General features: G+C 38.9%; 2 protein-coding genes and 1 long non-coding RNA gene across 3 annotated transcripts; 1 reads left to right on the top strand and 2 right to left on the bottom strand.

The window, feature by feature from the left end:
* Nucleotides 1-2,421: 2,421 nt before the first annotated feature.
* Nucleotides 2,422-66,013, bottom strand: LOC139745464 (uncharacterized). Its single transcript, XM_071655853.1, has 16 exons — nucleotides 65,862-66,013; nucleotides 63,189-63,305; nucleotides 51,092-51,246; nucleotides 34,688-34,790; nucleotides 30,052-30,211; nucleotides 29,149-29,253; nucleotides 28,541-28,672; nucleotides 27,586-27,705; nucleotides 22,312-22,448; nucleotides 20,275-20,401; nucleotides 19,371-19,463; nucleotides 18,184-18,378; nucleotides 17,101-17,239; nucleotides 16,210-16,417; nucleotides 10,040-14,720; nucleotides 2,422-2,586 (listed from the first exon to the last, which is right to left on the bottom strand). Exons 1-16 carry the CDS (start codon nucleotides 65,966-65,968, stop codon nucleotides 2,422-2,424), a joined length of 6,744 nt encoding a protein of 2,247 aa, XP_071511954.1. The 5' UTR covers nucleotides 65,969-66,013.
* On the bottom strand, nucleotides 36,577-39,472 carry LOC139745456 (uncharacterized). The gene is made up of 3 exons (XR_011711894.1): nucleotides 39,277-39,472; nucleotides 37,588-37,676; nucleotides 36,577-37,135 (listed from the first exon to the last, which is right to left on the bottom strand). It is a non-coding gene; the product is annotated as an uncharacterized lncRNA (long non-coding RNA).
* A 25,216-nt stretch (nucleotides 66,014-91,229) lies between the features above and the next one.
* LOC139745455 (nicotinamidase-like) lies at nucleotides 91,230-119,845 on the top strand. The gene is made up of 8 exons (XM_071655843.1): nucleotides 91,230-91,396; nucleotides 103,240-103,366; nucleotides 104,464-104,520; nucleotides 108,708-108,814; nucleotides 110,115-110,229; nucleotides 113,943-114,071; nucleotides 115,863-116,174; nucleotides 117,249-119,845. The coding sequence occupies exons 1-8, from the start codon at nucleotides 91,296-91,298 to the stop codon at nucleotides 117,480-117,482; spliced, it is 1,182 nt and encodes a 393-aa protein (XP_071511944.1). The 5' UTR covers nucleotides 91,230-91,295; the 3' UTR covers nucleotides 117,483-119,845.
* The last annotated feature ends 2,051 nt before the right edge of the window (nucleotides 119,846-121,896 follow it).

The following is a 121,896-nucleotide window of genomic DNA, read 5'->3' as shown; positions in this document are numbered from 1 at the left end:
CTTTATTTTTTTTGTTGAAACAAAGAAATAAAAAGAAAAAAAATGGGGGAAGGGGTGCGTGCGCCCCCCCCCCTAAATTTTGTAAACCCGCCCCCGTCTCTATGGAATTCCTGGATCCGCCCCTGCATATATCGCAAATAAAGCAAAAAGAGAGAAAAACTTCTAAACCCCCTATCCAATCTTTGACACACTCGAGAGTAACACAATGAATGATTATTGCAATATCATGGCCAATACCATCTATCTCCCTGGTGCCGTGACGAGAGCGTCTCCGAGCAGCTCACTCTCTAATGGCAGAGTGAACGGGGTACGAGATTACAGTGCAAACAGTCCCTACAAGAGCAAATGCACACAGGAGGTGTATTTGCCTTTCCCCTCCGCATCCACATAGTCCTCTCATCACCGTGGCGATGGCTGGCCGAATAATCTCTGCAGTGGGCCAAGCTGCCAGTAGTTTCAGTATGAAAAAAGCAAACAACTTTTGTGTTCATTCTAGAATCTTTGAAAGGATTGACAAGTGATTTATTTTGGGAAAGAGATTCAAACTCCTTGTGTTTGTTATATCAAAGAAGAAGTAGAATCATTGTAAAAAGTGTAAATAGTTATTTTCCCCCTTACAGGGGAGAAAAAAAAAGTTTGGTGACCTTGGCCCCCACAAACCAATTCTACAAGAGCGACCCCATTAATTATTGCCCTATCTATGTACATAAGTGAGGTAGAGTTTACTTTCTTTACATGGGCTTATTACCTAATTTACCATGCAATACCGTTCTGAAGATCGGTCAGCGCAATGAAGTGAAGGAAATGCAGAATGCTTTGAATGTATGTCAACCTGATTACGTGATACCATGTTTTATCAGCTCACCCATCTGTCCTACCGCCATAATGTTGTTTTTTTTTCTCTCTCTTTCCTTTTACTGAATGGGGCTGCATACATTTGATTCACACCATATCTAAGTGTTTCTGATAATGCTAAATTACACTCCAGAATATGCATAAAAGTAAAACACTAACATTTGAAATGTTTATGCTGAACATAAGATCGTAAAATGCCATAGGGGGTTATGAACATAAGATTGTAAAATGCATAGGGAGTTATAAACAATGCTAATATCCTCAGCAACTGCTAAATGTCACTACATTTCCAATAATGCCATCAGCATGTCATCATCCGACCCAAAGAAAGACTGTTTTCTACATCACTCATTACATACTCGGACAAGAACTTGTGCATCAGCCTGGTTAAAAATTATGAAAAAAGAAAAAAAAGAAAACCTTAAGTATTAAAAAGCTCACACAAATCTGAGCTTTACACACAGTATTAGAAACCATACTTGTACAGAAACTGCCAGCAAACAAACTGATCCGAATTTGAACAGTGCTAACAGCATTTGCTTCTATAGATCAGAGATATGTAAATAACGAAATATAGCTATCTACAGGGACAGCTGGGGACAGAGGGTCTGTATACTGTTTGTTCAGACAAATAAATCCACTATTTGATTTCTTTTTGAGGCAACTCGGCAAAGAGAACGCTAGCCATATGGAGGGATCTATAGAAGTGCCTCTCATAGAACTTGAATCTGCACCTGATTCTGTTCTTGCTAACTCCAAATCTATGGTTTAAGGATGTATCTGTCATGATGAATACAGAAAATACTATTTTGGTAAAGCACCATTTAAAAAAAAAAACAACTAAAACAAAATAAAAACTTTGAGTTCCTTATATTCTCAAACACCAGGACAGAAGAAGGGTACCAGTAGTTCTGACTTCACAGATTCATACAACTTTGCTGCTTTGTCTCATTAGAGAGGGCGATTTCACTCATGCATGTATCAACCATCTCTTTTTACTGGGTCTTCACTACTGAATGGTCAAACTGGCTGGATGGTAAATCAGCCAGTCATATGTCAGCGCTCTGACACATGAGCTCTTGTCTAAAAATGAGTGTGGCTCCAGTTTCTTGCCACTGGGCACTTGACCTGGTAACTTGTGTATGATTAAGAACTCATAACTCAATGAATCAGACTGACAGTTAAAACTATACGATTAAGACTTGTTTATAAAAACAAAACAAAAACAAACCCAAGTACTGCAACAGTTGTAGCTATTGAAAAAGTCAACTGATGATGCGAACGCAAATCAATCAGCATACAATGGAACAGCTTTCCTGTCTGATGATTCCAAATTTCTGGTGAGAAAATTGGAAAAGGTCATCGACATATAACAGACCTTTACCTTTTTATATCTTTTTTTTTCTGAACTTATCAACTAAATACATAGCTCAAGTGCTGCATGTGACATTCACATATTCTGCCGAAGAGGGGGGTAACATTTCCGACTTTGTCGCCCACTTGGCAAAGGTTGGACGAGGGTGACTGACGCGCCCCCTGGGGAGGGGGAAGGGAGACCAGGGTCCGTCAATGCTGCAGGATGCGGAGGCTCCTCATCAGGGCGGACAGCAGGGCGGCCATTGTCTGGGCCTTGCGGAGCAGCTGCTGCATCTTGGGGTCTCCCAGGGGTCTCCCGTGGGCCTCGTTGGCCGCCTGCAGGGTGGTGCTGAAATTCCTGGCCACATCCTCGACCTGTTCAGAAAACGCACGAGGGGAAGAGAGACGAGAGCTATCAGAGGAAATTGAAGTGGTCATTGAAGTGGTCAGACAAGCTAATACAAAATAATACAAATAAACACAGAAAAAACGAAATATTTTGTTAGAGAGGGAGAAAATGGAAAAAGGAATATTGAAACTAGAAGGAAACTCTGTAAGAAATTAGCTATGAACAATAAATGGGCATACATGTAGCATGTCAAACATTATCTCATGTGACTATACACAGAGTGAGTATCTAATAGTCATGACAAGAAAATAGAAGCTTTTAAAAAGGACGGAAGTAGGAATGAGAATATTCAACAACAATCATAACCTATCTGTTGTTATTGAGATGGTGGTGGATCCATTTTTATTTTCAACTTCTTACCGACATAAATGAGATGTTATCTACTATGTAAATACCAATACAAGGCCAGACAGGAGTTAAATGGGAACAGAGGACGACCTTGGTCATACTTGACTTATTGTCGCTTGCCACACTCTTGGGCAAGACTTCTCCTCCCCAATCCCACACCATCCCCCCCCCCCCCCCCCCAAAAAAAAAGAAACAAAGAAGAGAAAATGCATTTCATGGATTCACCTTAGAACTGCCATGGCATTAAATACCATGGTAATTTGTTGGCACTGTTCTCACTAGCAAAATACCATGGTAATTGATACTGCCTTATGTCAGTTGGTACAATCCTCATTCATGAAATACTGTGGAATTTCTAGCCTGAGAGTACAGGAAATGTGTCCGATCACATGAGAAATATGCCACAGTGTGGTGGGGGATATTTTGTGACATGATTCACACTCAAAACTTGCATGCGTGTTTTGCGCAAAGTTCGAATTACCACCCTAAACACCACAATATTTAATGAGGTATTTCGCCATACATTTGTGTTTACATCACAGAATACCACACAAAATGTGTGCAGTATTTCTCCTTAACCCGTTAAGGATGGGCTGATTTTGCTACAATGCGAATTTCCCATTGACACCTGCGTGAGTATACTTGTGACTAGTCTTCAATGGGTTAAGTCAGTGTGAATTGGCCTAGGTATGATGGAGGAGTAAGGCAGAGCACTTTGGCCCATAACTCGTATACATGCTTAGTCAGCACTGAACCCAGGAGATTCTGGCAGTTCTCTGATAAGACTGCGATGACAGACAAAAGTCTTGAGCCATCAACGTGAGGTAACATGCTGATTTCACTGAAAGCCAGTTTGAAATTCCAACTTTGAATACCGTCAGGGTTGACTTTTCATGGAGAGACGGGATGGTGATGATGATGATGATACACTATCAATGACAGATAAAGAAAACAGCTACCCAGCCTCTGAGATTGCCATGCACACTGAATTGTATTGATTCACATGACATTTGAACAGGACGGTAAAAGAGGCAGACATTGTTGAAGTCACTATTGTATGACCACAGTGCACCTGTCTAAAACGTATGTCTCATTGTACCTCTAAGAGTATCATTTTTTGATGACCCTCATGCAATATTTATATTATATTGGATGGCTATGAATGGGATACCAGGGAATATTGCACGAGTTAGGGCCAATACTGCGCAAATCAAAGATGAGTGCAATATTGGCCCCAACAAGTGCAATATTCTCTGATATCCCATGACTAAATGCCATCCGATATAATTATTATCATCTATAATCATTATGCAGAGGAAGCATGAACTGCACAAAATACCGTACTTCTACTCGTTTTTGAAGTTGACTCGGCACTGAAAAAGGAGTAGGCCCCGCGCAACAGCGTATGAAGCAACTACTTAGCAACAAGATGTCTGCGTGTCTGTGAATTTAACAAGATTTTGTGCACTAGCAGCAAGCGTTCGCACACACAGCAAATGCTCGCGCAAAAGATGAGACAAATACAGTGTATTATCAAACGACCAGTAACAACGGTAGCCTAAGGGGGTATTAATACATTGGCCTATGCATTTTGTTCAATACATGTATGCTCTCATATTAAATGGTAACAATAAGCAGACAACAATACATGTTTTTAATGCGGCGCTAAAAAATCCCATGTGGATGATAGTCCAGCCACTATTCATTATTGTTTGCATTGGTACTGCCTCTAGAAGGAATGAAGAGGAGTTGGTTACATTGCCCAACGCAGTATGTTTGCACAGACTGTCATGCCTGATTTGCTAAGATGTATAGTTCTACATTCCCAGACTTAAACAAAAGGCAACCGTGAACCACATATAGGTATGTATTTCTATACTGACTGTCACTATTATGACTCTTGTGATTGGAATATGAATCTTAAGAAAAAAATGTTTTGCAAGCTCAATGTAAATAAAAAAGGAAGAAAGTAAGAAAAGCATCCCAGTGAGACAGTTTATCTGCAATCATATCTTGCGGTGGCAGTATTCAAATACTTGGTGGTATTCTTGGTCTTTCAAGGCACTTTCTGCGGCATATGCAAATGCAAAGCTTGAAGGTACTATAAAGATCTTGAGGTTACACCACACAAAGTGATATTTCACTCTGAGTTCATCTTGACTTTATTGAATAGAGTAACCTAAAAACAAAAAGGCTTGTTGAATTCCATCAAATTCACACAAACACTAGTTGGAACATTAAAGAATTTTACAGTTGCCCCACATATAGGCATTTCATGAAGAATAGAAAGCTACATGCAAAATATGCAGGTTTTGATGTTGTAATTATGCCATGACCTCACACAAGTCTCCCATTGGCTTGCACACAATCTTCCCTCAAATTCAATGTTTAACCTCAATTCATTAAGATTTTAACAACTTCTGAGCCAATGAAAACATTGCATTGTCTAATTTTGCAAATATCAAGCATCATCAGTTCTCTCGTTGTGCAATTAGAATGAAATCCAGTCGACTTCATGGTGACGTGACGATAACACTATTGTTGGGGATCGATGATTGTGATCAGTACCACTCACATTTTTATCAGACCGTTAGTATTGGAGCTTGATTTGAGGTAGTTGTTTTGGAGGTAGCACTAAACTTGAAATCAAGCAGAGAGAATCTTCAATATTACTTTGTGCTTTATGAATGCAAATCATTATCATCATTGTCTATCAATTTATAAAATCTGTGTGCAGAAATGAACCAATTATCAGAGATGTCCACAATGATATCAAAACCTCTCTACCCAGGGTCCCTCTCCAAGTTATTCACCACCCAAAGTCGGTCATCATCACTTATTTCGACCCAGTCAAAACTTCAAATGTGAAAGTTGTCTGCCATCCCAAGTCGGCCATCTTTGTGCCTACGTTGACGACACTCAAAATCTCAAAGAGTTGCTCAACAGCCCTAGTCACCTATCCTCACCTACAGCGGCACCTTTGCCAGAGTTGAATCCAGGGGAACGAGGAGCGTGCAAAGGACCAGAGGGACGAAGGAAGAAGAGGAAGCGCTGATAAGCGGCCAGTCACTGACAGGTCTCGCACAAACACCTTCAAAAGTAACAACCCTGGTAACTCCTTTCCCCCCTCTCCTCCCATTTCCTCCCCCTCTCCCACCCCCACATTCCCCCACCCCTCTTTCTTCTTCTGATATCTTTACTTTGCCACACTAAGCAACGATGTTGAAAGTGTGCCTCCTAAACAAACTATAATATTATGAGAGCAGGGCCCTGTTACTATGCAATCAAACGTAAGACAGAATTTAATCAAACTTAAGTCAGGTATTAGCCAATCAGAATTGAGTATTCACAGACTTATGTTTGATTTTCTGACTTATTAATCTCAACATCTGTGCTACAGGGCTCTGGTGATCAAAGGCAGATGGATTTGCATCGGTAAGACATGCAATTCACACGTGGTAGAAACATTCTACTGTACACAGAAAATGTCTTTATTAATAAAATGTGGAGACTTTGGGGGAGGAACAGTTAACATAAATTCTGTCAAATAGAAATCCAAAATATGCGCTACAAATACTCAAAGTGCAATTCGACACTATCATTAAACTGGGTTTTAATGAATGGAGCACATATCAGATGACCAGAATGGTGGTAGAAACTCAATCTAACTCATGGTAGGAAAGTTTGATATTTTCCAAATTTTTCATGTTTCAGTGTTATTACCAATGAGCCTAATTTTTTTTTTCAATATTTTTTGTCTGCAGTTGCAGAATCATCAACTAATGATGATTTTCTTTAAAGATTTTTTTTTGTTTACTCAAATTGGCAAAAGTGATGATTTCATCACTTAACAAGTCTCTCACTGAATGGTACCAAAATCTTTGCTAAACTTCTTTTCTTTTCTTGTCGCTGACATGTTCCTATTAGCTATCATGAAATCAACAAGGTGAAGATGCATTTTTGCATTAAATTATTGTAGTCTCGTAATAATAGCCCAGTATCAATGATTAATGGGGAAGAGTCTGCAGTTGCAGAATGATCAACCAATGATATGGTTTTTATGATTTTGTTGATATTTTTTGTTTGAAGTGGTTTCTTCCCTTTTTATTAAGTCTAATCCTGAGGAAAATTCCACCATTCTGATACAGAAAACTTTCACTGGTTGGGGAAAGGTAAATCACAACAAAATTAGGCTTATGCTTCAACTCAGCCTTGATATTGCACAGGCTAGCCAATATCGCTGTGAATTTTCTCATGTGAGCCTGTCAAGTATACAGGTTGGTTGCAAGCTTAAATTTTCTTGCTGTGATAATACGTTCTATCATTCTCTCATCTAATTTTACTTTCTTTATCAAAGTCAATTTGCAGATGGAGTGGAATGCCACCTTAAAGTGAAGATGATTGTTCCTGCAATGCAGACAAGACCACAATCTATTCTCCTTGCTCTCTTCACATATTCTCTTTGAACGTCCGTTAAGGCATTGACTCTATAAAAAAAATATCCAAACAAAACAAAGCAAAGTTGGCTAACACTTTTACATGTTGTAGAACATGGATGTGCAAGTGTCTGAGTTTCCATGCACAGAAGAACAAAGTTTGGAGTGAGTTCTCTGGTTTCACATCTATTCTGGTGGATGAAGCAAGATAGTTTCGTCATCCTATTCAAACTGAAAGCTTTCTCACAGCCCACACGTCAGACATGTCTCAGAAACTAAAAAGGCCAAGCATCCAACAAAACTGTAATGAGTCACCAGTGATGTGCCTCTTTAGAGTATGTGTGGTGAAACCCCGACATTGAAATCTTTTCTTCGTCTTTTTCTTTCTTTTTTTGATGTAATATCAAAATAAGACAGCTGTGAAAGTCTTGTATGGCTAAATACTCATTGTTAAAGAGTTGTGGTTTGTGAACAGAAACAATATATGCGTAGGAACATTCTGGGGGTGTTTTATCTTTTTTTTTCTCTCTCATTTATTTTCACTTGCATTTCCATGCACGAACACTTATCAATTTCATAATTTTTAAAACTTGTTTAATCATGACTGTGAGAAAGTGCAATTGAAACATTGCTGGGTTTCCTGTGTAATCTTAAAAGGATGGTACAGTTTTGGTAGAGATAGGACTCAGGTTTCCAATGGTTTTTGATGATGATTTTGTTGAGATAATGAGAAACCTCTAATGAAATATTAAAGAGCACTTCATTCTTAGAGGAAATCAAAGTTTATTTGATGAATATTGGTTTTGAAATGGCTGAGATATCCAAAGCAAAGCGATCCTTTCAATAGGATGGGACCCACCTTTAAATAGGATGGCTTTGTTTAACTTTGTTTCTGAATATCTCAGCCATTTCAAAACGGCTTTCCATCATATTCCTTTCGGAGTTGTATGCTCTTTAACATTTCGTAGTCACAGGTGTTTTCTAAGTATCTCGCAAAAAGTTAAAACCTGAATCATCACCTCAACCAATACTATACCATTCCTTCAACTCTTTGTATGATTCGGAGTAAGCCCCGTGTGTGCCACATTATTCTGAGACTGTAATGCCTGAATGCTTTTAGGAAAACATTCTGTTTTTCAAAACATGTAACTTATCATAGAAATGTTCAAGATAGAAATGCAGTGCAGCAAAGTTGCAGAAAAAATTGCACATTTTGATATAATGTAAATTTATGACAAAGCTATGGCTATGACGATTTCAGTGTGCTGTGGTTGATTGCAGTTTTGCGTTTGACCTGAATATGCAAAGTTGGCTAGCCATTGCCTGAGTTGGGAGTGTGAACATGACACACAAGGAGTTAATGCTATGCAGACGACATGTGACACTAGTGAAGGCTTGACTTTGACACATTGTCTTCTCAGTCGACATTATGACAACCAAACCACAAACTTATATCACTTTCCATCTGACATCACCACATCAGTGTTTCCGTTACATGTCTTCCAGAGGACAAAAAGAATCTGTTTCTTCTACAACAGGCTGTGCCACCTAATTTTCCCTCTTTGTGAAAGCAGCTTAGGCCCATCAAGTAATGCACAATTTACACTTCTAAAACATTCTGGCTGAACGATTGACAAGTATTTACAAGGCAACAGACAAGTGAAAAGTGCGTAACGCAAGCTGGAATATAGAGAGTAACAGTGATTTAAAGTTCCATGCTATTATGAACAAGATGTGTCTGAATATTTGGATGTATCACATCCCTCAGCCAAAAGTATTCAGGGAATGTGGAAGCTTACAGTATCAGAAACCATTTGTCAGTAACATTTTGCAAAATCTTCCAATTATTCAGTAACTTCCTTTGCCATAAGATATGTCTGCAGTATCTTCAATGTGTTTATGTATGATTTGCTTTTTAAAATACTGCCTACATGTTGGTAATGTTAAAATATCCTACACAATAAGGTGTATTTGACCTTATGATGAAATATGGTACAAAAATAAATAATGATCTGTTTTGACTGCAATGGAAGAAATTAACGTGTGCATACAAGCAACCACTGGACTAACATATTTAAGTTCCCTTCAAAAGTCCGGGTAATGAGGGCAGAGTGCCTTGCCTAGGGGCATATCTTCTGCCACTAGGGAACTTGAACCCAAGACCACATAATTCATAGTTGAAGGTCTCATTTACTGAGCCACAAAAAAGCTCCTAATATTGTGAACTGCATATCAAAATTTGATGGAGAACAAAAGACAGACACTAATGTACATGCCAAATATTTTGTGAGGTTTTTTATTTTCGCAAATTTGAAAATGTGCGAAATCATTAACTCTGATCCAGACATGAATGTGATGTGCACACATACATTTCTATGTTCAGTAATGTACTCCATCATTGTGAATTTAACCACACGCGAAATTGTTGGCAAGTCCTGATTCGCGAAATATTGGACTTGCTAGATAAATAGCATATACAGTAGGCAAAACTATTTTTTTTACCTGATGGGATTACCTTTCATAGATAAAGATTGTGGCAAAACGAAGACACACAAAAGACAAAATAGAGACACATAGATACACAGTTAGAAACAGAGACAGGTACATATACTTTGAAAGAAGTAACAGTTCCTACCTTCTTTCCCAAGTTCTGTGCCTGTGTAGCGGAGGTCATGACGGTCATGGCAGCCTGTGTGGCTGAGCACAGCCTTGCCAGGGTGTGCATGCTGCTGTTGGTGCTCTCCCGTAGCTGCTCGCCCCCCTGGCCGGCTGCGCTCACCACCATCTTGGTGTTGCTGGTGAACTCCCGGACCTCTGAGAGGAGGGCGTCTTTGGCCTGACGGAAGCCGCGCGCGTTGGGTTGGCTCTCTAGGGAGGAGATGCTTCTCCCCATGTCTTCTGCCAGGAGAGTGATGTCTGCCATGGCGCTACTGATGGCAGTCACTCCGGCATACTCCTTGCTCTCAATGGCCATGATGACATCCATGGCAGAGGCCTCATGGTCGTAGTTCTCGTGAGAGTCCTCATCAGACGGTTCAGTTCTGTCCCTTTCTGGTCCACCAAAGACAGGAGGCTCTGAGGAGGGTAAGGGAGGTGGTGACGGTGACTCAGCACTCACCTCTATCTCCATGCTGCTGGAGGGGCTTGGTAGAGGTTCCGGGGATGTTGGGGACAGAGGCATGTACACTCTTGTGGAGAGTCTGCTGAGGCTTGCTGCCTTTGTGACTGGTGCTTTGGCTGGGCGAGGGGGCGGTGGCCGCTTAGGATTGCCCAGAGCGGGGGGATAGCTCTCCGTTAGACTGATCAAGGAGGACGGGCGACCCCTGAGGGTGCCATTCTGGCTCAGGTTGGGGGACCCCTGTGGTGTGTCAAAATCTGAATCTGATGCAGAATCCAGGCTGGCACTCTTCATCATGTTCAGAGAGAAGGAGCGCACTCTGGTGTCCACGTCACTAGTAGGTCTGGTCTCGATGTCCAGCGACTCTGACCTCTGAAATCCATTAGCACTGACCCTTGCAACAGAAGCATGAACGCCATTTTGGTCTTTAGGAGTTTGACTGCTGTCACCATCATCATCGCACGTGGCTGATGGCCACAGAGCCTTCAGAGGTTTTCTTGTCTTAGACTTTGAGCGAGTACTGCTGACATTTCCTTTAAAGGAGCCTTGCTTGAAAGGAAGCGAGTCCTTGAATTGGCCCCACGTCCTGCTCCTATGCGGCGATAACAACTTTGATAGGGAGCCTGAGAATGAAGGCTTCTTGGAGACAGAACCCTGAGGGGAGTTTGATGCTGAGGAACTCACTCTTAACTTTGATGAAGTGGCAGAGGGAGACTTGCCACCTGCTTCCTTTAGCTTCGGCTTGGGAAGGGGTGGAGGTGGAGCTTTCCGTGAGGGATACAGCTTGCCTGACTCCTTAGTGGGGGAGGATTCAGAAAAGGTGTGACTTCGGGCCAGCTGTTTACTCTTTGAATGCCTGTCTTTACTACCAGGGCTTTCACTGCCCTCGGGTCCATCTTTCTGACTAACATCAGCAAGGTCAGGTTGAACTTTTGCTTCCACAGAAAGAGTAGCAGCGGCTTCTTCTTTGTCACTAAAATCAAAATCGCTGGGGATCTGGGGAGAGAAAGACTTTGGTAGCGTTGAAAATCGGTCCCCCAACTCACTATCACCCTGGTCCTCAAACCTGGATGCCTTCGCCGCGATTCCCGGTGCCTTGTATCTCTTGCGTGGGGGCGGCTGTGGTGGAGGGGCCTGAGGAGCAGAGTACTTCCGATGCTTTGGTAATGGTTTCTCTGATGCAGCGCTCGCAACATGAGCATTAAACTTAAGATTGAGGTCTTTAGGTCGGGAGGGTTTTGGAGGTACAGCTGGTTTCGGTCCAAGAATCTTGGGCTTGGTGACGCGACTTGGCTCTGGCTTTTTGATGGTTTCCTGCTCGCCGCTCAGCTGTAGATTTGGCGCCTTTGAGAAAGCATAAATTGAGGAGTCCTCCTTAGCATCCATCCTGGGGAAGCCACTGTCTGTGCTACTCGAAGATGAAAATTCAGAGGGTGACGTCAGAGACAGCTGATCTTGGTCCGGCTGATGAAACCCACTATCAACACTCCCCTGCAGCTTACTCTGCTGAATGCCACGTAGCTTTGACTCTGTTTCCATGGGGCTACTTGATGGGTCACCAATACTAGGGGTGGAGGCAGCAGGTGATGAAGCCAAGGATGACTGCTGAGGTATACTGCCGAGAATAATTGCATCCAAAATATTGGCCACCTTCTGTTCCGGCGACTGCTGGCCCCTTAGTCGTCCATAGCTGTCATAGTGTACTTCAAGATTCTCCAAGTCATTGTCTCCATCCTCACTGGATGGGGATTTGGGTGACATTGATCCTCTCTTTGAATTTCCAGGAGAGGTTGCATTTTCACCAAGTAAGCTCTTCCCATCTTCATGTTCATTTCCACTTGTTTCTGTAAGCAACTCCAAGATGTCATCCGTAGGACTCACTGCATCTTGTCTCGTGTCATTTCTTTCACTTCCATCAGGAATGTCACATTCCTTCTCAGGAGTCATTGATAACTCCAGGAGTTCTCTCAGGCCTGCGTCCTCATCAATGTCCTCAATCACGCTTTCATCCTGGATCTCTTCCTCCTCTGTATGACAAACTCTTTCCTCATCTCTTAATGCACCAAAACCATCATGAACTTCTCCATCAATATCACCACTGCTGACATCTTCACAGGCAGCATGTGGAGTGATTGTTTGGTCTTCAAAATCTTGTGAAGAGATTGGCATCTCTTTGGAATGTGACAAAATGGTTTCACTGGTATCATGGTCATTAACCTCACTGTCTGGCTCACAAAGATCAGCCCCAGGAGGACTTGATGGCTGTTCCAATGAGTCATGCTCTGCACTTGCACCACTGCTTCCATGATTACATTCTGACAGATTTTCATCTGTGTCACTTTCCTCGGCTCCATCAACCAGAGACTGAGGCAGAACCTCCTCTATGACACCTTCATCAAACCCTTCGAAGGTAGGAGGAGGAAGGATAGCTTGCAGAAGCTCTTCATCAATTTCCCCTGTGTCCATGGGAGGTGGTGGTGCAATAGCCAGAGATGCTATCAGAGCTTCAATGTCATCACCTTCCCCCAGAGAGCCGACTTCTGCTGGTTCTAGAGATGCCAAGTCGATGTTGTTGAAGTCTCTGGGTGCTGGCGACAGTGTATTGTCCTCTGCGGCATCAATGGCAGTCAGGTTGGGACTGCTGCCATGCAAAGTTGAGGTGCTCTCATTGTCCGAGCTTGTGGCACAGAATGCCGCTGCACTGCCTGGTTCAAAGGCTTCTTCATCTTTGAGGGAAGGGGTGTTGCTATCATCGAGTTCCATGCTCGACTGCAAAGAATAGGGGGCAGTTACTCTGGACAAGTGTGCATAGTCTCTTGGGGATGGACTCATTCCAACATGGTCCACATTATTGTTATCTATTTCTGACGAGATGGTCTCGTTGCCCGAGTCGGATTCGCATTCAATGTCCGGACCTTTCGCCGCAGCTTGACGGGGCTGGTCGACTTCTTCCATACTGGCACTCAGGGCAACCAGAGCCGCTAGCTGCATGCCATGAGCTTCATCAGACACATCCAAGGGAGATCTTAGAGTTGGCTCGGGTGACGGCATGTCAATCATCGATACAGGTACATCATCTTCCTCGTCAACGTCCCTGTCATCTGCCACCCCTACCCTTAGTTCGGTGTCACTTTCATCATGCACTTTTATGTGTTCCATACTCTCATCTGGTAACACCACTTCATCACCATCATCATCATCATCATCAGATTTGACAGCTTGATTGTCTTCAGCATCTGATGCCCCATCACTAGAACCACTCAGGTTCACTTTAATATCCAATGTGACATCATCATCATCTATACTGTTTGCTCTGCATTCTACATCTGCTTCAATGTCTACTCTGTTTTCTATGAACACATCTTCATCTCCTTGGCTATCGCCACTGCCCGGTAATGAACCCGAGCGGGATAAATCAGAGTCAAAGTCATAGTCTCCCACTCCTGTCAAATCTATGACATCGCTGTCCATGCTCTTAGAATGTCCCTCAACGTCCTGAAGCGAGTCATCACTTTCATCACTGTCGCGCCTCCGCTTGAGTCTGGGACTCCGCTTGTGGTGCTGGATCAGGATAGAGTCTCTCGCCATCAACCGGGAGTTTGGCCTCTCTGGTTCGCCGTCCTGGGTGCTGCTCTCGGAGGCATTCCTGTCGTCCGTCTCCCCTTCCTGCATACTGCTCTCGTGCAGGGGAGAGGACCGAAGAAGCTTCAGGTCTGTGCCGCTCACATTGTCCGAGTCATTCGTGGCCACGGTGTCCCTCACATTGAATTTCATGCCCGTGATGGACCTGAAGATCTTTTTGCTGATGCCCTCCGTCAGGGACTTCTCTCGCTTCTTCCCTTCGGCGGACTTGGAGCTCTTCTTCTTGTGCACCTCGATCCCAAGCTTGCTTTTCAGGCCGGAAACCTTTGTATCACTGTCGGGACTGGGCATTCCATTGCTCAGTAGAGATGAGATTTCTGCTAGCACTGGGCTGGCAGCGTCCTCATCATGTCCAGAACTCTTCTCCTCCGATTGCGAGTTATCCTCTGATCCTGGAAGCGACTCATTGCCATCCCCAACATCATCCTGCCAGGTCTCCATCTTGCCCTCGATCTTGAGGTCTTGGTCTGAGGCCAGGCTGGCTTCATCCGTGCCCTCCCCATCATCCGTGTTCGGGGAGTCAAGCTCCTCTTGCAGCCTGTCTGGCATCTTTAACCTGCGACAAATATAAAACAAAAACTGTGTTCACACGTAACAGTTACCATTCATGGGGATCCCATCACAGTTTCTGATTACTTTCTCTAAATTTTTCCTCTATGTCAAACTGTATTGCAAGGTTATGCTTTTGTAGGACATGTAAGCCTGATGTGTAAAAACCAAGGATATATTACAAGGCTGACCAGATTTGTACAATGTAGAATAAGCTTATTTGAAGAAAGTGGAGAAAATATGATGCATAATAGCAATCCAAATATCAGGTGAATCCTTTAAAGGGCTGGTACAGTTTTGGTTGAGATAGGGCTTCTGTTTTCCAAACTGTTGTGATTATCATTTGTTTTTTTCGAGATGAGAAACCTAGTATGAAATATGAAAGAGCATACAATTCTGAAAGGAATTCAAAGTTTATTTGATGAAAATTGGTTCTGAAATGACTGAGATTTTCCAAATAGAGCATTCCTAATAAAAGATGGGACCCACCGTTTATTAGGATCACTTTGTTTTACTTTGTTTTTGGATATCTCAGGCACTACAAAAAATAAATTTCATCAAATAAAGTTTGAATTCCTCTTAGAATTGTATGCTCTTTCAAACATTTCACAAAGTGGTTTCTAAGTATCTTGGAAAAGTTTTAAACTGAATATCTACCTCAACCAATACTATACCATCCCTGTACTAAAGCAGGGCTCAACACGCCCGGTGGCCCGGGGCCACCAAAAACGAAAGTCGGGCCACCAAATTTTAAAAAAGGGCAAATTTGGTGGCCCGCCTCGGGCCACCAAAATATTTTGAAATGTGTGTCAATTAATTCGTAACTTTTTTTCGCCGGAAATTAGCAGTTAAATTTGTTTAAAGGAAGGATGAACAGGACTGAATGAGTGTCTGAGAGTGAGTGTTGCGAGTTGAGTTTGTTAAGGTTTATTTATGAGTCGTTTCTACGTGTACATATGTTCAACTTCCAATTCTTACTATGATAAAACTTTGAAATTTGTCTCATTAAAAAATGCAACTTTTAATGTTGTTATTGTTTGTTTTTCAGGGCCACCAAATTTTTCTCTTGGGCACCAAAAATTTGAAATTGAGGATTTTGGTGGCCCCATCGGGCCACCAAACAAAAAAGTTAGTGTGAAGCCCTGACTAAAGTATGACTAGTTGCTATGACCTCTTGATTAATCCTTTGAAACAACTGCTTTATGGGTAATTCTCACTGAGTACTTTAATAAACCTCATCTTCATGTCCTTCTGGTCTCCATTTTCTGAGTCAGACTTTTATTCTTTTTTCTATTCAATGTGCAGTAGGAACTCTAATTTATTCAGGAACAATACCACCGCATTACAATTTTTTTCCTTGAAGAAGTGTAAGGAGAAAGAAACTGATTTTAAGTGAATTTTTCTTGGTTTTGCCGCATGGCCACAGAGTCTCTTCTTCATCATGACCAAAGCCAATCAACAAGCACAAACGGGTGACGGAAATGCTTTGCACAAACCGTTTGATGTCGGTGTGAGGAGGGGAGTAGGGCGGGGGTCCAGTGGATAGGTCAATCCAGTGGTCACCTTCCCTCCTCTTCTCTTGCCCTTTGACCTCCCCGGACGTGGCGTCATCCTCGTCTTCTTCAAGGATAAGCTCCGAGGCCAGGTCATCTGGGTAGTTCCATCTGGTTTTGTGGACCAGGTGTCTGCTGCAATATGGAGGAGCTAATTGCAAAGTAGAAGAATAACAACGAATATAAAAGACAGCATATCATATTTGTCTGATTATTTTCTTTTTACATAATATCCATTCATATTGCTCCCTAATGTACAAAACTTGCGATGGGGAAGTGTATGATGATTCATGACAATGCTTATAAACATCAAACTTGTACTGACCATATGTGTCCAAAAGAACATGTAGGAATGATGGAACAATATGGCGGCACATCAATTTGTCCTACAACTGAGAGGCACAAGTTAGCTCCAGATGGCATACCCATTGACAAGCCTTCAAAATGAGCACAAAAAGAGAGCCTCACCCTTCTAATGACTGCTGCTCCTCCTCTCAAAATCACACAATCAATTGAATAAACATAGCTAGAGATCAGCTATAGCTTATGATGACAGTCTCCTGCATTCTTCTCTTGTCAATTGTCATTAAATCAATCCCCCCCCCCAGCATTTACTCAACATTATGAAAATTTAATGTGTTCCATAAACTGATTGCTCTTAGCTTTGCAATCATACTTTGTAGGTTTCTTCTTTTTCACTTTGTGTCAAAAATGTGGTTTTCAAGTTTGTCTGTTTGTTTGAAAAAAAAAATCACAAATCGAATCAAATCAAATCAATTCAAATCAAGTCAAATCTTAAAGACACAACAAAGAGCGATATCATTTGTCAGTTACCATCTTTCTTGCTGGTAAGACTGCATATACTGGTCTCTGAGAGGAGCGTCCGTTGCCTGTTGACCAGCAGCTTGTAGTAGCCACTGATGAAGGTGGCCATCTGGAGAGCTTCATCAGTCGGCAGCAGGAATACAATGGGCTGTTGGCATGAGGGATGGTGTATACAGACATTGTAACTTGACTTTTACCAGCGACTGACAGTCTTACAAGAATCTATTTCTCCTTATCTTGTTCATTTCACTGTTTTTCTTCTTGTTATCAACAATAACCATGCAGAATAGCATAATCTAATGACATAACATGTCAGAAAACAACAATCAATCATGGATACAATCAACATATCCTATGACAAGTCATCAACGGGAGACCACTTTCTGAAGACAAAGTTTCTTTGTTGGTTTGTTACTTTATGTCCACTCTACATATGTTCATTCTGAATCCTTGAAAACTATCTGTTATACTTTGGCATGTTTATATATTTCATACCCCTTCGCAAAAAAAGTATAGAGAGAATTTAAGTAAAAAGCTAAATGTTCTTCTACCCTTTTCACTAACATTGGAATATATATGACTGAGTTTCACCAGTTACCACTTTTGCCTACTGAGCATATATAGTCTGTGAAGGATAACTCAGATGGATAACTTCAACACAACAGATCTCTCCCCTGTTGCCCCCCCCCCCCCCAAAAAAAAAGGGAAAGAAACAAAAGAAACAAAAAGAATAAGAGTAGGCTACTTTGAAAGCACTGCATCATTTTCCTTTCCTCTCTCAGCATGCAGTAATCTTTCATGTGCACTAAGTCTTGATGCAAGATAAGACAAATAACATTTGCAGTTTGCCACAGCATCATGGCACGACAGTGACTAAAAATGCACGGTTTCAACAAGACAAGAGACAGAAAAATAAGATACATGAAGAAGAAAAGTAAATACGTTAGGATGACATGGATAGGAAGAGATATGAACCATTTAAGATAGGGAAATAAGAAATATATTCTGCTTCTGAAGCAACGATAGACACGTCCATCAAGCCACACAGTGACCTTTCGATGTGACCATTTCAAATGAAGGGTCACTACCCACCTGACCGCTCTTCTGGTGTAGCTCCAGGCGATGTACCCCATCCTCCGTCCCGCTCTCCACGGTCAGGAGCAGCCTGGTCAGCTGGTTGAACTCAAGGACCAGGGCCTGGTGGCCAGTCTTGGCCAAGAGACTGACATCGCAGCGCGGCCCGATGATCACGGTGGCATCCGACTGCTGGTCGACGTCCGGATAGTCCTGGAAGGCAGACGGGGAAAAAACACATCAGTGAGAAGGACAGTGCAGTGCAGTGATCATGATCGCAACTCGCCTCCCATTCAATTCCATTAATCAGATGAATCACACTAGTAATGCTGAGGTTGACAATGATGATCATAATTAGACTGACAATGACAACAATAATTAGAATGAAAGTGACAATAATCATCATTATTGACTTATTCACAAAATACTATCATCACCATAACACCATCACCACCATCATTCTCTTATTGTCATTTCTAATACTTTTACTACCACTACTAATGCTATTTCAATGGTCAGTAAAATAACAATTATCAGTATTATCATCAATATATATAGTTCTCCAGTTCAACATTAAAAAAAATCATAAAATAAGATGAATGTTTACCATGTGAACATCATTTACGCTTTCAGTCTATCAGTACTCTTGCTACATCAGTGCAGTGTAAGTGGCTGGGACTACAGCGAACGTTTCCCTTTAACAGACCTGGCAATATGATTCCTTTCACCGGGAAGAGCTGGGCAATACCCTCCTTAATGATATTCTCAGTTCTATCTTGCTTGTATGCTCCATGTGCTACAGACATACAATGTACTACTCATGTGTCATTTTTCTGTATCTCATTTCCTTGTGCAATTGATCTCTATTGAGGGTCAATAATCTTGAATTCACAACTGTTGCTTTGAGAGCAATTTAAGCATACATGTATAAAAAGCTCCAAGTTTTATGGAGCAGCAATTTACAATGTGCTTCCCTTTGTTATTGCCATGAGAAAAAAAAAAACAATTCAAATAATTTGATACTTCTACAGAAGAGCTAGAAAATCTGCTACTACTTGAGACATAAACCAGCACGATTTCTGAGAATATAGAAATCAGGTGAAAGGTAGGCAAATAGAAACAGTAGGCAATGTGTATGAAAGTGGAACCGCACCTCCCAATAAGACATCTGACCGTCGTAAAATAGAGTCTCTGATTACACTCACCAGGATTGTTGTGTTGAACCTCCTGGTCCCAAAGGACTTCAGATCTCCAACGATCTTCAGGTAGTGAAGCTTGGCTTGTAACTCCCTCAGAGTCTAATGGGATTATAAAGTTCAGTTTAGTTCAGTTCAGTTGATTTCTGCATTCCATTTTCAGTACAATACATAACAAAATTTCATAAAATGTGATGAATTAAATGAAATGTTCTTAAGCATCAATGAACATCATGGAACACAATCATATAATTAAAAGGAAAACAAACAACTGTATAAAGAGAAAAAATATAAGGCAATGTCAAATTAAAGGTACACTATACATGAGGGGAAAACTTCAAATTGAATTTTGAGGGACAAAATATATCTATTATTGGAAAAGTGTCACTGACTTGTTAAAGACTTTGGCCACTTCCCTTCAAATTAAAAAAAAAAATGCTCTCAATGGACATGTTACTAAAGAGAGGATCCTGACACTACAGATTTGTGAAGGTCACGACCGTGAAGCATCAGGCAATGATCAACAATATTGCCATGTACAGAAGTTGAGCAGCTACCATAGTGATCACACATCTATGCTGCTGTCTGCATAGATACGTTGTATAAGCCTCAGCTCAAAATTATAGAAAAAGTTCTAGAACAGATGTTAATTCATTGAGGTACAAATAGCTCATAGTCGAGCAAACACATTGTGACTCCCTCATACATGGGAAGTGCATGCCTATATCTAAGCTGTCCACTACTGTATGTAATATGCAAATTACACCTGTTGATGAAATCTTTGATATTCACAATATGCACAAAAAACATTAATAAATAAATAACACTTAGATTCACTGAATATATTGCATAATGCAACAGGGCAATGTCATGGTGACTAAAAACCTTTGCAGAGAAAAATGTATGGGCTCACTTTCTGTCCTGGGGCAGCCAGATTCTGGTTCTGCTTCATGTAATGGGACAGGAGCTTGCGCAGGTCCTTGGCCTTGTAGCACGTCAGCACCGTCTCGGGAAGGAAGCGTTCCAAACCATCCTCCTTTCTACATATCCCAATTTGCCAATTTGAAGATCCAATGGATGAGGACAAGACGTGAATAACAGAGAGGGGAAAAACAAATCAGTTTGCTGGTCTTGAAAATAAGTGCTGAGAATTACAGATGAATTAGTACTAGAAAGTCATAAGTACCATTACACGGCATTTCACAATACAGAATTCAAGACATCAGTGTCATCTGTGTATTATTTCAAACGATGTCAGAATGGTTTCTACTCTGAATCAACAGCACAGAGAGTTCTATTTTAGTACCTGAACAAAATATGAGCTCTTGTACTAATACCTGATCATTTTTTTACATGAAACAGCTACATAATACAGTTCCTGTGTTGTCGACTAACTTCTACACACATGCTCAACATCATTGTAAGTGAAAATTATGAGACATCTTTTGAGAAACGAACAAGCTTTTGCCAATGCAGAGAGAAAAACACACATAAAATGTGAAGTTACATGCACATATATACTACATAAAATAGAAGTACACTTTCTATCAAGCAAAAAATAATTCATGTTCATATCATATCATTCACATGAAATAAATTTGTTGCTAACAGGCTGTTAAACATGGGCCTAAACGAAAATGGTCAACTGATCAAGGATCTTGCACAGCCTATCAACATACATATAGATAGGATGTATATGTGATGCGTTACAGATACCAGGATGCCACATGCAACCCAGCTGCAATATCAGGGGGGAAAAAAGTCCAGTCACTATGGCAACAACAGGATATGAATAGACACTTAACGAGCTTCTGCACACAACTCACTATGAAATTAGATGGATGGGAATGGATACTTGCCAAGCAGCAAGACATATAGGTCTCCGTTTCGAAGAGAGATTTGAACTAGTTACAGTAACAGCATCTGCCAAGATGATGACTGATATGACCACAGCTAATTGGTTGTGGCTTAGCTGCTGTCATGGCAACAGCAATAGGTTGCAATATTTGTATAGTGCATATCCAACAGCAGGACTTTGATTATCCAGCCATTGATTATCTGGATTCTCTGTTATCCGGACGTCTGACTGGCTGACAATTTCTTTCATATTTTCAAGTATTTTCCTTGCCAAATCTAACTCACAACAAACACATGTTCAACGAATATCGTGCGAATACACGACGGGGCATATCATCGCAGTGGACTGTAACTTTTAAGTCAGTTCGTGAGACGATATGTCAATGACTGGTGCATGCTTGTCACTGGCACTGAGTGCACAGCATTGGTTACAGTACAATGTAGTGGAAGTATTTGACAAGTACAATGTAGTGGAAGTATTTGACAAGTCACAATATCAATCTCATTGTCAGTCAATATCAATCAAACAAATAATACACGAAGGAATATTTTACTTATATTTCGTTTGATTTCCATATCAACTTATAAAGCATGAAACATGACAATGTCATGCAGATAATCATAATATTAGTGAATTGGTAATAACATGTGTACACCCCGTGCATGATATGCCAGAGAGTGCTGTATTTGAGCATATCTCTCTTATCCAGCCAAATCAATATTATCTGGACGCCCAACGGTACTGACATGGCCGGATAACCGAGGTCCTACTGTAGATGGAGGGCAGGGTTCTACTGCACAACATACTTTGCAATGACTGTGACTCACGATGGCAGTAATTACTGGATACTACAGCACAAGCTGGGCAAAAACCAATCAACTCTGTACATCAAAGTTGTTGCCACGGTGACAGACATTCCTCCAACCTGCAAATAACTACACACCTCATCAAGAAATGACCTAAGAGCATGCAAGGACAATGTAAATGTACAATGCATGACAAGAGGATAGCACATGTCCACTGCACATGTTATTTGGGCATCAAGGAACAAGTTATGCAAGTCATAATGGTACTGGAGACATGGTCACTCACTCGATGGCCTTGATGGTCATCTTGGTGGTCTGCTTGCTGGCCAGGAGGTGCTGGTGGATGTGAAGCGAGGCAAGCCTGACCGCCGTCTCCGGCTTCAGCTCGCTGGAGAAGCACCCTTGCAAGACGTCGTTGCAACACTGTGGTGGGAGGAGTCGGGCAAAGAGTGATTACACCATTAAAGGACAAGTTCACCCTCATAAACATAAGGATTGAGAGAATGTAGCAATATTAGGAGAACACGTCATTGAAAGTTTTAGGAAAATCGGACAACCCGTTCAAAAGTTATGAATTTTTGAAGTTTTTGTGTAGTAACCGCTGGATGAGAAGACTACTGCAGTGTATGAATAACTTAGATGTCACATGCGTACAACAATATAAGGAAAATATAAAGAGAATTTCCACAAAATTCCATCTTTTGAAAAAAGTACATATTCCCTTGACTCGTTACCGACATATGTTAGGGGTAATATTATTCCCCCTGCTTTTAGAAAGAGACAAGTCAAGTGCTCTTTTATTATGCGAAAAAAGTGAAAATATGTTGAATTTTCTTTACATTTTCTTTATCCTGTTGTACGCATATGACTCACAAGCTGTAGTAGTCTCCTCATCCAGCGGTTCCAACACAAAAATTTTAAACATTCATAACTTTTGCATCGATTGTCCAATTTTCCTCAAACTTTCACTGATGTGTTCTACTAATATTGCTGCACTTTCTCAATCCTTATGTTTATGAAGGTGAACTTGTCCTTTAATGAGATATATTTATGTAAAATAACAGGTTTTCAGAAAGCAAGGAGCTGTGCATTTATTGCTTTGATAGTAAATGCAAAGGATATATACAGGGAAGGGAAACCACAAGACAATTTCCAATTTGCGATCCAGAAATAGAAGATAAATGGAAAGAGAGAAAAGGGGGGAATACTGTATATGCCAAATATTTCATGAGGTTCTTATTTTCGCGAATTTCGCGAGTCAGGTGCTATTCGCGAAATTAAAGACACACGAAAATATTGACTCTGATCCCGACGTGAATGTGACGTACGCATGTACACTTCTCCGTTCAGTACAGGACTCGACGATCGCGAATTTAACCACTCGCTAAATCGTGGGGTATTCCCGATTTGCAAAAATGTAGACTCGCGAAATATATGGCGTATACAGTAGATGGAGAGACTGGCATAAAAAGGTGGGTAGTGAATGTATCCAATCCGTGTGGGTGGCGCAACTCCTGAATATCCTCTTACTGCAAACAAAGACCTTTTTATTCTTTCCCAGTGGGAGCAGAGTGTAGTAGGAAAGAGGCAGGATTCTGTACCAATGCTGCTCTGATACCCACAGTTATACCTAGAATCTACCATCACCTTTGTGTCACATATCACAAGGTCATAGGCATATGACTGATTTCAATGGTGAAACCTATTAGAATAATTTCAAAGTTCAAAACACTTTTCAGTATCATACATTTGAGGTGTATAACCATGTAAGTATGGTTGCTCATGTGAAAGCAGTAAAACTAACAGAATAATCTCTGTCTTCAATATCATTCTCAATGTTAATTAAGTTTATATGTACGCTTTATGTGCATTTCGCCAATAATAGAGAACTGACATCTTCTTTATATGTTACACATAACATATAAAAACATGCAAATAGTGTTTGCTAATCTGTTTTTTTTTTCTACACACACAAACAAGGAACACAAAATTCAGCTGAACCTGAAATGGAAAATAATCAACTCACACACAACACACACACATATATCATGCACAAAAACACAAAATGACAATATACATTTGCTAGAGCACGAGACGGTGCACGTGTATTTCCACGTTCTATTCCAAGCTACTCCATTACCAGCAGTAATCTAACAGTACGCAATAATGTCCAGCCAATATCATCCAAATGCGTCATCCAGCAACAGCCTCACGGTCATTAACAAGTTTATGAAGAGCTAGATTAATGAGCCTCAGGAAGTAAAATGCGACAATAAAATTTCATGGCCTTCATTTATTTGGCATTGTGAGCGACGCTGGGAAATTTTTATGAACTGCTGAACATCTTCCATCTTTTATGAGCCAAAGCACTTAACTCGTCAAGCTTTTTCACCACCAGTTTTGTAATCCATCCATACTTGACCTAGTTGTAAAGTTTGCAGCCAATTCAGCTGTAGTAGCTTTGTGCCTCAGTGAAACAGAAAGGGCATGTTGACAAAATAAGACTCTGTAGGTGGATCTAATAGTCGATCACTATTCATTGACAATCTAATGGTTTCCAGACATCTCTGCCAATTTGTGAAGAAAGCGTGCAAATCAGCCACGAGAGAGCTCCATCGATTGGTAAACAAAGCACAGTAAGGGTAAAGTCATCTGGGGCAAACCATAGGGGGACACGATCATATGGTTTCCCCAGGTGTATGAGGACTGGGCCATTATGTCCTGGTTGCACCCTCGCTTTACATGAGGAGATGCAAAGGGTGGGATCTTTCACATGAATGAATTGTCTATCTCCCTCTCGGTTCCATGACATTTGCTCCTGCGACAATTGCTCCCATGAACTATCTGCGCGCTATAAAGCCAAACATAGATCCTACCCACAAATATCACCTTTACCCTAATCCTAATCTTCACATCAAACTAAACCTAAAACCCTATCACAACCCTAACCTGAAGTCCTTGGAAAAATAAGACCAGAGCAATTGTTGCAGGAGTTAATGCTGCATCATCCTCTCTCTCTCACACGCACAAACAAACACACACACACACACACACACACACACACACACACACACACACACACACACACACACACGCATGAAACCTCCACTTCACGCCCTATCTGTTGAAACAAGAGTTTTTGAAGAGCTCTCTATCAAAACCAGAGGGGGCAATATAACACACAAGACTGCTAATCTGGACTCAAACGCTACACTTCTGATTGAAAGGCTCTACAGTGAGTGAGCGCCTCTGATTACTCATCCTCTGGTCAGATCATCGCAATACTCGACAAGTTTCAATTTTCGTTTACAATGAGGCCACTTCCCTTCCATATCGTGACATTAAATTGATACTTGATGACCGCACCACACAACATTTTAGCATCACACTTCCTCTTTGTCCACATCATATTACGCTAACCCGAAAACTCATTAGAGGATGAACAGTGGAAACGAGGCAGCTCGGCTGTTTGATTTACGCCACTTTGCGAAGTCAATCTTTACAATGTGACCTCTTTCTCATAAGGTCTCGTTTAAATATTAACAGGTCGGGTCTAATATCTCAGTCCCCACTTCCTGCAACAATTTTTCCAATAATGGATTCTCGATCCCCGGTGGGCAAACACAACTCATTCAGCCCACCTTCTTCTGTTGCCAACATAATTAGCAATTCTGGGGTAGTCCTCAATCATGGTGCTCTATGGCTGACGTGAATCACACCTCAACTTGCAGTGTCCCCAAGAACTCGACAATGCTGATGCCATCATTAAAATCATCCTCTACATGGAAGCTAATGTCCCGAGTCGTATATCACCACAACAACAGAACAATACATGCTCATCATGGGAGCTGCGGGTTCTACGGATTACATCCATCAACACCAAGCATCACTAATGTCACATTGAGAACTTGCTTCCATTTTTAGTGAAATTGCACATACACTGCCTAATTACTCTCTTTATGAAATAATGAAGAAGATCCTAACCAAATGACTGGTTGAGAGTGCACACATGACCAGGCATTTATTTTGCGTAACACATAATTTTGCTCATTGCCAATCATTATTGAAGAATAATGACTGGTCATTAGCACTTTCACATTGCCATGGTGACCGGGTGAACTTGCATTATTTTATTTGTTCGCGAAAATGGCTGCCATGGCATATAAAACTTCTACATTTGAAATTGTTTTGACAATGAGGATCTGCTTCATCATTTTGTTAATGTATAATACACATCATTTTGTCCGGGCATTAGTATAATTACCCATACTCTGTACCTTTGAAACAGTCCAAAAGCCCTCTCCTATCACTTGGGGCATGTTAGACTGTTTCAAAGGTACCTTGCGTGGGCAATTTTTACTAATGCCCTGACTGGTATGAATTATTTATACACTGTTGAACAGTTGTTTGACATTGAATACCTCCCTTCATTTGGATGAAAAAAGAAATGCCATGGCAGGGAAAGTAAGAATGAATATAAAGTGTGATGACACACAGACGAAGTAAGAAAATTTAGTAAAATAACCCCCCCCCAAAAAAAAAAATAAATAAATAAAATAAAATAAAATAAAATAAAAATGAAACGGAGCACTAATTTCAAACATCACAGAGATTCACTTCCCTGGCATCACAGTTAAAAACAAATTGGCAAGTCTTGTACATGAGAGCATAGTTGGTTAATTTTAAAAAGCACTGCAGACATCACACAGCAGCTAGGTTTTTGAAAGCATTCCTCACTATGGACATACCGTCAGTAACCATAACTTTAACCATGACTAGTCTGTTCATGGAATGACTCTTTCCAATGACGAACTTATTAGTTGCACACATGGTCATACTATGACCAACAGGCAGGTTAAGTTCTCTTCACTCTGACCAGCCCCTGGGTAAAGGTCTACTTGATGTGACTAACAAGCTGGTGCAGGTGCTCCGGCAATGACTATCTGTGTGGTAAAGTTCTATACACTGAGATCAATTTCTCTATAAAAGTCTTCTTTAGTGTGACCAACCTGTTTAGTTAGTACAGGTGGTAACACTCCAACAAATCTGTTGCTCGTGTGTGAACCCTCTGTACTTTGTAACACCTCTCTGCAGAATTACTAGTAGTTTTCCTCGTGGCAAACCTTTTCACTGTAGGCGCTCTCACTATGTGACCAACCCAATGTTCAAGTACCCTCTTTTTGCTTCGACCAACTTCATAGTGTGAATATTCTAACACTGACCAATCTGTGCTGGTCATTGTACCCATTGCTCTACCTAATATCTTTGTTAGATTATATTATGTAAAATCTGTTATTTTCAGGTACACATATATTTGCAAATGAGGAGGTCACAGACATTTTTGCAAGATGATGTTTTCCTGATTTGAATAACCAAGGCTATCTTATGTGCACTTAAATGCCTGTCCATTCACTCAGCCACTTTATGAAATGAGGATCAGTTGGCAATATTTTTCATGTGTTGTTGAATTTGCAGCCCGACAGTGATTTGCGAAATATGCAAAAAATTAAACACTCGAGAAAATAACAGCTTTTACAGTATTCTTTTCTTGCTGACTGACCTGCTGGTAGAAGTACTCGAAGGCGTTGGGGTCCTCGGTGTGGAGATCGTAGGCATCACATGGGACGTAGGTGACCCTCAGCATACACTTCCAGTTTTGACTGCCTGGTCTGTCTGCAATCTGGGGGTGAAATCGGGCAGATTACTTGTCAGGCGAGTCCGGCAGGTACTCGTCAGGCGATATTGAATGCTACCGAACGAGATACTGTATATTTATATATCTATAAATTGGTGATCGCCTGGAACAAAAAGGAGAGGGCACAACTAAAAAAAAGTATTTTACATGCAAAACACAGTTGCCATACTGCTCAAGATCAGCCATTTACACTGAATTAACTGTGGCATTAAGATTACAAAGGCCGAAACTTGATAATTCGTAGCCGAGCTTCACGTCCCTGCAGTAACTGAAGATGAAGTTGTATTTTGAAGTTACTTCCATCCTTACCTACGTATTTCAAATCCATGGGATAGAATTAGACCAGGATATTCCAAAGCACCAGCTATAAGTTTTTGTTTTTTTTTTGACAATCAATTCTCAAACTCTTGGGATCTGCAGAGATTGTTGTAAACTACTATAAGAACAACTTCAAGTTTTTTTTTTTCTTTTGGTCACAGATGATACATGGCTGACCCAAAAGCTGATTGAATATCAAAGTGAAATAAATCAAACTACATCAAAAGGGTCATTTTGTTCTTAACTCTCATTCAAATCAACTGTAAATATGGAAATTTTCATGCATTTCGTGAGACAAGAAACTACTGCAAAAATAAAAGCAAGCATTTTTTTTTTTGCTTGTTTCATGTAATACTATTTTACGTTTTGATTCCATGTAATTAAAACCATGTAAAATTCATCTCACCTGGTGGAGCGTGAAAAATTAGTCACGGGAAACTTTCCTTTTTTAAGGTATCCTACGGCATAGAGAGGAGTAGTTAGTCTCTTTCCCCAGACTCACCTGTCGCAAAGCCTCATGTTCCTGCAGTATGATGAACTTGTGCTGGGAGGGGATCCGGACATCTCCTACTACCAGGGAAAAGTACTCCAGGCATTTCAGGTCCAGCTTATCCCGCAGGTTCTCCAACACTTCCTGCAATTGCAAGAAATGTAAATCAGACGACGACACAAACAACAGACACAGAATAGTATTAACGAAAATGAGTCTTGTCAATCAAGGGTCTGTGTTTTCATTTTCTTTAGCTTTCTTATCTGTCTGATTTAAGCTTTACATTAAAAAAAAAAAAAATACACAGCAGGTTGTCTTGGGTACTAAGGGGGAGTGGGGTTCATGGGAAGGTCATGCTAACTTTCCAGTTCATTGATTAATGTGTCCGTATGATGCTATACTATGATTGAGGACCTCCTGTGGCTCATGGAGTGTAAACCCTATGAAATCTTGTGGTTCTAATCATCAAATTATCTCTAGGATTGCTAACTTTTTAGTGTGTCTACATGGGGTCAAACGTTGCGCTAATCATTGAAGTTTGAAACTTAGTGTTTATCTTTAAGATTAGGAACTTCGTGCGAATGAAACTACGATGCGCAGTGAGTAGATTTAAATCTTACCTTGACTGTCGTATCGTTGTCGTACTTGAATGATTTTGTCTGGCCGTTCTCCAAGTACACCTTGAGAACGTTTGGCAAGTACACCAGACTGGGAGGAATCTTTGGCTGTAAAAGAGAAATAAACATTTACTTCAATACATGAAATAAACATAGCATCTTCACTAACTTAAATACTTACAAGGCTTTTCCCTGTACATGTTCTCTTTATTCTATCACCATTCGAAATACTTCATACGCTATATATTTTGGCAGGTTTTTATTTTCGCGAATTTTGCAAGTCTGGTGCTATTCGTAAATCTAACAATACACAAAAATATTAACTCTGATCCCAACTTGAATGCGACACGCAAACATACATTTCTTAATTCATTACTGCACTCCATGTCGTGAACTTTTTCTAAAAATCATTTGCAATATTGTCGGGAAGTCCCGATTGGCAAAAAAAAAATCAGACTTGCTAAATATATGGTGCATACAGTACCCCTTCATGAGATCTTAACCATTTTGGGGGGAAAATTCACGTAAAAAAAAAAAAAGACACTGACATGTACAGCAAGGGAAATAAATGAAACTTCAACTTTAATAAACCAGTGGTTGGCAACATTGCGTAAAACTTTCACTCACTAGAATACACGGCTACAATTTGCATTGAACTTTTTAGTCTTTATCGGTATTTCTTTGAGATAAATCCCTTTGAACAACATGGCTAGATTTCAAGGGCGGAGTCGAATGATGCAACATAACGATGCACAGCAAGAATAGAATGTGACATCTGTTTAGTTTTTTTTTGTCTATTCCAAGACTCTCTATTCAGCGTCTGGTCCTTTTACTTTTTTTGTGTGTGTCTTAAAATGGAAACTGCCATCAGCTATTCAGCTGAGCAAGATGTCCCTAGTGACTCACCGAGTTGGAGGGAAACGTGTTGACATTCTCGGCGAAGCGCACCCGTGGCGGTTTGGCTTTCAGTTTCTGCTTCTTGGTGGCGCTGAGGAACGAAGACTTAAGGCCCGTCTTGTCGATGTAAGGTTGAATTACACTCAGCTCAATTTGATCCGTCGAATACCTGCAGCGTAGCGGTGTTTGGAACACGGGGGTGATTAGAATATGGAAAATTTGACATTATGATGTTGACGACATTTCGATGTTGACAGACACGTATCTGCTTGACACTCTGCTTTGAAAAACTCGCTTTGAGCAAATGACTGTTAAACTTGTCTTACGCCTATCCGGATCTTTGTGCTATATCATAATCTTTGAGATATCGAAATCTTTGTGATACTAAAATCTTTGTGATATCAAATTATATGACCAACATCTGTTTGGAGCTAAGGATATCAATGGCACAGGGAATCTAGAATATTTAAAAACACACACAATTTCAGTACTGAAAGCATTCGATTATAGGGCATACAAAATGATCTCTCTGAAAATGGTCACCACACCACTATGAGAGTATCCCAGAATCCTTAGTTGTAGCCCTCCTTGCAGGTTGCATATCATAAAAATATGATTTCATCTCTGTCAGTAATCTTATTCATGCAACAGACTGTTTCTGTAATGTATAAGAATTCAGGGATGTTTCCTTTCCTACAGCCTAGTAACGAACCATTTTCTTCACCTGCTTCCTTCAATTAAGTTTCTTCGGCCGGAATTCACAGAGAAATTTATTAGTTACCGTACTGTAAAACATGATATATTCACGGCACAAAATTTTCGCGAATTGGAGCCGACGGCCTTTTTCGTGGCATGAAATTTTCGCGAATTGCCACTGGCATTCAATGCGTATAGTGTAAACAAGAAATTTGGCGTGCATTTTAATTTTGCGAATCTTTGCGCTCCCGAAATTCGCGAAATTAAATTGCACACGAACATTCCTCGTTTTACAGTATTGCAAGGTACACTTTGTAGGTCAAGCCTCCAGTAAGCTTTGTGGTTGTTACGGCAATCTTATGTGAAAAAAGCATCCATTGAACTTGAATAAATGGCAGAAATAGTCTATCACCCCCTGTTCAGACCCAAAAAGTTTACAGTGAATCTCAATAAAGAAATGTCATGGAATGAAATCGGCCTATGGAAATAACCTACATGTATGGAACATTTAGACATATATTTCGATCAATTACCTACACACACACACACACACACACACACACACAAACACACACACACACACAATTGTATACAGTGTAGATGTGCAGTTTTCCATTGCACATGTTGTTATTGTCGTTGCTAGCCCCTACCTGGCCCTCATCCATGGAGTGCGCATGATTTGACTTTCAACAAAGTGAGAGGAAAGGTCGCTTTTCATGCACATTTGCAATGCGTCCGGGCCGGTTACACCATTCTATGGACGCCACACATTCAGGCACACACCGAAAGGTGATTTGTAATAGAGTTCTATAGTTCAAAACAATGTTCTGACCTTCATTTTGTTACATGATATACAGCGATTTGTTAGTCAGTGTTAACACATATAAATCCATCATATAGCAATACCGTTTTGGTATCAATTTCTTCTTTTGTCTGTACAACCTCTAAGTTTTTAGGCAGGCATCTCAATGAGGCATCTCTTAAGTCTTAATAGCACTGATCAGTTGTTGCTAGGTAGAGCAAGCCTCTGGTAAGCTTTGTGGTTGTTATGGCAATTTTTTTTTGTAAACAAAGCATGCAGAGAATTCGAACACTCGCTATTACAGAAACTGCATTATATAAAAAGTCTTCCCTTTGCTACTGGAATGAATAGCACATAGTTTATTGGCATGGGATTCTTTATTATCTAAAAGATCCCCTGTAAAAGATTGGTGCATGTACCATTTTAATCCTTTCTTGTCTTGCAACACAGAAATGGAAAATGAGTTGGTCGAAGCAGGTGCATCATTATTAACGCTGATTTATAGTCTGGTAGGCTATCATAAATTATGAATGACAGAAATTTGTATGAAACCATGTGGATAACCTTCGCTTACCCATGACAAGCAGGCATTTAATCTACAGTAGATGGCAAAGAGCTCTGCCTTACATATAACCCTGAATAAATGACTTTAGGATGCCATCAAAGGAAATGTTTCTAAACCTCATTGTAACAAGCACACTGGCATGATTAATGATACATTTGTTCTTCAATGCCAGTGAGACCACAATCCATTTAGTCCTGCATGCAAAAGAGTCAATTCTATGCACTATTATCCGTCAGAAGGGCAGGTATACAGTGTACTTAATGCATCCTGTACACAACACATTGTGAGAAAAATTATACACAAACCTACATACACACATCGCCGGAATTCTTTCATCCATTTCATTCATAAAAAAGGGTCAGCAGGGTGTGACGTTCTGTAACCTTTTGCACCTGAAATTGACAGGGATGCTTGAACACAGGGCACACAACAAAACATCAAAACAAATGTATGAACCACTTGCATCCCCCCCCCAAACATACAGTCATAAATGACAAGATAATTCAGTCAATATAGCAATATATTGTCCTCACATGATTACCGGTAGTGTATTGTGTAGAGTTACTGGTATACTATCTTCAGTAATGATATAGAGGCCAGTATTTCATAGAAGCAGAAGTAGAAGTCACAGCAGTGATTGCAAAAGTGAGAAATTTGAAAGCAGTTGCAGTTGCAGTGATGACATCATTGCAGTAATACATGTATCCACGCCATTATTTGAGGTTGGAGAGATTTTTTCTTTCTTTTTTTAAACCATCAAAGAATTGCAATCCAGTAAGAAGAAATATCATAAGCAATGATACTTAACACAATCCTCAAACAAATCTGGAAGTAACACGTGCATATTCCTCACGTGCATGGAACTCATCAATCACAATTGCAAAATCACGCAGCAAGCCATAACTGATGCCTCTAAGGGCTGCTTCGCTTTATGATTTATGATTGTCGCTACCGACAATAATAATCCTACAGTCTGCAGATGGCAAAATTTCACAGACAAATACCAAAGTTTAAACAAAATAATAGCATAAAAAGGGTAGTGCGTGATTGCGTACGTGACAGAAGCCAGTTTGGCGTAAGTTACTCATGTCAGAGCTGTTGGTTTCAATATAAAAACTGATCATTTGACACCATGTGTTCATGTGTGTACATGTTGCCATATGGCTGTATTATATTGAATCCACATTGCATGCTCACTACCCACCCCCGTTTATTGACTCTTGTGTGACTAAGAATTAAAAAGTTATTGCATAAGTCACTCATTTGCCGATTTCATGTGGTAAAATATCGGTGTGCATAGGTTTTGTGTGAATTTCCAGGGACAACCAATTGCACTTCATTTCAGTGCCAAGTAATAATTTCATATCTAACAAGAATTCTTCAGCAAAAACTACATGTACTTGCGTGGGTGTGCGTGACTGTAAGTGTGTGTGTGTGTGTGTCGATGCATGTGTGTCTGTCTGTTTGTATATCTACATGTCTGCCTGTTTGTATTATATCTGTGTATTTATTTGTATGTCTTTGTGTCTGTCTGTCTGTGTGTTTATTCATGTCTGTGTATCTGTATGTCTCCCTGTCTGTATATCTGTGTCTACTTGTCTGTATATCTGTGCATCTACCTGTCTGCATATCTGTGCGCACATTAGTCTATCTGTCTGTGTATCTGTGTGTCCACCTGTCTGCACATCTGTGTGTCTACTAGTCTGTATTTAATCTGTATGTCTATCTGTCTGTGTATCTGTGTGTCCACCTGTGTGTGTATTCAGTATGCTGTCTGTGTATTTGTGTGTCTGCCTGCCTGTCAGTGGGTGTCTGTGCATTTCATGGAATGGGTGGCCAAGATTTATAGCTTAACTCAATAAAACATATGAATGAAACAAGAGTAAAGTCACCGCTGTTCCATCAGGACTCCAAATAGGTGGGAAAGTGACTTTAGAAATACAATATCACAGCACGATTTCCAAGGCACATCCCCATTCACTTTAAATGATCAAACAAGAAACATTCTTCATACAATTTAATAGAAACTTGCATAATATTCATCTTCCTGCAGGCAGAAAAATCAACAGACTCAAAACTAAATTGCAGCCTTGAGTATAATTGAAAGACCCTATCGAGATAACGATAAAAAAGTATTAAAATATTAGCTAACAGACTTCAATACTGCTGACAAAGCAGCATGAACATTGCACATACGGTGTATTCCATCCAGTACAATTGAGCCCAACCTAACCTGCTACAGAATATACCCAATATACTTGTACCATTGTCTGCATCAATCCCTGTTACATATTTATTAAACATCATGTGTCATCAAGCCACACATTTCTTCGGTAAATGCATACAAATACAGTAGAGATTCTGAGGCTTTCAGTGATATCTGGAATGGGTTAAAGTTTTATTGTGATGTGCAGGCCCACGCACTGAAATCAGGTGGGGGATATAAATGACTCAATTGCTGACCTCATCTGATCAAGACAGTCACTTCAGTGCAACAACTACAAGCTCTTAACTCCCGCGGCATCCCAAACAAGCACTGGAGACTGCGTAGAAGTCAAGGTTTGTGTTTCGTAAGATCTTACCGAATCTTGTCGATGATGTACTGACGATCGCTGTTTTTCACGTCCTCCCCGTTAACTTTCAGAATTTCATCCCCAGGGAGAAGCTTGTCAATCGATGGTCCACCTTCAAAATACAATCAAGCACAAAATATTAGGTCCACAAGGAAACAGAATTTGCTTCCATTTATTTCAGATGGCCTTTCTGATGGCACAATTTGTAGTCATTTACTGTTAGTCATTCTACATTGTATGTGCATCTGTGTGCTTTGTGTTCTACATTGTATGTGCATCATCATTGAATACCAGTACATTCCTCTTCTTTTTTTTTTGTGTGTGTAGTTCCACATCATAGTTGGTACTTCTTTAAAAGATGTATAAATTGCTTCTCAAATGTTATGAAAGTGAAAGTAACCGACTTTCCGATGACAAGTACATTGTAAAACCTCGATGAAAGATACAGAGCTGGCATTGAAGAATTCACAGTCTGAAGAATTCACAGTCTGAAGAATTCACAGTCTGAAGTCCATAATGGCCGACCACATCCTGAATAAAATTACAGCTTATGACATCTTTTCATGACACATGTCTTTGTGGGAAAAAAAAACCCATAAAAACAAAAACAAAGCCAGCAAATCCATGAGTCATTTTTCATGGTTCCTAAAAAAACAAACAAACAAACAAACAAACAAATAAATAAAAATTGCTAGTATCTCCTGTAAGTCATTAGAGTCATTGAAAGTAAATTAATACATTAATATTCCTAAATGAATAAATGAATACATATTTCATAAGTGAATATTTTACAAATACGGATGCTGAAAACTATGTCATAGCAAAGTAATGTACTGTAGCTTGGGTCAACTCTTGATGAAAAAAAGAAATGAATAACTAGTACGCGAGTATTCATCAAATTTATCTAGGTGCCTCTAACATGAGTTCCTAAATCTGTTGAAACTTCAAAAGATGCAACCATGCAATAGAGTTATCTGTGTGGTATGCATATAATATTGGACAGAATCTTAATATATGAGTTGGAGGAATTCTATTTTATTTAAGACTAGGCATTTTAGGTGATTTTTCAAAATGATATAAGGCCAGGAAAAATTAGTGTAGAATGAAAGCCCTACTCTTCCCATTCACAAATCTTTTTGAATTTTTCAAATCGGTCAAGCGGTTGCAAAGATATAGGCGTTTTAATGTCACAAGACATGCCCATTTTTCAACCCGGGGTCAAAGGTCAATCTTTTGTTTTACTTTGTTTTAACAATGGCACCGCCTGAGCATGTACACAGACAACTAAATTGCCTATAATTCCTTTACTGTTTGAAGTATGACAATGAAACTTGCAGGATATGATGATGATAGATTGTGTCACAATTTTGCACTGTTTTTAAAGAAATATGATTCATATTTTGAAAATTATGAATATTAATATTCATAAAAATGCATATAAATACTTGTAACAGAGTGATGAATCACAATAACTCAACAAAATTTGCAGGATAGCTTTGTAGAATATTTTCCCACAAGTCTACAATAATTTTTTCATGAACATTACATTAAAAATATTAATATCAATATTAAAAAGTAAAATATAATGTATGTTAATTGGTAATGGTTAACAATACCAGGAAAAAAATGCAGATTTGCTAAATGACATGTTTTGCCAGAATCCTGTCAGAAGGCCACATTAATATCATTCATACAAATATGAATACTGATATTCAGATGAAGATATGAATATTAATATTCATATTGGTCCATATATTTCTGGCCATAAATGTTCGCAATATCTGGGTGGAAGTTGCCTTTCATCGTCATATCACTTTCTGCCACAACTCTGCAATAGTATCAAATTCATATTTTTCATTTTTTGACAAATATGAATATCAATACTATACACACACACACACACACACACACACACACAATCACACAATTCATGGCACACATACATCTTTTGCAGTTCGCAGGTATAGAAACAAAGCACTACAAAACGCAAGTTCAATAAATCGTTGAGAAATGTATAGATGTATTCTGCCATGTGATTTCAAATTCACTTTATGTTCACTCTACTGGAGTTGCCTTCAAAGAAATACAGAGCAAAAACCTATATCAAGTCTCAGTCAGGTTTTAAATTTTGGGTTTGAAAAATGCATACTGATGCAGTACTGGGAACACATGGATAATCAGCACTATCCAAACATTATAACAGTTCCACTTACATAACACATGTGGAAGCACACATTAAGTGTGAAGAACATGTGTGACTTATATGTTATATATGACATCAAACACCAATGATCGGCCTCTATCAGGGAGCTGAATGTGAGTGGGGCAGCGATGAGCCTGCAGAGGATTCTTCTAGCAGCTGACTTGGCTGGACGGCAGAAAGGTTTGTTGGGCCTGTTACATGTCGTTGAGAGGATCCACTTCCAGCTTGGCCAGAGGGAAACACAGAGTCATGTTCTGTTATAAAGAAGTATGATTAATATTTGATTACTTTACATTGATTTTATTAGATTAAAAAAATAGTTCAGAGTCCTGGCTACATGTACAGTAATCACAGATTAACAATCTGTTTTTCAAAACGTTATCCAGATTATGAATTTATAAAGCCTGTGAAAATCTTGAGGCAAAATTTTAACAAATTTCTTAAACAAAAAAACAACAACAACATATATAGAATTGCAGTCTGTAAAGTTCAAGTTTGAAGTGTCACAATTTTAGGATAAGACCTTGCTTATTTGTCTCGCCCTCACTGGCCTCAGATTGTGTGTGCATGCATGTACGTACATGTTCACATGAAAAACCAGAAATCTAAAAATAATAATAAAAATAAAATAAAATAAATGAGTCACAATTTTGGGGGTTAAAGATGGATAAATATAACATAAGGAATGAACTTAAATTTTTCTAACCTGAACTTGGATTTTGTTTGCTGGCTACACCACTGCAGTCACCTTCAACATCCATGACAATAAGAAGGCACACATACCCGCCCAGTCACCTGAAAATAAAGTCGTAATCAAACTGACATGAATTACTCTAAGAATACGAAGATTGAAGGCTTCAGGCTACTCTGTAGGAAATACTAATGAATTGACAGTCAAGCGCTTAGTGTCTCATATAATCATCATCACTAGTCTGATCAATCTTGGTTCTTCTTCAAGCACACTGTCTAAATATCGAGCCAAGACTCATGAATGTTTAGCTGCTCAAAACTTGAGTTGAAACAAAACACTAAATATCAATTTATCAGTCACAGAAAATTAAATGTAAATGGTGTAATTTCTGCTTTTTATATTTACGTAGGTTGACGTTAGTGACATAGCTAGGCCTAGTGCCCTCTTTATTAGCACGAGCAGCACTAAGTGCTGATATTTGTCATACACTTAAAAAATTACGGTAATTTTCCCTTCCTCCCAGCTCAGTGGTGTTCAGTACGAAGAATCAGAGAATTAATTCTGTAATTACGTAAAATACTTCACAGTAATTTTACTCCTGTAATTTCACAAAATATAACTATACTTGGAATACCAGGTTACAAGCAAACTATTGTACTGAAGTTTGAATTGTAGAAACTGAAGAAATTTTCCAAAAATTCTTGCAAGTTGCAAAGAAGTCTTTTCAAGTTGCTACTGTCTGTAAGTAACTCTAGCCCGACCAGACGCTAAAAAAAAATCATCGGTGTTACTCCGGCCTCCAATCTGACTTGTATACTCAATCTGTCAAATGTTCATAGTTTTTAGGTCGTCCAGAGGGGATATTTGAGAGAGACACTTCATAACAACTAGGGATTTTGAAAGTTGCTGTCAAAATAATCCGATCGAATTTCGATCGAAGTATGAAGTGGAACAAAGCCTGCTCTGCTCTGCAGGTCAGGTGTACACAGTACAGTAGCTCACATACATAACGTGTACTGTAGTATTGGCAAGTCAGTGTGCACGATCGTGACCACTACATGTACATTGATCAAAACATACGGTCGGTAACAAAAACCTGATCATAAATCTGACATTCAAACCCGAAATTTTCGTGAAGGATAGTATAAACTAAATATGGAAACAAATTAAGTCACTCTTGGGGGGTCGTGCCACAAGGGATTTTGATTAAAACATCGTCGATTCCTTCGTACCAACAGCAAGGGTTATCACACATCGCATTTGTTGTTTACCGTACTTGTTTACAACACATACCAAACGGAACGATCCATTCGCCATGCAGGTAAATCAACAGAATGAGGTAATTGAAAATGCAAACTTTGCCACAATGATGACCGGATATTTAATCGATTGGCATTAAGATTACTCTTCACTATTAATAAAAATGATCAGCAGGCCAGCATCGTCTTTTACAAAGCTATAAAAAGACCACACACACAAACATCGCAACACTACGATACCTGACTGTCCGTAATGGATCGTTCACGTAAACAAATCACTGCTCGACATGCTCTCAGCTGTCAACAGCTGCGTGATTGCAGTAAAAACTCACTTGGAAATTGAACGGACAGTGCTGCCTAAAAATCACTCTAGCATCAAAATGAAATCATTTTTCACCATGAAACTTCACATAAAGTTTCTTGAAACATGATATTATCTACTTACGTGTGAAATGGACGGATCTTGGCGCATCTGGATAATGAAATCTTCGAGCAAACTTTTCTTTTAGCTCAGACGTCATGAAGCTTCACGATAGGTGATCCATTTCACATATCATCGGAATTGTCAATGTTTACTCTGTCTGTTCGGATACTTTCGGAAATTCATCGACCAATCACATTGATGCTACGACCCTCGGAAGTTAGCGAGGTATTCCGAGCAATTTCAGAGAGTTTCTGAAAAGACGGTGCCGTCGACCCAAAACTCTTCTCGGCAGCGCTGCACACGCAAACCCTATGGAGTGACCTTCACGCCCCATAGACTCAGTGTGGGGCAGCGGAGCGGTTGAAAAAAAGTGTCACGTGACTGAAAGGCCTATTAAGACTACCGTACCAGGGATCTCGCCAGCGTATATCACCCTTGTCGGCCCCGACAAGTGTGCGGTTTGAAGAAGCAATTGCCGACAAGGGTAAAACTTGCCGACAAGGGTAACACCACGCGTGAACTTGCCGACAAGGGTAACTTGCTTGACGAGCTAAGTTCGGACCAATTTCTCGCCTTTTTCAGTTTTTATTATCTGGCTAGAACAGAAGCTAGATGTTGAAAGCAGCAGCAGTTTACATACTTATACAAGCGCAAAAATTTACCCACGCAGTCACCGCACCGATCACAACAACGCGGCTCAACAGAGCGACGTGTGTACTAGCTGATACCAGGGAGGTCTCACCTCCCTGCTGATACACACCACATCACACACTTGCTCACTCACATGCGCTCTGATTTGGGATCCACACACACATGCACAAGCACCCAGCCGGCCACTTACCTAGCCGCCTGCGTGTACAACGGTACAGTGATTGTGAGAGGGAGAGAGAGGACGGAAAGAGAGGGTCGGAGGCCGAAGGAGGCTGAGGAAGGTTGACACGTGCTCGCTTGTTGTCACGCTTGTTGTCGGGTTACGCGAAAACAAACGATATGAAATGCATGCCCCCTCCGCCAAAGGTTGTATTTTTTTTTTGGCTGCTTTGGTTTGTTTGTTAGTTTGTCTGCCTGTCTGTCTCTCTATTCGCAAAATAAGTCAAAATTTGGGAATAGATTAGGATGAAATTTTCAGGAACAGTTGGTTGGTAAAATGGCGCAAGGAACAGATGATTAAATTTTGATAGTGAGCAGGATTTATAATACCACCGAAATTCACTGCCAGGATCCAGGATCTTTAGACTTTGTTTTGTATATTTGAAAGGATTCGTATCAATTCTTTAGGAAGCTGGCCATCGGCAATGACGCAAAATTAGATGCGTTCAAAGCATTGCCGCAGAGAGAAAATTAACTCCATTTTTCGTTAAAAAAAGAAAAGAAAAAAGAATGTGCGATGGAGTAAGCAAATGCAAATTGTTATTTAGGTTTTGGTAGTTTCAATGGGTTATTTTTTTTTTTAAATCTAAAAAGCCATGCGTTCCATTTTAACCTTTTCAATTTCTACGGATTTGCAAACGTCATTCGTGAATATTCCATTTTCCTTCTCCGGGCCGAAATTTATAGTAATTCTGTCATGATGGTCTTTCAAGTTCAACGTATGCGTAATGCTCCACGTGCTTCTGACTTGGTTTGTTAAAAGGTGGGTTAGGGGGCCTTCACGGGCAGAAAATAAATGATGATCATTCATCTATGTTCCCAGTTGGTTTACATGCTATGTACACGCTGTTTACGACCGCTGAAGCAAGGTGGCAGTACGCGCGACATTCTTTATCTGACACCTGGCTTTCGTGGAAATTTCATGGAAATTTCCACAAGCCATGATATCAAGTTTCCCCACTGCTTGAGGTCGTGCTTTTTTTTATTCTTCATTACGAACATCAATTTGTTCAACTTGAAAAGTGTAGATAATTTGCTTTGAGGACGTGTTTCTTTCTTTTTTTTTTCATTGCAGCATCGGTAACATTTTGTTTTGTTCATCGTCCCTGCATGGCAGGGATTCATGGGAGGAGAACGATAGGAATGACTGGGGAGAAAATAAACTGAAAGAAGGAAGCATCTTTTGAGCGAGCTGTCTTTGTTTTTCTCTACACCAGCATCAGTTATCGCCACCAAGATTCATTTTTTTTTCGTTACTCCGACAGATTAATGATAAAATGATGCTAGATTCTTTATTCTGAAGGTTCGTTAATCCAAAAATGATTAAGAAAAAATGTCCGTTCATTTCACGACGAAATCAGTTTTGTTATTTCGAACGTTCTGCCAGTGAAATTTCAGAATAAAACGACGGTACAAAACAGCGTGTTTTCGTACTCTAAGGGTCTGTTATTCCGACAGAAGTAGTAATGATGAAACAATAAATTGTAGATTCTTTATTCTGGAGGTTCGTTAACCGAAAATTGAATAAAGAAAAATGTCCGTAAATTTCAAAACGAAATCAGTGCGTCATTTCAAACGTTTTGCCAGTGAAATTTTGGAATAAAACGACTGCCCCAAAACAGTTGCAGTTTTCTTACTCTGAGGGTTCGTTACTCCGACAGATTAATGATAAAATAATGCTAGATTCCCTATTCTGAAGGTTCGTTAATCCAAAAAATGATTAAGAAAAAATGTCCGTTCATTTCACAACGAAATCAGTTTTGTTATTTCGAACGTTTCTGTCAGTGAAATTTCGGAATAAAACGACGGCACAAAACAGCGTGTTTTCGTACTCTATAAGGGTCTGTTATTCCGACAGAAGTAGTAATGATGAAATAACAATAGATTCTTTATTCTGAAGGTTCGTTAACCGAAAATTGAATAAAGAAAAATGTCCGTAAATTTCAAAACGAAATCAGTGCGTCATTTCGAACGTTTTGCCAGTGAAATTTGGAATAAAACTGCCCCAAAAACAGTTGCACTTTTCTTACTCTTAGGGTTCGTTACTCCGACAGATTAATGAAAAAATAATGCTCTATTCCTTATTCTGAAGGTTCGTTAATCGAAAAAATGATTTAAAAAAATGTCCGTTCATTTCACAACGAAATCAGTTTTGTTATTTCGAACGTTTCCGTCAGTGAAATTTCAGAATAAAACGACGGCCCCAAAACGGTTACAGTTTTCTTTTACTCTGAAGGTTCGTTACTGCGAAAGAATAACGATATAATACTTTAGATTCTTAATTCTGAACGATCGTTAATCGGAAAACGATAAAGAAGAAATGAAAACGGTTACAGTTTTCTTACCCTCAGGGTTCGTTACTCCGAAAGAATAATGGCAAAATAATACTCTACATTCTTAATTCTGAATGATCGTTAATAGAAAAATTATAAAGGAGAAAATATTCGTTTATATCCAAACGAAATCAGTTTTGCTATTTCGAATGTTCTGCCAGTATAATTTCGGAATACAACAACGGCCCCAAAAGGGTGTTTTCTTATTCAGAAGGTTTGTTATGCTGAAGCAATAACGATGATAGATGATAGATTCCTTTCTGAAGGTTCGTTGATCGGAAAATAATAAAGGAAAAATGCTTGTTAATCTTCGAACGAAATCAGTTTTATTTTGAACATTCATCTGTAGTACCGACCTTTGGTGTTGTTGTTGTTTTCGATTACAAACCTTCGAAGTACTCAGTAATGAATCGTTACATTTTATGATTAAACAAACCTTCGGAATAATGACCATCATTACATTTTTGTATGATATATCTTTGATGTCACGGCCAAACTACCGCAGTATACCCAGAAAGGAAAGTGCAACGATGTCCCGAAAGTTCTCGATCGCTTCTCGCGCATCTGCAGGCAATAGGCCTACCACGTGGTCGAGCAGACGGCGAGAAAGCAACACGGCGCGCGTTGTTGCGATGCAGAGGCGGCTAATTATTGCAACAGTGAAACAGGAAAGGCCTAAAAGAAATCGGAACCTCCACCATCGGCACCTACTTCTCTTTCATTTATTATTTAGGAACTGCCGCTAACAAAAGGTATGGAGTTTCTGCATTGTTTCTGTGAGAATATGCCCCTCACAACGTTCATTACATCTCCGTGAAAATGTCGCATTTAGTGGCATTTTAGCGGCGATTTATCTGTGTTGTATTGAGCATTAGCGAAGGCTTCCGCGCTTCGCGCGGGAGGGGGAACCCACCCCCAGAACAGCGCGCATAAATGCCGACAAGCGTGAAGAAATTCCTGGCGAGAACCCTGCGTACTACAACAATTTGTGATGTCACAGTACAACAACAATATTTAGAAAATATGAAGAAAATTCAATGTATTTTAGACTTTCTAGCATAATGAAGGAGCACTTGATTTTATACCTTTTTTTCAGGTGGCTGGGGAATGATATTACCCTCATGGCATTATGTCAGTAACAGGTTGAAGGAATGTGCAATTTTCATAAACAAATTATTTGAGTATATCTGTGGAATTTTCTATATATTTTCTTCATACTTGTATCTAAAGGAAGTGATATGCATTGCAAATATCCTTGTCCTTTAGAATGTGACATTAAACACACTGTAAATAGTCTTCTTATCCAGTGATGGCAGCATGAGAACTTTAACCTTTTCTGTGCCAAAGATTCAAATGGGCACAAGGTTCACACACAAAACTATGAGCAGGTGATATAATGTGGTACGCAGAGGGTTAAAGACTCATAACTTTAAAATGGATCTAGTGTGATTTTTTCCTAAACTTATGACATGTTCTACTATTTTAAGATAGCAGCACTCACTCAATCCTCATACAAATTTGGGATAAATTACCCTTTAATGTGTAAAATACACTGTAACAAGATATACAATGACAGTAGTTCATCTCTTCTGCAACAACCAAACTAGTATCAAACCAACGATGACCAGATATCCCAGGTGCATGTGTAGAAACAGTACAGTTTTTTTTTTTTTTGCTACAACTCCGCCAATACTCGCAGATCCACATGACGTACGTAGCCACTACATAGACGTAATCAGACTGACTGGGGAGAGGGAGCTGGAAATATCGCTTTGATCAGGCTGCCTAATTTGACAAATTGAGATATTACGACAGGTGAAGGCTGAAAACTTCAATTATTACGCTTCAAAGTGCATCACCGTACATGGTACAACAACAACAACGGCGAATTAATATTACCGAGTAAAGCATCACCGAGTACGCCACAAAACGAGAATGACGAAAGGTAGCCGCTATTGTCAAGAGTGACTTAATCAAATGATCTTCTCATTTATGCAAATGTCATTAAGCCATTAAGACACAGCAGAATAGTTTCGGGACATGGGGCTTCCTATGTCGGGGCGGGGCAATGCATCTTTGTTTGAGTCAGACATCAAATCCTCCCTGCTCAAAGGTGAGCCACGACTTGCATTTCAGTCAATTTTGACTAGGATCCTACACATTTTGTGGATCTCAATCTGATGATCTCAAGCAAACTAAGACTCCTAACTATAGATAGACACATAATATATGAGTTCATCAAATTTTCTGAATTTTCTCATGTATCAATGAACGATGTAATTGCTTGGAACTACCTGCTTTGCTAATTGTGTAGATCTGTGGAAAGTTTTCAGACCTGCACCATAGAAGAACTACGACAACATGAAGCCAATTATAGTTATTTGTTAAGGCAATTTCTGTCTCTTTCTGCCCCCCCCCCCCAAAAAAAAGGAAGCTTTTAATGGAACAGTTCATTCACACAAGAATGCACTATGACGATCATTAGTGAAAGTGCAATGAAAGTTGAACCAAGTGGGGGCTTTTTCATTAACTGCATATCGAAGGTCAAGGTAAATCTAATGTTACTACTAAAATGTGAACTTGTATGAGAAAATGTTAATTTGTGCAGTTACGAAAACAAAATCTGGGTGAAATAATTCATGAATAGATTGTAATTACTACTGTCAGCATCGTTCTCATTCAAATTAAAGTAACTCAACATACACAAGATATTGATGAAACACAACTAAATTTATGTACCCGTTCATGTATTGCAGAAGATGTGTGTTTCAAGACATTTTTGGAATACACTGTAAGCATACCAAGACAAGTAGTGTGGGATTTCATTGTCCATTCAAGAAACTGCCTATTTGAAACGAGAGTATTGCACAAGCCCCCGATATTTGATGGTACACTGTACATCTTGAGTGTATATAGATGGTAATTTATCATTAAAAAGTTGTGACGCATATTCCAGATCTAAGAGAGCTCTAGTGTAAACTTAGCAGAGCCAGCAAGTGCCTATCGACCAAGTTCATGCAATACTGGGTCACAAACAGATTACAATTGGAGTGCAATTGGAAATCTCTCAGTTCTCTGCCGACGGCGTTTTGAAAATTCTTGATGGTACTTTCCAAATCCTCTCCACAGCTGTGGGGATTTCTTCTATCAAGGCTGCGGGGCAGGGACATAATCGCTACTTCCACATTTAGCACCCGCAAACAAAGTGGCCATTTACTGCGCGGATTCCCGCAGCTTCAAACCAGTCAGCATGCTGCTTTGTATTTATGGCTCTGAGATTATGCTGCCGAGGTAAATGGAGAAATGGGCCATTCCCACGACTCGCCTACTTTAAAAAGGAGATGCTCATGATGCAAAATGCACTGATTCTGGAAACATTACTCTAGGGAATACATCAAATGACTTTTGAAAGTTAACGCAAGTATCATTTGATCCTGTATACTGCAGCCTACGTGCACTACATCGGCTATCGATACCACTAGCTGACATGTACACTGTACAAAGATACAAAACTATGTCTTGAATATTCCAGAATCAGTTTTGCTGACATCACATTCTTCTATGACCTCTAAATTGTTGATACTAAGTTTATTTTGTGAATATATGTCAGAGTAAAATGAGTGTCACTTAAAGACTGAAAAATCAGATGGCATTAGGCACTATATGCAAATTTATGTACTTGAATGTAATAATGCTAATCATTCCAGTTAAAGGACCTGTTTAGTTGAAAATTTGTGAAGACTCAAATTTTAGAAACTATCAAACTTTGCTGACTGATTTGGATGATGATGTTCAAATGCATGAATCCCCCCCCCCAAAAAAAAAAAAAAAAAAAAAAAACTAAACTAAAAAAACAGTATCTTCAGCATACAGAGATTTTGAGAATTATGCTGTCACTACCACGAGATCAATGAACAAATTTATCATCATTATCTAGGATGTACAAATGTACCAGAGATGTGGTGGTATGGTATGGTATGGTATGGTATGGTAGGGTAGGGTTGTAGGGTACTCTCGATAGGGTGAATTATCAAGAACAGGCATATTCTGCACCTCATTTACTAGGAAGGCATACTGTAAAAGTAGAAATTTCCACAGTGGTGAAATTTTCATACACTTCAAACAACTAGAAATCAGCATGAAAATAAAAGCATGTACAACTGTATATTGGCTTGCTATATATTCCAGTAGCTTGTGTTTTTATTCCACAGCAGCAGTAGGAAAGAGCCATATTAAAAAAAAAGTAACAGTGCAAGAGGAAAACTGAAGAAAGGTATTAATACGTGTATATACTTTTCCATTCCTTCCATCTGCACTTTTTATGCCGGCATCTATTTTGTTATCTGGTGGAATACCAAAAGGCCACTGGAATATTCATCAATTGTTCTCTAGTCTTTATACAGTTCGTGTTATTGTACCCTGCTGAGTAAGCTCTTTGCTGGAAACCACTTTAGAAGTTTGACACAACCATTTACATTTTTGCTCACTTGGTTTGCTAATGTGTTTTTAGTTCTAAGAGTGCTCTTTCATTTCTTGAGAACTGCTTTTTCTTTTCTTCTTCCTGAACATGCTTTCAGGGTTTCTTGGTCTTTTTGTCTCTAGAAAAGATACACTTTTTTACACACATACACACACACACACACACACACACACACACATAAACAAACAACAGATACAATTCAAGACTGTAGTCTGCTCATAAGACCTGCCTTACTGCACCCTGGAAACGGATCAACAATTACATTCACTACAACAGCCATAGAAATCTGTCAAACTATCCACTTCTATTGGCTGCAATCATTAAGCCTTGCATAAATATAATTGCTGGCCCAGTAATATAAAACTTGTATGCCTTCATGAAAAACATGCACCGTTTCTTTTGTTGCTCCCCTCTCCAATTGTTAATTACCTAATTACTGTCTTATTCTTGCAAACATTTTGAAAGAGATCCTGTTTCAACCAGAGCTGACATTGAACTCATGCCACCATTCTTTTCTGAATGGCAGTGAAAATATCTTCTAAAAATACATAAATGTGTACATACCCTGTAAAAGAGTATAAATCTAAAACTTACACACTGAACATACTATATCAAGAAAAAAGGGATACAGGAGCAAAACAAAAACACCCTATGTTCAAGTTTACTGAATAACTAAAACTAAAAGCCAAGCAAACCAAATGATAACAGCTTCACTAGAATTTGCAACTTAGAATGCTGCAGAGTATCTATCTAAATTTTAGAGTTCCAAAGTAGTGACACTGTTTCACAATGTGGTTACATACAAAAATCAAATGTGATGTAAACATTGTCCCCCAAGTCTTCTGCTGACCGGCACAAAAAAGGCTAATCTTTCATCTTTAAAGCAATACAAAAAAAAAGCAAATTATATATTTTGCATCAAATTATATGGAAGTTCCAATGATTTAGTCACATTGACTGTTTTAAAAGGAGCTTTGTTGAATTTGCAAAAGTGAGTGCTACTTTCCAATCAATTTTATGTATGATTATGATCAATATCAGCATTTTGTGAAAACACAAAAAACCAAAGAATGCCATGCCAGCTCACTTTCATTGTATAATGAAATAATCTGGTCAGTTATTTTTTTTTTTTACTCCAGTCACCATCAACATCGAGCAAACATTACAATTTAATTTTAAGTACATTTTGCAAGTAACAGTATTTGTTTATTACAAATGCACTGCTCAAGATGTTAGATTGAACTGAAATGTTGCGTGACAGCCATATTTCACCCTTTAAAATGAGAATGACCTTAATATCTAAATATCAAATTATGAATTACACAGGTACATTGTAGATGCATGGTACTATGTACATGTATGTCTGCCAATACTCCTATCTACACAAGGCATATGAACGTTAGATTTGCTATGTCATCTGACTTTCTGCTGCATGGGCCACCCAAAACTGACACTTGAGATATAATGACATTGAACACTCACAACAAAAACTTGATGGGTTTTGATCAGCGGAATGAATAATGGCAGTACTTCATGATATCAGATGATCACTTAGCGTCAATCATCTCCCTAAGTTCGATTTATAATCATGTCATGTCAAGTATCAAGAAGATACACACAGGAAATATTATTTGGGGGGGGGGGGTTCGTCCACTCTAGGTGGTGGTTGGATGGACGCTGCCCAGCATGAATGTGTGTGTCTGAATTTAAATGTGATCATAATACAATTTGAAGGTTTGCATGGTGAAGTAAATGAGGAAGAAAGATTTGCGGTGACACCATGTGTATGTAGTCCTTAACCAGATCGCTGTTTGGCAGAAGAGCCTAGAAAGAGGAGAAACGAAGAGGGAAGCGACATATGGGGGCTGTGAGGAGGGCAAAAAGTGAAGAGTGGGAGACAGTAATGGGCTAGAGGTTGAAGTTGCACTAGTGGAGACGGTAGAGAAAGGAACACAGAGAGTGGCATCCGAACATCCTACTTGATTCTCACACTATTCTTCCTTACCACTCTCTGTGTTCCTTTCTCTACCGTCTCCACTAGTGCAACTTCAACCTCTAGCCCATTACTGTCTCCCACTCTTCACTTTTTGCCCTCCTCACAGCCCCCATATGTCGCTTCCCTCTTCGTTTCTCCTCTTTCTAGGCTCTTCTGCCAAACAGCGATCCGGTTAAGGACTACATACACATGGTGTCACCGCAAATCTTTCTTCCTCATAATACAATTGTATGTGACCTGACACATGAGAGTACCCATCAAGTCAGTAATTTATTCACAGTGCAGCATACAGCTATACTTGCACTTGGAGGGGCTACAAATCATCTTACAAATTAAGTTTAGGCATTTGATGCATCATCACATTGTTTGATAATGTTGGTTTACACGAATAAATAAGTGTTACCAGTAGACTGAGCTAGATAGAGAGATAAAGAGTGAAAATGTCAACTGGTACGGATAAGCCAGTTCGTATATCTCATGTACACATCGGTATAAATGACCTTTCTTTTTTCTCTGTTGGTTTAACAGACACTTCACTTGTTTTGCAAGCTTGGTATAATGGATTTAAGCTTGCCCAACGTAACAATTTATGGAAATTGTGTCAAACAAAGATTGAACCTGCGCTTAGACCAGGTAACCAGAATTTAGTATCCATCAGTTGACATTTTAGCAGCCGTCCATTTCATTGTTTTGTATTGAATGTAATAACAACCTTTTTCTTTTGATATTGCCAAATACCAATCTTGCTGTCAGGCGGGTGTGCTTGCAAGCATCATATATCACAGATGCTTAATCTCAATGAATTAAGAAACCAAACTGCCTGTTGGTACAAATGACCTTTTTCTGCTCACTCGCAAAGTGGAATTACAAACTGGTCTATTGAACCAAGTGCCTCTTGTTCATGACACTGACACCAACAATTTGACAACTCAATACCAGCAATACTAATTGCCCAAGTCCTGTGTGACGTTAATGACTGTGGGCTGGCTGATTAATTTGTTAAAGGACAAGTTCACCTTCATAAACATAAGGATTGAGAGAATGTAGCAATATTAGTAGAACACATCATTGAAAGTTTGAGGAAAATCAGACAATCCGTTCAAAAGTTATGAATTTTTGAAGTTTTCGTGCAGTACCCGCTGGATGAGAAGACTACTGCAGTGTATGAATAACTTAGATGTCACATGCGTACAACAATATAAGGAAAATATAAAGAGAATTTCACAAAATCCCATCTTTTGAAAAAAGTACACATTCCCCTGACTCGTTACCGACAAATGTTATGGGTAATATTATTCCCCTTGCCTTTAGAAAGAGGCAAGTCAAGTGCTCTTTTATTATGCGAAAAAAGTGAAAATATGTTGAATTTTCTTTTACATTTTCTTTATACTGTTGTACGCATATGACTCACAAGCTGTAGTAGTCTCCTCATCCAGCGGTTCCAACACAAAAATTTAAAAAATTCATAACTTCTGCATCGATTGTCCAATTTTCCTCAAACTTTCACTGATGTGTTCTACTAATATTGTTGCATTTTCTCAATCCTTATGTTTATGAAGGTGAACTTGTCCTTTAAACTGTAGGGAAGTACTACAAAATACAAGAACAGACAACCCCAAACAGGGCTCAAGTAGCATCAAGTATACACCAATCATAAAAGCTCCAGTAGCCTCCACACACACACACACACACACACACACACACACACACACACACACACACACACACACACACACACACACACACACACACAATTATATCTTGCCCTCACATGCTTGCAAATGCCACGGCAAATTACAAATGCTAGAACTCTCTTATACAGCAATTGTTACTGCATAAATGCCATAAAATAGGAATAAAGCCATATCAGCCTGACACAAGTGTACACTGAAACAATTCTGCTGCACTGCATCGTTAATAGTTCTATTCAATAAATCCTCCATTACAACACTGAGAGAAAGAGAGCACGAAGTCATTTTGTTTGAATTTCTGGGACATCATCTCACCATCTTGTACAATACGTATATACCATAACAAATCAACAACTGTGACATGCCTGGTATGTTCCACACGTGCATCATCTCCATATATCTCCAAGGAAAAAATGTCAAGAACAAATGAGTAGTACATGTGCAGTATATACTGTTATGAACTCACCCTCTGTGACAGAGCGGATGACCACCGGTTTCTCGCTGCCCGCGATGAAACCGAATCCGAGAGCCGCGTCCCGCACCAGAACGACGTCGCGCTGCTCCGGCGGGGCCTCCTCCAAGTCAAAGGGGTCCTCGCGAGTCGTCGTGCACGTTCGGTGACTGCGGGAATTGGAAGGAATCAAAAGAATGCCAAATATTGGTGTGGGGGAAAATGAAGAGCTTAGTTCCCTCATTTGGTATGCCGTAAAAACACCATTAGTAGTTCAATAAATGTGTGAGCCTCTTAGTGTGCGTATGCATGGCTTACAACCTCTGTGCCAGAGTGTAAAGGAAGGAAAATTGTGATCCAAAGTAAATCATATATTTGCATGACAAAATCATATTTCGTTCCAAAATGAGAAAAATTATATGGTAAAACAGGTATGCTTCATAAAATTTCAGAAAGAAATCACCATTTTTTACAATTTATGTAAAAAACATATTTTGTCATTTTTGATGGAGAGAAATGTTGACATAGTGAAACATAATCATTGGCAGGAGTGGATGGATGTGTAGGCCCATTTACACTTGCTTGGAAAAATCGCGATTTTTCTAAAATCGCGACATTTGGGTGTAAGTTGCTAAGCAACTACACCCAAACGCCCTCGAATCATCGCCAGAAAAATCGCCAGCCGGAGTGCGATTTTTTGAAACATCGCGAAGTTTGAGGCGAAGCTAGCGAGTGTAAACCCAAGCTGCAGAAATATCGCGATTTTTCATCACGTGACTCTCGGTATCGGATTGCACCGGGAGTTTACGCGCGCTCCCGATCCCTCTTTGGAACGTGTAAAGAGCACGTCGGTCACTGGCCAGAGTACTGTACTAGTACACGGTATAGACAGCTGTGTACAGCCACAGGTCTAAACGGCCGATCCTCGGTCGGCTCGTGGTCTCTCACCTCCCCCTCCCTGATGAAACTAGTACACTGTACGTGAAAACTACTACTGGTAGCAAACCTGAAGTTCTCCAACCACGTATCATCACCCCATGACAACTTAACAAAATAATGTTCTCCCAGAAATGCGTTGATTCAGATTGTGGGAGTGCCCGTACTGCTCTCGATATATATACGTTGTTTGTGGAATACAGGACTCAGGAGTACGTAACAGGTGTAAGTTCTTGCTGTCACCTGATAAAATACCAGTCCTAACTTCCAAGTCTTACTTCCCACTTTCGTCATATCGGCGAAATTTCATGATCCTCCTGAATGCTGCTGTAGATGAAGTTTTACACACCTACTACGTATGTGATCTAATATAGCAAGCTATATAGTTTTACCGTATGTAAACAGTCTCGAGAAGCACAAATTTATGTGTGCATTGTACTGATAAAAAGCCCTGGCTCAACGTTCCAACCAGCCAGCTGTGATCAAAATATACTGCACTCCACTGCAGTGAAAACGAACAGAATAGCGCGCGCTTCCACTCAGCTACCGTGTTGAAAACAGTTAAATTACGCATGCGCACTACCGACCAAAAAATCGCGATGTTTCGTGAAGCTCAAACTTCGCGTGCTTTTGCGCAAGTGTAAACGGTGGAACCAAAATATCGCGATTTTAAAAATGGCGATGTTAGTAAGTGTAAATGCGGCTAGTGTTGTGCATATACAGTGAATATGCCGGAATGACAACATTATGGAGCTTCTCCAAAACACTATTGTGTGTTTAATATTGTGGGTAGAATACCTTATTCTGCAAAAATGATGCAAAGGTAAGGTGATCAATACACTTAGTATGTGATGGGTTTGCTTATTCCAGGCATGTATCTGAAACACAGGCTATAGACTACAAAACACAATAAAGGGAAAAAAAAACTTTACTATGTTTGTTGCGCATAACATTTTGTTTTTCTCTCAATCCAGGGGGGTGTTTCATAGAGCTGTTCTGAAAGTTGCAAACGACTTAAGGACGACTGGTGATCAGTTCTTGTGCTGAATTATTGAAATTTTGATAAGTACAGCACATCAGAACTGATCACCAGTTGTTCTAAAGTCGTTCGTAACTTTACAAACAGCTTTGAAACAGGGCCCAGGACAGGAGATAAAATATTAAAAGGGGTCATGTATTTATACAATACAATATGAAGTACATTTTGTATGAAGAAATAATGAGGAAACACACAAACAGACACACACACACACACACACAAAAGAAGAGATTCAAATTAAATATTAATAATGATGACCACTTGCCAATTCAGCTCATAGACTAGGTATATCAATATTGAATAGATAAGGAGCCCAAGGAAAAGGTTCCAAGTTGCAGAGGCCTCTCCCGCTGGCTGGTTTTCCATGATTTTCAGCCGCTTTTGTATTATTCAAGCTGGAGCATATCATCGCCCACATCAACATCCATGCATCTCTCTGTCTGTCGTTTTGTTGTTATTTTCGCTCTCTCTGTTTCAGTCTCGGTCTGTTTTTCTCTCTCGCTCTCTGTGAGGGAATCGCGGAGAAGGATGCGGCAATTCGCACGAACCGAGGAAAACGCAGGCTACAGGCAGGACGACCAGGAGGAGGACACAAATTTGACATTTCAAATGGGTCTCAAAGGAGGGTCCCCTGCTCCTGCTGCTTTCCCATGGGCAGACAGGTGAAGCTGTGTCAACACGGTGCAAAAAAGCCTTTCACATGTCCCCTTAAAACGCCCACCACAAATCTGTCCAAGCCTTCGCCCCGGTGTGGCCACTTTCGGTGCAGAGTGCAGAAAAAAAGGGTGAAAGGGACAATGCTAACAAATGTGCATAAGCTCGAAGTAGATATGTATGATATCCCGATCTGACTGACTGAATATCTCCCGCTTTCCACTCCCAAGAGATATTGAGAAAGAGTCAAGTGAAATCTTGGGTCTAAGGCAGAAATGTCACAAATGAAAAAGAGAACAACTATTCCTTGCCTTTCATATATCAGAGTGAGAATGGAGCTATTTTAAGGTTTGACTTTTCTTTTCACACTTCCAGCAGTTACGGAAAACAAAACAAAAATGTATCACTGTCTGGAAAAAGCAGTCAAAGTACACACAGACAAATCTTTGGTGTCACAAGTTTGTTGTGGTAGTATCTTCTCTCTGGTAGCCAGCTACGGTAGTCTGGTTTTTCAAAGCCTGTATTTGTTTTTTTCTTTCCTTGATTTCTATCCTTTTTTTTCAAAAGTGAAGGATTTGAAACCTCAATGTTGATGAGATGACTTCCTAGATGCAAAGAAGTCATTATGATCTGCTTTTCTGTGATCAGATGGCAGGGGTACCTACAAAACTTGTACTCCCAACTCATAGTTGATGATGGAATGTGTTGCATGTGTAATGGTCCAGAAAAAAAGCTAGATGAAAGAGATGCCTGCAGGCCAAAGCTAATCATCAACTAACCTCACTATGGAGTGCAGAACTGTTAAAGTTTAAATCGAAAAAGAAGAAAAATGTGAAAATATTTTATATATTTTTAAATATTTAGATATTTTTAAATATCTTATGTTATGGATGAAATGTGGCTTAGTGTACATCTATTTTGAAAAAGCAATAGAAATGTCTGCAGGCAAAACTAATTTTCAACTGACCTTACAATGGAATCACAAAGGTAAGAAATGATAACAATAGCACACCATCCTATTTCAAGAAAAGGGTGTTATGACTGACATTTTTTGATCTGTTATGTTCAGTTCAGTATGTTGTTTTTCATGTCTAACTTTCTATTGACAGGAAGTTTAAAAAGACACAACATCAAGCTTGGATGCACAGCCTTTTTGAGTGAGTGTGTGTGTGTGTGTGTGTGTGTGTCTGTGTGTGTGTCTGTGTCTGTGTCTGTGTCTGTGTGTCTGTCTGTTTGTCTGTGTGTATGTATTTGGGGGTTTCTTTTATTTTATTTTATTTTATTTCGGTGCTGTTCACTCTTTACTACCCACCCTGAGAATCATTTCATTATCAATGAACGTGTTGAAAATTACAGGTGCAACAGGGGCCAAGGCAAGCAGTTACCAAACCTCCCTTGGAAAAAGACTTCCTCCAAAATTTAGCACCCGACTGCGGCTGCAATGGTGACACGCGATCTTCACTTGTCACACCTGACCCTGCGACTCTGCCCTCCTGTCAGGCGAGAAGGTGTGGCCACTGGTGACACCCCCACTGTTCCTCCATCACCCTCTGTCACCCTACCCGCTGACATTTCTTTTCCTCCTATCACCCTATTATGAACTGATGGCTTTTCATGCATTCTTCTTCTTTTTCTTTTTGTTTAAACTCTGGGCGTCCTGTGTATTTCACCTTCTGCCACGATCAATAAACACAAGGCTTGACAAGTGAACTCAGGGGACTGCCTGCCATTGAATGACACAAAAAATATTGTATCTGCAGTGTACTTTATGTCATACAAAAAAAATGCAGGTGTTCCATTCTACAGAAACACAAAAAAACTATAAGTAATTTCCCCCCTTTTTTCCCTGTTTCTTGCAAAGCTAAACACAAAGTAAACACAAAGTAATCCATGCTAAAAACAACCAGAATACTATTAAAATACTACTCTGAATAAAGAGAAAATAAAAACACTATTCTATAATACCTAATTAACAACATCATCATCATCATCATCATCATTACTAAATACACTGTACTACCACTGCTGCTGCTACTACTGCTACTATTACTACTACTACTACTTCTACTATTACTACTATTACTTTTATTGTTGCTGTTATTATTGCATTCGATGCATCATAACAGGGATGAATGGATAGCATTCATTTGGGATTGTTATCACCAACTGCTAAAATTTGGTCAATATGACAGCAGTGCGAAGTTCACGTTTTTAAAATACCGGGTGGCACTTCACAATACCATAAACCAAGGAATGAAGGTACATACATGGGTTACGATGTGCTGCATCACATTTTATAAATGCAAAGCTTTCTCATGCCATAACTTTTTCATTTTATGTCCTGTGTTTCATGCCACTCCAACTACTCTGCTTGCTTGCATTAACTACTCTTTATAGTTGAGTCAACTCTTACATTAAAGGATAAAGTCCAGACTAGTTTTGTAATTTCATATCATATAGTACATAAATTGACAGCTCCATGTACTGTACAACGAGGAATGTTCGCGTGCATTTTAATTTCGTGAATTTCGCGAGCGCGAAGATTCGCGAAATTAAAATGCACGCTAAAGTTCTTGCCTACACTATATGCATTGAATGCTTGTATCAGTTCGCGAAAATTTCATGCCGAAAAAAAGGCCGTCGGCTCCAATTCGCGAAAAATTCATGCCGCGAATATATCATGTTTTACAGTATAGATTTGTGGAATTTTTTATTCACCTGTGTAGAATCTATGCATGCTTTCTTCTTTTGTTCTGCTTTTTTGAGCCCAAACTCAATGCATTCTTGCATCCTTGTTCATTGTGATTTGTTATCAATTTTGTAAACATTCTTATTCCCCATCCTAATCACCATAAATTCTGAAACTCTGTACCCAGTTTAACCAATCAATAGTTGTTCAAACGTGAAATATTGAAAATCATCCAGAACCCTTTAAGCAGAAGGTTGCATTTTAAGGGGAAAGAATTTGTTTGCAACAGGATTCCATAACCACTTTACTTCATCAATGTTTGTACCTCAACTCACATCACATTTTCTGTTTGTTCCATTGTAAGCGGCTCCTATCTGCATTTAAATGATCTGACCTACAGCAGATCAAAGAAATGGTGGTTACAATGGTACGATGATATGTATGAATACCATGATACAGATTTAGCGCTATTGTGGTTGTATGACAATACAGTGTACCTCTAAATAAGGAAGTTAGCAGTTGACTCTACATGCATTTGACACAAGCCACAAAAGAAGATCACTCCTTTCTATAACAGTATCAGTACTGTCTATTTTTGGATCCATCTCCATTCAATCTCCATGCTAACTCTTTGCACTGTATCACTAGTGGGCAAAAGCAACAATTCCACTTGTCTTGGCTATCCTCAACCACAAGAATGTTAACCAAATAGTCTAAGAACCCACAATTCTTTGGTTTCATTGTACTTTTTATTTTTTATTTTTTTATCATTTGACGCTACTAGTACACGCACATTTTATACCTTGGAATAAAATAATACTGCTCGTTTATTTGAGCTCTACATTGTATCTTGGCCACGTAAAACTTGTACCTTTGTGTTTGTTTGCTGGTTTGTTTTTGTTTTTTTTATTTCAAAATCGTTACAGCCTCCAGAGTACTAACTCTCTTGCTGATCGTTAAGTTGGCAATATACAAATGTACTTCAGAAAATTTGAATTAAACTTACAAGTGTCTGTCACAATCTTGATTTTCCTGAATTTGCACAGGTTAAATGAATACAAGCAGTACCATCTAATCTTTATGTATTCAATGCAGGATGTGCAGTTTAAGTGATGCCAATTTAATCCAGGACTACTGTATTTGCCAGCATTTTTTTCCAGATAATTCAGTAGCTAAAGCTCCCTTCCTCATTAAAGTCACTATTGCTATATATCTTGAACTTAAACTCTACAAAACTTTGATGTATCTGGGTTCATTTTTTCCTTCTTCTTTTTTTTTTTCTTTTTAGAATATATGTTCAAAGAAGAGATTTGGGATTTTTGTGTGCAAGAAATAGGGAGAGCTGTCAAACATGACATTATCACATTATGTAATATTTGGCAACCTGAGTACTTGCAATGTTTACGTCTTCTATTGAGTTAAGGGCATCATATGACACTTTAATATCCCAGAGAGTTCTTATCTAATGTCCCGATTGAATAACACTCCCATTGTTCTGTAAAGTTTCATTTCACTCCATTCTCAAAAAATCAATTTTGATGGAATGTGGACTTTCACTTTAACACTGTCTGTCTTGTATGGGAAGCATAGGCAGGCAAGGGCACATGAGTTTAGATGTCTTGTTCAGCACGGCAGTTAAAGTTTCACAAACTTGAAACCTTTACTTCTCACGTGTAATAAACAAGACATTTGGCTGGAAACTACTTGAAGTGTTCTATTTGTTTTCTCTCTTTCTCTCTCTCTCTCACTATCCCTCTCTCCATTGCATGCGAAGTAAAAGTCTTGGGCCACTTTCAGATGGGTAGAGAAACGCAACTGCAATGCCGAATTACAATTACAATTACGATTACCATTAGATTTAGCATCCATATACTCAACCAAGGTAGGCTTCGCGGATTCTGCGGTTTTGCATTTCAGAGTGAGGAGAGGAGGTGTGGCTTCTTTCCGAGTTCCCGTCAATCACCTTTGAATGGTAAGTAGCATGCGCTTTGACTGCAGTGCGAGCATTTCACGAACGCAATTTTTTTCTGCAGAAGTGGTTGAAAGGTCACTGCAAGCTCCAGCCCCCACATGATTTGGAGTTCTAGCCATACACATGATTGTTTCAATTCTGGAAAATCATGATTGGAAAACACATCCAGAGGAAATGTCATTTGAATCACGATTGCAATTACGATCCAAATCATCCTCCACAATTTCAGGTTTAATACACATGGTGAAAATGCATCATCTGAATCATGATTCTAGTGATGCATCATTGCAATCGTGATTCGAATAACTTACATGTACTCTCGGTATGTGTGAAAACAGCTCTGGACACTCTTGCAAATGCAAACCAGTCACAAAACCAAAACGATGCAGAGAAAATAGCTGTAGTAAATCAAGTCACCACAGCTCCTTCAAGTGACAAAATGAGCTCCTGGAAGAACTGGGTTCGAAATAGAAGTTGCACCATGGAAGCATACAGAGCAGGATGATAGCTATCATTTATTCCTTTTTTATTCAATGTCTATAAAACAATGTGGGCAGAGTTAACTGTAGTGTACTGACAATACAACATGCAACCACCATAACATCTTGATTCTGATAATTAAAACGTGCTGTATTTCACTTTATATGTTGCTTAAACCTTAATTTCAGGAACACTTCAGACTGTGAAGAGGAGTTTTATTTCTATCCTTTAACAATGGTGGCAGAATGAACTGCACTACACTGACAAAATACATGAAACATGTAACTATCATATCTTCATTCTCATATACCGATTTGCAAAAGTACTCTGTTTCAAGTTAGATGGTGATCAAACCTAATTTTATGAATACTTCAGACTATGAAGAGAAATTTTCATTTGTTTCTTCCATCAGGTCTGCCACTGGCAGACCCGAATTTTTCTGGCAACGATGTCGTTTTGTGGTAAAACAGTATGTCTTTATAAAGCAGACACTAATCAGCAAGTGGTATCCCACACTGTCAAGTCAGTGGAATGGATGACAGAGAAAGGATAGAAGACATTCTGGCTCTGCTCAAAAAGAGCTGACTCAAGTGCAACACAATCAGACGCAGATTTAACCATGACAACTTGTCAGAACGTTTAAGCTACAACATGCATTGCAATGTATATTGGAGGACAGTCAGTGAGTCAAAACATTGTCCAATCGCAATGTATATGCCATATACTTAGTGAGTTTAATTTTCTTTGTTTGCGATTCAGGACTCCCTGATGATTTTGTGAATGGTTGAATTCACGATTGCGGAGTCTGAGAGGTGAATAGAGAGGTGTACTACAATGTAGTACGTTTCCCCATTACATTGAAGTCGGGATCAGTGTAAATATTTTCCTGTTGTTAAATTTGCAAATGTATAGCACCCAACTTCAAAATAAACTAGAAATGTCGCTTTGGCGACTGGTATGCCTCCGCCATAATGCATGATTTTCCCAATAGGTCTAGATAGTACATGTGGACAATGTGTGATTACATTTTCAAAAAATTGGCAAAATATTGAAATGACAAGTTTGTCACAAATGTGTTGAATGTTCACCTTCCTTGACCTAGGTTTAATTGGATGAATAGGAGAGCATGTATTTAGGGATTTAAGGACTTTAACTTGACTTTGACCCATTCATACATTTAGGCATTGGGTAATTTTCAAGGTACAGGTGTGGAGAAAAAGTGACATTTCTGAATTGAATATCAAATTGTTACCATTTTCATCTGGCCCTTGACCCTAAAATTCATAAGATTATCACTTTCAGGTAGAACATGCATAATATGTACTAAGTTTCAAGATAACTTGAGCCACTTCCGAGATATGAACGAAAAAGTTAGTTCAGCACTTTCACTTGATCTTTGACCTTTTGACCTTTGAGGCAATAAAAGAAGTTTAAAAAAAAACTTTCCAGAGAATTTCTAATAGGTTACACATGCATACACCAAGTGTAAAAAAAAAATAACCCTGCTGGCATTGCATAAATATGAGGGAAATAGTAAAATTTTGAGGTGTTGCACTTGACCTTTGACCCCTAACCTTTGACCCCATGAACCCTACATTCTCTAGATAATCACTTCCAGTCAGTACATGTATATACTATCTTCCATGAAGATACCTTGAACAATTTTCCAAGGTACAGAGAAAAAAAAGAAGTTTTAATATTTTTACTTGACCTTTTGACCTTTGACCTTTGACCTCATGACCCAAACTTTCACCAGAGAATCTTAATTGGGTAATACATGCATACACTAAGTTTCAAGAAAATATCTTCAGGCATTCAATAGATATGGTGGAAATAGTGAAATTTTATGTATTTGACCCTGACCTTTTGACCTTTGACCTTTGACCTCATGACCCAAACTTTCACCAGAGAATCTTAATTGGGTAATACATGTATACACTAAGTTTCAAGAAAATATCTTCAGGCATTCAATAGATGTGGTGGAAATAGTGAAATTTTATGTATTTGACCTTGACCTTTTGACCTTTGACCTTGACCATGTGCACCCAAAAGTTGATAGGCACAACTTCACCCCCTAATACACATACATGTCAAGTTTCATTAGGATACCTCAACAGGTTTTGATAGTTACCTTGTCCACAAAATTCATTACGGACGGACGGAAGGACGGACGGACGGAAGGACGGACGGACGGACGGACGGAAGGACGGACGGACGGACAACCCGAAAACATAATGCCTCCGGCACCACTTCGTGGCGGAGACATAAAAACTAATAAAATCTATAAGCTGTACACAGTACATTCCATGCCATGCTGCTTTGATAAAAGCTCCAGTGCTGTGAACTTTTCTCTAGGGCTGAAATCCTGTACATTATAAACATTATGAGGGAGAAAGCCTACAATCAGCCATCTTTTGAACATTAAATCAATGCCACAAATGGTAGCCCAGGTTTACAATGTATTTACTTTAAAGGGTGTGTACAGTTCTGGTTGAGGTGAAGATTTATAGCTTTCAACGTTTTGCGAGATATTCAGAAACCACTCTATGAGATGTCAAAGAGCATGCAGTAGTTTATTCGATGAAAATCGGTTTTGAAATGGCTGAGATATCCAAAAACAAGGTGAAACAAAGAGATTATAATAAAATAGTGGCATGTCGGCTAATATTACTAGCACTTTTTTTGATATCTTAGCCATTTGATAACCAATTTTCATCAAATAAATGTTGAATCCTTCTTAAAATTACATGCTCTTTCATATTTCATAAAGGCTTTTCATTATCTCACTTAGGAATTTTCAAAACATGAATCCCTACCTCAACCAGTACTGTACAGTCCCTTTAATAATAGGCAATATTGGGCATGAGCAGCACATTACAATGCAAGAGACGAGTGGAAGATTCCATTTCCTGCCATGCTACAGCTCATGCTACGCTCAGTGTTAAGTACACAGTAGCTGAATATCCATTCGTCTCCAGACAGTCATGAAATATTTTCATCCAAACCCGGCAAAACTGCAAAAGTGCTTCAATTAGTAATGATGCCAATTTCAGTGAATGCTGCCAGATAACAAATTGTCCATCCGACACTCATGTCGTATTCTTTTCTCCCCCCCCCCCCTTATATCTCAGGCAGGCAGCCTGTGTACACCAAAAGTGCATTCCTAACAATCAACTGGTAGCACTTTACATAAATTTGCAATTCCTTGCACACTGTACATTGAGAGGTGTGTCTATACAACATGTGATCCACCAGACAACCTAACACTGGCATTTGTCAACCCTTACATCAAAAGAACAATCCCACTGTCATTGTTTGCCTTTTTTGTCGAGAGTGATTTAACAAAGTGATGCATATTTTGCTAGTTACTCTGTCATGCTCTATTAGCGATCAAATCTTCTTTTGGGGGGGGGGGTTCAAATGTGTACTACATAGATCTATTTAATACCAATGTTGATGTATATCTTCCCATGTTGAGGTCACTTGGAAAATTAGAAATGTTTACATTTATATGCACTTTTGCAGACACTTGTACTGTACGTGCACAATGACAATACTCATAAAACACACCGACACTCCTACATAATATATGATACATACACATACCACACAGCTCACACAAATGCCTTATACAGAGTTCTAAATCATATCAATCCAATTACAGAGTAATGCAAAGTTGTGGAGTTAGCCCTTAAACAAGAATATACAAGTTGTATGTATGTATCATGAACAAATCGATCAATAACAATGTCAGACAACTATTCTGACGACTTTGACACTTGTACCGCCACCTTCGAGACATCTACATGAAATATTGCACAGGAGTCCAATGATCCAAGCTCAAGGCAAAGCACTGGCACATGTACAGCTGTCTGCCTTTCAGCACTCTGTGACACTGTACGCGGATATTTGATCCGATGCCGGCAATTGTGTTTAAGTCCTTCCTTTTTTTTTTCCATACAAATCTTTCGTCACAAAAGACTGCCTCCAGCCAATACCCAGAATCGTATGACAGTTTTTAATCACTTCAATGCCTTTCCTACGCAGTTTTCATTGTTTGAGGAAGTGCTTCAATCTACACCGTACCTTTCGCCCACCCTGAAGCATGGAATAGATGATTCAAACACAAAAAGGTGATCACTTCATGAATGAAGTCTCTTTCTGTGGGTGTTTGAAAAAAAAATACAAAGATACAAAAAACAAACAGGAAATGTAAGAGGGATCAGAGATGACAACACTGAATCAAAATTTCATATCCATGAATGGGAAGGGGGGTGAGGGGAGGGGGCCCTTAAAGAATATGATGAATCATCAAAGAAGATACAATTAAGAAGTGTCTTACTTGATATAATATTCCTTGCCGTTTTTGTCTCTGGCAGCTTCCCATCCGTATGGCAGCTCTCCCAGCTGTGGCCAATTTGAGCGAGGTGGTATCCAATGGGAAGTCTCGTTGTCATGGCTACAGAGACAGGGCAAAAGATGAAGAGAGAGAGAGAAAAAAAAATCTCAAACCCGATGACGACATACATTTAGGAATGTAAGAAAATGAAGAGAACAAACAAACAAGGGTATGGAATATAGAAACAGTTCGAATTCACGGCACTTACATTATAACATTTTTCTCATCTCTTTAATAGGTCTTTACAATCTCAAACCTTGAAGCATTGCAATTAGCTGCATGGCTTTGATCATTATCGCCAGCAGAATGACTTTGTTGCGACAGTAACATCCGGCTCTAATTGTTCTCACACAGTGTGATGGACCTTCCTTACAAAAAAAGAAAAAATAGATTTTTTGAAGGTTTGAAGGAATAGTCATACTGTAAAAGTCATCAACAGAATAGATATCAAATAACAGATGAAATAGCCCAATACACAGTTTTTCATATGAGGGCAAACAAAACTGATGCAAACAAAAAGATCATCAATGACATGTATTTCAACGTGCTCAAACATCTGCATCACAGGGAGTAGTATCCTTGTTTCTGGATAAAGAAACTCCTCATTATTGCAACAGAAGAAGTATTGTACAGTGTAATTTGCGAGTAAATGTGTACAATAATTTTTAGATATCAGAATACCAACAGCAAAGCTCCATTGTCTTTTGATACAAAAGCACACAGAGGTTGTCAGATCTAAAAAGAAAAGAAAAAAAAAAACAACTCTCATTCCACTTCCTCTGCAAGATCAAATGAATTTGTTGCCTTGGTGCACTGTAATGGAAACTGCATAATAAATTATCATTCCATTACACTGATGGGCATACTGACATTCATGTGCAAATGGCAGTACAATGTACTAGTCAGTTGATATACAGGGGTCCCTAACAGATCCTTTTATTTCTCCATGTTTCACAAACTTTAGACAGTGGCCTGTGAAGATAATGTGAGGGTCTTCAAAGACAAGCTCTTGCTGACTCTAAATAATCTTTAAATCCATCTGGAGAAAGTGCATTATAAAATCTATGATGCAATTGTCATTTTCAGAGAACATGCATCCCGAGATTTTCTATGCACTCTCAAATTAAGTGTATACCACTCTAAATGCTTGAAGGGAATATGTAAGAAAGGCAAGCAAATGCATGTTTTTAATTTCTTATCGGCCCAACAGAATAAAGATACCACTGAATCATTTTCCTCTGCAAAACAGCCGCACTCTAAAGTCATAAATATAAGAAGATAAAAATATCCAAGGATGACTACAAATTAACCTTAATTTGGAAATGAGCAAAAGAGAGTTTCCGTGACTTGAGAATGGCATATCCTGGAAGCATGAGCTTCTAGCAAAGAAAAATTTTTTCATATACACACACAAACAAGCCATTATTGATGGTATTTTGCTTGGCAATACTAGTTACTTTTACAAAGAACTCCACTGTCGTGACACATATTACAGTAGACATTTACAAATTGACTGTGATTACTTTGGTACACCAGTTCCACCATCTTTCCTTGCCCTATTCCACCCCCCCCCCCTTTTCCTCTTCACAGTCTTCCCCACCATTTCAGTGGCTTCTGACAGCTTTAAACCGAGTATACACTGCCTGTGTTTTGTCTCATCAGATGACAATGGGGGCCCATTATGTCAGCATCCCATTCAGGGTTCCATCTTGGAGAGCACTGCTTTCAAACAGATTTGGGATGAATGGAAATCGCTGCAGGAATAAGCCCATGAATTCCACCAGGCAATAACTGTTTTCCACCAGGCAGTAACTGTAAGGACTTGAAACACTCCCCCCCCCCCCCTCCCTTCTTAATAATCCTGATGCTTCGGTGACTCAATTGTTCCCCTAACACCAAGACTCGGTGAAAGCCCTCTAAGGAACACAGAGCTCTCCCTGCCGTGCTGTCTTTGTGGAGATATGTATAGTGGTGGACTGCAGAGGAGAGGAAAGTACTAGCATTCATGCTAGGTGTTTGAAATTCACATTTGTGTGTCAAGTACTCATCCTAACCTTTGGCTTAAAAAAAAAAGAGACAATGTCAACATACAAGAATCGTACAAGCTTGCTTTCTTTGGAGAACTAGAGAAACAAATAAGCACTCCCCCTTCCTTTTTACGAGGTACATGTCTGCGAGAAGTGCTCTCACTAAACTTTATTACTCGAGGAATACAGCACACAAGTATGGCAATTACTGTTACGAGTCTGCTACCCTTTCGATCACCCTTTTTTTCATTCACAAGCATCGACCGACTATATAGGTCATTATATGTAACCTGTGTGTGTAGGCCTACGTGTATACCTTGAACCAGATAGTGGTGAAAGTAGCGCTGGCCACTTGACAAGATATGAGCAAATAAACTGTATGATAACAAGTAGTCCTATTACTGTTTCCGCATTGAAGATGCTCTTTAATACCTGGTAGTTCCAAACCTTTTTTTTTTCTTCTTTTCGGGGAAAATGATACTTTATAGATCATAGTATAATATGTTGTGCATTAAACAAATGTTAATAAGTTGTGACCATGATCTATATTTCATTTGTCAATGTTTAACCAAGGCAAAATTGGACTTACTTCAGATAGTAGAGGCGACCGTCTTGATTGAGCTTGGCCTGCCAGCCGCAATCCAGAATCTTGTTTAAACGTGAGAGGAAGTTGCCCCCAGCACTGTCAGTATCCATGACGAATTCCTCACTCTCATCATCAACGAAATGAATTTGCAGTCATATCACGTTCGATAGGACAAGGCGATATCTAGATTGCATTACTGAAGACACAACTGTCTTCTCCCCACAATTCCAATTTCATTCACGTATCTTCTTATGCCGACTAAACAAACAGGGCAAAAAAAAATTCAAGGTCCTGTGTGTCCTCTCGGGCCGCTAGCCTCTCATTCCATTCTCTATTTTGAGAAATAGTGAGATTCTCGCTAACTGTAAATATATTTCTTCCCTTCCAACTACGATTCCGTAAGCCAATAAATCTCTTTAAACACAAAATTTTGTCATTCGCACAAGGCAGACATCGGCCAATGCTCCGTGGGAAAGAAGGCGGCAATTAAGGGTTGCTTCCTCATTTCTGTGAAGCTTGCTTCTGAAGACATTTCCAGAAGGGCGGTCGCATTTCCAGAGATGAACCGTTTTCTTCCAATGCAGCAACTTCGCATCGCTAAAGTTGGACGGTGAAGATTCGCCGGATACGTCTTAAATCAGAGAGGATGTAAGACAACAGTGAGAGAGAGAGAAGGAAAAAAGGATTGTGCAGCACCAGCTAGATTAGAACCGAGACCATAGACTGGGTCAAGAGGGTTTTTCCTCCGCCAGATCGCCAGCCGACTCCAAACGCGATTAAGATTCACTCTGATGGTAAGCTGATGCAAGGTTTAGTCACGGGACAAATTGAATCGCCCGTCCCTAAATGGACTTATGTTGGCGGAGGAGGGCAGAGTTACTTTGCCATAAATTATGACAATATCGTCCACTGCAATAATAATTTCACTACGGGAGGAGAGAAAAAAAAAAGAGGAAAGATATAAGGGCGTGGAAAATTGGTTCTCAATCAGAGCTAATTCTTGTCCGCAAGTACATTTCCCCTCGCTCCTCTCTCATCTAATGGCAGGATACGAAGTGTTTAAGAGTCCCTCCAAGACATGCGCCCAGTATATTCTTGCCGAGGCTCATCCAATTGCTCACATAATCCTCTCTCTTGTTCTCCATTAGAGCTCAGCCGATGATGACATTTCTGGTTCTACTCTCGTGTCGGCGACTGGTTTCCTGCCAGAGCGTGGACAAAGGCCTGCAAGAGAGCAGAAACACACATAAAGTATTAAGGACGCGGAATGAGATAATAGTAAAGCCACATCATGCATCGTCGCAAGATATTTTGCACGTACAGTATCGGGAAGGCTGCTTCTTTCTTTGCAGTCTTAACCTTGGCATTTCCCCCTCACAATGTTATTCTACATGTATGCAGAAATCAATTGGCCAGTCATATCGCCTCGAATGGAAACCGAAAACACAGAGAGCTGTCATTACACACGCACACTGCACACTCTCTTCCCGAGATCCCTCCCTTGACATTTTGCTTGAATACATGCACATTGCTATAATCTCCAACAAGTGATTGAAATGTACACAATAGTACCAGGCTGCCACAATGTGATCATCATACAACCAATAGAAGGGATATCCTGTGTTTGTTTATATTAAAGTTCCATTGAAATATTGCTCCTGCAGAATTAACTTAAAAATACAAATCACCATATCCCACACTGAAAATGATATTTTCTGCAGATTATAACATCTATAGCACTGGTTACACTGAGAGATACAAGATACATGTCATCATTCAATGTTAACTGAGAAAAAAGAAATCATACCGTATTTGAAAATACAAAAGGTCGGAGGTTGGAACATTGTACAAGGCAGGGAATAATTTTCCTGGTATCGCATAGCAATTTGCTATGCATTTTGTTATGACTGCTATACAAAATGGCATTTGCATAGCAGTTTTATTACATAGACTTGTACACCATTTTGTTGAAAATGTTTGTCCATCAACAAAAATTGCTATTCAATTTCGAGAAGAAAAATCATTCCCTGCAAGGAAAATAAGAAAAAGTCTACCAAGTTGAGCAGTATGGGCAAGGAAAATGACATAATAGTGGACAGAGTTTTGTAGAGGCCAGAGATACAATCATTGCATCAATATCACAACAGCAATGCTGACAATTTTGATGATGATGATGATGATGATGATGGTGATGATGATGATGATGATACAGTAATCATGGGAAGGAGGGTAGTGACTGTCACAAGAGATACAAATTCATCTGTCCTGAAAACTGAATGGATTCCCCTCGATGACTAACCATTTAAGTATGCTGCCACGACTAGACAAAATATGTCTGTACTACAATTTGCTATAGTCTAGAGTAGAAGTGCTTCAACGGTTCATTGGCCAGTTGCAGAAACTTGGGTCTACAGTATTTATGTAACGCAGAAGAGACTGGTTGTATGCTAGGTGAATTACAAGCAATTAGAGCAGTGGCCACGAACAGTGCGTTTCCCTCGGGCACATACTATGTATATTTCTGGAAGATGCATCAAGGTCATTTGTTGCATGTGGCACACATAAAAATGTGTAATATTTGATGAATAATCCCTTCATACCTGTCCAATACCCCACAACGTTTGCACATACACATAACCATTAATCTGAGACAGAAATTATCATGAAACCATACACTGCAGAAAATTTTCCTCACAAATACCTTTATAAAGATGGATATTATTTTTGAACATCTGAGAGTAAAAACTCACAAAGCTTTTATTTTCCTGACAAATTACACAATGTACTAAGAGCACAAACATTGTAGGACCTTAGGGTGGGATTTCACGGAGCACGCAAACGATTTGCGAAGGCCGCGAATTGCAAAATCCAGCATTCCTATTTTAGTCTGCAAAAGATCGCCAAACAAACGTGAGGGTTCGGAAGCGTCGTCAATTGTTCGCAAATGTCGTTTTTACTTCGGTGAGAATTTCAAAAAAGTTTGAAATTTTTTGCGAACCTTTTCTGCACACTTGGTCGTGATTTCCTCGTGAATTGTTCTCGAAAGTGTCTTTAAAGCCTCGTCATATGCGCAAGACCTTCGCAAGACACGCGCGATGTTCGCAAAATCTTCGTGAAACCCCAAACAGACTCCGAAACTTCGGACAATGTCTCGCGCATTTTACGCGAAATCTGCGAAGTTTTTCCGATCATTTTACGACGTAATCGCAAACTGTTTGCGTACCTTTTGAGACATTCTCGCGAACGTTTAGTGCACGTTTGGGGGATGTATGACCTATATGCTTTCTTAAAATAAAAATCGTAGCATACATCTAAACATCAAACAATTATGAACAACTATAGTATCAAAAGAAATTAACGACTAGCAAAGAGAAAGAAATGTTTGATGTACAAAAAAAAAATCGCAGAATACACTTAAAATTAATCTAAAGTATGTAAAATTTCATTTGAATTACAGAGATTATGTGTTGGAGGAACTGCAAAAAAAAAATCAAATGCTTTACTAGTGGAGATAGGTCCTATGAAAAAAAAAAATGTAGGCAAGCACACGATAGAGAAATGAGGGAAAAAGAAAGGAGAAATAGAGGAAAGAAAAAAAAATCAACTCAAGACAGCTTCCACCTCTCCTTGGGTACATTTTCTCCCATGATTATTGAAAATTTTTTGTTGTTCGCATTTCCGTCGCGTGTTCTTCGTGTACGTAACATGCTGTACTTTAGCAATGATACACACGACATTCGCACATACGTCGTGGAAACTTCGCACAAATTGCGCAAGAATGGTTTTCGGCTTCATTGTCGGAACACATTCGGAGAAAAACTTTTCCGAATGTTGGATTTTGTCATTCGCGTCCTTCGCAAATCGTTCGCGTGCTCATGAAATCCCACCCTCATGAGCCCTGAAAATAGAAAAAAAAAGTTGTTGTTGTTGTTTTGTGTGTGTGTGTGTGTGTGTTTATTTTTCCCCACAAGATATTTCAAACTAGCATCCTGAACATTTAGCCATTCAGAAGGGAACAGATAGCATAGTCACATGTGTACATATCCTGTGTGTGCACATGTCCAGGTAACTGATGTTAATACTGTACTATAGTGTCGATGGAAAAAGAATACAAAGGTAGAACACAAGATTTGGCCATTTAACCAAACATGCTTTACAGGACCATTTTGCAGTGGTGTGATATTGTACATGTATGATGGCGAATCTACTATATTTCTCCTTTTTTTTCTGTGATCAGATGGTCCTTAATATCACTAATCCATGCTTCCTTGTAATTCTAGTAAACCATTTAGTAATACACACAATGATTTCCTTGCAATAACACAGCTCCTGACAAAGGAAGACAGCTGAAGGACATTCTACATCAACAATCCTTGCAGGCTTTATTTTCATACAGGAAATTAAAAAATAATTGTACCGTCTACATGTATGTATTTTGTACAGAAAGCAACACTTAAGATTCCAATACCAGAGTGCAGCTTGCCCCAAAATAAATCAAAATGGTCTTGCCTTGATTAACTATACTATTTGTTAAACATGCATGCTGTTCTAAGGTTTGCCGCATTTGATACCATCCTGACAAATTACCTACACGTCATATAACCTGGTTGCCAAGACGACAGCGTCGTCCCCTAAAGACAAAAAAAAAAGAAGGAAGAAGAGCACATTGGGATTGTACATCAATGTCATCAGTGCGTAGGGGAAAGTACCTCTGGCTCCATCACAGCCAATAAATGTGATGTATTATTCTGAGGTACTACCAACCCTAATGTGTTTTACAGCCCCTGGCTTGCATTATATCTCCCAAGTACAAGTTTGTACAGCCGGGGGAAGATAATGTTAATCTATCAGCTCGCATTTAAAAGTATGAAACTTTAACGTGACTCCCGAGGGATGCGAACTTATCCACAGAGAGGTGTATCAGATGGTTTGTACGTGTCTGGTGTCTGAAGTTACTGCACAATGTGCGTCAATCATGACTGCCATAAGTCCACAGACACGGTACAATTTAATATAATTGGTGCTTTATAATGCCGAACAAATTGCAAGTTCTACTCTTTCGCTCCTTGTTTTTTCATGGATAGGAATGAATTTGAAAAATATATAATCTGCCCATTAATCATATTGGTGTTAAATATTAGCTGCTCATACAGTGGAGTGAGTGGAAACTAACAATTAAGAATCTGTAACTGAAGAGCAACAAGCACTTGTCACAAAAAAACTCATGTGTCTCCATGTTTGTTATACAGTACATGTGTATGTCCCTGTTACACAATGTGTACTATTCAAAATACTATTCAAATAACTACATGTACATATAGATGATCTAACTGTAAGCTCCCAATACTGTAAAAGTGGATATTTTCGCGTGACTAATTTTTCGCACTTGGCCGGGTAAGAAGAGTTTCGCGTGTTTTTAATTCCGCGGAATCAAGACATGACGCACAAGAACATATGGCTAGCAAAAAAAAAATTTTCGCAGTAGTTTCTGGTTGCGCGAAATTTTCAACTCCGCGAAAATTTCCACTTTTACAGTACATTTACTGTACCGTAAAGTTCCGTGTATAAGACGCACTATTTTTTCGTCGGAAAACGTTGAAAATCGGGGGTGCGTCGTATACACGGGTACAGTCGAATCACGGAAAAAAAATCCGTCATGTACACCCAATTTTATAAGGCCAACTTGGGGCCATGTATGCCCATCGACGTTTGGAAGGTAAGTAATCACTAAAACTTACGGATAAAAGAGCGATCTTTCAATCTGGACACACACAAAAGCTGCAAATACGAGATAAACTTACATCGGCCTTGTGCAGTAACGATGTATCAATCTGGCCATAGACAACAGCTGTAACAGCACTGCTGTACATACATGCTACCGATGTCAGTCTACCAAGCTACCAACAGCCAACCTAGTAGCTGGAATACGCGATGTACAGGTATCATTACTAAATGACCAATACCGTAAAACTTATCAATGTACTAGTATCAATATGGCCATAGACAAAAGCTGTAAAATACGGAGTAGGATCGACACTATGTCACCGTAAATATGAACGATGTGTGAAGCATGCATGCATATCCATGTCGTTCGTTTGCTCTACATTTCACGAGTGCGAGGCCAGCTAGGATAGCATAGCTAGCTACACTGTAGCTAGCTAGCATGCAAGCCTTTGGCAAAGGCAGCAGCTGCAGAGAGGCTTTTGCAATGGACTCGCGTGCACACAGCGATCGGATCGAAGCGCGCTTGCCCGTTGCGCGCTGTGTGTGCAAGTCCATTGCTCTCTGTGTGCGTGTGCTGATATTATAGCGAGCTGCCTTTTGCAAAAGGCTAGCACTGTGCATACAAGCATGGTACAAGAGACACACATGTTACTGGTAACAGCTAGTGCATGAGTGTAATTACCGTACGCACCGTACGTCTTGCCGTATGATCCCTCTGCTACACTTGTTGATGTTTTTCTTAAGATTTTTTCGTAATGAACCTTCCAGTCTGACATGCGTCAATATGCAAGACACCCTCTGCTATGTATGACAGCAAAGATCGTACTGTACACTCATGAGTACGATATGCATGACACATGTACCACGATTGAAAGGCGAAACAATAGCAAGTGAGTACCGAGACAAGTCTCGCATTTTGCGTCTTCCATATTTTGTTGATGTCCGATGAATACCGTTAAAAGAAAATATAAAAGGAAACGAAAAATAGAGCAAATACACGCTGCATTCTAGGGGATTTTGAGCTGAAATAATATGTATGACACACGCAATATTTGCGTGGACATTTTCGTGTTTGTTTGTTTTTTAAATTTTAGGTCCGAAATTAGGGGTGCGTCTTATACACGGGTGCGTCTTATACACGGAACTTTACGGTAATAGTTGACATTTTCACATTCAATTAGCAATCTTTCACTCTCAGCCAGGTAAAATGAATTCTGCATGTTTCACTTGCACAGAATCACATACAGATAAAATATTATTACAATGATATGCTTAAAATATCTGTGCGCTTATATATTATTAATTTTTGCTAGATTCATGTTGCGCAAAAATTTCTACACAGTAAAAATTTCCACTTTTACAGTACTCTATTCCAATGTTGAATCTCTGTAATCAGTGCTTCCATCACTACATTTGTACCACTGGTTTATGTCAAATGAATGTTCACCCTGTTTAATTGACATTCAGTGTCAATGTTGTGTACAGTGAACAGTTTGTTCTGATGACACTGCAGAATGATGATATCCTAAAGAAAATATAAAAAGAATTCTGCAAAATTTAATTTTCTAGCATAACGCAAGAACAATAACATTGCTTTTAACCTGTTGAGGACGGTTTGATTTTGCTACAACACGCATTTCCCATAGACACCTGCCCGAGTATACTCAGGACTCGTCCTCAACGGGTTAAAATACACTATAATCAGTAACATGTCAAAGGAATGTACTGTATACTGTTCATTAGAAAAAAAAAAAATCAAATTTTGTGGAATTCTTTTTGCAGTTTCTTAAAATTAATGAACTGTTGTATTCCTCTCATCCAGCAATGGCGGCACGAACACTTTAAAAATTCTTAACTTTTGAAAGAATTGTCTGATTTTACTCAAACTTTCACTAATGTGTTCTGCTATTATCACTACATTCGATCAATCCACACTTATGTCTGGGGAAACTTCCCCTTGAAGTCTTTACAATGATGTGTTGTGATTCTCCACATAATGTACATTATACAATGTAGGCTTTTTTAAATACACTTCACATCCGGATTCTGTAAGCAATTTCTTCGGGTACATTCTGCATACACGGGCATGACACTGACTAGCATACAAACGTTGTACACTGTTCCAACTCTTTGACTTTGCAAAGGCTATTACAGCTTAGACACTGTAGGGCTCACACAGTCTGTAAATAAAATGGACTGTCCCACACCCCTTCACAAATTCGTATCAAAGATACCAAAATAACTGAAGAAAAAAATTGATTAAAAATCACTGATGCAGTTTGGCAAAAAACTGAATAGCTGTAGATATTGAGTATGAATTCCTCTACAAACTGCATTTTGATTGGAAGATGAAAGCTTTTCTGATGGAATTTGAGGGGACTATATTTCATTGGGTAGGTGTACAGAAAATAGGTGATTTTTTGAGTGACAAGAACTCGTAGTCTGGCTTTGCGGACCCTTGGACAGAATTTGAGCAGAAGAACCCACCCTGAAAATTTGATGGATGAAAGGGTACAATCTCACTTATCCAGGTTAGTGAAGCTGAAACACCTCATTTCTCCCAGCAATTTTACAGAATTTTTTGAAATTTGAATTTTCACACACGTCTCCATGGGGAATTATTTACCCGTGTGAGCCCTGTAGCAAAAGAAACTACAGACTGGTGACACAGTTGACACCGGTCTGTTGAATGCTTCAATCTCTTACAAAACAGCATCTTTGTACATTTGAACTACATACATGATAAAACTAAGGTATGTAGGTCAGTGAAAAGAGCACTAGAACATATACTTCATTCTGAGTGGAGTCACACACTTCGGTCTTGCATTATACATGTGTAATACTATATATCTGGTCGTACCTAGTTTCTGATGACTTTTAAAAAATTCCAGATTTAACCTGTACCTGGCATCAGAAACATCATTCATACAAGTAGTCTTTATAAGTTCAAGTTCAAATTCATCTTATTTTTCCACAATAAAACAATATATAAATGTACAATATATATCTCACTTTCTTCAGTGACAGAAGTAATGCACATAAATTTGTACAGAGAAAACAGCAATGATTAAAAACTGACAGCAGCGATACATTGCAATAGGTGCTGAGGTAACGAAAGTGAAATGATTGTCAATACGCACTGTGTGAAAAAAAAAATGGAGGGACCCATTGAAAAAACAATACTTGTAGTGTGTGCCTCTCTTGGATAAAAAGATTGATGCAAAATCAAGCTACCTGGTCTTTAAGTATCCAAATACACACGCTTCTGTACCAATCACTGCAGTCTTTGCGAGCCTCGATCGTGATGCACGCATGATGGACCTCTGTCAAGCCGTCGAATAACCCCTCGCTCCCCTTTCAGCACCGGAGGCGGGATTGAATGCATCATGCATGTTACGCCCGCGCACATCCTAATGCTACCAATGTTGACACTTCACACAGAGCGGTACAATGTAAAGAAGTCTTCAATTTTCTCTGTGCCTAAACAACGTGGGCAAACACAATCAAGGTCAATCCCTTGATGTGCCCAGAAGCCTTTTAATCGCATATATATGCAGCATTAAAGCTCATCGGTCAAAAAAAAAAGCTTTCATTACAAATACTGTCTTCTTCTGAAGTGCTGAATGGCTGCATACACTGTATGTGGTAATAATTCCCCCATTCATTGCACAAGCTTAGATTAGAAACCACATATATGTGAAAATGTTGCTGAAGATTGTCATGATTTCTGAATATAAGATATCATGAGTATTATTAGAAATATGCATGTTTGCATATACGACTGTATGAGCACTCTGAATACCAGTACAATGATCTTTCTTACGCATCTTACAAAATTCATAAATTGAAATTGTACTTATGAATTTACTTTGAAATCTATCCCCATCTCCTCACTGATCAAATTACATTGTATCCACTACTTTCACATGACCATGAAAGAGAAATGTCCAACTTTTTTTTTTTTAATAAGAGTGATTGCCTCAACAAGTTTAGCATGTTCTTTAAATCTGTCAACAGATCAGCTGACTTGCAAAATACAAGTGTACAAATGTACACATGTATGGTAGCATGCATGTGTACTGCTGAACAAATACTTGTGCATGCAGGGACTGACTTTAAATAGTGTATGATGTTTTGTAAATAGTACATTGATATCCTCTTACTTTGACCATTCACGTTCGACCCTACATAATATATATTCTCAAAGAGCATTTTACTGCATGGATGAGAAATATACAGAGTACCTGTGAACATCATGCACTCACATAAATACATTGTACAGAAGACCACTCTCGTAACAGTATTACAATTCTATGCATGCTTTGTCAAAAAATGATTGCCTCAATAACTACAATGCTTGATGGAAGCTTGCCTTACCTAGCAAAAACTGATGCATGCAAAGTGAATTCCTGAAAAAAAAAAATAGTTGGAGGGAGCAGGAGAATAAAATGGTTCATTACTACAACCTACATGTAAGTTGTAGGAAAAGAAACGCCATGAATTTTAACACACTGCAGAAAACAATCTTTTGCACTTGGTTTAACCTTCAGTATTTGTTCTTTTTCGCAGTCTTCCCTCCTGTATTTGGACTAAAGCTAAAACTGTAAAGAAATATTACACCCCGCTGCCATGGCAACTGTCGTGAAGGCAGACATGGCATTCCCGTCAGAGCTACAGGTGTCAGGCAGGTGCATTAGACCCATAGGTTCAGCCATTGGCTGACAGTTTCACACCATGCAGTCAAGGCACACTGTACACATCTAGGGAAGTGTGTCATCTTTAAAATGCTAATTAATGCTGTGGATGCTAAAGATGGTGGCATGTCCAGCTAAAAGATGGATGGACAGTTGATCACAATTTGTCCCCTTCCCCTGCCACCCCCCCCCCCCCCCCCCAATTTATAACCAAAGTTGGTCTTTATCCTTTGGGATTAGGGAACAAAGACATGATACATTTGTAGGAACTCAAATTTTCATAAATTTTCTCAGAGTCAATGGATAACTGTACTGTAAATATAATCATCATGACCAATATGTTATAAAGTTGTTGACAGAAATGAATATAACACAGCTCTATTAAATAACTCTATGCACAATCAAGATTTTTTGTTATTGGTGGTGGGTTTTTTTATGGGCTTTGACAACTGGAATGCGAGTACATCATCTTTATAGCTCCCCACAGATGGCCAAATGATGAATGTCTTCATTTTTGTGTGTGAGACTATTGAATACATGTGTACATGTATGAGTATCTTAGGGAAGGAAACAGCTCTACAGTATGTTATAATAATAATAATAATAATTGATATGATTTATATAGCGCCAAATCCACTCTGCAGAGTGCTCTAGGCGCGGAAGGAAGAGAAAGTGAAGGAGATAAAGGACATACAAATATCAAATACATGTAATGAATAGTCAAATTGAGGCTTTAAACAAGTGAGTTTTTAGACTGCTTTTAAAGGAGTCTGATGAAGAACAATTTTTTACGGCTGAAGGTACGTTATTCCATATTCCATTATATTACTTGTGTATAAATTCAGAGTACAGATTGAGTGATAACAAAATACATTTTTTACAATTCAATTATGCTGAAAAACAATCAGCAGTTTTTGATAGTAGTATGTCGAGAAGATACAAAATAAAACAGCTGTACATGTATTCAATGTGCGACAATCACCTTGGCGAAACAGTGAAATTTAAAGTTAAAAGGGCCATACAACAAACTAATATCAAGAAAATACTAAATGATTCAATGAAAAAACAAACAAATAAACAAACAAACCCATACTCATTAGTGCTTAACATTTCAAAAAAAGTCCTTCATTACACAACAGACAGCCACCTGTGGAGAATTCTTCATGTTCCTGTATGCAATACACAAACTGGGCAATTTTTCTGGTTTTTTTTTTTTTCTTTTCCAGAACTACTTTGTCAATGGATATTAAAGCAGAACATATTAAATATCCTTAATTATGCATGGTCATAAAAATGGTTCTATAACATTTGCTCCTGCGACAATTGCTCCCATGAATTATTTGCCCCATATAAGCCAAACATAAATTCTATGTATACACAAACACAACCCTAACCCTCACCCTTACATCAAACTAAAACCTAAAACCCTATCACAACCCTAACCTTATGCAAGTCCTTGGAGAAAATAAGACCAGAGTAATTGTCGCAGGAGCAAATGTTGTATCACCCATGGAAGTAATACTTCTGTTGATGAAGATTCAAGCAAGTGATGTGTAAAGCACAGAACAAGCCAAGGGTGCACAGCTGGCACATCACTCACATGAATGACATCAAACAAAGTCTCCACGACAGACAGTAGGAGACCATCTGGCAGTCCCCGACTGTTTATCCATTCAATAATTTGTCCCATTCAGTTCACATTACCAGTTTAACTCAATGCTTAAGCCTTTATGCTGCATTAGCCAAGAGGATTCACTCGTTTTCTCGCGATATCCCTTCAATTGAAAGAGAAGCCAAACTGAGTGATATACATGTATAAATTTACCCCACAGAAACATTCCGAGCAATGGGTAAGAGAAGGCCAAAGCATTCACTACAAATGCATCATACAGTACTATACATGTAGGCCTACAGTAGGACCGTGATTATCTGGCCATTGATTATCCGGATTCTAGGTTATCCAGACATTGACTGGCTGACATTTTCTTTTTTAATGTTTTCATGTATTTTCAGTGCCAAATCTCACTCAAAACAAACACACGTTCAACCATCATTGCGGGAATACATAACATGATGGGACATATTCAATTATCGCAGTAGACTTTAACTCTTTATTAAAGACCTAATAAAATGGTTTAGGCATTTTTTTCTCAATGATGTAATAATATTAAATGTTAAATTTTAAGTAATTCTATGGTTGTGCGGGGTTTTTTACTGTTCTGAATTTTGTTCTATATTTGTTAACATAATGGATGCAATTTCCTCGGTTTTGGAAAACTTTCTATACTTTCGCCGCATGCGGCGCACTATCACTTCTAAATTGTGATGACGTCTAAGAACGGAGTCGTTCACAACCAGTCTAGCCGTAGCCAGCGAGCTGGCAAGGCTATGCTAGCGCAGCGCAGCGACAGCCGGCCGGCGGTCGCACTGGCTAGCGCTGGCAGGGGAGCGAGCTAGCGAGCGCATAGCAGGTGCTGCGCTGCACTATTGTCATTGGCTAAGCCTTTAGACAAAAGAATATTTAATGAACTGTATCGGATTTAATACTGCCAATAATACAGATTACAACTGTGGTACGCTTGGATATCCATTATTTTCGGCAAACTCGTGAAATAGGCCCCACCACTGCGTGTCTGTACTATACAGTAATATACTACGGCGACTCGCCCGTTTCAGCCCCACCGTGTGGCGTTCATCTCGGTAGGTAAGCACGACGGTGGGGCTGCCTTCCACAGTCAATAGTCGTGAATGCGGCGAAAATGACTTCATAATATGGCCCTCGACTAATTTAACGGCCAATTTAACCATACAACCCTACCTAACCCTAAACCCTAGGAGGACCCACCCTTGCTTGCTATAAATGCACGGGTAGGGTGCACGCGCACTGCGGTGGGGCCTATTTCACGATAGCCCCACCACCACTGCGTGTCTGTACTAATACTACGGCGACTCGCCTGCTTTATAGGCCTAGACCTACTCGTGAATCCAGCCCCACCGTGGCATTCATCGGTAGATAAGCACGGCGTTTGGGCTTCCTTCCACAGTATGATTTTTAGCATAAAACAAAAACTACTCGACCAAAATTGACGATCATTCTTGGTATCGTTTTTCTTAGAAAATGGCGCATCTAAATTACTGATAACAAATATTGCAGAAACTGACTATGGGAAACTGGTTAGGCCTTCTTCTCTTCTTTTTTTTGAGCCACGACCCACCCTGTTAACAACATATCTCCCTAACCGTTAGAGTGTAGCCTCTGTACTACTACCAAAGATTCTGCTACTACTACTTACTAGTCTACTAGACCTAGTGCCGTAGTGGTAATAGTACTACTACTAGTAGTAGTACTAGTAGATTACTACTACTAGTTGACTACTATAACTACTAGTAGACTGCTACTAGATCTACTACTAGACTACTACTAGTAGTTTAACTTGTAAGCGCCGGCCGACGGGCCAGGCCACGGCCGGGACGCTCCCGCTTGCTTGCTGCGCTGCGGCCGGAGTAGCCGCTCACTTTGTGAGCGAGCTGGGCCTGTTCTTCTAATCTACTTACTAGACAAACAGTTAAACTTACAATGTCAATCATGTAGAATACAGTATATCCCCTGTTTCTAACGTTAAACTATATGGGGGCATACCAGACATACCAGTGTTACCACACTGTATTTCCCAGGCGATCGTTTCCGTGAGGTCTATTCTCGGGCTTGGTGCCATGTTCATACGCTCTTGCACTGGCAGCGGGGAGATGCAGCTGGTTCATATCGGTAACTTTAAGGTGCAGCCCCACGATAACTTTCTGGTTAATCGGCTGCCTCTCCCTCCCCATCTTCCCCTTCAACTTCATGTGCCTCGTCTTCTTCTCCGCTATCGTCAGAGCTGCAGTCTTCATCATCATCATCAATGTCGAAGTTTACCCATATAGGGGAAGACATTATGCTCGAGGTACCAGGTATCTGTGCACGCTAACTTAGTGATAATGTACGTGGTAATGCGTACATGTCGACAGTCAGTGGGTCGACCGGGAGCGCACATCCCGCGGGGCCCAGGCCTGGCCGGGCTAGCTATCGTGTACGCGCGTGTACCAAGCTAGTAAATCTGAGTGCTTGTGCTGAGCGGCGTCTGCTAACTGAGCACAACTCGGTGCTTATACGTCATCAATCGGTTCAGGGGTGTTGGTCACGTGACTATCTTTTTCGCAAAAGCTGCAACGGGGTCCTCCAAAAATGTGATATTTGGGGGAGTTTCTAGAAGCGATAAAAACCGGAACGACACTGACAACATATTTACATTGATAATCATGACATATATTTTACATTTTTTTTGCATATTAAAACATTTTGCAAGCATTTTATTAGGTCTTTAAGTCAGGTCGTGAGATGATGTCAATGACTGGTGCCGCGCTTGTCACTTGCACTGAGTGCACAGCAAAGGTACAGTACAATGCTGCAGCAGTTTTCGAAGAGTCGCAATCTCGACCTCATTGTCGGTCAATATCAATCAAACAAACAATACATGAAGGGACATGAAGGGATATTATACTCAGACCTATAATTAAATTTATTTCCATGTGTAGCATATATCATGCAGTATGAAACATGACAACATCAAGCAGATAATGATAATAAATTGGTGCTAACATGTGTATACCCCTAGGGTGATATGCTAGAAAGTGCTGTACTTGAGCATATCTCTCTTATTTGAGCATATCTCTCTTATTTGGCCAAATCAATTATCCGGAGGCCCTGCGGTCCTAACGTGGCTGCATAATCGAGGTGATCCTAAATATGTTCCTAACGTACAGACCAGTTTACCATTAAATAACGACGGCTAAATTGACCCTGACTGTTCAACTCAAACAGTATGGTCTAAACAAAACACCCTCTCACGCAATGATACTTGCTTTTATAAATGCAAACAAACTCCCCTGGATGTCTAGCAAACGCTCTTTCACTGCCACATAAAAGAGACTGTTCAGGGCTGTCTACAACACTGCTCATCACAACTCTGTGTCTCATTGTGTTGTTTTTCTCAGTTGACCTTTATCTCATTCTGCCCATGTGCAGAATATGTTCTTTAAACTGGCACCTATATGACATCATACATGCAGTTGGAATTATCATTTCTTGAGAGAAATAAACATACATTCTCAAGCAAATGGTATCCTCCAGTGCAAACTCACAGAAAACTGTTTGTTTGTGTGTGCGTGAGTGTGTGTGTGTGTTTTTCTGAGAGGATCCTTCCTGAACAATGTATCTCAACAGTGTTTTGAACCTTGGTGTCGATTCCTCTAGTTTTGTATAGACTGTATGCCTCATATGCAGAAGATTAACAGTGCTTTTCTTTGTAGTGCATCCTACTGTAGAACACTTGAATGAATACAATTGTAAGCATTCGAAATCTGTGCATGTCTGTCACGAACCACATCTCATTTAACATTGTTTATCTAGCCCCGTATGTTGATACAAATAAACACAAACATTTTGATGTGTTATCTTGCCTTTTGTCTCATAAGATGGATTTTAAACACTGATGAATACATACATTGTATGCTTGTTGAATTTTAATCATTTTTTTTTTTTTTTTGGGGGGGGGGGGGAAGGCATTTTCGTTTGCTTTCAACAAAAGGATTTGAAAGAAAAAAAAATCCCAATGTAGGGCCTCAAGCAGCACTCACTAGCTGGACTCCCATGTGATAATAGATCATGCTAAAGTTGGGATATAAATCAAAACACTTCCACACAAAGTTCATTGCTAGAATCTAGGATTATTCTTCCTCACACATCACTATTGTAATATATAATATCTAAAACAGGACAGTGAAATGTGGCTGGATTGTCTTTACAAGTCTACGTATAGAACGTACTCAGAAGGAATTAGCTCTTACCCTACAATAATATCTAATGTTTACGTACAAGCACAGCTAATGAAATAACGAGCTTCCCGAAAATCCGCAGGGGGTATTTATATATGCTTGCTGACAGAGTTTGAGTTCAAACTTTGGTTTACTTTACACGGCCACTGCAGAAGCAATTGTCAGTAAGCAAACAATTACAAGACTAGAAAAGTCAGGGCACTTAATAGAACTAAATGGGTTTTTAACTACAAGCGACAGGCCACTCTATAGCAGCTTAATTTTCCTATTGATGACATCCCAATGGTAGAGCAAAAGAAATTTGTCATCATCATGGGCTAATACTTGTCAACTGAGTCACCAGCAAGAACCGAAAATTAAGTGTGCAAAGCAGGAGAAAACTTGTCCTCCAGATACATACAGTTTGTATGAGTAGATTACTAATAATCAAATGTATACTTAAAAGGCCAGCTGTATAGTTTGTGGTGGTATTTTCTTCAACATAATGAATTGAGCAAGCTACAATTGTATGTCAATATGAATTGTTTTGTTTTGTTGCTCACATTGCATCAGCTGCTTGAGTCACACTCCCTACAAATGACCCCAAGAAAAAAAAAAACAGAGAGCTAAGATATAATCTCTTTTTAACTTGTCTAGAGATGCGATATGAAAGATAATTACATTAAGTGAATTACATCCAAAGACTCTTGGTCAAATTGGTCACCTCCATTTCAAACAAAATATGATAGGACTTGAAAAAAACCTCATGCAAATGTCAGACATGTGTCAGAAGTACTTCTTCAGAACCAATTGTTCTGACAAATTCTCTGAACTATGAAGAATGCCTTTTTAACTGCCATAATAAAACATTGCAAACATATTAAATGGTCATGTCCTACATTGTGTCATCATTTCATTCTATTTTTAGCAAAGGGGAACAAATCAGGCGGATTTTCTGTCGTTTGAACATCTGGAACTGCGGAGCAACTTTTTCCGCATACGGGCCAGTCAGTCATCAGTTTGAAAAGTTTGCCCACATCACTCACTAAGTAACATCCACCAGTGTAGACTCTTTCAAGCATGGTTTATAGACGCTTTCTCAGTTCTGGTCAGACTCCAGTGGTTGTGGATACAACTGTATTATTTTAATAAGTTGTACATGAAAATTGTTGTAGGACACGCATCCAGTGGGGATGGCAAAAAGATAGAGATTGTACAGTGGACTTCCATTATAACAAAATCCTCAGGACTGGCAGTTTCCTTTCATTATATCGAAATTTCATTATAACTGAACAAATAAACAATAAAAATCATGAAGCGGATGATGTTGCGGCCTGAATTTTTACTTCGTTGTAACCGAGATTTCGTTATAATAAACAGGAGTGCACTGTAGATTTAATGAGTACTGCGAGACAGTATTCACTTAGGATGGCTTGGTAACTAAGAGCCAAATAAAGGTAGTCAGAAGGCAAACCTCAGTTACATAAGTGCAATTCTGACAATTCCCTGTTTGTACAAAGTTACCCCTTACAGCAGTAGGGTTATGACGTTCGATGCATCAAAGCATCATAATGTAAAAATTAGTCATATGAAATTGGGCTTGATCATCTTGGATCTTGAATGAGTAGACCTCCTAAACATCTCCTGTGCTGTGGAGAACTTTTAAACTGGAGGCTATGTACCGCGTAATCAAGGTACATTGTAAGATGGGGTCTAATCTCCCATCCACAGATGTCCTTGGCTTTCCACTCAAACTCCTTGAGAATCAAGCACAGTCATCAAATGAGTTCAACATATTTTCTATATTTTAGATCTAAACCGTGTCTATCTAAATCTATTGTATGTCTATATCATGTCTAACCTTAAGCTAAAATTTTTCAAAGTTTGTGATTGCAAGATCATTGATTGTAATAATTCCATTGTAACTGCCAGAACTAGAGGCAGAGCCTAGTGAAGGTGAGTGTTACTGGCGTGAGTTATTGGTGTAAAATGGTGTTATTCAATTGGCGTAAAAACACACGTCATTAAAACCAAAACAACAACAAGAAGTACATGTAGTGGTGGTCTACAAAGCATGGACTACTAGGTCCATGGTCAAAGCAATCCACACCAAACGGGCAAGCTTCCAAAACACGAAAAGCGACGGTTTTGCTCTGCTCCGCCTGCGCCTCCTGCATATTGGAATCTGGACAGACAGTCCGTGGTACAGTATGTTGGTCAGTGTTGGTGGATGGTATCAAGTGGTATGAATGCGATTAAGCGTTAGAACTGAATAGAAGCCACTAAGCTTGAATGAAATGCTTACCGAATTGGCTTGCCTCCTTTCCCACATTCAAAATATGCTCTCACTACAGCTGCGACATTTTGTGCATATCATAGTTCATTTTTTGGTTGCTGAAATTGTGTCCTCTTCGGGCAACGTCGATGACATACGCGTTCGAGTTGAGCGATGAGTGCAGCTCCAGGCAGGTGTAATTCTGCACCCATGTAAATCTAGGTGAGTGGTGGTTTGTGTAGCAAGCTACGAGCAGCACGCAAAAAGCTTCCCTTCACCATCGATACGTAGTCGTCACACATCCTGCCTACCACTCCATACTGTATGAACATTGGTCCATTCCTTGAAATCATCAGTGTGTTCACGGGATAAAAAGAGGAGGGCCGCAATCACAAGTGCCGCAAGGTGGCGCTGCTCTACCAGTATTATTTTTGCACGTTGCGTTGCTTGTCTGTTTCTATTTTGGCCATGCATTTTCGTTCTTTCGTTCTTCCCTTGTTCAATTCAATTAAATTCAAGTGTTTCATTTTTCGACAAAAGCATATAGATATCATTTTTGGGTAACAGAAAATAAGGTGCGTAAAACTATGCAAGATGAAAAGAGTGTACAGAAATTGATGTAGAACCTTGCGATAATCATACATTGTCATAAAACAAAACAAAAAATGATCAGAGGGAAGTAAACAATATGCAATACGTAGGGAAACAATATGGTTTTCTGCCCCCCCCCCCCGTCCCGATGATGAGATTCTATAATTCATATATATATATATATATATATATATATATATATATATATATCTTATACAAAACCATAGTTTCTGCAAAGGAAACCTTGCATCTGACAGGTTTGGGTTTGTTTGTTTTTTAATTGATCTTACAGTGAATCGAGCGCAAGATCAATATTGATCTCAAGTCTGTTTCAAAGAGATTACGCTTGATTTAAAGCAAAGGGTTAATAGCAGACCGAGCGCAATTAACTTTATTGAATTGCATCAATTGTAAGATCACTTGTAAGATCAATCTTTATGAAACCAGCCCCTTATCATACAAAGAGAGAGACAGAGAGAGTGAGAGAGAAAGAGAAATTAAATGTTATTGTTGCAACAGCATATGACAAAAAGAAGCATGGTTTTATGGTTTCATGGTTTTATACTATTTATAGGCTTGTATCATCAGTGGCACTACCTGACCTCGCACCATGCATATTATGCATTTCAAATATTCAAATTTCAAATTTCAAACATTATTTTCACTTTTTTCAACAGAATGTACAAGAAACAATATGATAAATTTGACATGCGAGTCGTTTGAGAATTTACATAGCCAGACAGGGATAACAACATGTTCATGTCTACATGATCAGTACAAAAAAGAAACATACACTCTATGTATACACTCTGCGAAAAAAAAAAAGTGGAGGTACCCACTCAAAAGACTATGATTGTATCATCATGGGTACCTCTGAGGGAAAGGGGGAAATAAGGGGGGGGGGGGTGAAAAGCTTACAACTATACAAAGCTTTTCAGCAGAACAGACTGTGTAACCGTGAGGGCACGTATGGAATATTATTGGTATTCTATATTTTTTCCCAACCGGTGTATCTCAAAATAATTACATGTATATTGTTATAGAATAGTATATCATTTACTAGCGATCCACGTCCGACAAGCTTTGCTTTTTAGTGGATCACTATTTTCCATAATTGAATTTATTTTCCGCTCGCCCACGAAGTATTAATACAGTGTTTTTCCTAAATATTGTACATGTTATATGTTGTTCTTTAATTTGTCTCGTATATATATTACATGAATCTTTTGCAAACGTTTGAACAATATTATTTCATCACATGTATACTTTGTACTATGTTTTTTGATTTTCGATGATTGGAAATAAACTATGATTGAATTGAAGTGATTGAATACTAGTACGCAGTAAAAAATAATGATCGATTCCTCAAGAGAACGCAGCAAGATAATGTCGTACTTACGAAATACATTACAATATTTTATTCATTAGGTTGCATTATAAAACTTCAAAAGAAACACCTTCAATCTATTTTTAAAGGAATTCGATGAAGGTGCATTCTTTATGTCCATAGGGAGGTATAGTATGTGTATATTTGTATGTGTATTGTACATGTGTTGGTCTGTTTCTCAAAATATCGTGCATTCAGTTATTGAAGTCGCATAAAGCAAAAAAATAAATAACTACATGATTGCACAATGTACTTCTAAAACGCAAATCACATCCCTATACGGTACTATAATCATGTACCTCAACAAACTTACGTGCAAACAAACAAACAAAGAAACAAACAAACAAACAAACAAACACGCACACACTTTTTATAGATATTGATTAATCATCACTATGGTCAGAGTAACGAAATTGTGTCACCCCCCCCAAAAAAAAAAAAAACCCAAACAAAAAAAACCAAAACAAAACAAAACAAAGCAATTGCATGCAAACTAATACATAAGTAACACTGCCCAGACGTACAGTCTGCAATACAATGTTGTTGCAATTCATACGTTACTCGCAATAAATTTCAAATCAAATTGTGTTGGTATATTCGGCAGTGTATTCGTCACCCCGCCCCAGCCAGGCACATACATTATCACCACAGTGCCATAGAGTGATGTAGGAAAAGCAATGTTAAAAGGCGCATATAGCTCTAAATATAATGACACAACAATCATTATTTTTCAATTTCAATTTCAACTTTATTTTCGTATTTCTCGATGGAAAATACACAAAGTATAACAAAATATGATAATACATAATAATTTGTGATAGCGCGCATGGGAACATACAAAATTCAAAAATATATATATATATATATCATATTACCTAACATACACACACAATTACACTTTTCGAATAATTTCTATTGCTTATTCCACATTTTTTTTAAACACAAATGTAAAAAACATACAATCACTTTGATCGTGTTAAGACATATAGAACCAAACAATTATGGATTTTTTTTCTATAATGTATTATAGGCCTATATACAAATCAACTATTTACCATTAAAAAAAAACCCCTGAAAATACAGTTTAAATGCTAAATCTTCGTGATCAACTTAATATCATCGAGATCACACATACACACACACATAAACACACTCAGACATACAATAGGCCTATACATGCCTATTATGCATAGCACCGAAGTTCCCTCCTCCGCAGAGGTCACGGTAAGCGGTATATTACATTTATGATGAAAGAACAATGGCCAACCCGGATGCAGACCCGCCGGTGCACGGTTGAGATGTTCCCTTTGTTCCGAACTGCCGACAGTCACTCTATAGATCTACACTCTTCAATCTAGCGAGTAGAATGTTAGATGCACGTGCATAGGACCAGTCCTATACAACGATAATTTATACGGAGGTGTAAGTTCTTTATAGCCACGTTTTACCAGGGAGGTGGGAAGAGAGTATACCTCGGTTTTTCTATAAACATACCGTGTTGCCGTAAAATATGAATTACAGGAAACCAAAACCCAAGAGCAATGTGGATTGAGTGAAAGCAGCAACACCAGTAGAACACATCAGTGAACGTTTGAGGAAAATCGGAAGATCGATGCAAAATTTATGAATCTTTAAAGTAAAGTTTTGGTGTTAGGACCATGGATCAGGAGACTATAACTAGAGTTCAAGACGTCATTTATGGACAACAATGCAAAGAAAATATAAAGAAAATTCAACTTGCTTTCACTTATCTTTTTATCACCCCATAATATCAAAGCGAATAGTCATGTAATATTGATACATGTCTTTAATATTGAAATAATAACGAGAAACCCTGTATTATATGTTCTTTTTGTATAGACGAAAATCAAACAAGCAGGACAAATAATTGTAAAATCAATCTGACAAATAGAAATACATAGGTTTTTAATTTGACAGTTTAACGGGTTTTCATGAAATATCGATATCACATATTTTAATAAGGATCAAATTACAGGTATATTTGGCACTGGCATTTTCTAACAATCATCACCTATAAGCTGAAAACCCATCCTTGGACTTTGATCGCAACCGTAGAGATAATGATAAAGATTATATCCCTAATGTGATTGCAACCCTCATTAGACACGAACAAGTGGTTTTGTCTTTCATTTTCTTTATTATACCCAACTTTGATAAACCCGTTCGATTTGCTTGGTGAAATAAGAACAGCAACAAAATTTTCCTTTCAGATAACTTAACTGGAACATGGATTTTACTCCACTTTCTATATAGTTAGAACAGCAATGCCGTCAGCTTAAGTGCATGGCCGCCGATTTTTTTTTTTTTATTTCATTTATTCATTTTCAAGGGGGGGGGGGGAGGTGAAATTTCCATGGTAAATCCCTTCCCCAGACGGGAAGAATTTAAGGACAGAACCTTCATCTTTTTTTAAAGAACCCCCCACTAAAAATTGGGAAGGGGTGGGGGCTGCAGCCCTCGGTTCCGCAGCCCTATACGGACAACCTACAAGTCAGGCTAGTACTAGTATAGCCAAGGAGGTATGAGAGAACTCTTATACCTCCTTGGTATAGTTTATAATGACTATATGGCGTGCGAACTTCTGGGAAGACAAATTAATTTGAATGGATGTTTAAACATGCATATAGGCACCCATATATACATACAACATGCACAGATGAAGACACAAATAAAGACTTCACGAAACCTGATTAGTTTGTTTGTTTGTTTGTTTCTTTGCTTTCTTGCTTTTTGCAGAGAAAAATTGGTGGATATTGAGAACTTGCTGTCAGTGTCAAAACATCAAGAAACCACAAAGCCATGGCCCTCTATATAGCAGGAGGGGAGTCATTTGGTCATCTCGGCAATTGGCCATCTCAGCAATTGGTCATCTCAGTAGTGGGTCAAAGGAATGCGTATTTTACATTAAAAAAAGTGGCCACTTGTGAAATCCCTCATTTAAATACATTTTGTTCCATATATGTCCTGAATATAATATATAGGCCTATCATACGGCACCGTACCACGAATTGTTGTAGGTATCCCAACGAGAGAGGGCAGCATAATATAGCAAAAAAGTCTTCAGTTCATCGAACTTTCACTGAGTGTTTTTTTCTCTCTCCCTCTCTGAAATATCTCTCCATTTTTCGCTAATTTCATATTGTGTCTGGATTAATTGCTTACAGATTTGAATTCGGTATGACGAGTTTGAAATTAGAGCTGCACCAAAGCGTGATGAAAATGCAGAAAATAAAGTTTGACTTTTAAAGTTATGCAATCTCAAAGCACAAAACAAAACAAAGCAATCACTGAAAGCGATTACAAACAGTCTGTCTTCATTTTGGCTCAAAAGTAGCCCATTGAATGATGTATACAGTGGTGAAAAAAGTAGTATTTTCCCTTTCCTATTTTTTCTTCTCGGAGGCCCTAGAATAAAATATTTATGTCTGTTTTGTTTTGCTTTGGTTTGGTTTGATTTGGTCTATTGTTTTATTTCTGTATTTTTCAAACACAAGCAAAATTATGCATATCAACATGGTACTTTAAGAATATAACATGCACTAGACACTATAGGGCCTATACTCTCTAAAAAAATCGAGTGAAAATGTTCACTCTTGAAGGAGTGAATCCCCATAATAACCTTTCACTCTGAATTTACCGTACTTTTCTGTTATTCACTCCTTCAAGAGTGAATATTTTCACTCGATTTTTTCAGAGAGTACAATGTACAATACATATCACAATGTAAATAAACAATAACCCACTATTATAATCACATGTCATACATAGTAGGCCTATAATGTCGGGTTTTCAGTAAGTCAGTGCAACCATGCCTAATCACTTTACTTGAAAAACACGGGAGGCGGCACAAGCAGTAAGAGTGTTGCTTGATTTTGATGGCAGCCTCGGGAAACAAAAATGTACGAGCATTGAGTGAAATAAATGAGAAAATATACACACAAAAATAAGAGGAAAGCAAGTATAAAGGGAAGACCAAAAAACAATGGGCCTGTGAGAGACGCAAGAGGGAGTGGATAATTATATAATGAATTTTAGATTTTGTTTCGTTTTGTCTGTTAACTTTTCCAAACGTCCCAATGCAGTGGGTCTACGTTATTTTGTACAGGAATATTGATGATCACAAACGTCATTCAATATTAAGTGTGTATTAAATAATTGTTTCACTGCCTAGTTCGAAGAGAGGAGTCGGTCTATAAACGGGACAGAGTTGGAGGGGAGAGTTTGAGAAAAAAACAACAACACACAGACACACACACACCAAACAATAGCGAATGAAGACAGCCTACTGGGGGTGTTTCATCAATTTAGTCAGCGCTGACAAGTTGGTCAGTCTCTGACTCAGCAGAATCTTTGGATTTGATTGGCTGAGAAGCTCTGGTCACTGACAGTTACCATGGTGATTGTCAGAGACTGACAACTTGTCAGGGCTGACAACTTTCATAAAACGGGTTCCAGATATCTGAGTTCTTCATGTTGCTCTGTCTGTCTCAGACTGTAACTGTATTGTATGAAATCTTCTTTCAAAGTTGCAAGCAACAAGTGCATTGAGAAGCCCACATTCTATTCAATTTTCCTCTTTTCCTTCCGAGAACTCGTAATTGAGTTCCGGGGGTGGGGTAATGTTTACAACGGCATGGCGTGCGTACATTTTCAGCTCGCACAGCTCCAGCGCATCATCGCGCTCGCATCATCGCCTGCCTTGCTTTTGTATGCAGTCGTACAATACAAGGTCTCTGATGCAATGATGATGCATGCATGCTAAAGAATGCGCAGTGCAAGAATAAGTGCTGCTTGGTCGGTCACCGAGTGCATGCATCATTTTAGCCGATGTAGCAGTACCGTGCGTGCCACACTATATTCAGAAAAGAATTCTGAAATCAAATGAACTGAAAATGTCAGACGTAAACTACTTTAGTGAGCTCCAGGGGGATGCATCTTTCAGTGGAAACAGGACGAAAGAAGCAGAGTGCATGAGGCGTTATGATGTAAACGGGTAAGGAAACATAAACTGAACCGGGTTTGTTAGTGTCAGCTGATGTTCAATGACAATAATGTGTGTCGTCGGCCAGCTACGCCAGCCATGGCAGCAGGCTCGCGTTGCGTTGCTACGGTCAGAGCCAGGGCAGGGGAGGTGTCCGGTGTCTGTACCCTGGCTTGGGCCTGTTGCCAATACTGGCCCGGCCATAGTAAATACTCCTTTTTCAATTTTAGGATCTTCCATCAATTGCGTTAAGTTTAGCTTCCTCCGCAGACAATGTTGTAAAAATGAGTTAGGCTTCAGTTCTTCTACACCATGGCATGGATGTAACACTATACCATAGTCTATACAGAGTGTTCTACAGACAGTGCACTTATGTAATTTTTATGTGGTAAAATAGAAATAAGATAAGAATCGGGTAGATAGAATAATATTCCCTATAGATTTGCTGGAATGTTGTGAGTGGAATGTAAAACACAGCAAGGTCTGCTCTGACACTTCTTGACCGAAAGATCGGTCTGTATCTGGTCGTCGGGGATATATGTTCCGCGGAGACTGTGTCAATTGTTCTTGACTCATGTTAAACATGATAATAATATCACTGCAAGGATATATTTAGAGAGGTCTTTATAGTTTTTGTACTGAAGAAAACTGTACATGTATACTGTAAAGCACGATATATTCGTGGCATGAAAATTTCTTGAAAAGTACAAAACAGTATATTTTCAGCAATCTGGTGCATGCATGTGACTGTTGGATGTTTTATTACAGCATGATGTATAAAACTGTAGGCTCCCTATATCATGCATAATTCTTGACATAAATTTCAACAAGAATACCCTGTTGGGACCACACATTGTATTGGCTGTATGCCCAAGTACTATTACATCATATCATGACAGCATAAATACAGTGCTGAAATTTGATAGTACTGTTTTTCTTCTTTCCCTACAAATCATGAGTAAACCCATTCCAGTTCTAGTTTCATTTTGCCAGTCACTGTTGAATGATGTGCCTTCTTGTAAAGAGCAAAATATGAATTCATGTATAGATAACCAAACATGTTGCTATATTGTCAAAATGGTATTAAAAAGTGTAGAACCAGAATATAACTGTCCTGGATGTGTGTTCATTTTCTGCTTATCTCTGTTGAAATACTTGTTATCACTGTCAATCATACATTTAGTGAGACTACAAATTTGAAATTCTACATCTAGTCAGTTTTGTTTTTTTTCACCATGGACTATGCACACTTGGAAGGGAGCAAACTGGTAGCATTTGTCCGAGCTATGGTTTGAGAATTCAAGCAAATATCTATATGTAATTTTGTTATTCCCTTGTTAGCTAAATCAAACCGCTCTCTGTCAAATACAGACCTGTAGTCAGTGGAAGTTGCACGTCTTGACAGATAACCACATTGTTTGTATCTTGCCCAGGTCTCAAATGATATTGGTATCTGAGCTATAAGGCCTTTGTCTCTTTGTTTGTATGTAAGATTGTCAGGGCTCCAAGGTACAGACTGATTCAACAAAAGGACACCCCCCCCCCCCCCACATACCCTGTACACACTGTGCACGCACACTTAAGCGCATTGTACCATTTTGCACATGTATTACATTATTGTCTAAATCAGTATACATGCATTCAGAAAAAATGGTGAGGAATCATCTAGGAATAGGATGCAGGAATTTCAACAGTTCAAGGCTAATCCTGTTGTACATTGTAGCATTGAATTGCTTTTAGATGATGCAAAAAAAGAAGAAGAAAGAATGATGAAAAACACTGTCCACAAGTGTCTAATCTACTAATGTACTGTTCTTGTGAATGGATATATTCTCTGTGGGCATAGAAACCAAGCTTTTCAATTTAAACCCAATACTTTATACTATACATGTAAATACTAATAAAGTGATAACATTTCAATTCTTTGAATTCAGGTTGCATGCATTTAAAGTTTGTTTTGTGGGAAAGGCATCGAGCAAACTTTCTGGTTGATAGAATCAACCGAGCTTTGTTGTTAAAGACAGTCACAGGATTTGAATAATAGTAATCTGGATCATTATTACAAATTTAGATAGACTGCAAAATTGTATAGTGTGTGAAGGGTCATCAATAGTCAACAATGTACACGTAAACGAATGTATTTGTTCTGCTCTCACATACAATGTTGTACCCATTGCATATTCCTAAAATGTATTATGATTACCTGTATGTATGCAACCATTTGTATGTCATACATAAAATCCTAAGAAATTCTGTGGTACAATACACAACATGGTACACCCATACAGTATTACAAGACATGATATACCCACAGTATGATGGCTCTCATAGAATATGCTGCAGTGGAACAATCTTTGGATGTTTCATACTTACAGGACAAAGGCTTGTTTTTAAACGTGTTTAGAAACTTGTTTCCTGCCTCTTGAACTTCCACATTTGTTTGCCAGTTTGTATCTTTTCTGAAAATGATCATGAATCTCTATTTTCCCACAAACGTTTCTGAAGACGTGTTCGACCAGACATGATGCAGAGATGTTTGCAGTCTAGTCTTCACATGATACTGAGTGAGCATTTTAGCCTAGTTACAACTTGATATAGACCAACCAATTCGGTTCTGGTACTGTTTTTTTATGGTAATTTTTAACTGTGGGGGCTTCAAGTATGCCTAGCAAAAGATGATTGAAATGCATTTACATAGCAATGCACGTGACTCATTGCATAACCCATTAAAAGTGCTTTTGTTCTTCGTTAGAAGCCCCCATTATGGCTGCCATCAGTGAGGCTGACCTTGACCTTCTATTGACTTTGACCTTGTTTGCTTCCGCCATTGTGCAAGCAGATACACATGTATGTAAAAACATACACACATACATTTGTACAAATTATACAAAATGCTGTAGATACTCATTAAGTATGTTTGTGAATAAGTGTTTCCCTGCAGTGGTTTTATTTGACAGGCTATGGGGTACATGTAGTTGTGGATGTGACACAGCTTTTATTGATATTGTCATTTTCAAGTTTGTGGTTGGCAGGGAGACTCATATCTGTACTGTACATGTACATCACTGAATTTGTTGTAATTCTTGAATATATGCTAAGAAACACATTTCAGATACATGACTTCAGACACAGGTTGTTTGTACACTGTACAGTAAGTGTGAAACCTCTCCCAGTTTGTCTTGTGCGGAGATATTGTCATGTGAGATCTGATGTATTAAAGGACAAGTTCACCTTCATAAACATAAGGATTGAGAGAATGTAGCAATATTAGTAGAACACATCATTGAAAGTTTGAGGAAAATCAGACAATCCGTTCAAAAGTTATGAATTTTTGAAGTTTTTGTGCAGTAACCGCTGGATGAGAAGACTACTCCAGTGTATGAATAACTTAGATGTCACATGCGTACAACAATATAAGGAAAATATAAAGAGAATTTCACAAAATGCCATCTTTTGAAAAAAGTACACATTCCCCTGACTCGTTACCGACAAATGTTATGGGTAATATTATCCCCCCTGCCTTTAGAAAGAGGCAAGTCAAGAGCTCTTTTATTATGCGAAAAAAGTGAAAATATGTTGAATTTTCTTTTACATTTTCTTTATACTGTTGTACACATATGACTCACAAGCTGTAGTAGTCTCCTCATCCAGCGGTTCCAACACAAAAATTTTAAAAATTCATAACTTTTGCATCGATTGTCCAATTTTCCTCAAACTTTCACTGATGTGTTCTACTAATATTGTTGCATTCTCTCAATCCTTATGTTTATGAAGGTGAACTTGTCCTTTAACCTTTCAGCAACTGAAGATTCCATACATAATGGCCTATTGTTCCCTAGAAGGTACAGCAATATTACTCTCATTTCGACAACTTTCTAAATTACATTTGTATACAATATAACATATTGTAGCTCACTGCATGTTTATTTTGTGTATTATGAGTTATATTTATTTGAAAGCCTATTTGTAAAGAGAATGGTGTGTCACAGAAATAATTTTGACATGTGTTCACTTTGACCTCTTTCAAATGTAATTATATATTATTCTATATGAAAACAATAAAAATTGTAAAGCATAAAACTATACAAAAGCGGACTGGCGGTTTGGGGTGGTTTAGGGATTAATACAATACAAGACAGGCAGTTTCGGGTGCATTAAACCACTTGCAATGAAAGCCGAATGTATAATAGCGCGGAGTTGATAACGTTCGGTGGAAATGCACATATTTCACTGTATGTAATATGAGTGGGTTAGCACTGTGCATTCATCAATGCTATAATGGTGTATATTTGCGCATTATTTTCCCTCTCTCTTTCTTCATTGAATAATAATACCAGAAGAAAAAACTAGAATGAATTGTCAAGTGGTTTCTCCACTTACTGTGCCTGCATACATTGTGACTACTTGTTTAGTAAACCTTACCGTACCGATCTCGTTTCAAGATTTGTGTGGCCATTCCCTGACAAGGAATAGCAGGAAAGGGTCCAAGCTATTGTATGCAAAACTGGGCATGACTTCTTTTTTTCTTTTCTTTTTTGTACAATGTAGATACAAGGATTAAAGCCCATATGTGTTCGATTGAATTCACACAAGTACAATGTAGCTAGATATTTCTGACTTTTGATATTTTAATGTACATGTGTTCCTTCTTCTTCTTCTTTTTGATAACACACATGAAAGTCGTACTGAAAGTCGAGCGTGTGAACGGAGCACATGTGGTACATGTATGTTAGGATGTGTGTGGTTTTTTTTTTTTTTGTGCATACAGTTTGCGAGAATCCATTGTCAGGATACCCAATACACTGTGAACCTCTGTGTGGAAAAGGTCAAGCATGAAGCAAGCATGCATCACGATGTGAACTGTGGGGTCCTTTAAAGGCGCATTGCAAACATTTGTGGAAGAGGGTCCAATTTTCATATACTTTGTAGTGAAAGAAATTTGTGCAATCGTTGCAAGTTAGCATTATATGCCAGTACCAACGTGTCAACAATGTAAGAATTGTCAATATTGATCAGTTGCTCCTGACTACTCCAGAAACCTTCATTATTGCAGCTGACAATTTTTAGATGGCAAAGCTCCTTGTATAAAATGAACCCCAGAAGGGAAGAACAAACTACCGTAAACCAGGGATATTTCACCGTACAGTATGTTTTTGGCTAATTTTGCATTCTGCGAAACAAGCCCCATAATAAGAATGTGCATAGCTTTTTGAGAGATATTGACATTTATACAAAATTAATTCCGCAAAAATTATCTGATTAAGTCCATGGAATGACATTTTCATGATTTAGTGCTGTATCATTTCATTACAATATTTATCATTCATTAGTGCTTCATAAGATACAATTTGTAGAGTTTCTCGCCTGTGAGCCCTATGTTGTTTTGACTTGATTGCAGAATTTCTTTTGGCCTCTTAGTCTTACAATTGGCTACACATTTTAGAAGATAGAATATTCCTGTTTCTTTCTCAAGCTAGCAAATGTTTCCAAAATTTCTCTCTGACTTTGTGAAAATTTAACGAATTGAAGAGTTTCATGTAATCTCTCTCCACAACAAAATACAGAGGTGCCTATCTGATGATTACAATGACAATTTCTGCAGAAAAAATCACCAGCACATTTTTACAACTTAGTACACAAAAAGTATTCCCACACAAGTGTCCACAGTTGCAGTAACTCACATACCACTTACATGTACATTGTACATTTACCCATAAAGAATTTAAACAAAAAAGTTCATGTTCAAGAAAAAAAAAATAAGGGTAGTAATAATGATGACTATGTTTCATTAGTCTTACAAAGTACCCATAGCATATATATTGAACTAATTTAATGTATTGTAAATGCCAGCATTAACATACTACTTATCAGGGTTCGAAATTGGCGATGGTCCGCTGGCCATTGGCCACCCAAAAACATGTCGGACTAGCTAAAAATCATAAAATTCTGAAGTAACTAGTCCGTCTGGCTAGCCAAAATATTGCTTCAGTGTCAAAATTGATTCTAAGTAGTCCGCCTGGCTAGTTAAAAAAAAAGTTAAGTGCGACCCCTGAACTTGTACATGTACACTTGCGTATGAATTGTGCAGTTCCTTCTTGTCGCCTCTGTTTTCCCCTTTAAAAAAAAAAAAAAAAAATCTGGTTTGAACATCTGCCTCAGAATGATGATTCATACACTCTCAAAATGTTTGCTTCTAGGATGTCACATTCTCATTGCATATAAAACTTCTGCATGTGTAAAAGGCAAAGTTTCTCCAAGGTTTTGTGGTTTCAGTGAATGCAGGTAGATCCGGGGAAACAGCTAGTCTGTGAAAATGTGACAAAAGTCAGAAAATCTCAAACGCTTTATTTTGTTTTTGTTTTTTCTATGAAGTGTTGGTTGAGATCATGTGCCAGTCTGTGTAGGAACTCATGGACAATTTGTGAGGTCCAAATCCTTGTTCCAAAATTAAATCGTGCATTACCGAGTGCAGGATATGTGCAGATAATGGACATAAAACTACGTTTCTTGGAAATTTGAATGACACGAAATTACGCAAATCTCGATTTGTGGTTCGAAACGGAACCAATTTTACCTTCTAGTGGTTTCCTTGCAATGTGAACCTTGTGATGTAACAAATTGTACTACGTACGGTACATGTGTTTCATAAAGTGTTTTAAGAGTGACCTTGTCCTGATGAAGTCCAAGCATGCCAACTTGCCAGTAAACTGACATTGAAATCTGTTACCAGTTAGAGTATTGTGCGTGCCTGAATTTAATTGGCTTTCCAGGCAAAACTGTAGGGAGATGACTCATTTTAGGAGTTAATTAACGAGATGAACTACTCAGGGTTTGTTTCCATACAATTGTACTCTTATCAAGCAAGCTTTCCAAGAAACCATTGTAAGGCTGTGTAGAAATATGAGGGGAAGTCCCATGAAACTGTACTACAATACAAATTGTTTTTGTTTTGGGGGCTTTGTTTGTCAATGCAGCAAAAAATAAAACGAAAATACAAAAAATAAATATCACTGTTGTCTAATCTGTTTAACATGTCTTGCAAAATCATTCGTTAACACTTTTCAGAAAGTTTTAAATGGTAATTTAATCCGATAATAGTCAGAATACTGTTTGTTTTTGTTAATTGTTCAATGCAGTAATCTAATTGTTGCAGTATGTAAAATAAAGTAATATTATAAAGTACATGTACACTAACCTTGTATTCTGATCCCACTTGCATTGTTATCTGTTGCATACTGTGTCTACACTGTATAAATAGGCCTAGCTGGAGGTATGTAGGTTGATAGCATTGCTGCTTTTAATGTAATCTTGTGCCTGTGAAATCCCCGCAACATGAGACCTTTTGCAAACCAACATTTCAGGATGGTTTGTAACCCTGAATTTCCCTTGGTCGTTCATCAGTGACAATGCCCTTCATCACTGTCTGAATTAGGGCTCTAACACCACTCCCGGCATTTTAAGTTGTACCAAGGTGAGCACTATGAAATTGTGGTGCACTGTCCCCGGCCAAGGATGATTGTGTTGTTGTGTGTAATTATCCAAGTCCAGATGTACACCGTATATCCTCTTAAGTATTACTACCCTCCGATTGTGCTTATCAAGCGCAAAGGTTGTGATTGCATTTCCTTTCTGTTTTTGCTTTTGTTTTAATTCTATCGAGAAAGTACACTGATGTTAACTTGGTGCATGCAACTGTTTACCGCGGTACTAGTACTGTAAAACATGATATATTCGCGGCATGAATTTTTCGGGAATTGGAGCCGACAGCCTTTTTCGTGGCATGAAATTTTCGCGAAGTGCCACTGGCGTTCAATGCATATAGTGTAAACAAAGACTTTCGCGTGCATTTTAATTTCGCGAATCTTGGCGCTCACGAAATTCGCGAAATTTAAGTGCATGCGAAAATTCCTCGTTTTACAGTATACAAAGATTGTGGAGAGATTTAAACTGTGAAGTTTCTCAGTTAATTCAATGCTATCACATTATGAATTGTATTTCCTGTTTGACTGCAAAGTACAAATGGCATTCTGTAAAACAGCCATGTCATAGATCCCTCTTATAGCCTCTCAATCAGATACATGACTCTCAGCATGAAGAGTTAAATGGCAAAACAAGTTAACTCCATTTTTAAATAAAATTTTAGATATTTGCAATTAAAACTTAAAAAAAATGAAAGTAATGAAAAAATTGGGATTTTTTCATCATAACTTTAAGAGCATTCCTTGTTATGTAACAGTAAAGGCATAACTGGACTAAAGCTCTGTCTGATAGACTTATACATTAAAATGATTGAAAATTCCACTTAACCCATTTTGCAATCAAGCTCTGGTATGTACAAACATTGTACTCTTGTGCTCCACTTTCTCAATCATGTTTTAGAAGTCAGACTGTTCAGATTGCTGTCACATAGGTCAAGCAAAACTTGATTAGAAAACACATCCAGTCTATACCCTTGATCAAACACTTCAGAAACATTCTGGTATTGGGCGAAAGCATGATTTTAGTTTGCTTTTCTTACAAAACTTGCAAGATTCGCATGAAATGAGACTGGTAAGCGTGTTGTTAAATGGTCCTCTGTGTAAGTCTGAAACCTGTCACAGAGTCGTCCAAGTGAACTTGGCTGAGTCTGATCGGCTTGGTTATGTCACCAGATGGAGTATTATCTGGTTACATAACACTTCAATTCACGCTGGCAGTTGTGCTTTGAGTCAATACCATCATGGGTACTGTAGGCATCCAGGAAGTGCAGTTAGTTATGTACCATTCAATTCAAGTGTTAAAATATACTACCACATACCAGCATATTGTCCAATGTACTTAGAGATGATTTGCCTGACAATAACACAATTGTCATTGCCCAATTTGCATAGTGTATGTATTACAGAATCATTTTTTCTTTTTTTTGATAGTACTTATACTTGTTATGTAATTTTGCAGTAAATTTTAAGACAAAAAAGGCAAAATTTTCTTGCTTGTTGTCCCCGCCGAACGAGTTCGAGCAGGGGACTATGAAACGGGCTCCGTACGTGTGTGTGTCCGTGTGTCCGTGTGTCCGTGTGTCCGTGTGTCCGTCCGTCCGTCCGTCCGTCCGTGTGTGCGTCCGTGTGTGATCAAAACGTTCAAAATGCTACTCCTTCGTCATTTCTAACCCAATTTTGATTCTGTTTGCTTTATATGATAGCACTACATGGGAGCTTTGAAACTTCTATACAGAATTTCAATTGTGACCTTTGACCTTGACCTTTGACCTATATTGTACATTTTGCTTCAAAATGCTACTCCTTCGCCATTTCTAACCCGATTTTGATTCCGTTTGCTTTATATGATGGCACTAGGTGAGGGCTTCAAAACTTCTACACAGAATTTTGACCTTTGACTTCTTTGACCTTTGACCTTGATTTTTGACCTATATTGTACATTTTGCTACAAAATGCTACTCCTTTGCCATTTGTAACCCGATTTCAATTCCGTTTGCTTTAAGTGATGGCACTAGGTGAGGGCTTCAAAACTTCTACACAGAATTTTGACCTTTGACTTCTTTGACCTTTGACCTTGATTTTTGACCTATATTGCACATTGCCTACAAAATGCTACTCCTTCGCCATTTCTAACCCGATTTTGATTCCGTTTGCTTTATGTGATGGCACTAGGTGAGGGCTTCAAAACTTCTACATAGAATTTTGACCTTTGACTTCTTTGACCTTTGACCTTCATCTTTTTACCTATATTGTGCATTTTGCTACTAAATGCTACTTCCGGCGGGGACATATATTACGCACCGCGTAATTTCTACTTTTCCTTGTTTTATTCTGCCAAGCAAATACAGTGTGTAGTATAAAAAAGATACCATGTTTTGTTTTGTTGGTTTTTTGGTTTTTTTTTTCAGCAGTCAATCAAATCAAGATAACAGCAATTTAGGAACAGCAGTGAGTTTCATCCATAGGAAGGCATCCTTGACCAAGCACAAGAAATGAATGATTTTCACCATTTGTCTGAACATCAGTTTATTTTATTTTTATCTTGTTTGATTGATGGTGTCCTGCCTGTTATTAAAGAATATTCATATTGCATGACCAGTGCCCATGACTGTAAGATTGAAATGCATGCTATGCAGATACTTTAATAGGCCTGTACACCAGACGCATGCATATTCATGGCATAAAATTTTTTGCAAATTGGAGCTGGAAGTAAGGTACAGTACATATTACGCGTGTACATGCAGGGAGGTGCCCTGGTACATATTACTCCCTGGAGGCACTGTGAAAGGTTTTGAATGAAAATATGTTGATTACACATTGTAACTCCTCAAATGAATATCATCACTGCAGTGTAGTCAATGCATGCTCATGATGAAATATTGATAGTCGTGAGTCACAGAAGAAATGTGTTTAGGTTCAAGGTGACAACAAGGCCCTGAAAATAGACTGAAATAGAAATCAGGGAACTACTTTAGTTTGCCCAACACAAAGTGGGGGTATGGTGGTTGGTGGTTAAGTCTCAATCTTGATTCACGCTATGCTCATGGGCATCATCACTGGCAAATGGAATTTGCACAAAATTTAGAAAGAATATATCTAAAGATGACCATCATCACACACACAAAAAAGAAGCTATTAATGTAATGACTTATGCAGAATGATGTGGTGCAGAGACCTCCCATAAGTGGTTTGCCACTATTTTGTTCATTTTCCAGTCCATTTATTAAACTTTATACAGTGAGACATGATATTAACCCGTTCCATACGGGAAGCTGGTGGCCTCTGCATCAGCTCTAATGGGATTTCAGAATTTAGTATGGAATGGGTTAACTATAAGTATAAGGCATTTTAGTGTTGCATTAAACATGAACATTTTTGTCTGCTTGATTTGGATTGTATGTGCAGTATCAGAGTGTATTCAATGCAACACCAAAGTCCCTATAGGCTACTGTAGTTAAGTAGCCATGCGAAAAACACTGTGTTTTGTCTCTTCTATTGCGTGAACTGTATACTTGCTACGTGCACAAATTCTTACAAGCGCAAGTCACAACTTAGTGTAGAGTCCACCTCAAATTCTGATAGCTGCTTTTTGTAGCTGTTAATGCCTTCTGTAGATAACAATTTAACATGTACAACTGTACAGTGTACAATTGTAGATAATGATAATCATAATGGATGGCAATAAATGGAATACATTGTACGAGGAAATATTGCACACATCTTCAATTTGTGCAATATTTATATTATATTGGATGGCTATGAATGGGATACCAGGAAATATTGCATGAGTTAGGGCCAATATTGCACGAATCGAAGATGAGTGCAATATTGACCCTAACGAGTGCAATATTCCCTGGTTTTCCATGAATCAAGGCCATCCAATATAATTATTATCATCTATACAATCAAGCAGAGCAAGCATAAACTGCACAAAATTACCCGGCTTCTACTCGTCTTTGAAGTTGACTCGGCAGTCCCATCCCAGCGCTGTAAAGGGGAAGCCCCTAAAACTGCGTATGAAACAATCAACTAGCAAGATGTTTGCGCGCTTGTGAAAAATGTAACAAAATGACGCGCACTAGTAGCAAGCGTTTGCGCATTCAGCAAGCGCTGACGCAATAAACGAGACAGAATTGAATATCGTGTGATCTTGAACGGCAAGTAACAACGGTAGCCTATGGGGAATTAATACGTTGGTCTATGCGATTCGTTCAATAAGCTCTGATATTGAACGGTAAAAATTGAGCGGACTACAATACGCGTTTTTAATGCGCCGCTAAAACGTCGTATATAGATGATAATCCCTGATATTCCATTCAGTGCCATCCAGTATAATATAATTATCTTTCCTTGTATCATATACTCTTCTTTCACCAGTGATGGTGTCCTTGATGTGGCTGAGTTCCATGGCTTGTGTGAAGACCTCCTGACAGATGAAAACGGCGTTCCAACAGCCAACCAATCTAAGACACACGAAATCTTTGAGAAATTGGACGAAAACCAGGTATTCTTATGATCATCTTTCTTCTGAAAGCATGGAATTGATATTAATAAATATTAGAAAGTTAACATTGATAATTAATAAATGTCTTGTTCATATTTTTTTTCAATACAAGCTGTGCATCTGACATTGTAGGACATCATATACCAGTACTTACACATACTTGATTAAATGCTGTAGTGTATTGTAGTACATAATTAGATGTTGTAATGTACACACCTTTGTATGTGTAGTTGTTATTACCAGCATGCTAGATGAGTGCTGTGTTTCCCTGTGTGTGTATTTTTTCTAATTTGAAAGCATTTCACAGGAGTGTATATGTGGCTGTCACATGGAGTAACCATGTGTTTGGTTGTGCTCTCTGAGGGCACTGTCAGTCACATGTACAGCGTGTACTTTGATTATTTTTTTTTTTACACCTACATAGCAGCACGCATGGGCATAATGAACTTACTATTCAATAACCGCAACATACATATACTAACAAAATTCATTACATTCTTTTCAGCACAATGCATTGGTAAATATTATACATTTTTGATTTGTTTTGTTTTTTGTTTTGCTGTTCAATTTCCCTGATATGAAAAGCATATTTCTTTTGTATTTCCCAGCATCACTTTAGATGAGATGTTTGTCATTGTTTTTGTCTGACATGTATGGTTTAAATGCTGCTTATCTTTATTATTTTTTTTTTTAAAGACACATAGCACAAATGTTGGGATTGAGAATGGGTAATTGCAAGTGTATACTTGTATTAAAGCTTCTATATGTATACGGTGTGTAGTATTTTGATACATGCTTTTGGACTGGGATGATTTGGAAAATGAAATTGATCATTGCCTTTTAGTAGTACAGTGTACTACAAACTGATCAGAGCTACATTGTACCAATGTGGAATACCAATACCAATGGAATATTCCTGGAATCACCCTGATTTTGATACTCCTTGTCAAAATGTTGGCAGCCCAGATATGATGCATATTGCACAGTATGCAATATTTGCTATCAGTATTGTGTTTAAATTCATGGAGCTATAGGAGCCAGATGTCAGAGGTATTATGTCAATCACCAATTTTTCCACTTCCTGCATTCTCTTTCAGGATGGTAGAATAGATGCAGATGAGTTTCACATTCTTTGGAGGTACTGGCTCCCGATGGTAAGTTAACACACATTCTTGTTTTTTATGCTGTACTATCCAACGTGATCAAAAGATTTTACACTCTTTTAAAGTGAATAGTATCACAACCTTTTTGCTTGCTTTTATACTGGCCACTCTGAGAGTCTATTTTGGCCAAATTTTGAATAGGAGAAGTCAGAAGTGTATCTGGATGCTGTGAGGGCTCAAGTAATTCTTTACTAAAATACTCAGTGCAAGGTGAAAGCTGTATTTGCAGTGGCGGATCCAGAAGGGGGCACACCTGGCGGCGCATGCCCCCTCTTTATTTTTTGTTAAAACAAAAGAAACAAAAAGAAAACATGGGGGGGGGGAGGAGCGCTGGCGCCCCCTTTAATTTTGTAAAGGCTCCTCCCCTTTAAGGAATTCCTGGATCCGCCCCTGTATTTGTACAACATGAAATGATATACAGTCACAGAAACTTATGACCACAATATAAGTGTCTTTTACAGACTTGGCTGTTTACCATGCTTTTTATCATTTATTAGATTGGGTATTAATACGCAGCTTGAACAATCAGTGTGTTCTGAACCACTAGTGAACTTGTTTGCATAAGATGCATATGAATGTGTGGATGTACAGTGGTGGTGGCAAAAAATCAATATATAACCGGGGATTTACAGAGAGAGAGAGAGAGGGAGAGAGAGAGAGGATACGGGAGGGGATCTATGTTCTGTACATGGATTGACCTTATCTTCCATGCTGCGCTGCTTCCATGGTAGATCTGCATTGATGTAGGTATGCACAATGTCGGCCATGAGCAGCTGGTTCAAGGGGGTTTACCAATACCATTGTGTACAAGGATTCAGCGCCTACTTTCTGCTACACACACTGGACTTTTTTTTTTTGGGGGGGGGGGGGTGGGGGAGAACTCTGATCGACCCAAACCATCCATGCAGGAATGGATGATTTTTTTTCCCCCAATGATCGGGATGACTGCATCTTCTTTCATTTCTTTGTGACATGATTGTTTTTTTACCTGCTGAAGCATTTTACCTGCTGAAGCATCATGTCATGACGAGGGGGGTCAAACCATTACTTTCACAAAAGGTCTAACACAAAATTATGGCTCAGTACACAACTTATTTTAACCAATTCAACCTTGGAAGCAGCGTGTCACTGCAACAAGACTCATTTTCTTTGTCATGTTCTCTTGTGGTTGTCATAGCCACGGTAACACTGGCAAAATATTGAGAAGCTTAAGTTTAGTTTTGCCAGTGTGACTGCAAACTTCCTGTGAAACTTCCCACTCAAACTAGGGATATTCCCCACCCCCGCAAAACTTCTCGATCTTATGCCAGTGTGAACGCTAGAAACCTAAACTTCGCAAAGTTTGTCATGTGACCAGTCCACCACCTGTTTTCTGGCTGTGCCTCCGAAGCACGCGGCCATTGTGATGTACAGGTGTTCATTGTTTCGTCACAATCACTAGCCGTCAGACTGCGTGCTCTTTCTTCTTCCTTGCTCACGTGCACCAGTGAGCCAAGCTTCTCGATCCAAAGATCGAGAAGCTTGGCTGCCAGTGTGAACGGACGACAAAAGATCGCGAAGACTTCGTGATCTTGTCTTTGCGATCTTAAACTTCTCAATCCTTTGCCAGCGTGACCGAAGCTACTGTAATGTGTGACATGACTCAAGGGGTTCAACATTTGATTCAGGTGCAGACAATATAAACAGCTTTATTCCTGGAATTATGAATTTAAAATATCACTTCTTCAAAAGTTCCCTACAGCTACAGGTTGTTTGATACCTGTCAATATTGAATAGAAATGTGACAGCACCTTTATCTGTATTTGCATCCAGATAGAATGCAAATGCAAAATTATACTACAGTAGGTCAATTTTTGCATAAATTCAGATGACATGCCAAATGCAATTATGCTATGCACAGAAGATCTATTATCATCTACAAAGTTATTATGCCTGTTATCATGTCGTGTGTACTTTTTTCACTAGTTTGATTATTCATGAAAATGGACAGAAATTAAGGTTGAAGTCACTGAGAAACGAACAGGGTTTTGTTTTGTTTGACTGTATGCTTGTTATCATGTCATGTTTACCACTTTCTTTTGATTATTCATGAAAATGGACGAAAATTATGGTTGAAGTCACTGAGAAATAAAGAGAGTTTTGTTTTGTCTGTCTGTTTGTTTGTTTGTTTTTTAGTTACTTTGCAACAAAGCACTCCCAAATATGTGAGAATAATTCTAATCAGTTGATATACAAATTGTACAGTGTCGTGCTGAAGTGTGCCACACTAATATTCATGCTGGTCTTCATAAAGATTTGCTTCTATTTCCGGTCTTTGTAATTGTGTCATCACGACTGTGCGCTGTAACTTTTTAAATTGATGGTTCCGTAACTGCACGATATGGGCAATATTTTGCTGACTTCACTCCACTCGCTGTATTTCTGGATATTGGCGGTATACCAAACCTCGTTAGGAGAATATTTCCCCGATGGTTTAATGGCAGTTTTAATGCTAGGGATGCGTAGCTTTTATGGGTCAGTTTGTCCACTGAATGCAATTAGATTTACAGTATAAGTTCATTACAAATAAATTGATGTGAAGCACAGCATCATCAGCCATGAAAACAAACACGGGAGTAATTAGGCTGTGGGCTTCAAAAGGTGGCCCCTGGACTCGGCGGTTGCCATGGCGTCAACAGTCACGCCTGTTTGGCTTGCATTATCATGGACACCTTCCCCCCTGATGTTCAGGGACGTCCACTGCACGCAACTATTGTCAGTGTGCCCTTTAATTTATGTCACATCTGGCGATTAATTTGAGAAAAAGGATCCATGTCTATAGATGCAGTCCGATGCTCGTGAACATACGGAGGTAGTGTGGCTAACCAATTCATGTTGGGGACATTTACTTGATTGGTATCATGGTACTTACAAAATGACATTTTTCTTCATCCGTCTGACAGTATATGATGCACATTTCGTCATTTGCTATAATTGCCATTAAAAAAAAAAAGATTAAATGACCTTCAGCAAGCAATTTTGCAATATTAATTTACCTACCGCTGGTATAATAGACACCAATGATCATAAGGCATTTTGTTTCTTGCAGTAGCAGTAATTCAAAACAGATAAGACCTTTTTGCTGAAAAAAAAAAAAATCATTTCATTTTAAGAAACCTGTACTGAATCTCATTGAGGTTTCAATCCATTGGGTTTTAGACTGTTAATCCTTTTGAATGCCTTTGTGGATTTTTGATATGCGGTGTGAACATCTTACATGTGGTTATACTTGTTTTGAATTCCCCACTTCACCCTTGCTGTTCCTTGTTTGTGATGTTTGGCACAGATGTCTTGAAACTAACTGTCAATGAATAGAAAATTACCTAGTCCCTGTTGTGTTACAATGGCCTCCCAGGCCTGGTTGACATACCCCCTATTCAGACGCAAGCCAGTTTATACCAAAACTCGATAAAGAAACGACGTATAAAGAATCATCGTACAGCCGATAGACCGTTTAGACGCTAATTTCGACCATTCTGGAAAAACGTCGTATAGATGTGCAGTTTCTCTCTGCGCATGTTGTTATGGTCATGAGTTACAGGTACAAGGTCACCTTTCGTGCTCGCTCCCATTAAACCCCGCCCAGTTATACCGTTCTATGGTCGCCATACGTTCAGACGCACAGTGGACACAGTGGAATGCTGCTTCGTTATCGAGTTCTAGTTCGAAATGATGCTCTGACCGTCGTTTCGCATATATGTCGTTTCGTTATACGTCGTTTCGTTAGTCAGCATTCAGACGTATAAATTCATCGCATAGCTATACCGTTTTGGTATAGCTATACCATTCTAGTATAAATTTTTTGCGTCTGAATGCCCAGTGAGACACGTTGCTACACCCTAATGGGCGTGCTAATCTACAACTACATCAAGTTTGGATGGATTTCTGAATGCAGATGAAAAACTTGACAAGTTAAGCTAAATGTCAAGGCACGTGTGGGCTATGACGTAAAGGAGTGTCAAAGCCAATGAAATTCCAACCCTCTTCACCAGCTAACTGACCAAGCATGAGACCAAAGCCAGACCAGAGCCGGGTCAAAGCTGGGTCAGAGCCAGGCTAGGATCCAACCCAGGAATAGTCAAAAGTGTTGAACAGGTAGTCAGATTTCACAAGGTTTATCCTCCTCCTTTTGACCCCAGATCCTCGCCCCAAAGTCAGCCTTCATCGTGGTGGATGTGCAGCATGACTTCATTGATGGATCGCTTGCTGTCAACGAGGGGGAGACGATCGTACCCATCATTAACAAGTGAGAGTGAAGCATGTCATGAGCAAAAAACATATTTCATTTGTAATATTTTCATGGAAAGAGGCCATTTCAGCAGGAGATCAAAGTAAAATGCCACTTCACATTCAAATTGACTTAAACTGATTAGATGTAACTGATCGATTTAACTAATTGACTAATTGATTAACAAATTGATCTAACTGATCAGAATTAAATCAAGTATTCAACAGAGTGGTAGAAGTATCATCTAAGTTAAAGAAGAAAGAAAATGAATTTAGAGATTCTCATTTGTTTCCAAAATAGTGATGTTGGTCATGATCACTATATGCAAATTGAATGAGGTATTGGCAGCATTGTGTCACAACTCTCCTTTTGAAAACAACAACAATAAGCTACTAAAAGAGTAATATTTGGGATGATAGTCGAAAACTAGAAGCCCTTCGTGATCCTCTTAAAAATTATCAGTTCTGTACTGTAACTACTCTTGAATTTGTTGCCTAGGATACAATTTGTTTTTGCAATTTCATTTCAGATGTAGAATTTAGTGAAGGATTTTGTGTATGGCACTAGGCAACTCGGTGAGAGTTTTCCTCTTTAATGGCTTGTCTTTGAATTCATGATTGTATATTCATAGTATTACATATTCCTTAGATATAATGGGGAGGAATTATGTGAATTGAAGTAATGGATTTGGAGTGTTTTCTGTACAATAACTCTTTTTTTGGCTATCTGCCATGCAATACCTAAAAACAGTTTGGTCACATCCTGTAAAGGTTCAGCTCTGTGGAGCATGATAGCAAACTGTCAATCAGTGTCATTTACAGTTGAAGTGAGCAGGAAATTCAGTGAATACTGAGATGAGATCTACAACTGCTGTTCTTCTTTACTACCTTTTCCATGTAATACCTTTTCATCATACTCATGTACACATTTGACTGGCATCTACACATTGTGCATTGAGATGTACATAGTTGTGAGAGTTTCAATCTGTATGTATTTTGCTGTTATTTTGCCATTTTTGTTAAGAATCATCAAAATAGTACAGTTTGGTCGCATTTCATGCTCATTTCACCAGCATTATTGACAATGTGCATGATTATTTAGAGTTTTTTCTACCCATTAGAGTTGCAGCCTGTGTATACTTATAGCAATTGTTTTCTATTCCAGGTTTTGTCTAGAATCATCAAAATAATATGGTTTGATCATGTTTCATGCACATTTCACTTTCATCATGATGACAATGTGCCAGATTAATTGGACCTTCTTTCTCCCAGTAGGAATTACACCCTATTTGAATTCTTTGTTTTCGAATTTTCTTTAGAATCATCGAGGCAGTGCCGTTCAGCCAGGTTATGTACACGTTTGATTGGCATCCAGACGACCACATATCATTCTTCAAAAACCTGGGGCTAAGAGAGCTCAGTCCGTCGTCGCCAGTAAGTCCAGCTTGTGAAAGCAGCATGAGGAAATATATGTTCTGTGTTGATATGATTTCAGGGCTTCAGCAGTAGTTATTAAAAGTTGGAGTGTATTTGTGAGAAATCAGCTGGAAACCCAAAACAAAAAACTGGAAGTCATATTACAGCTCTACTTTGGTTTTTATTTCATAGTTATGTGAAAGAGGACACAGTAATGCAATATGTAATGCAATATGTAATTTAAAGGTAAACTCGAGCTAGCAAAATGCCTTTGAGATCAACATTTTAAACCGGCTGATCCAGGAAGTAGAATATGTAAAAAATAAGGGAGGAAATGAATTCCAGGTTGAAATAATCACAAGGCTACAGGAAAATTTGATCGAAGTACCAGTGTAATGTTTAGAAACCACCAGAAAACAACAACAGCATAGTAAACACAATGCGATATATTTGTAGGTGAACTCCAGCTGGCAATATATTCTTGAGACGAAAAAATACTAAAATCTTATTCTTGTTTATGATAAGTATAGCACTTTCTTGATGAGAGATATAAATCAATAAATGATTTACTCAATGGCATTAGAGAAGTAAAATAAATCCAAGCACACAAGTTCTTCATTCCCTTTTTGGACTATAGAACTATATCTGTAAAAGCTGCATTCCCTTCCACCTCCCCTCCCCCCTTAGAAAACAAAAGTTAGTGCTCTATGTAGTCTCCCTTCAAAATATGCAAAAAGTCAACTGGAGCCTTACAGTAAACAATATATTTGATTGCTATTCTGTTACTTTGTCCCGGTTGAAATAACATGAGCTCACCAAAAGACAATACAAGCATTTACTTGTACAGTGACATTGCATTTGATACCCATGCCTGCAAAAGGCAATTATCAAATGCGCACAGAGATGCATGTACAAACTAAAATCAGTTTGATAAGGCAGCCTTCTGTGCTAAAAGTGGAAGAGTGTTTTCCTGCCCCAACTGATTGCCTGTTTATAAGAGGGCAGATATTTTATGAGGGTCCCAATAAAAACAATTTGGCTTATCTATTCAATTTGACCGCAGTTGATTATGTCACGTTATGCAATCAGCATTGTATGTGCTCTTCCTGCATGGCATGTGTAAAGAGCTGGGAAGGAATAGAACTGTGAGAAGCAGTCGCACAGCTCATTGGAGCTCGAAGCTTTCAGTTGGTATTGAAAATCTAGATGAAGGAAACAGACAATTATAGAATGGTTAGCGAGAATCCTGCCATCTCATTGGTCAAGAGCTATGCGTTGATTTTTACTGGCCGCACGCTGAGTCACAGTGGTAAACATGTTATCGCGCACTAGTAGCAAGAGTACGCATACTTGTAACAAAGGTTCGTGTACTAAGCAAGCGTTCGCGCACTCAGTACGAGACGCCTATTGGCTAAAACAACCATGCATCAGTTTTTACTAATGCATAGTACTGATTCATGGTTCTGAAGAGAAACCATGTGTCCAGTAAAAACTGATGCATGGTTTTGGGGCTCTTGTCTATGGCAAGCTAAAAGGAAATGCATCCAGTAAATTTGTCATCGGGTAACACGATAGAAAAATGGGTTTTTGGCAAGAAAATTACCCATCCTATAAAACAGATGACGCACATGTCTTTTCGTGCGTCAGTGGGAGTATAGTGTGCATGTAGGTAACCATGGAATTTAGCCTAAACCCACTCGGCTTCGCCTCGTGGGTTAAGCATTCCATAGTTACCTTATGCACACAATTCCGACTGACGCACTCAGACCTGTGCATCATTTGTATACTGGAAAAGCACTCGGAGAGTTTTCAAATTTGTTAAAAGCTCCCGCAACACTACCAAAATGTAGTCATCTGTTCCATGTGCTGTTATCAATTTTCCTCCAAGTTTCATTCAAATCTATTCACACTTTTTGTTAGTTATTTTGCACACAGACAAATAAACAAACCAAACAATCCAACAGCTACAAAAACATAACTTCCTTCCTTAGTGGAGGTAATAAATAGCAAGCTGCTGCCATTGCAGATTAAATGAAAGAAAAAAATGTGTATATACAACAAGGCAGCTTACTGCATGCAGATAGTGGAGGAAGGGTTGCCGATATGCAGTTCATGGTATTTGTCACTTGTAATTAAGGCACGTCTCAGTGCATAGAATAATGAATATACAATGAATTAGTAATTAAAGAAAAAAGAAAATGAAAAGTAGTGTGCATCACCTTTAAAATCATCAAGGGTATCCCAATCAAATGATCATTGAGAGTGCACACACGTGACCAAGCATTTCTTTTATCTAAAGCGTAATTGTGCTTTATGACCAGTCATTAGTAAAGTTTAATGACCGGTCGTTAGCACGTTTACATTGGGATGGTGATGGAGCAGGATTTCATTGTAATAGTTTTTGTTTTGTTTTGTTTTGTTTATACTTGCGATGAGGGTTATTTATCAAATGACAAGGATCTGCTTCATCATTTTATAGAGCAAGTATTAATGCACATCATTTTGTTGGGGCATTAGTATAATTATCCACACTCTGTACCCTCGAAACTCTCCAAACACCCTTGGCCATCGCCTTGGGTGTGTTAAACTGTTCCAGAGGTACCTTGTGCCGGTAAATGCCCTCACTGATGTGTATTACTTGTATACTGATATGGGATATCGCTATGCATCATTGGCCACAGGGTAGCAGATGGCATTAGTCTTGTCAGTCCTGTCTAGACGGGTGATCCAAAAATGAAGTGAGGTTTGCTAATTCGAAACTGTAGAGACTGTACATGAACAAACCTTCAGAGAAACGAATCTTTTTTATTTTTTAGCAGACCCGACAGAATAACGGACCTTATTTCATTTCAGGATTAACAAACTTTCAAAATAACAAACCTTCGAACTGTAAACAACTAAATACTCTGTTCCACAAGTTTATCCAGTTTGGGCATGGGGGAAAATCACCAAAAATAGATATGAGGTAGATAAGGAACTCGTACAGATAAGAAGCTCTTATTGCTCCTTTCATGGCCGTATTGGAATGATCCCAATTCAACCTGGTTTGTGGTAATCCAGTACCTTTTTAATGTCCACCTCCTGGTTGTAATCAGTGTCAAAAGTGTGACAGAAAAGTAACTGTGTTTATGTCAATAGAGATAGCTGTGTATTTACAACAGGCATAATGACAAAACTGACTCTCTGGGCTAAAAGTAAATAGGTAAGGAAGTGAAAACATGTGTAAAACTGCCAAAAATAGCTGTGTTGAAGTGTATCTTTTAAGGAAAATTGGGTGATGAATGTGATGATTTCATGGAACATTTTTTTTTCTGTGTAAGTGTTTGAATGTTGGTAATTCATGGTTGGAACTTTTAAAGTTGTGCCCATTAAAGCATCCAAAAGTTACTCTATTAGAGCTGTGAATGTGCCTCATGAATAGTGTTTTTGACCTGTTTTGATCATTACGGTATTGCAACTTATGCAAGTAGTTTGCTATTTCACAGAATATTGCAGTAATAAAGAATGTTAATGACATGCATTATGTCAATTTTTTCGTCTAGTTTTTCTCCCCCCATCACTCCATAAAAGATTCTCAGAGATATTTGGTTTTCATATTTCATGGAAAAATCTGCGTGGCCTCATATGATGTGATTACATCAAATAGCGAGCCAAGTTTATGACCCGACTTCTGTATTTTGGAATATTTTTATTCATCTTTTTTTTTTCTTGCTTTTTTACTCATTTGACAGATCAAAAAAGAAGAGGCAAAGGTGTTTGACACCGTCATCTTTGTTGGGCCCCCGAAGGCTGAGCAGACACTGTGGCCTGCTCATTGTGTGCAGAACTCACCCGGTGCAAGATTACACAATGATCTGCAGGTAATGTTCCTTGCCTTTTCTATCAGCTGGCATGGCAGTTGGCCATTTGACAAATGTTTCATCCCAAAGCGAAGTGAGAGGGGTCGTGGGTTAACCCTATTCTGACTGGGGGGGGTCAAATTGACCCCCTCCCTCGACATTTCGCGCTACGATTCCGCAACGTGCAAAGATTTTGCTGCAATCGTTTCATTATTTTTTTTTATTGAAGTCTCATGCATATTTTGAGACCAAATTTGCGACATTCCAGGTTCACCGTTCTGAAGTTACGTAATGTTTTACATATATGCATGTAAACCCGAAAACAGCTCAAATTCATATTGTGTGCAAATCCAATACAAATTGTGGTTTTTTGTTGAATTGATATAAATTAGATTATTTCAACTTTTAACATTAAAATTAATCAATTCTAATGTAGATCAGCTTGAAAAAGTGCTTGCAACAAATTTTGGCAAAAACAATAGAAAACAAGAAGTTGAAAAACAATAAAATACATAAGAAATCAACTAAACAATAAAAACAAAAGAAACTTGTTTTGATTGTGATTTTTTTTACAAGAAATATGTGTCTTGAGAAACTCTGACGCAAAAATTTAGTAATCATTCAGTCTTTTTAATGGAGTTATAGGTGAAAATATTATTTCATGCATAAATTTGCATAATTAATTTACTAAAGATAGAAAGCCAACATTTTCTGTTGTATGACTATGCAGTCTTGTAGTTGACATCCAGCTCTATCTTCAGGCAAAATTTTGCGGCGATTGCGCACTTGGTGGCCGAGATCTGAAGGGGCGGTCAAATTGACCCCCCCTTGTGAAAACTTGGTCTCAAATAGCCCAGTTCAAATAGGGTTAACAGGGGCGGATCCAGGAATTCTGTGAAGAGGGGCCGTGTTTACAAAATTAAAGGTTGGGCGCACACAACCCTCCCCCATTTTTTTCTTTTCATTTCTTTTGTTTCAAAGAAAAGTAAAAGGCGGCGTATGCCCGGTGCGGTCCTCCCTGGATCCACCACTGGTTAATGAGATGCAGTGAGTATCTTGCGAAATCTCGAGAGAAAATTTTGTCCATCCATCGGTGACAAGATATCGTCAGCAAGTCACGATGAGGTGTTCTGTGGAGCAGCAATGCCTGGATTTGTGGTGTGGCAATGCATAGATTTTTGGTGTGAAAAGACAACATGCATGTGCCACAGATCATGTTCAACACTTGTGGCCATACTTCATGCTCCACCGACTGAATGAATGAATGAATGAATGTCAATTTATTCAAAAACCAAACATAGATAACAAGATACCACCAATCGCTGATACAAAAATTTATATGGTTTTTAGGACCCCGAAAGAAGCAATGCAAGGTACTGCTGTGAAAACTTTTCCAAACTTTGCAAACTGCCAATTTCTCAGTAAGGTTAACCAAACGTAGACTTACATGGGCCTCGGCAAAGTTAATGGGATGTGTAAGACAGGAAAGGAGGGTATGTAGTCTTCTTGGTCTTCATAGAGAATTAATCCATGTTTTACCAGTTGTTGGATTTGTATTTGGATTGAGCTACTCCTTATTAATATAAAAGCAAACCTAGTGTAGATTCATATTCATGGTAGAATTCAAGATATGGAATTACTGTATTTCAGTTTGACTTGAATATAATTTATGTTTGTGACCAATCAGCAGGACACCTTAGATTATTTTTTGCAACTTCTTTTTACAATACTTCCAAGACACCTTAGTGACATGGAAAATAGGTGTGTATCAATTTGAGGACACTTTACACTTTTTGTACACATTGTTGACAGATTGCAGAAAACCACACCAACATCTTCAAAGGCACCAATCCCGATATCGACAGCTACTCGGCATTTTTTGACAACAACCGAGTGTCCCAGACCTCCCTCACGCAAGAGCTGTGCTCGCGGCGCATCACCGACGTCTACGTATGCGGCCTGGCCTATGACGTGTGCGTGAGGCATTCGGCAATCGATGCGACACAGCTGGGTTTTCGAACGTTCGTGGTAGAGGACGCCACCAAGGGACTCACGCCTGAAAGTTGTGAAAAAGCAAAGAAGGACATGCAGGGCTCAGGCTGTTTGTTTATTCCCTCTTCCAAAGTAAGTATGTCACTTATTAGACAATTTTAGTAATAGCTGCATCATTCTCTGACTTTGGTGGCATATATTAAAGCCTGATAAATTCAGAAAAAGGTCAATAACAGGCATGTTCCATGTTAAATTCACTGATGTATGCATCTGTTATTTATTGATTTCAATATTCATGTATCTGTATAAATGATGCTTGCCAGCAAATCCATCCAACAGCAAACCTGGTATTTAGCAGTATAGATACAGAATTTGTTTTCAATGCATTCCATACAAAACAGTGAAATGGATGCTCTCCCAAGTGTAAAACTGAAGGGCCGTTCTAGTTGCCTGGTCTACGTAGGTTAATTCTTTCTTTGAACATAAATTCCATAAATTGTTATGCTGGGCAAGGTCATGCGTCATCACTTGGACAATGACTGAAGTGCTTAACCAACTGAGAAAAAAAAAATTGTCAAAATGTGCACATGAGCTAATTACGAACTAGCTTACTGTACTGGTCTGTAGGAGTAAGAAAAGAACTGGGATTTATGCCACCGTCAAACCCTGTCGATATCTTCACTATTATTTTCTTGCTCTTCATGGGCAGTCGAGCATGATCTCATTATGTGCCTGTTTTGTGTGCTAATGCTCATGCACACATCTAAGTAACTTCTTCTGAGCGTTCTCCCTAAAGGGAAATACCACTTTTTGTCAGAGGGGAAGTCATATTGACACTTAAGCATTTTTCCAGTGATTTGTGTGTGAATGTCTCACAGCTTTAACAGAGGGCAATGTGCTTTGCCCTAGAAAAAGACAATGACTATCCTGCTTGTGAGAGAGTTGAGGGGAAAAAAAATTATCTCCTTTTTCCAAACAGCAGATCAAAATGCATTGAAGTGTTCAGCAGCCCCCATACATCCGTACATCCTTGTAAGTTAAAGGTTCCTTGTACCTGTTATGTGTAGGTCACCAATTGGTATTAACAGCATCATGCCACTTTTCATGATAATGAATGCATCTGCAGCAGGCGTCAGCAATTTTTCAAAGCTTTCTGATTGTGCCTTGAGAGGAGACCTATAATGGCGTCACGATTAAATGCTGCAGGTCAATGGCATGGTAACAGCCTCCACGAGACTACCCGTCATGGCGCTGAAGGCGGCGAGTAACGTGGCCGAGGCGAGGAGAAAAGCGAAGGAGAAACTGGCGGCAGGCGCGGAGGACGACATGCAAGGCAACCAGGCGCGACCGTTGGACTCCTCGTCAACGGCAGCTCATCTCAAGGAGCCGGCCCTGGCGGTGAATGGCTTCGACAGCAATGTCAGTCTCCTGGATTTTTGATCGGCGCCAGATCAGACTCGCCTGGAGTGTTGGATTGGTGCCAGATGTCCATCGTTAGAGGGTTTCAATGCTGATACAGAGATCCTGCCTTCCCTAGCAAATTGCAATTGATGAAGAATGCTGCGGAAGGTTGCCAAAATCAATTCATGCCTGTCTTAGCCTCAGATTTTTTTTTTTCCAACAGGTAGAAATAAACATTGTGTGATTGATAATGAGGCAAGTGATTTTTTTGTGTGGAAGTATTCCTTATCTCATGAAATCTCCACTGCTTTGATTGTGCTCTTTATTTTATTTCGTGCTCTAATCATCAAGTATTATGCACCTATTCAGCTTTCTTCCCCATCCAGCTGGACATGAATTGTGATCATTGTCTAATATGTCAGTCAAAATGTTACATATTATTGCAAATACATATGCATTATAGATCACACTAGTTTAAGTTCTGGCATTTATTGATTATGTGTAAATTCATGTAATTGTATCATTCAGTGAAATAGAAATTTGCTATTGTATATGTTTGCCTTGTGTGTCTTAAGCTTTAAGCCTGCTACAAAGGGCTTTGAGAGCAAATATTAATGTGCATTTTTATTTTAATATAATCAGTACTTTGAAATGAAGCGCCGCTTATATGTGTATATATACATACAAGATTATGATGATGTTCATGTTGGAAGCTATTGATTTATATTGTTGCTGGAAACATTTTGACCAATTACAATAATATATTATATATATATGAACTCTATGAAGCTAGTAAATCTCATTTAAACTCTCTTTAAAGCATAACATAGTACAACATAATCAAGGTATTATGGAGGAATATTTGTATGTACATGTATGTGCCTGAATAAGTCAGATCTCGCTAATCATTTTGCAACATTTTAAAAGAGGAGATTTTGATATGAAATACTGTATATGCCATATATTTCGTGAGTCTAAATTTTTGCGAATCGGGAATTTCCGATAATTTTGCGAGTGGTTACATTTGCGATTGTGGAGTCCTGCACTGAATGGAAAAGTGTATACGCGTACATCACATTCACATCGCGATCAGAGTCAATATTTTCGCGTGTCTTTGATTTCGCGAATAGCACCTGACTCGCAAAATTCGCGAAAATGAAAACCTCACAAAATATTTGGCGTATACTGTAAAAGAAAAGCGGCACACGCACACTTGTGGAATAAATTCTTTGGGTACTTCTGTTGCATAGTCACAACATGATTCCACTAATGAAAGACAAGATGAATGAAAGAAAGATTGGGTCACACTCCACACCACACTCCCTAACATGCAACACTCATAGCAATAGCTAATCAGCCCTCCAGGATTTCTGCTTGTTGCCATGGAAATTGCTGTATTTGTTCATTTACTGTGACAAAAGTCTTGTATATAGTGGGGCCTGACATGAATTTGACATGGCAGCATTATTGAACAGGATAAAGTGTATTGAATTCAACAGAGATGATGAGTATGGACATATTTTATTCTGCCAGGGAAAAATGATATCCACGGTCTAACTCAGCAATGATATACCGTAAGGCAGTTTTTATATGCTAAACAATGACAAGACTGTACCGAGTCTGTGTCCCGTATGTGAGCAGTCAACATCAAAGAATCCACTGAACTGCTATAGTTTTTTATGCTTTTTGTAATTATCAAATGCAACCTATCATCATGCTAGTCGCTGTGACTGCATGTATATATTGTACTTGTGTGCCGTGTGTAGAATGGTGTGGTTGTGCAAATGTTGGCAAAATTGCAGCTGATTACCTGTCAAGAAAAAAAAAGTGAATGTGCTGTTGGGACTTGGACCTCAGGAATTGTTAGTGAAATAGTTTGGAGATTTTCTTACAAAATAAGATGAATTAATAGCCTTTGAATATGAAGTGTGCAAGGAGAGTACACTGTGATGCCAAGCATGATGAGAAGAAGGTAATGCCATACATACACAGGCCTATTACATAATCAAGTTCAACTTCAGGTAGTACTGTATTACAGTGTTCTTCAGCCACGTATGTGCTATCTGCAAATAGATGATATGATTTAGATTAACCACCTCAGTACCACCAAAGTAGGCTGTCATTGAAGTTGTTTATGAGCCAGTTGTAGTTGGCACCGACAGACTTGAGGCCCACTTTCATCCATGTAAGTTATCATGCCACCGGGGTGCTTTCTTTTTTTAAATCTCGCAGCAGCTTGCTTTGTTGTCATCACCATTCATGCTCTCCTGTAAAAATCATAAAATTTTTAGCATTGGTATTATGCTGATGTCTTTTTTGTTTGTTCTACTTTGTTTTGTCTATTTTTTTTTTTTTTTTGGGGGGGGGTTTATGGTTTATTTGTTGTTGTTGTTTAACCCATTGCACATAGGAGCAGCTAGTGTCTTTGATTGAATCTCCTGGAAGTCACCACATTTTTTTTTGGGGGGGGGATGAGAAGGGGGAAGGGGAATTGGGGAATCACATGTGTCTTGTTTCTTCAAGTGTCTCGCTTCAAGAGAAATGCGTGGAAATTGAACAATCATTCCTCACGATTGCATTCCAAGTCAGGTTAGTTCATTGTTGTTACATTTAATAACAAGTTGTTCCCAGTGAGAGCCCTGCTGTCCTGCATATATAGAGAGACTGGATTTTGTAAGTGCTCTTTTTTTTTTAACACAGATTGATGACATGGTCTTCAGGCACAGCAAGGAGTATTAACTGGAAAACCAGAAATTTTCATGCGCATGAAACTTTTTGCAAACTTGGCGAGGAGCCAAGATTTGTGAAAGTAAACTGCACGCAAAATTTTTAGTCTACACAATGCCCTGAATGCCAGTGGCATGTTGCAAAAAAAGGCCATTGGCTCCAATTCTCGAAAGTTTCGTGCTTCGACTGTTTCTCATGTCATAGTAGTCTGTCTGTGCCTTGAGAGGTAGCCTCATTGTTATTGTGGCAGTAGAATAATGTGTGAGAGAGAGACATATTATATATATATATATATATATATATAGAGAGAGAGAGAGAGAGAGAGAGTTAACATTGTCCATGGCTTTAGGAAAGTATAAACCAGTTCAAACAAATATATTGCCTCCCAAAGTTTGTATGGTTGTTTTAGGGGATTATGAAAGGGAGGTAGGGTGATACCCAAGGAATTGAATAGTGCTTGTATTTTAGTATGCACTTCACCTTGCTTTGTACTTGGATAGATTTGGAATGTAGAATTCAACCCTCAGCACAGCTTTTTGTTGTTGTTGTTGTTTGTTAACTTACTTTTTTTTAAATCATTCCAAACAGATGCCATTCAGATTTATCAAACATAAAAGCTAGGAAAACGCTGCCGCCTTTGCTTTTTGAGTTGCCATTTAAATCTACCAAAGACAACAAGGATAGAAATTGGACGTGATTGCTTGTGCAATGTAGCATGTGTAGATTCAAGATAGTGCCTTTGTAAATGTTCAGATAATGATTTAATATTGTGTTCATTACTATTTAATCACAGACATTGCTCTCTCAAAGTTTTCTAAAAATGATGAATTTATGGCAATGTTTCATAGTCCAGTTATTGAAAAATCATGAAGTATCCTGGCAGGTGAAATCGAGAGAATATTAAGCAGAGGGGTGAAGGTTGAGCTGTGAATTTTCTCCAATTTGTCTGCTGATTAATAATTTAACAAACATGTCAGAAAAAGGGATAGCCTGGTGGTAGTGTCGCTGCTCGGAAAGCAGTAGATGACAGTTTGGAATCCCTTGGTTCCTTTTTTTGACATGTTTGTCGAATAATAGATCAGCAGCTGCGATCTTACAAATTCCATTTGTAGAGGGAGACAAATTTTGAAGAAAATTCACAGCCCATCCTGGTATGTGTTGGTTTACTGTTTCATTCCTTGAGTTCTCAGACTATTATTGTAATTGGATGCATTCTTTAACCCTAACTAGGCCGGGGGGGCTCCGAGGCCCCAACCCCCCCGCCCTCGACATTTCGAGGGCGGGAGAGCTATCATAGCGATGTTTCATGACTTTTTTCTTTCGAGTCTCCCCATCTTTTGACACCAAATTTGCGATGCCCGGGCACACGGTTCCGAAGTTGCACGTAAATATGTACGTGGGGGGCCTCCGAGGCGCCCCCCCCCCCTCGACGTTCCGCGCGATGTATCGTTATCGCGAAAAGCTATTATAGCGATGTTTCATGACTTTTTTTCTGTCGAGTCTCCCCATCTTTTGACACCAAATTTGTGATGCCCGGGCACGCGGTTCCGAAGTTGCGCGTAAATATGTACGTGCATGTCAGACCAAAAATTGCTCAAAAACGTGAATTTGTGTACAATTTCAATGCAAAATGTGCTTACAGGCAAATTTCATAAAAGCATGATTATTTTGGGGTTTTATAGATTAAAATCAATTAATATATTTTCTTGTTCGGAACAATGTCACG

This window comes from Diadema antillarum, unplaced genomic scaffold (genome assembly GCF_040938485.1).
Source record: "Diadema antillarum isolate AM-2024a unplaced genomic scaffold, OU_Dant_1.0 seq00001268_RagTag, whole genome shotgun sequence".
In the NCBI taxonomy this organism is placed as follows: Eukaryota; Metazoa; Echinodermata; class Echinoidea; order Diadematoida; family Diadematidae; genus Diadema; species Diadema antillarum.
This window is presented reverse-complemented; position numbering and strand designations above follow the sequence as displayed.

Excerpts from the sequence above, each read along its gene's own strand:
- LOC139745455 (XM_071655843.1), top strand. The coding sequence starts at position 91,296 with ATGTCAGACGTAAACTACTTTAGTGAGCTCCAGGGGGATGCATCTTTC. Across the intron at positions 110,230-113,942 it reads AGCTCAGTCCGTCGTCGCCA|ATCAAAAAAGAAGAGGCAAA; the intron begins GTAAGTCCAGCT and ends CTCATTTGACAG. Across the intron at positions 116,175-117,248 it reads TGTTTATTCCCTCTTCCAAA|GTCAATGGCATGGTAACAGC; the intron begins GTAAGTATGTCA and ends TAAATGCTGCAG.
- LOC139745464 (XM_071655853.1), bottom strand. The coding sequence starts at position 65,968 with ATGGATACTGACAGTGCTGGGGGCAACTTCCTCTCACGTTTAAACAAG. Across the intron at positions 19,464-20,274 it reads TGGCTGCCCCAGGACAGAAA|ACTCTGAGGGAGTTACAAGC; the intron begins GTGAGCCCATAC and ends TAATCCCATTAG. Across the intron at positions 16,418-17,100 it reads TCTTACCAGCAAGAAAGATG|CTCCTCCATATTGCAGCAGA; the intron begins GTAACTGACAAA and ends CTTTGCAATTAG.